Below are 140,182 nucleotides of genomic sequence, written 5' to 3' on the forward strand. Positions count from 1 at the left end.
CAGCTTATGAGAGAACATAACTGTTGATCGTTTAATTTCGCTAAGTCATCAATATTTTACCATTTCTTGGCGACTTCAAAGGGGGGGGGGGTCTAAAGGCTTCTTGACCACCTCTGACAAAACAACCCCGACTGTGTTCTACATGGGTCCAAGAGACCTCTCTTTGAATGTCACGGTCGGGTAAACTCGGTCATATATTTTTAATCGTAGGGAAGATTTATTCATCAAATAAAAATCATATACATTGTAGGTAAACAAAAAGCAACCTGTTATTTTCTAACACAATATGAGACTACAAGTAACTAGAATTCATGTTTATTTTTTAAACACATTTTTTCATTATAGATGAGTATTAGGAAAAGTTATTGCCATGAGTAATACATATCATAGATAAAATAACTCAAAGAAAACTGTGACATATTGTCTAGAACCAATCAGATAGTGCGTTGTATTAGCATAAGGTATAAGATAGCGATATAAAAAAAATTTAGAAGGTAAAGAGGTGAAATTTACCCTGTCTATCAAATAGTATAACAAAGAAAGGAAGTGGCTACGATTTTTATGAAATTTTAATGTCCGATGAGGAATTATATTCCCAAAAAGTAAGACAAGAGTTTCCAAGGCAACTGAACACTCCATTATTTCAGTTTGTTCATTAACATGTTCATAAACGTAAAAACTATAAGAAATGTGAAATATGAAAACTTGACTATGTAATTCATATTTCAATATGACTGTACCTCGATCTATATTGAGAAATTCAATGTATTATAAGCTCATGAAAAGATGTACACATTTGACTTTTATTTATACCCCCCCCCCCAAAAAACCCCCCAGAAAATCCTGTTCATATGACTTCTCGCTCTCAATTTTCACACAAATGCATAAAATAAAGGTAAAATAGCAAATCTCGTATCGATTAAAATGCAACAAAAAAAATTTACGGTGTCTTTGAATAAAAATTTCATGCTAAATTGACATAAAAAAAGATACTCACCTTCAATTAGCTATTTTCAAACTGTTTTCCCGTGGGTATTTATTTACATTATTTTATTTTCTTCTTTATAATAACGTTTGTATTCTATTATGGAAGAGATATACAATTATGACTCGCTTATACTGTACTCTCTAACTGTTAGGAATGATTTATATTTCACGTGAAAGGGACGTCATACATTTTTCAGTAAAAATACATAACACGGCGTTAGTCGTTTAATTTCTTTAAAATTTCACGTTTCGTGAATAGTGCACAAATTAGAAAATTAAGTATATGGAATACTTTAATGGGAAATAAAGACAAACGAAGTGTAGTTATTTGTTTTTAGAAATTATATTGAAAAATAATAACGCCATTGTGTCCTCTTTGTTACCCCAGCAGTGTTTGTCGTGTGATTTTAAACTTTTTTGACAACCGTATGAATTAGGTTTAATAAAAATAAATCCACAAGATACTGATGTACAAGTAACAGTTACTGGCATAATGCGCCGTTGCTTTATTCTTTAGTTTTTATAGAAAGTTGCACGGAATACCCGATTTCGCGGATTCAACGATACCCTAATATCGAGTATTATACGCGATTTCACGGATAATACCCGATTTCGAGTATTCTCTCCGACCTGTTGAAAGGTAAGTAAAAGAAACACGCCAGGGTAGAATTAAATACGAAGTATTTTGACTACATGGCCAAAAATTACGAAATCTGGTCAAGTGGGTATCTTGGTGTCTGTGCGCTAAAATCAGTGTTCAGAATTACTGAATCATGAAATCGTATATGACGTTATGTCGGAAAAGATATATAAAGCTAAAAACACGTGTATATTGAAGAAGACAGATTTGTCAACACATCTTGTAGTATCAATTTATGCACTTTAGGTATACATATCGTTTACAGACGATGTAGGTTTTTTTGCAATCATCAGACTCGGTGATACGGTTGACGGAGCTTCCATGGGCCCTGGCTATTGTATTACCTATTCAAGGTCAAAGGCAAAAAAGGTGGCAGTGCAGATTTTTTCCGTCGTCAGAAATAGTCTGGAAAGGTATCCAACAATATTTGACAATGACGTTGATGACGTAAGATCGCCACGTCATAATCGGACTAATCTTCCTTCCACCTGTTTAACCACCACGTCACTACCACTTAAACTGTTTTCAATACTGTAAGCCATAATTAATTACCGGTATGACAATCACCTCAAAACTGAAAGAAACCGATCGCGCGATTTTGTTTTGCGATATCAACTTTTAATACATTGACGTTCTTCTCGCTCGCGCACTCGTGGGTCGTTTGCCTAATTTTTGGCATGTTAATCCCCGATCCCCAGTTCCAGCCAAATATAGATTTTGTCAAGATTTTTTTTTCGCAAACATTCACAGTTACTTACTCGAGTTGTCCATCTTTTTGTCATGTGTGGGACTTTCTAGACGATAGGGTTCGAAATGACCAAGCTTGATTTTTGTTGATGAACTAAGGCTGCCTTGTAGAATGTAAGCTTAACAATATCTCTATTAAAAGAGTAAATACATGTATATGGATAAACTCTATTCAGAGGATATGACCAAAGCTGTGAAATTCGCCAGGGAGACATAAGGGAAATGAGAATTTTCGAGTTTCACTAGTGGGGGGGGGTACCTTCACATATGAGATTCAATAACTCATAAATGAATAAATCCATAAAGATTTTGGTTACATTGTATAGGATAGTAATACTGGAAAATAAATATGATTAATAAAAAGGACTGTCAAACGTTGCAATATTCGACCTTTTCCATTTGTATTGGATAATTTTTATTTGTATTTTATAGTTTTTTATTTGTATTGTATAATTTTTATTTCTATTCTTTAATTTTCATTTGAATTGTATATTTTTTTTTAATTTGCATTCTTTATTCTAAAGTCAGTAAATTTGAAGATATATATAGTCAGAATTTCGACAAGTCATTGAATGGATGAATTAGACATTGATATTCAAGTAATTAAAACTTTTAACATTCAAGTCAATCCAGCTTAGTTAGATCTACCTTACCTATACTGGATTCCTAAACTTAAAAAGGAATCCTTACATACAAACATTGTCTGATCTAGCCAATGGTCTACCAAGCCCATATCTTTACTTATTACAATGATATTAACTGATGTCAAGGAGAGACATCAGAAGTACCGTGCTACATCATATTCTAGAGAGGTGTAAATCATTCGTGGATTCTCAAAAACTGAAAAGAACTTTAACAAAATTCACATGGCTATTTTTTTCTAAATTAACGATAAATTAAATTCAACAAAAAACACAAGGGTTACATGGAATTTCAAGTCAAACTGATCTGAAAATTAATATTGAAAAAAGAAAAGTGATGAGACTTAAGTCTGATATAAGAGACTGAAGTTTGATATAAGAGAGCCAGTCACGATTGATGGCCAAGACCTGGAGGGTGTAGAAACCTTTACTTACCTTGGTGGTGTTATAATAAGGAAAAGAGATCTAACGAGGACATTACCAACAGACTTGGAAAAACTAAATCTCAAATTTAGAAGGCTCAGGAAAATCTTTATCTCGCGAAAATTGTTTTCCATTCAAGCAAAAAAAGTAAAGCTATTAAACAGTTTGGTCATGTCGATTCGAGGGACACATGAAAAACAACAGAATAATCACAAGACGAAGACCTTTCATAACAGATGCCAGGAATCATGGACATTCCGACAAATTGTTGGAAAATCTGATCTTCAAAAACTACTATCAGACAGAAAGTTTTTTTATATCTACATTAGAGTACTTGTATGTGAAACCAGAATGGATTTAACATAATAGTTTAGCAAAACACAAATTTAAGTAAATATGAGTTCCATTTCTGTGATGTCAAAAAGCCTGAACTTAAATTTATCGTGGGGAATGGTTGTATAAAGTCTTTGTCTGAATTTTGCTAAAAGGGATAAATTCTTGAAGGGAGAGGGTATTTGGAGTTTGAATGGAAGAGAATTATCAGGATAATGTTAGGAAGGCTTTTGGGTATTATTATAACATTATATTTTAAGATAAATTATACACAGATAAAAAATAACAAATCCCTTTGCATCAAGTTAAAAACCTTGTCATTTTCGATTTAGTATTATATATCATCAGACATTAAACCTCGTGCAAAGGTATTTGTTGCTTCTCGATGTACTAGTTTGTATAGATATAAACATGAAAGATCACAAAACTTTTTGCTTGAAATATAGTGCAGAAAGGTAAAAGAAACGTGTCAGAAATAATTATGTACGAAATATTTAGACTGCATGGCCAAAAATTACGAAAACTGGTCAAGTGGGTATCTTGGTTTCTGTGCACTAAAATCAGTATTCAGAATAACTCAATCGTGAAATCGTATGACGTCATGTCGGAAAAGATGTATAAAGCTAAAAACACCAGATTTATATTGTTATACAGATGCATTACCCTACCCCACTGATTTGTCATACATTAGTGGACATTTTGAACTTGATCTATACTACGTTTTTCGATGTTTAATTTATATTTCAGCAATGTTTTGAAGCAGTGATTATTGAGAAGATGGGCCGTTGATTTTCAGAAGATTTTATTCATCCGTCCCCTATATATTTCTACGTAAAACTTTGATCAATACAGCCATTATAATGGTTATTGAACTTGTATCATTTGGGAATATTGGCACAAGTTGGCTGTATGTATGTTGGTACAAATTCCTACGAAAAGCTTTTAGAATTTAACTATATCAGTAAAATGCTTCCACATAAGTTTATATCTGACCCAATTTCTTAATAAAAATTAAAAATTTTGTATATATTTCTATATAAAACTTTGTTCTGCAAGAGTTTGTGGCATCATTTTGACCTTTGTAGCGTTATGATTGATTATTGGGATTTAATCTTAATTTACAGGATTGCTGAATTAATAAATTTAATTTTGCCCAGTGGTTCTTGAGAACTTCCTATTAGATTTTCAAGATTTTTCCTATATATTTCTATGTAAAACTTTGATACCCCATTGTGGCCAACTGTTTCCCATTTACGTCATGATTTGATCAATTTAGAATTTGCACATCCAGGATGCTTCCACATAAGTTTCAGCTTTTCTGGCCCAGTGGTTCTTGAGAAGAAGAATTTCAAAGACATTTTTCCTATATATTTCTATATAAAACTTTGATTCCCCATTGTGGCCCCACCCATCCCCCGGGGGTCATGATTTGAACAATTTAGAACTACATTATAAAAGGTTAAATTTTCCACATTGTAAAAAGCTTTTCTGGCCCAGTGGTTCTTGAGAAGAAGGTTTTCAAAGATTTTTCCTATATATTTCTATGTAAAACTTTGATCCCCACTGTGGCATACTGTTTTTTCCCCCGGGGGTCATGAAATTTGAACAATTTAGAATTTTTTTAACCAGGATGATTCCATATAAGTTTTAGCTTTTCTGGCCCAGTGGTTCTTGAGAAGAAGATTTTCAAAGATTTTTCCTATATATTTCTATATAAAACTTTGATTCCCCATTGTGGCCCAGCCCTTCCCCTGGGGGTCATGATTTGAGAGACAATTCACACACATGTACACTACACACATGCTTCCACAATAAGATTTCAGTTTTACTGGCCCAGATGGTTCTTGAGAAGAAGATGTTTTAATGATATTTTGAATTTTTGTCTTTTCTGGGATTATCTCCCCTTGCGAGGGAATATGTCCCTTCATTTTAACAACTTAAATTCCCCTTTACCCAAGGATGCTTTGTACCAAGATTGGTCAAAATTGGCCCAAAAAGAAGATAAAGTGTGAAAATGTGAAAAGTTTACAGACGGACAGACAGACTGACATACGGACGGATCGGATGATTGTGTAACAAAATTGATCAGAAAAGCTAAGACTTGAGCCTTCGGCTCAGGTGTTAAATTTAACGGTCAATCGTGAAATCGTATGACGTCATGTCGGAAAAGATGTATAAAGCTAAAAACACGTGTATATTGAAGACAACGGATTTGTCAACACATCTAGTGGTCTCATTTTATGCACTTGAGGTATACATATCGTTTTTCGATGTTTACAGATTTTTTTTCAATCGTGAGACTCAGTGATACGGTTGACGGAAGTTCCATGGGCCGTTGATGACGTAAGAGCGCCACGTCAAGATCGAACTATTCATCCGTCCACCTGTTAATCACCACGTCACTACCACTTAAACTGTTTTCAATACTGTAAGCCATTATAGGATTATTGAACTAGTATTGGTGAATATTGGCAGAAGTTGGCTGTACAAATGCACGAGTTTGCGAGTTCAATAAATCCTTTATTATATAGCTAAAACATCTCCCATCGATTTATATACATAATTTCAACTAAATAACTGAAATTAATAAGAATTTTCAGTATCGGTATTTAAATTAACGTCTGTCCTGCAAGTATTCAATATCGTATCATTTCAATGACCTTTCCTAGCGTTATGATCTGCTGATAGGGATATTATTGAGGCTAATTAATACGTACTAAATTATGAATTAATAAATTTAATTTTGCGTGAAAATAAACACTTCTTACCTAGAAGCCACTTTCTATCTTAAATCTGCCTCCGAGATGTTGACCAGACGACGTTTATTGTTTACAACGGGGCATTCGATATTGAACGCTCGTATTCGGAATGTTTCGAGCATATTCGTATACGTAATACAAATTCAGCGTTCAATAAAACGTCAAGATATTGAATGCTAAAATTCTCTAGATTTTTGGTAGTAATTTATTAGAGACTATTTATTGCTATATAATAACATTAATTATGACACTCACCCCAAAACTGAAAGAAACCGATCGCGCGATTTTGTTTTGCGAGTTCAAATTTTAGTACATTGGCGTTACTCTCGCTCGCGCACTCGTGCGTCGTTTACCTAATCTTTGGCATGTTAATCCCCGATCCCCAGTTCCAGCCAAATATAGTTAGAGTTTGTCAATATTTTTTCGCAAACATTCAAATTTACTTACTCTACTTGTCCATCTTTTTGTCTTTGAACATGTGTGGGACTGACTGGACGATAGGGTTCGAAATGTCCAAGCTTGATTTTTGTTGATGAATTAAGGCTGCCTTGTAGAAAGTAAGCTAAATAATATCCCTATTAAAAGGATAAATAAATTGATAAACTCTATGCAGAGGATATGACCAAAGCTGTGAAATTCGCCAGGGAGACATATGGGAAATAATGAGAATTTTCGATTTTCTGGGGTCTTGGGAGTACCTTCACATATGAGATTCAATAACTAATTAATGAATAAATCAATTAAGATTTTGGTTACATTTTATAGGATAGGAATACTGGAAAATTAAGATGAATAATAATATTATTTACCTCAAAAGTACGGCCTGTCAAACGTTGCAATATTCGACCTGTTCCATTTGTATTGTATTATTTTTTATTTGTATTTTATAATTTTCCATTTGTATTGTATTATTTTCATTTGTATTACTAAGTATATCATTTTCAATTGAATTGTATAATTTTTTTTTTTTACATTTTTCATATGAATAGGATATTTTAAAGTCAATAAATTTGAAGACATGGTCATAATTTCAACAAGTCATTAAATGGATGATTTAGACATTGACATTTTAGTATTTTAAGAACTTAAAGAAAATTCACATGGCTATTTTTTTTAAGTAACGATAAATTAAAAACAAGGTGTGTTTGTGAAACACTATGCGCCCGGCGACAACAAAGTTAAAAAAATATATTTTTAGCTTATAGGTAACAATCAAGGTCACAAGGTCATTGATCTTGGTGTCATTTGAAAGAACTTGATTAGTGAAGTATGCATACCAAATATGAAGTTTCTATCTCTCATGGTTCAAAAGTTATGCTGAAGGTTCAAAAAAGCTATTTTTAGCATATAGGACACAGTCAAGGTCACAAAGTCATTGACCTGGTGTCATGTGAAAGGGCTTAATTAGTTGTATAGGTATGTCAAATATTAAGTCTCTATCTTTCTTCGTTCAAAAGTTATGGCGAAGGTTAAAAAGTTTGCCGACAAAAAAGCTATATTTAGTGTATAGGTCACAGTCAAGGTCACAAGGTCATTGACCATGGTGTCATTTAAAAGAGCTTAATCAGTGATGTAGGCATACCAAATATGAAGTTTCTATCTTTTATGGTTCAAAAGTTATGGCGAAGGTTAAAGTTTGCAGAAAAAAACTATTTTTAGCATATAGGTCACAGTCAAGGTCACAAGGTCATTGACCTTGGTGTCATTTGAAAGAACTTTATTAGTGGAGTATGCACACCAAATATGAAGTCTCTTTCTTTCATGGTTCAAAAGTTATGGCGAAGGTTAAAGTTTGCAGACAAACAGATAAACAGCTAAACTGACAGACAGACAGGACAAAAACAATATACGCCTCGGATCTTTCGATCCGGGCGCATAACTATAGGCTTATTGAAAGCATAGACCTCTGCTTTTTCAATAAAAATGGAGGTCGGAAATTTTCCTTTTTTGGTTCTCAACAAAATTACTTTGTTAAAAATCACACTAATTCTACATACACATACGCTGAAGTTGATATTAAAAGGATGATGGATTACAAATTGACCCCATTCACGTGTTTTATGTAGTCTTCGGAGACCAGGTATTGCAACAAAACTGTTGAAATTCCGACGGGCACTAATTGTGCTTCTTATACTATGACATGTATTTATATTCTTATGAAACAGAATTCATTCTAAAACTTCTGCATAAGATGAAAACATTTACTGAGACCATCAACTCGACATTAAGATATATCGACAATTTATTATCAATTTAAAATAGTTACCTCCATTTATTTGTCGACACGATATATTCCAGTGAAGTTAAAATTAAAGATACCACAGAGACTGCCACATCTGTTTAACGTTTCAATGTCTTACTCACTAAAGTCGATAAGTGCCAACTAACAACTAAATTGTATGACAACAGAGATGACTTAATCTTTTCTATCGTCATTTTTCTTATTTGTGTAGTAATATCCCGCTATCACCAGCATATGGTGTTTACATTTCCCAACTAATGCGATACTCATGATCAAAAGCATGCTCCGTGAACGATGAAACATTTCGAGATAACGAACAGTATTCAATATCAAAAGTCCATAAAACAATAGAAAACAAAAGCAGAGAGAACACGGACATCCAAAACATCAGAGGTGGGATCAGGTACCATGGAGGAGTGAGTATCCCCTGCTGACCGGTCACATCCGCCGTGTGCTCCTTGTCATGATCGAGAAATAACGAAAAAATCCGTCGTAGATTCAATGTATAAATAATGGACTAACAATAAGTATGAAAAACGTATGTCAGTATATGACTATTTAGCTGTATATAATACTATTCGAAAATTATTATTTTACCTATACAGAACATCTATTTTTTGGTGTTTAAGATGAAACATTTGGCACAAAGTTCATAGCAGATAACTTGTTCTACTTCCCTCAAAATTTAGTGACATCCAACAAAGCACAAGGGTTACGTGGAATTGCAAGTCGAACTGGTCTTAGAATAAATATTGAAAAAAGAAAAAGATGAGACTTACAATGAAGCACATTGAAGTGGTAATATTTTCCGTTTGAATGGAACGTTTTGAGCTATCTTTAGAAGTTGATAGTCTTATGATGACCCACCCATTTCTTTAGAAAGGAAAAAATCGGAGAAATAGTTCAATAGAATACCTGTAGAACAGGTTCCATAAATAAAATAGCCAATCAAATTGACGGTCTACATTAACAGCGAAAAAGCACGTGTTCGACCGATACATGTGTTATAGACTTATAGCAACTCCAATAAGCATTATAAATTCGTAATTATTTACAAATTCGTCGTAAAACGAGTTTTACAAAAGCGGGACTCTCTTCCTCTCTCTTCTAACTTTAAAATCTCCATTTCAGTGAAACTCGTGTTGCTAGATGCAAAGAGTTGGGTGTTCAAAAGTATAATGACGAATATTTCTTTCTCGTTTCTAAAGATTTGGGCGTGTCATTATGTAACAATTGACATTCGATGAGAAACACCCAAACTTTCCATTCAAAAGAAAAATTTTACCACTTCAATGCGCTTCATTGTAAGTCTGATATAAGAGAGCGAGTCACGATTGATGACCAAGACCTGGAGGATGTAGAAACCTTTATTTACCTTGGAGGTGTAATGATAAGAAAGGGAGGATCTAACGAGGACATTACCAACAGACTTGGAAAAGCTAATTGTCAAATCAGAAGGCTCGGGAAAATCTGAATCTCATAAAAATCGTTTTCCATTCAAGCAAAAAAGTAAAGCTATTAAACAGCTTGGTCATGTCGATTTTTATATATGGTAGCGACACATGAAAAACAGAAAGTCACAAAACGAAGATTGAGACCTTCCATAACAGATGCCTGAGCAAAATTCCTGGAAGTAAGACAACCTGATAAAATATCGAATGAAGTACTCAATCCTAGATCAAAAACAACGAGCTGAAATGAACTAAAAAATATCGGGAAGTGGAATTGGATGGTCATGTACTTAGGATAGAGAACACCAGGATTAGTATCACTGACATGGCATCAAGAGATAAGGCAGAAAGTAGACCAGCCAACAACATGAAGAAGAAAACTGAACAAGAGCAGTTAGAAATGGGTTGGAAATGTGGGCAGAGACATGTGGAGGTAGTATAGTGTGGCCTTATTAACAATTTCAGAAGGGCATGAAGAGAATAGGTGAGGTGAGATAAAGAAATATCTCCTTATAGAAATATCAATATATATATATATAAACTTTTTTCAGTGCAAAATCATGCTTTACAGATAGATGCCAGGAACCATTGCCAACAATCTATTAAAATCATTTCACTTTATCCAGCATTTATTTGTTAAATTTGACTAAATTACCAGAGCGCCATGCAATAAATAATGAAGTTTAAGCAAATGTTAAACTGAAATTTATCTTAATTGTATTTGTGAAGTTAATGATGGTATTTTAGAAAATTATCCCTATGCAGATAACATTTTGTTAATTTGTCTATAATACACATTTTCTGTTTTAATGACTGCTGCAAATACGAGTATAATGACAGATTGAGTTTATATTAACAAATCATTTGAACATTGTTCAGTCAGGCCTCTGTTAGATCAGAAGTTTTAGGTCTACCATTGACACGATGTAAGTAATGATTCTTCGTTCTGCTGTGTCTTTAAGTTTTCTAAAATACATTTACAGTGTAAGATGATATTTTTTTTATCTGAATAATCTCGTGTAACACTCTAATAGAAAAGATCAGGATAATGACTGGAAAAATTGATTTGCACAATATTGGTATAGTCATTTTAATGTTTTTTTTAATTTCTTTTAACAGAAAATGGTCAGTACAACATTTTTCATTGGTCTCACGGTTACATTCATTTTTATCGGAAACTTTCACATAAATGATGCTTTTAAGTTGACTAAAGGTAGGAATAGACAAGAACCCGTCAATTTAATTCGGCGGGAAGGAAAAGAAACCCCAAGAACGTTTGAGGACCCTGCTTGTTTCTCCACTCTTAGTTCTGATGGGATAGCAATGGTAAATTATGGAATAAATCTCATCAACTCTTCAATAAAAGTATCTGGAAGGTTTTTTGAAGCACTTCAGGACCTATACCATACCGACAATAATACAATTAAAACTGTAATTTATGATAATCTCAGACAATACAACAAATATTCCGCAGAGAAATTCAAAGGAAATAAGGATTCTGATTTAGAGGCATCTGCCATTTCATTTTACACTTACATGATCTACAGTACTATAAACTCTTATTTACGAGAACACAAATGCGGGAAAATGAATCTGACTGAAGATGTCAAAAATCTGAGTCCGTACAGCGCTTATTTAATGGCTGTACTGATGTATTCTCCGTCCCTTACTAAAGAAACAAATACGACCTACAGAGAAGTTAGATTTGATGAGGATATCATTGACCAATATGAGATCGGAACTACCTTTCTTTGGACATCATTTACATCCTCATCCATGTTTGATTTGAATTTTTTTAAAAATGTGGAATTTGTTTTCAACAACTCTCGATCATCTCTGTGGAGTCCAAGACGCATTGAACAGTATTCATTCTACCCCGAAGAACAAGAAGCCTTGTATCCTCCTATGGCAATGTTCAAAATTACTGATAAAACGGTAACATGGGAATCTGTATATGTCTATGCTGATCTTGTAAACGAAAATTTTTGATATATAAAGGTAATGTTTGTTTATATTCAACCAAAAGAGATGAAAAAATACCTAATTTTATAAAGTGGTGTTAAGGTTCTTTAAAAATACATACTTTACTTACAATGTTTGGAACTTGTGTCCAATCCCTTTGACATGTAAATAGAGTATGTTCAAAACAAACAAAACCATTCACGATTGTATCTAGTAAAATATCCGATTGTGAAAAAAATGTCAGACTCTATGGTATCTTTTATTTCAAGTTTACTGGGATATATCGAGTCGACATATGAATGGAAGAAAATATTGTTATTTGATAAAGTCAAAGTTAAAGTCCAAAGCAAGTGAGTTCTTCTTTTCATGTATAAGGTTCTGAACAAATTCTCCTTCAAATGAGTACAAAAATAGGTCTGTTAGTAACGGGGCACTGTTGCTATTCATGGAAATTCCGATAAATTGTTGGAAAACCTGATTGGTTGAACTAAATGTGTATCACTCAAATGTAATCACAAAAGTTAGGGATGTTACTGAGAGAGACAAGGAGTTGGGATGGAAGTGGGGAAGAAGTTATCTCATGTAAAGGGATCTTTGTATTCTCCATATACTAGATATTAACATGAAAGCATGCAAAACTTTTTTGCTTGAAATATTAGCATGCTTGAAAGTAAAAGAAAAACAGGGTAGAATTACAAGTATATACGAAACGTTTTTAACAGCATGGCCAAAAGCACAGACACTTGAGGTTACTTATTTCTCTTCTAATAAAAAAATATATATCCCTACCTAATAATTATGTAGGCTTTATTTTTTATTAAAAGAAAAGTGCTTTGTTAGCACATCTTGTAATATTACTTGAAACACTTCAGCTAATCACATATCGTTTTTCGATGTTTACAGACGATATAGATTTCTTGCAATCATAAGACGGTTGGCGGAGGTTCCATGGGACATAGATATAAATATTGTATTGTCTATGCATATTCAACGGCGAAAAATATGGAATGGCAAATTAAAATAAATTCAAATATTTGTACATGTCTTCAAATAATTGCACCTATCTTCACATAATTGTGCCTATCTTCAATCCATTTGAAGATAGGTACAATTGAATTAAAGACAGGTTCAAGTGAATTGAAGATATGTGTAAATAATTATACATATCTCTAAATACTAGTAATTATACCTAGGTAACAATAAATTATACCTACCTTCAATTCAATTAAAGATAGGTTTAACAGAATTATACCTATCTTTAATTCATTCGAAGATAGGTATAATTGAAAGATAGGTACAATTGATTTAAAGATAGGTACAATTGATTTGAAAATATGTTCAATTGATTTGAAGATATGTTCAATTAAGACATATCCACAAAGGATATGAAGATAGTTACAATTCAATTATACTTAAGTTCAATTCGTTTTGTGTTGTGGAAAATAATGAACGCTCCTTTGAAGACAATATTGAACATGGAGGGAAACACACAGAATCTACAGAGCAACGACAACGAGGATGAAAGGAGAAATAAAAGTAAATTCAAAATGTGTAAAAAGCATCAGTTACTTAAAACACACATGTATATCAATAAGTGAGCGAAAACATATACCAGAAATGACGTATGATAAAGGGAGTAGTTAATATTGCCAATATCTTCGCAATTAAAGAAAACACATGGGTCCGGGAATCGAACCCAGGACCCCTGCATTACTAGTCAGGTGCTCCAGCCACTGAGCTATCCAAACCGATACCCACGGTCCGTAAAGCTCGAACTTGTACATAAGTAAGAAAACAATAATAAAAGGCACACAATTCCTTGGCAAATAGTCAATCCTTTATGACCCCCTCCCCCTTAACGGAACGTAAGCTGTTAGATGAGAGGACCTATAAGTTAAAACAGATTCTGTAACATTATAGAAATTTTCACTCAGCTTCTGGTCGCTTGTATCCTAAACTGACAAATGTATTTTTACAGAAAACTTTTGATCATTTTTTTCAACCAGAAAAGTGTTAAATTTTGAATTGCTCGATTTTTAATCAACCTCTACAAAAGAATTTGCAAACACCAATATAAATCTGTGCTTCTACGGTAATGGTAAAACAATGTATCCTATTCTAGTTTATAATGATTTTTTTTTTATTAAATTGAAAATGCAGAAGTAATTTATTGCTGGGAAGATGAAGCTGACAGACCGCTTTATACTTCGGGGATGAATTAAGAACTGCATGACGGAGAAGTGGCTATGCATTATGTTCAACCAGCACGCGGTGAAATTACCCATGGAATGGACACCCATCAACAAGAGAATAATGACAGCAAGATTCTATACAAGATACAGAAAAGTGTCGGTGCTGCAAGTATATGCGCCACACAATGAAAAGGAAGAGTAGGAAAAGGACCAATTCTATCTTGAGCTCTAGGAGACCTTGGATGGATGTAACTAGAACGACATCTCATTATCATAGGAAACCTCAACACCAAGGTAGGAAGTGACAATAATAGATTCGAAAGAACTGTGGGTATACATGGACTGGGAAACACAAAAAGAGAACAGAGAAGGGATGTGTGAACTCTGTAAGACCAAGGGACGTGTAATCACAGGAACATTGTTCCCTCATAAAGACATACATAAAGCAACATTGATGTCTGCTGATGGAACAGCGGGAAACTCGATTGACCACTTTCTCATTAATGGTCATTGGAGATCAACTGCTCTTGATACCAAGGTCCAGAAGGGAGCTAATGCCAACAGCAACCACTACGTGGTGAAAACCAGAATCAGGCTATATGCCTAAGCACACATAAGATTAAGTTGAAACCAAGACTGGATGTAGAGTGCCTCAGATATAAAGAAGTAAAAACAAAGTTCGATAAATGCGCGAGAAAGAAATTAGGAGAACACATAGAAAAGACTTTAGATATGGAGAAAACGTGGGAGAAACAGAAGATGACATAAGTGAATTCATCAGAGGAAAAAATCTTTGTTCCTTGTTCCTCCAAGTGATAGAATGGGTGATGCAACAGTTGTTCAGAGAAAAGAGAATTGGAATAAGATAAGACATCTCCTATTTGCTTGAAAACCTTGACTTTGCAAACGACATTGCCCTACTGTCATCAGCAATGAGCCATATCCAGTCCAATACAAGAAAACTAGAAAAAAAAGGCTGAAATGAAGCTGAATGCCAAGAAGTGCAAAGTGTTGAAGATAAACAGCAAGACTGAAGCCAGCCTGAAAGTCAGAAACAGTGAAGTCGGCGAGGTTGACAGCTTCACATACCTCGGCGCCAATGTTACCAAGGGTGGAGGAGGTACTGCTGACATCAGGAAGGGGATTGCACTAGCGCATTCTTTAGGAGGCTAGCCAACATCTGGAACCCTACAGACATTTAGTAAAAAGATAAAAAGTCTCCCACATCAAGAACCTGGTCTTCTCTGTATTGTTACACTGATGTGAGACTTGGAAGCTCACCAAAACAGAAGAAAGAAAGTTGATATCTTTCTGACCAAGTGCTTCAGAAGGATTCTTTAGGTCAGATGGCAACAGCATATCTTAAACAAAACATTTCTGGAGATGGCAGAAAGCATCAGTAGCGAGATGAGGAGATAGATATTGAATCGACCAAATGCTTTGAAAAGATAAAACAGATGACTGTGTTGTGACCCTTCTATGGTCACCTGAGGGGAGAATGAAGCAAGGCCGCCCCAAGACATCATGGCGACGGATGGTGGAGCTAGCGAATTAATGCAGACTGAAACTCTTGGAACACGGCAAGACGTGCAGCCTCAGACAGGCACCGGTGGAAGAAAGATGTTCAGACCTTGTGTGCCTCCTGGCACGGAAAGAATTCAGGTTAAGGTTTATTCTCAAAAAATGAAATATTTACGCATCAGTAAAACTGCATTTCTTTCGCAATTTTGACAATATATTACTTTATACTATTGTAATAAATTTAAACAACATACTCCTTAAACAAGTTTTTAGAGTGAAAATTAGTATCACTTGACAGTGCGTTGGCAATTTTGTCTAATGCATTCAGACATATCCCACTAAACTTGATATAGAAGATATAACAAGGCTCCCACATCTGTTTCATATTTGGATGTGCTATTGACAAGAGACGATAAAGGCTAAATAAAGCAATTTAATTGTATGACAAGCCAGATCACCTCAGCTTTTCCATCGTCAACGTTCCTTATTTATGTACAATGCAGTAATATTCCAGCAGCTTTCCTTATTAATGTACAATAGTAATATTCCACTTTCATCTGCTAATGGTGTTCATGTCTCCCAACTTATTCGCTACTCAAGAGATTGCTCTGAGTACCATCTGAGAACTAGTATCAATTAATGACTCGTGGTTCAATGATTAGTTTCGGATTAAACCTATGTGTTTGATTGCATTTGTTATGTATGCAAGTCTGCTCTCCGCTGCATACATTATAGAAAATACTAAATTTAGCCCACTGTGTGAATTCTTTTTCGTCTTTTACATATCTGTTTACCTTCTATAAGTGAAAAATATTAGGACACCACCAATTGTTGGTGGAAAATGCAGATTTAGACCCTGTGTTCGGCTCAGTGCATTTAAGGTCTATGGGCAGTATGCGAGAATAGAAGGCTAGCATGTACTGCAACATGACGTACTAGTATGTTTATACAGACTAATAAAAGGACTGGACTTCAGGTTCGACAATGGATTCAAACAAACGACAGTAGGAAAACATTATTATTCCGCTAGTCCAACCACTGCCATGCAGGCTAGGTTTGATACATTTATTTATGAATTTCTATTGAAACAAGTAACCAAAGAGGGCATGAGAAATCGGCAAAATATCATTCACAATGATTTAACACTGATAGGTATTTAGTGCATATAGAAACATTTGAAACATTGTATTTAGGGTATAGGTAATTGTTTTCACCTTATCTAGGAAATATAACATTCGGATATAATCTATATACGAATTGCGAGTATAAACCTATTTAAAACATCTCTGATGTGCTATTAAGTTATGAAACTCTTGCGGGAAATAAAGACAATCACAACAATAAAACCATTGATTTATTTAACAGTTCACCTACAATTGTAAATTTAAACAGCGGGACTCAAAACACAGGTACAATGAATAGTTTTAACCAACTGGCTTTGCCTTAGGTTTGCCGATTCCATGTGATCCAATGCCACCAATTCCACCAAGACCCCCAGGTCCACCGGCAGGGCCACCATGTCCGCCAGCGAAGCCCCCAGGTCCACCAGCAAGGCCTCCTAATCCGCCACTAAGACCTCCAGGTCCACCGGCATGGCCTCCTAATCTGCCACCAAGACCCCCAGGTCCACCGGCAAGGCCTCCAAGTCCACCACCAAGACCTCCGGGTCCACCGGCAAGGCCTCTTATTCCGCCACCTAGACCCCCAGGTCCACCGGCAGGGCCACCATGTCCGCCAGCGAAGCCCCCAGGTCCACCAGCAAGGCCTCCTAATCCGCCACCTAGACCCCCCGGTCCACCAGCAAGGCCTCCTAATCCGCCACTAAGACCTCCAGGTCCACCGGCAAGGCCTCCAAGTCCACCACCAAGACCCCCAGGTCCACCGGCAAGGCCTCCCAATCCGCCACCTAGACCCCCAGGTCCACCGGTAAGGCCTCTTATTCCGCCACCTAGACCCCCAGGTCCACCAGCAAGGCCTCCAAGTCCACCAGGTCCGCCTGCGGTCTTTCCTCTACCGCCTAATCCACCAAAACTTCCAGCCCCCGAAGATCCAAGTGTTTGAGCAAAACCAATGGAGGAGCCTCCTTGAGATCCTCCTAATAAACCTTGGCCTAGAGATTGACCAGCACCACCAGAAAGTCCAGCTAAGCCGTCAAATCCCCCACTTGATCCACTACCAAGTCCTCCTATTCCTCCACCAAGTGGACCACCCTGAAGACCAGAGATGGAATCAGCACCAAATCCCGCATGGAATCTATTTCCAAGATCTGAGATATCTCCAGCTCCACTTCCTGCACCAATACCTCCTCCGAGAAGCCCAGAAAGACCAGATTCTAAACCTCCTTGACCACCAGCTCCTCCGAATAAGTTTTGCAAGAAACCTGCTCCACCAGAGCCTCCTTGATTTTCAAGAAATCCCGAGCCTCCAAGGAGACTCCCTAAACCATCTTGTCCCCCTAATGATGACCCAAAGCCACCTCCAAAGCTGTCTGTCAAACTTCCAGAAACCAGAGAAGAACCACTGTGAGTCTTGCTGTGCACAGCACTGGCTCTACCTGGGCTTCCACCCGGGAACCCTCCTTGACCAGTAAATAAACCACCTGGTCCTCCTATGCCGGGACCACCTAGACCACCTGGGAAAGGGCCTGCACCTCTGGGGAATGATGATGATCGACTTTGGAATGATGATGCACCAGCAGCAAAAGAACCACCTTGTAGTCCAGCGGCACCACCGCCAGGAATTGGTCCTCCGCTAAAACCGCCTGGTAAACCACCTTGTCCTATGCCTCCAACTAAACCACCACGCCCTATACCACCACCCTGTTGGTTGAAGGACTGAAACTGTCGAAAGAGGTCTGCTCCTCCTTGATTAGGTCCTCCAATACCGCCTGGACCACCTGCTTAAACCAGAGAATGAAAGCTTGAAAAATAGTCTCATTATATGGATGATTATATTTTAGATTCTATGAAATGCATCTTGTCGTGTTAGATTTTATTATATATGAAGTTACCTTGGTGTCCACCTAGAAGGCCATGTAAAAGTCCGCCAGATTTACCTCTTCCTAATGCCTGGGTGGAAAACAATAGGACTGTGCACAACACAATAAGTCCGTTCATTCTGCAGAAAGAAGCACCTAGCTAAAGTAAGGTATCAATTGTTTATACAGAACCGTTTTCTTTCAAAGTGAGTTGGATTGCTTGAAATTCATGCAATTGATATTCGATTTAGTTTTTCTTAGCTCTATAGCATTTAGCTTTGAAGATTTTTTTTACATACATAGCTGACGAAAACATATTGTTCTCTTTAAGTTTTACACCCTCTCCTTTCCAACACCGACTAAAATCCTAAAACCTAGTCTATATTACACCTAACTAAAATATCATATAAATTTTTAACTTCGATAAGTTTAAAAAAAAAAAAAAAGTGAATTATATGTAGAATAATATAGCGTGAAATCATGTCATAAATATTGATTATTTCTTCTTAATAAGACGAAAATCAAAGAAATTTGAATATTTAAATATTTCTTTTGCTTTTTTAAATTGATATGCAAATAACAGAATTCAACTTTTTGAAGTTTTATTAAGTGAATTAGTTGTAACAAATATATACCTTACTGAATTATATAAATTAATTGAGCTTTCAAGGTATAATAAATGTTTAATATAAACTTGAAAAAGTTGTCCGTTGTTGAAAGGACAAAATGAAGTGAAAAAATAAATCAAATGATTTATAAAAAATATCGATTTTCTGTGCTCATGTTGTGGCCTTACCTGAATTGTGTCTAAATTCCAAATGACCGTTTAAAACAGTGGTCTTGAAAAATTCAATTTCTAACTCTTATACCGGGAAGCAATTGAGAAAGACACGTCATCGTGGAGTCAGCAGACGATTGAATGCCATCAATCAACATGCGGCTCATCTTTGTAATGTTGTCCGTACAACTTGTATACAAGAATCTAGTTCCAAAATATTTTGATTAAACTAAGAAACTACATCAATTTTTATGTAATTATTCAGTGCAATGTCTTTACAAATTGATAGTTTTAAAACACCACTTTGTGCATATCATACAGTCATTTTTAGGCTTATATATCTATGCACTTAGAAATACGCGAATGTAAAGGTAATTTTAGAATATATGAAAAAGAAATTGACTTTTTATAAAAATCTTGTATTAAGTGATTTTCCGAGAAATATCTGTCTTAATATCTGTTGGTACAGCTTTGTTAAAATTGTTTTGACAATAAAATAGTCTGAAGAAAATGGGCATATTTCAACTTCTGCATGAATATATAATTCGAATTCAGTAATATATTTGAAAAAAAAGAAGACTTTTTTCAACTGTGACTGACAATGGCAATAACAAATACTGAAGAGAGAATATTTATCGAGAAAAATTCTTTTTAAAAATACATATACTTTTACAAAATACACTTAAGTACATCCGAACTTTTAGTGAAAGTCATCATTCAGAAACAAAATATGTTTATCAATGAAGGGCAAGTTGGACTTAATTCAAGAGCCTATGGAAAGTTGCTTCCCTGTTTATTTTGTCCAAATGTCAAGACATAAAACCGGAAGTACAATACAAATGGCGGATTTTATACGGGTCTTGACGTCTTTATACATATCATGCTTTCAATAACAGCCTTTCAGAGATCATTCACGTCCAACTTGCTCTTCATTGATAAACATATATTATTTCTACAATGATGGTTTTCACTAAAAGTAAAGCATTAAACAGTTGCATTTAAAAACAAGAGGCCCATGGACCACATCGCTCACCTGAGTAACTTGGGTGATGCAGTTCTTTACCAGATTTCCTCTCTTGCTATACCTATCGTGCCCCCGTACCCCCTTCCTTTTCATGATTTTAACACTTAAGAATCTACACTACCACATGCAGGATTCTTCCACATAAGTTTCAGCTTTACTGGCCCAGTGGTTTTTGAGAAGAAGATTCTTAAATGATTTTTCCTAAATAAAACTTGGATTCCCTATTATGGCCCCGCCCTAACCCCGGAGGTCTTGATTTTTACAATTTAATATCTACACTACCCAAGGATGCTTCCACATAAGTTTCAGCTTTCCTGGCTTTTAATGAGAATATTTAAAGATTTGTTCTATACACTATGTAAAACTACCTATTGTGACAAAGGATTAATTCCACATAAGACTTCCACATAAGTTTCAGCTTTCCTGGCCCAGTGGTCCTTGAGAAGAGGATATTTAAAGATTTGTTTTATACATTTCTATGTAAAACTTGGATTCCCTACTGTGACCCGCCCTACCCCCGGGGGTCATGATTTTAACAATTTAATATCTACACTACCCAAGGATGCTTCCATATGAGTTTCAGCTTTTGAGGCCCAGTGGTTCTTGAGAAGAAGATTTTTAAAGATTTGTTCTATATATTTCTATGTAAACTTGGATTTCCTATTGTGGCCCCGCCCTACCCCTGGGGGTCAAGATTTTTTATAATTTAATATCTACACTACCCAAGGATGCTTCCACATAAGTTTCAGCTTTCCTGGCCCAGTAGTTCTTGAGAAGAAGATTTTTCAAGATTTGTTCTATACCTTTCCATGTAAAACTTGAATTCCCTATTATGTCCCCACCCTACACCTGAGGGTCATGATTTGAACAATTTAGAATCTACACTACCCAAGGATGCTTTCACATAAGTTTCAGCTTTCCTGGCCCAGTGGTTCTTGAGAAGAAGATTTTTTAATTACCCCACACTATTTTTGTCTTTTCTTGATTATCTCCCCTTGTAAGGGGCCTTGGCCCTTTATATTAACAATTTAAACTCCTCTTCACCCAAGGATGCTTTGTACTAAGTTTGGTTAAAATTGGTCTATTGGTTCTTGAGAAGAAGTCGAAAATGTGAAAAGTTTACGGACGGACAGACAGACAGCTAGACGGACGGACGGACAAAATGTGATCAGAAAAGCTCACTTGAGCCTTCGGCTCAGGTGAGCTAAAAATATGCAAAATATTTGATATATTTTACCTCAAGATATATATTTTTAAAAACATTTGTTTTCAAATGATACTTTCTATCTGTTAATCAATGATCCATTTATACACTCGAAAAGTTTTAACATTATACCTCACATAGTTTTGGAGCTATTGTAAAAATAAATTTTTGAACATCTTGACCTTTGGCAAAACCTTAATGTCTTTTTACCATTGAAGGAATCTTTAACCTACGTGTGCATATTATGCACAGCATTAAAATTTTCTGATGTTAAAAGATATATATACAGTCAATCTCTACCTCTGTCAACGTCTAAAAAATAGTACGGAAGCGGAGGGACGTGATTTTTTTTTTCAATGTTGTTTAAAATGGCCCACAAGAAGATTAACACCTGTATATTTCTATGTACATGTATGTGTCCATGCTGCAAGTTGTTTTTCAATAAAAACTTTTATCGGCAATGCTTTTTCCACCTACGTAATATTCTGCCGAGAAATAACCCCTTATAAGAGATGGTGAAAAAGCGATATCTGATTGCAATTCTCGTAAATAAACTTTCATTTAACATGTTCAGCAAGAATATAAAGGTTTTACATTATAATTTATGATGCAATAGGTAAAAGTAAGTTTTCACAATAAAGAAAAAATGTGTATCATTAACTTCCATGTACATATACGTCTTTTTATGGGGAGGGGGGAATTCTTTCGGTACCATTTTTTTTTCTCATACACTACTTTATTACTAGTATTTGACTGCATGTTTTCTGTGCATTTGCTTTTATTCTTTCTGTACTACTTGTGTGGATGATTGAGCTGCTACGTTTATGTAGTGTTATTACATATCAAGGTGTTTAACTCAAGAGCATATTCTATATGTACAATTATTCTAGACAGAATACAAATACACTAAATAAGCTGAATACACAAAGATATCAAAACCTTTGTTTGCAAGTACAATCTTTCTTTCTGTCCGATTTGACCGACATATTTCATACAGTGTATTGTTATTATTTTCACACATTTATGGCACGCCAAATTCACAATCAAAGTAATCAGAGATTACAGAGCTCACCTCAACGAATGTTGTCTTTAAGTAGGGCAAAGTCACACAATTACCCAACCAAAAGTTTCCAAAATGCAAAATTTATACGTTTAATATTGTATTAAAAGATTATAAAAAAAGAATACGAAAATTTAAAATTCTGAAGAAAAAAATCATCCCTTGATGCATCATATGGGCAAGTATAAATGATAAAACCTGACAGTTTCTTGGTGATAGACCTCCTAATACTTTTACCTGGTCCATTTTGGAAAATTATCAGAATTAGCATCTGGCAAGTCCTTAACATTGAAAATAAAAAACAGGCCACTTTGAAAAAAATTTCAAAGTGCTTTTCTTCGTATGTGTAGAGAACTAAGACACATGAAAAAAATAATTTTTTTTTCAAAACTCCTTACACCAATGAACTATGTTCTTTGAAAAAAATTAAAGATTGAAATTTTACAAATAATCGGTATGATAAATAATTTATTCTGGTTGGATAACTTTTTTTATGATAAGGTCACTTCAGAACCTGAGATATTGACGTTTTAAATATTTGAGGTTTTGATAAAATAAAAGGGAAATGGGTCTTGAAAAAAAAGAGTGACGATTGTTTAAGATCATTAATTCGTTTTTTTTTTATTCTAGTCTTTGATAAGTAGATGTAAAGGTGTTAAGAGGGCACTGACAGTGGACAGCTTTAAACAATTTAGCATTTATCATAATAAAAATGGGGCAATATGATTGTTCAAAACTATGAAAATTCTTTCTCTCTCATACGTTTTACTGTACTTAAAATTTCTAGTTTTCATCTGTTTTAATCAACTCATTTAATATTGAAAGTTTTCAACGTTATACCAGTTATGTAAATACATAATTATATGAATGTTTTGAGTATAGCATAAACATCGAGACCGGGTGAATATTTAACTAAGTCCCCCACTTATTTTGGATAGATATATACATCGTATAAGCATTGAAAATGCAGCTTACCCATTTAAGTTTATCTGTTTGTTACCGAACCTATGTATTGGAAAGATAGATTTTGTTGGATATAACCGTATTCTTCTCTTCTGTAAATTATCAATTCTTTTTTGAGGTTAGGGTTAGGGTTAGTTTTTTGAAAGATAAATAACAAATAAGATATTTCCATTACTAAAACATGCATATGATTTTTTTTCAAAGTGCGTTAAGTGCGTCCATGGTAAAATATATTGATGTAGTCGACTCTTAACGCACATTGAAAAAATTTTTCAAAGTGCGTGTTAAGTAATTTAACGCACTTGAAACAAAATTTTCGCGTTAACGTTGATTTTGTTAAATTTTAACGCACTTTGAAAATTTTTTTCAAAAAAATTTTTTCAAATCATTGCCACAATCATAAACTAGGTTTATCGGTTTGTAGGACTAATAGTTTTAGAAATGAAACCTGCATAAAAATTTAACCTCTTACTCATCCAGAAAAAAATGTACATGTAGGTCATTTCACATCTGTAAGCCATAGTGCAACGCGATAATCTATGCAAGTTTGGTCATTAAAGAGTTCATAGTTACTTGAAAATGAATCCTATAATTATCAAAAACTTTAACCTGTTTCATACAGAAAATGTAGGTCAGATTCAGCATCCGAAGCAAGTCTGCTAGTATGCATCCTAAGATGTATCATCCATGCAAGTTTAGTCATTTTACGGCTCATAGTAACTTGGAATGAACCCTGCACCAAAAACTTTAACCTGCTCAACCAGAAAATGTACTCAGATTCAGCATAAATATAGTTAACATCCTTAGATGTATCATCCATGCAAGTTTGGTCAACATCTTAACTATAGTTACTTGGAAATGAGACCTGCACCAAAAACATAAACTTGTTTACTCAACGTGAAAATGTAGGTCAGATTCAGCACAAAATCTGGTAGTGTACATCCTTAAATGTATCATCCATGCAAATTTGGTCAACATAGGGCTTACAGTTAATTTGGAATGAACCTGCTCCAAAAACTTTAACCTTGTCACTCATCCTGAAAATGAAGGTCAGATCCAGCATCTGAAGCAAGTCTGGTAGTGTACATCCTTAGATGTATCTATAGTTTACAAGTTTGTCAACATATAGCTTATAGTTCCTTGGAAATGAAACCTACTGCAAAAATTGCATCAAAAATGTGAACCTGCTCCAAAAACATTAACCTGGTCAATCCTTTGCTGAAATTGCAGCATCTGAAACTTTGACTGGTACAATGAAACACATTAGAAGCATATTCCATGCATGTCTAATCAATATAGGACATAGAAGTACAAAAAGAAAACTGTTTCAAAACTTAACCTTAAACTATAAGGGTTAACATAAGCTGAAAACAATCATTTGAGGTGAGCTAAAAAACTAAACCTAGTTTCACAATTGATAAACTAGGTTTATCGACTGTAAACTATAGTTTACAAACCGTTAACGATTGTAAAACTATATAAAACATTAACAATAGATTTTGTTGATAAACATAGATTCACGTCTGTAAACTATAATTTACGATCGCTAACTATAGTTAAGAGTTGTAAACCATAGTTTACAAATCGTGAAACTGTATTTATCAGATAATCTATGTTTTGCAATCGCAAATGATTGTTTTCGGTGTTAATTATAGTTTACGGTTGTGAAACATAGATTATCGCGTTAACTATGGTTTACAGATGTAAAATATAGATTAACGTTGTTAACTATAGTTTACAGTGCGTAAACTATAGTTTACAACCGATTAACCTAGTTTATCGACTGTGAAACTATGTTTTGCTCATTTTTGTGAATTTGGCGTGCCATACACATTGTCTATGGATTTTCCTTTTATCCGATTATGACAAAATGAACATGACAGGTGTGATCGATCTACAGAGAATGCTTTGTCTTCCATAGTACCTGATTCCATGTCTATGCTGTTAAGGTTTTTTTTCATTTTATTGATCTAGAGACATCCCTATTAAATTCTGGTTTCAGCATATAAAGGCCAAATATTAGATCTGAATTATTTATATTGTTTTTTTTTGGCACCCCTCCCTAATTACTGTACAAACATAGTTAATCAAAAATTACGAAGCTCATATCAACGAATGTTATTCGTATTAGTGATCTCACATTATGTTTTGGTTTGGTGAAAGCGGCGGACATTAAATTCCATTCGTCTGTCCGTCCGTCTCAAAAGACTAACTTTGGTCATAACTTTTGAATGAGGATAGGACTTTCATAATTATGTGCATTGCCTGTGACCATAACTTTTCAAATACTCTATGACCCGGTGACCTTGACGTTTGACTTACTTTTCAAAAAAATTAACATTACTTCAAATTCGCCATAACTTTTGGAAGAGAAAAGGTAGGGCTATCATATTAAACATGTGTATTACCTGTAACAAAGCCTTTCTAAACAGTTATTTTTTAACCCCATGACCTTCAAGTTTGACGAACTTAAAAAATTAACCTTTGTCGTAACTTATGAATGAGAAAAGATATGACTTTCATGTTACACATGTGTATTACCTGTAAATACACTATGGTGTTTGACCCCGTTTTCAAAAACTTTGGCCTTGGTCATAACTTTTAGATAAGGTTTTCATATTATAAGTGTATATATTTGCATATCCACTGCTCTCTCCCATTATGACCGTGTTGTCTTCAACTGCGTTCATAGGCCTATAGACGCAACTGCTACTACTATGAGTGCACACTCGTGTAGAACAATCTCTACTACACTTGAGTCACGTGTTGAGAATTATATATATGATATGTTTCCTAAGAGGAATAAAAATAAGTTTTTAATAATATTCTTTGAAAAAAAAGGAAATTAAGAATATTTAAAATTGCTGATTTATATCTTAAAAAATTCAGTTTTGGTCAATGTATTTAATTGTGTAATAAAATATTTTAAAATCATAGAGAACTGCCACATTTTTATTTTTTCGCATCATACATATTTGTACAAAGAACGATAACTCTTCATACTTGGGTATGAACATTCAGAAAGAGAAAATTTCTATTTCAAGAATGATTTCACTATTAAAAATAAATAGAAAAACTAAAAAAATTTATAAAAAAGCATTCTGAAGTAATAATCATTATAAAAAAAATTCTCATTTTTCATCATAGTGTTAAATTATTGATTTTTGTCAGAGGCTTTTAATAACGTTGATCGATGACGTCATAACTGCATCAAAACAAAAATGTGATGACGGCGCTGCTTGTATCCAAATAACTGTGTTTGAGAGGGAAATACTTTATAAATTGTTTGTGATTTATTAGAGAAAAGGAGCATTAATCAGGTTTAGTGATTTTAAAGCCGTATGTTTTTCTTTACTGAAGACAAGAAGCTACGTCCTCATGTAAATCAGGATTTCCTCTGATATTCTTGAAAAAAAAAATCAAAGAATGCAAATATAAGTAATAGACAACGATTATTCAGTGAACATGGCATTATGAATAGCAATAGCTCTGCTGGCATATTTTCCAAGATGCGCTAGCGCGCATCATGGAATATGACAACTTGCTATTCATAACGCCATGTTCACTGAATAACGTTGTTTATTTCTTAATTAATACTACCTGTGACAAAACCTTTCTAAATACACTATGATTTTTGACCTAGTGACTGTAACCTTGACGTCTGACTTACTTTTCAAAACTTTAAACATTACTTTAAATTGGCCATAAACTTTGAAAAAAAAAAAGAACAGGTAGGGTTTTCACATTAAAATTTCATCATAACATGCTATATAACTTTACAGCTATACTCCAATAACATTACCCTGGCTGCTGGACTCTGATCTTGAAAATGAAAATCAGACCCAGCATCCAAAGTAAGTCTGGTAGAGTTCATTCCAAGAAACATCCATTCTAATTTGGTTGAAATTTTCACAACTTGGGTTCAGGTGTCTAGCAGAGCAACTTTCCCCCCATCTCATTATAATGATAAACCAGAAGTCTCTGTCGAGACTGAAGCTCTACTGGTTTGAACTTATAGCAAAGTAAGAGAAAAGTACTTAAGCAGCTGGGATTTGAAACTAAAAAAAATAGAATAATGATTGTTGATAAAGTCTCTTTATGTTCTTAGTGTAGTCTACTTGTGTGCCAAGTTATACTGAAATCAGACCAAAACTGTAGGAGGAGTAGCATTTTGAAACAATTTCACAGAAATTTCTATTTTTAGTAACCACGGCAACACCGTTCATCAAAATCAAAAACCGATACACAGAATTATGTATCTTAGTGTATTCTACTTGTTTGCCAAGTAATACTGAAATCAGACCAAAACTGTAGGAGGAGTAGCATTTTGAAACAATTTCACAGAAATTTCTATTTTTAGTAACCACGGCAACACCGCTCATCGAAATCAAAAACCGATATACAGAATTATGTATCTTAGTGTAGTCTACTTGTGTGCCAAGTTATAATGAAATCAAACCAAAACTGTAGGAGGAGTAGCATTTTGAAACAATTTCACAGAAATTTCTATTTTTAGTAACCAAGGCAACACCGTTCATCAAAATCAAAAACCGATATACAGAATTATGTATCTTAGTGCAGTCTACTTGTGTGTCAAGTTATACTGAAATCAGACCAAAACTGTAGGAGGAGTAGCGTTTTGAAAGAATTTCACAGAAATTTCTATTTTTAGTAACCAAGGCAACACCGTTCATCGAAATCAAAAACCGATACACAGATTTATGTATCTTAGTGAAGTCTACTTGTGTGCCAAGTTATAATGAAATCAAACCAAAACTGTAGGAGGAGTAGCATTTTGAAACAATTTCACAGAAATTTCTATTTTTAGTAACCACGGCAACACCGTTCATCAAAATCAAAAACCGATACACAGAATTATGTATCTTAGTGTAGTCTACTTGTTTGCCAAGTTATACTGAAATCAGACCAAAACTGTAAAAGTAGCGTTTTAAACAATTTTACAATAATTTTTAGTAACCACGGCAACATCGTTCATCGAAATCAAAAACCAATAAATAGAATTATGTATCTTAGTGTATTCTACTTGTGTGCCAAGTTATAATGAAATCAAACCAAAACTGTAGGAGGAGTAGCATTTTGAAAGAATTTCACAGAAATTTCTATTTTTAGTAACCACGGCAACACCTTTCATCAAAATCAAAAACCGATACACAGAATTATGTATCTTAGTGTATTCTACTTGTTTGCCAAGTAATACTGAAATCAGACCAAAACTGTAGGAGGAGTAGCATTTTGAAACAATTTCACAGAAATTTCTATTTTTAGTAACCACGGCAACACCGTTCATCGAAATAAAAAACCGATACACAGAATTATGTATCTTAGTGTAGTCTTCTTGTGTGCCAAGTTATAATGAAATCAAACCAAAACTGTAGGAGGAGTAGCATTTTGGAAAATTGTTTACAGACAGACGGACCAGGTGTGACAGACGGACGGACGCCGGACGCAAAACTATCGCATAAGCTCTTCTGGTCTCTGAATAATGATAAAAAAAAGAAACAGAAAGACCTCAAAAAACTGTACATTCAGGCTTTATTGATTTAATACAAGCCACATTACAAAAGCTAAAACTAAATTCCACAGTGTTCAAAATGAGATCGCAATTACACATATATTGGTACAGCGACTAAATCTAACTAATCTCCATATGAACAAGGTATAACCTTTTAATTTCTATATTAGTTCAAAGACAGTTATATTCCTCCTTAGCTACAAGGTGCACAGTGTACTTTCACTGTACTGGTAGTGTATTTTCAATGCAAAGGTAGCTATGTCTTTACACCTGCACAAGATTTGAAGCATTCTTTTGAATTTTACACACACCTTCAAAAACACAAATTCATCATTCTGAAAAGCATAACTTAGATCTACATATTTAGAAAACTTGCTAAACACACCTTCATAAACAAACTAGGAAGCTATTAAGTTGATGATTGCCATGAATATATATATATCATATATATATATATATATATATATATATATATATATATATATATCATATATATATCTAAATTAGTAAAAATTATTTCAAGCATAAAAATTTTTAACAGTGCAAAACAGTACCAATTGAATTTGACAAAGACACTTAAATTATGGACAAAAATGTATTACATCACTACATAGAATATTGGTTGATAGATCACTCTATTCTTTAAACATTTCACTTTCATTCATATTGCTGCTGCATATGTTTAAGTGGTAGAATTTAAGGTGCAATGTTTTCTCAATGACCATGACATGTGCATACTGAACTGCTCAAAGTCGGGAACAATTTTGCGAAAGCGGAAGAGGAACAAATTCTACAATACATATTGCAGAGCTGTCCATATGAATCCACAATCCTGGTATTAAAATTATTAATTTTCAATGTTAAGACTGATAACTGCAACACCAAACTTGTTTTCAAAAACATGGAACAAAGCAACTTTTCTTAAATACTTAGCACTACTATTTTTTCGGAGCACTCACACCTGTGCCTTCGAATGAATTCATTAACCAGATAATGAAACAAAAATATTTAGAATTAAGAAATGTCTTTCTTTCTAACAGCTATCTGTGTTTTCTTTGTGATTTTGTAAATGATGTCGGTTAGGCAGAAAAGCTGGTGCTGGATTGGAGTGTATTGTGGATCTAGCAGGTCACACTTCCTTCCATAGAGCAGGCAGACATGGTCATCTTGTTCTTTCTCACCTCCTCAATTTTACGCTCCTAAAAGAGGACAAAATGATCAGTATTTTCTTAACTAAAATTTCGAACAGTAAAGCATTAGACCTGACTTCTGAGTATATTTGCTTTAGAAATATTTTCCCAAATAATTCTTTAAAAAATTATTTTACACATTTTGTCACCTAGTTGCTAAAATATAGATGAGTTTATCAATTATATTATCAAATATTTCACAATTGAATACATGCATGCATGCACTTATAAATGGCACATTAATGGTCTTTTATAAGTCAACTTGGAAAAACACTATTAATTTGAATAATTTCCTTGTACTACATGTGAATGTGTATATGTAAATCAAGAAAAAAGAAAGTGTAAAGAAAAAATGACAAACTCATTTCAGACTAGTTTTTAAGCCTTACATGATCTTTAAGTCTTTCTTGCAGTGCTTTAAAATGCTCTTCACGGTTCTTGAGGGCATTCTCCAATTTCTGGATAATTTTCTCCTCAGAGGTCTTGCTCATATTCTCACTAGTCTTGCATACTTCCTCAATATGTTTTGCCTAGGGAATACAATGAAATCATTCAATACTGTTAAAGACTTTTTCTACCTTCTCAAGAATAATTCTGCACCAAGTCATTTGTTATCAGTAAAAGGAGTAAAGATGTGTGATTAAGCACTTTAGTGTTAGTGAAAATATAATGGAAACAAATTTTCCTTAAATGTCTTACATGGTCCTGTAGGCGCTTGACAATAGACTGAAGCTGGTTTTTGCGGTTTTCTTCATAAGCCTCGTACTTTTGAGCGAGTTTATCTTCTAGTTCTTTGCTCTCAGTCTCACTATTTCTACATACTTCATTTACTTTGGCCAGCTGAGGAGATAGAGATTTGGGAGTGAGGAGCATTTCAAAACACCTGTAGTGTCTATCACATTGATTTTACTTCATCAAGTCTTTCATAATCATTATATCAAGTCTTAACTGGGTGTGTGAACATAAACTCAATACAATGGTACCACTACATTTCTACCACAATCACACCAAATGGACAACACTTTATATTCTTATTATTTTACCACAAATCAAAATGAACAAAAATGGTAGAATTAAATCAAACAGACAATGTTACTTTTCTCAGTCAGCTACTTACATGTTCGCGTAGTTTCTCCTGCAGACTCTGTATTTGCTGTTCTCGGTTCTCTTTGGTGACCTCCATTGACCTCCTGAGTTTGGCCTGAGCAGCTTTTGCTTTCTCCTCCTCTTCTTTCTGGGATTTTAACAAGGCCTCCTGCATTTTTTGTTTTTCCTTTGCTACAAACTCTAGCTTCTGAGCTTCTAAGGACTGTAAAGGAAATTGTAAAAGAAATTTATATATGGAAAAACAAGCAAGAGCTTTGTATCCAATGAACATGTACATCAGATTTTTTTCCCATATTGTTTAAACAAGCTTCATTAATGTCAAAATATGTCCGAATTCAAGTAATAAGGTTAAGAGGAGACCTCCTGTTGTCATATAAAGAACACTCTCTCAAAAGTCCACGTATCTAAGAAAATGAAGAAAGGGCTCAATGAAAGTGCATTGTTCTAGATTTTTATAGAAAATATTTAATGTTTGTATTCATTCAACTTGCTTTCTGATATGATCCACCCGTGATCCAAAAAATAAAACATTCTGTGCACAAAACTTAAGTTAATTATTCTATTAATATTTACTTGTGATACTTAGGTCAGAGGTTGGGCTTTATTTACAATATTTGGAAACAGTGCAAAATAATGGTGATTTTCATGATTTTGGAAGACATATTTATGCATTAGGAATAAAAAGAAAATTAGAGATCAATTTATGATGTCACAATTATGAATAGACTAGCAGGAAAATTACTCCTGTATGTCATTTTCAATAGACATTTAGTCATGATGAGCCCAATGGATATTTAAAACAATGTCTGCTAATACTGGATAGACAATTATTCAGATTTTACAGTCACAGTCTAAATGGCCATTGAGATGAACTTTTGAACACATTGAACCTAAATATAATATTGTACATCATACATTTACTGCACCAAACTAGAAGTGTACTCTAAAAATATTCCTATGCATGAAGCAGCAATATCTTACAACTATTTCAGCATAGAAAATGCATGAGACATCAGGGTTTTTTAACATGTAAAAATGCCATGTTCATTGTAAATAAAACTTGATTTACACTCTAAACCAAATTAAAAATGATGAACAAATTTGCTTTCATTTGTATTTAAGAATTAAAACAGCTGTCTCAAGTACAGGGGGAGGGGAAGGAGGTGTAATACATGTACAAGCTCAATTAAAAATTTTAAAGTAACGATGCCATTGGTTCTTTCTCATTAATATTATTCACCTAAACATTTATACCTGTCTTCTGGCCTCTGCCTTTTGAAGCTTTTCAAAGATTTCATCATGTGTAAGGGGTTTCTCCTTGGGAGGGGAGGAGATTTTGGGGGCGGCATCAGCTGCTGGCTTCAGGATATAGTCATAGGCCACGCCACCTGTACTCTTCTGTAATCCTGCTATAAAAACAAAATATATTCTATGTAATGGTAAACACAAGAACAACTATCATTGTAAAACTCTCAACAATACTTTGACAAAATATGTTTGTAAAGATGCAAAAACTTTATGAACTAAATTTTCGTCTTTTGTTTATATGCTTGCTTTTTTGATCTGTCTCTGTGTAAAATAATAATTTATTGTTAAATTTACTGCTTTTATAAAACTTTATTTGAAATGATGAGGGCTAAACACTTAGTAAAAAAATTGAGCATAGATCATGTATCATAAATGCATAGATCATTGAAAATAGGTATCTAAATAATGCAACTTATTATAAAGCAGAATATATATTGTAAGGAAAATGACAATGAAAAATAATGCAGGATGAAAATATTTTAAATCTTATCATGAATAATGATTTTAATTGGTATTCAATAGGGAATGGTTTTGGTTAAAAGTAACATCTTCAATCAAGGCAAACAGAAAGCAATTAAATATCATATGTCAAATGAAATGAAAGGTTGACTGCATCCACATGTACACTGCTGGCTAAATAAAATGACAATGGTGCAAATCATAACTATAAAGATACATTGGTTCTGCATAAATCAAGAGCTATAAAAAGCTGAAGCATTGTGATGAACATATTGAATACAACACTGACACACAACATCCACTGACAACGTTGTCACCTTTGCCTTTCCAGACAACCACGGCATCAAATGACTTCTGGTTGGGATGAATCTGATGAATAGCCTTTTTATTATTGGCTGTGCCCCTCAAGCACAAGAAAATGCTTAACCAGTTACAGGCTGATTAATCCGGCAGCAGGGAGGAAAGAAATCAATCATTATTCAATCATAGACTCTATTCAACTCAATCCGCTGATGTATTTTGTTGACAATGTGTACACAATGTTTTGAAAAGGCCAATTCTGGTTCAATTTTAAAGGAAATGTTTGACTTAACTGTATTTTAAATTATTTCAAATTATTTGGAGACGGTTTTTTTTTAGGCTTCATAGACCAATTTAGCAATCAATCACTAATTGAACTATTAAATTTTTTCATGTTTTGTTTTTTTAAAAGATAAAATCACAGTACATCTAAGTTTAAATGTCAATTTTTCATGACTTTTCAATAAAAAAAAGTTTCCAACCTATTACCTAAATGAGAAAATTACTCCCGATCATTAATTTGACTATCTTTCCTTGTTGCTTGTAGAATAAGCCATTAATGGGTAATGTACCTCGTGGATTGCTTCCTAATCGAGACTTAAAACTATACAGCCATAATCGTTAAACTCTTCATCAATAATTCAGAGCTGGGGCCTCCAAGACTCAACTCTTCACATCAGCAACAAGTTACATTACTGCGCTCTTTTTTTTTTCTCCATAAAAGGAACAAGATTTCATGGTCATTGGAAACAGCAATCTAATTTTTTTTCTTTCCTATGCAAAATACTTTTGTTTTTTAATCTTCTTCCAAACAAAATCATTTACATGTTAAACTCAATTAATTGATAAAGCTCTGTGAACCTAATTACTAGAAATATATTATTATTCTGCATGATCTGTATAGTTCCAATAGAAAATCTTATCTTCAAACAATGCAGCATGTTATATTTTCTCCAACAGAATAATGGCAGAAATCAATACCAGACAAAAGGTCTAGACATACTGCACAGGTCTGCCTGCAGCTAAAACTTCAGAAAGTGAACATTGATTGTATTAGTACTACTGATACACTGTCTGATTCCAGTTTTTGATGTAAAAAAATCAAAAGATTTTATTTTTGAACAGTTATTTAGAGTAAATAATGTAGTTTATCAGGAGTTATTACATTTTTACCCAAGAAATACTATAATTTATTCATTGAATAAAAATGATATCCTGTCACAGTGTGAAAGGATATCAAAATGATATCCTGTCACAGTGTGACGAATATCAGGAGTGCGGGAAAACTCTCGATTTCCATTCCCATAACGAAGATTGCTGTAAAAAAATCTTCCTTGACCTAATATAAGATAGATGGAAATAAATAAACAATTCTGACAGCGAATAAAACTGTCAAAATTACCAAAAATGTGTTGCTAAATCCATGTTTACAGTGTTTTCACCTCACTTAGCTATGACGTCTCAACCGCTCAACTATGACGTCACGAGCCTATGACTGTATTACAAATTATTATGCTTCCTGTCAGTTTGTCTCTATATAACCCATACCCTACTATTCTCGCATAGTGGTCTAAGGAATTATATAGCGTTAGCATACTATGCCGAAATAGTGCACGGCCTTCTTTTCTGAATAAAATTCTTCAATGTACACATCGGGAATCGAACTCACGACCATGAGGTTGCCAGTCCGATGCTTTATCGATTACGCCACAGAGACGATCACTGTTAGGATGAATTTTATTAAATATATAAACTTAATTGATACAATTGACAGAAGAAGGAGAAAATAGACAAATGTTATTTGAAAACAGTTATATTTATTCTAAGGAATCTTAGATAAATGTGTACAACAAAGTTTCAAACTAATTACATACAGATCGTTAGTTGAATTGATATCATGGGGTCATTAAAACGCTTTTTTATATAGGGCTTGATTGAAGGATGTAAAAGAAAATTATCAATGAGAATCCACGTCTGTAAACAAATCAGTCTTACTAACAAAACAGAAAATGAAGATGAGTATCTTTGGGACAGAAAATCCTGACTTATTTAGAGAAAATACTAGTAACCAAAATAACTAAGCAACTAGATGCTGTCATGAGACAGTAATACCCGCACTAAGGTGTTTGCCTCTAAATACACGCTCCTACATATTGGGCGGCTTTCAAAGGAAATAATTAAAATAATTCTATAATTTACATGTATTAATCAAATTGATTATGAAATTCTCAGACCCTGTGACCTATAACTCAGAACCTCTTATATTTATTTTATACATGCTTAATTCATTATATACAAGTCTGAATTTTATTAATGATGTAAATTCATGCACGGATCTGTCAGGGGGGGAGGGGGGGTCAGCCCCCCCCCCCCCCCCCTTGGAATTTACAAGGATAAAAAATGTATACACTAAAACAAGGAAAAAGTTATAATGGACCCCCTTTGAAAATGCAGACCCCCCCCCCCTGGTAAACACGAATATGTGTAAAATAGGTATGAAAAGTTAAACATTTGCGGCAATAGAAGTCACCACTACCCCTTACCCACCTCCACGATATAGGTTTTTGACGTTTGGGTGAGATTTACTTTAGGTTTTTTTTTGATTGTCAATTTCTGGGATAGGATTTTTTTTGACTGAGGTGGACCCCCCCCCCCCCCCCCCCACCGGAAAAAAATTCTGGATCCGCGTCTTAAATTTTGATATATGTTTTGCTAATAATAGGACTTTTTAAATTTACTACCCCCCCCCCCCCCCCCCCCCCGACGCCACAATCACACAACACATACTTTTTGGAATAGGCTAGATGGAAAAGGTTTGTTAAAATTTAATATCGTTTGTAATGAATTAATTTAAAATTTGTTCTTGTACTATACATGTGAACATGTAAATTTCTACATTACATCACGTTGCGTCACCCATTATGATATTTATAGATTAAACACCATTTGGCACACCTCGGCCGATTCCCACTTCATCTGATAAGGTGACGGAATCGACGAAAGTTCGCCAAAATGGCACATGGTTGCAGTCTGGTGTGCATTGGATTAATTCATTTTGTGTTATAATTGGATTTATATTTCATGAAGTTTACGAGACACAGGGAGTCGGTAAGTAGAAGTCAATGATTAGGTTAAAGTTTAAAAAGGGTCAAAGATCATCCCATGCCACACTAGACGAATTTCATATTGTGAAGTTATCTCCCATTGTCGATGTGACATTCAGTTACTGCCAATACTGGTGCGGATCCAGAATTTTTTTAGGGAGTAGGGAGGGGGGTTCACATCTAAGTCAAAAAATTCCAGCCCAGAATTTCGTGACAAGCAGGAGAAAAAAAATGAAAACAAATAAACAAATAAAAAAACAATGATAGGGAGGTCAATGTTTTCTAAGTTTATAGGGAGAGGATGTCAAGAGTCATTTTTTACTTGCTACAGTATATAGTCTTGTTTAAATAACAAAGCAAATGCAAGATGGGGGGGGGGGGGATTCCAATCTTCCTACCCACTTCCTGTCCCTGAAATAACAATCTATTTTGTGATTCCAGTTTAATAGTATATTTTTTTTTCCATTTGACTAATTATTATACATATGTACATATTTTGTTTCTTGTGTTTATAGTATGTCTGTCTATATGTCTGCAAAAATTAAATCCTAGCTAGCTTGCCCATAAGTTTTAAGTGGGATGGGCTATACATATAGCTTCCACATTTTATAGGTTTATTTCTTGTGACAATTTAATAAGACCTTTTATTTGGGTACCATTAATTTTTACCTCTGATCGCTTGACATGGGATACACATTTTTACAAGAAAAATACCAAACTTTAAACTCTGCCTAATTTTTGATCAGTAGGTGCTAGGGCTTTCATACTTATCATGACATATTGTATTCATTTTGAACTGTCAACAGGAAATATGTTTGACCTTGACCCTAGAGTTTGAACCACTTAAAAAAAAATTAACCTTGGCAATTAACTTTTGAAAAGGAATTACTAGAGATTTCTTTATTTAACATAGACTTTCTTCTGACACTAACAATTTGAACCCTTGACCTTTGAGTTTGACATATATTTGAGAAACTTCAACCTTCGCCATAGGCTTCCATACTGGGACATCAGTGTTTCACAAACACATCTTATCTACATTATTATTTGGTGGTGTCTCCATATGAGGGAAGATGTATTCACAACAAACAAACAAATACTGCAAAGAAAATATAAAACATAAATATGTTGGTCATGCATATCTCTGCAGGAAAAAAAAACAGCTTTTCAAATACTCCAACCATATTGTAACCCTTTCAAAACACTCATTTGAGCTTTTTTTGTTTCCTTAGCATATAATGTCTGTCGTGACGTGTTGTCCATCTGTTTGTCTGAAAACTTTTTACATTTTTAACTTCTCTAGAACCACTGGGCGAATTTTACCCAATTCATATAGAAATATGTACATTTGTATGTCAGACTCAGTCCATCTGTCTCAAAAAATTTAATCTTGGTTATCACGGTCATATCTACAGAATGAGAAGAGACATTCATATTAAAATTATTATTAGTATATTTACCTGTGAGAATGGCATGTTTTTTTTTTACATGTGACCTAGAAGTTTGACCAACTTGCAAAAAAATTAAGTTGTTATAAATTCATCATTTTGAAAGAGAAAAGTTAGGGCATTCATATCATAATGCATGTTTATTATTACCTGTGATAAAGACCTTTCCAAATATTTTTACACTGTGACCTTGACCTTGAAGCGATCAAGCCTAACCTACTTTTCAAAAATGTTGCATTTGCTTATAACTTTTGATTGAGATGAGATATGACTCTCACATTTGACATGTACATAAATTACTCATAAGAATTCAAGGTGTTTCCCAGCATGCAATGTTTTTTTTATGCGCCCCAATTTTTTAGGGGCGCATATTGTTTTTGTCCTGTCTGTTTGTCTGTTTATCTGTTTGTCTGTTTGTCTGTTGTCAAGTTTAACCTTGGCCAATACTTTTGAACCGTAAGAGATAGAGATCCCCATACGGAAAAAAAGGGCAAACAAACTACTATAACAAATTACTAACAAACCACTATGGTTTGAAAGTAGTTTAATAGTATAGCAAATCACATGCAAATGAGCTAACAAACTATACTCTAACAAACTATTATCAAACCACTCTTAAAAAACTACTATCAAACCACTCTAACAAACTACTATCAAACCACTCTAACAAACTACTATCAAACCATTCTAACAAACTACTATCAAACCACTCTAACAAACTACTATCAAACCACTTTAACAAACTACTAACAAATCACTGGGAACAAATCCATCACCAAAACACTGTAGATTTGAATTTTCCTTTACAAATCCACAAGTCTTAATTGAAAACACCTAAAACAATCACATTTTGAAATATTCAACAAGTCTTGTTTCAGGGGATTTAAATTCCAGGATTCACAAGTTTAGCCAATGCAAGTGCAACATCCAACATGTTTCCTTTTGTTTACGAGATGCAATTCCAAGTCAATGTCCATGTACTTATCACATATTCTCCTTCATGTTGTGTACATCTTCATAGTATTTTTCACCAAAAAATGTTCTTCAAGCTGATGATCGACATTTAAATATTTCCCTGCTTCCTCTGGCATGGAAAAAGCTGCAATTTTTCCTTGTTTCTGACCTCATTGCAACTAATTTGAAAGACATCTTTATTGTCTTATTTTCAAGTATACTTCCCATAATCCAATGCATAACTGATCTAAACTAGGATAGGAATTATAGGTCAATCTGAAAATGAATAAAAATCCAAAGCTAGTAAAAAGCATATGCATCCACATTCACAGAAGGTTAATTACTTCATGACATGCATTAAATACCTCTTCTGTATCCAGATCCATCTTTTAATAATGTTAATTGCTGCTTTTTCCAGTCAGGGATCATATAGAATGATACTATAACAATTTGAATGTCCCTTCACCAGTTCCTTTGTTTCTGACCTGCTTGGTGGTTTGAAAATTGGCGCAAATAGCTTAATAACACCGGATGTAAAGAGATAAGCTGTTCTTGGAAACTTTAACAATTCTAGATAATTCAACCCTAAACACATCTCAATGATCATGTGACCTTGACTGTGACCTTTATACTAAAAATAGCTTTTTCCACTTTTTGCCATAACCTTTGAACCATAGGAGATAGAGACTTCATATTTGGTTCGAATACTGCACTGATAAAGTTCCTTCAAATGACATGAAGGTCAATGACCTTGTGACCTTAACGGTGACCTATATGCTAAAAATAGCTTTTTCTACTTTTTGCCATAACTTTTGAACCATAGGAGATAACAACTTCATATTTAGTATGCATACCCCACTAATTAAGTTCTTACAAACAACACCAAGGTCAATGACCTTGACTGTGACCTATATGCAAAAAATATAGCTTTTTGTACTTTGTTGATGCCGGGCGCATAGTATTTCACAAACACATCTTGTTACCCCTTGACGTTGATGTTTTACATAATTTTCAAAATATTTAACCCTCCTAAAAGATTATTAGGCTTCTGAATAACATTAAGGAAGACTTCACGTAAGACAGGGCTTTTTGCACAAAAAGCATCATTTTCCGACCCACATTTGACCCCCCGGGGCAAAATCTAAATTCCAAAACCTTACTGCATATCTACATGACCCCACCAACCATCTCCCAAAAGATGATTAAGCTGCTGAGTAAAATGTAAGAGGAGTTCAGGGAAAACAGGGCTCTTTGTTTGAAAAACATTATTTTTCAACCCCCATTTGACCCCCCGGGGCAACATCAAAATTCCGAAACCTTACTGCACATCTACCTGACACCACCAACCATCTCCCAAAAGATGATTAAGCTGCTGAGTAAAATGTAAGAGGAGTTCAGGGAAAACAGGGCTCTTTGTATGAAAAACGTCATTTTTCGACCCCCATTTGACCCCCCTGGGCAAAATCAAAATTCCGAAACCTTACTGCACATCTACATGACACCCCAAACCATCTCCCAAAGGATGATTAAGCTACTGTGAAAAATGTAGGAGGAGTTCAGGGAAGAAGGGGCTTTTTATATAAAAAACGTCATTTTTCGACCCCATTTGAACCCCCGGGGCAAAATCGAAATTCTGAAACCTTACTGCACATCTACATGACACCACCAGCCATCTCTCAAAAGATGATTAGGCTGCTGAGTAAATTGTAGAAGGAGTTCAAGGAAGAAGGGGCTTTTTGTATAAAAAACGTCATTTTTCGACCCCCATTTGATCCCCCGGGGCAAAATCAAAATTCCGAAACCTTACTGCACATCTACATGACACCCCCAACCATCTCCCAAAGGATGATTAAGCTACTGTGAAAAATGTAGGAGGAGTTCAGGGAAGAAGGGGCTTTTTGTATAAAAAACGTCATTTTTCGACCCCCATTTGATCCCCCGGGGCAAAATCAAAATTCCGAAACCTTACTGCACATCTACATGACACCCCCAACCATCTCCCAAAGGATGATTAAGCTACTGTGAAAAATGTAGGAGGAGTTCAGGGAAGAAGGGGCTTTTTGTATAAAAAAACGTCATTTTTCGACCCCCATTTGATCCCCCGGGGCAAAATCAAAATTCCGAAACCTTACTGCACATCTACATGACACCCCCAACCATCTCCCAAAGGATGATTAAGCTAGTGTAAAAAATGTAGGAGGAGTTCAGGGAAGAAAAGTGTGACAGACGGACGGACGGACGGACGGACGGACGGACGGACGGACATGAGTAACAACAATATACCCGAACTTTCTTTCGAAAGTGCGGGTATAACTAATTTTAGCATGAAGATTTTGAATGAGTTTTTGCAAGTGGGCTGTGTTACAACCATTATTTTCTGGAAAAAAATCAAATGGATTGCCGCATAAATAATAACAACAGTCAGCATAATAATAACAATAGTGTTGCATTATGCATGTACTATGCCTAAATAGTAGGCAGGGTTTGACACATAGTGCACTCGCCTCCGGCTCGTGCACCATGTGTCAAACCCTGCCTACTATTTAGGCATAGTACATGCATAATGCAACACTATTATATAAAAGACAGAGGCAAAGGAAAAATCAAAGAATTTTTTTAAAAAAATGTAATAAACAGAAAATTCAATGTTTTGTAGTTGAATATGGAATTTATTTCACTCGTGAGACAGGATTTTTGGATATTTTCACTCATGCTTCGCACTCGTGAAAATATCAAAAATTCTGTCCCACTCGTGAAATAAATTCCATATTCAACTACAAAACATTGAATATCCTCTATTTATGAAATAGACTGATCATACATGCTCCATTTGGTTAATTAATTTAGTAAAGATATGATGTTGTTAAACTGCATGTTTTATGCATTGTAATAGTTTCTTCTTTTCAAACTTAATCAATGTCGACTAGTATATGTATTAGAATTGTATTAAGCATTTGATATTATGAGGCCCATGTGCCACAAAGCTCACCTGAATCACCATTTTCTTCCTAACAAATAAACATGTGGATAAGTGAAACCTGTATTCTGAACATCAAATTAAACTTGTTCATGATTTCAACAATTTGAATTTACAGTATATTGAAGTTTAATGATAATTTAACTAGTTGCAGTTATTTTTTGATTGTAGACCTACATGCGTATACCTGCATTTAAAACAGTGGCCAGTCTTGGCCGTATTTATGAATGGAGCAAATAGGCATTTACAATGTATTTGTTTATCTTGATGATCCGGGTTAGGGATTGTTTTTGGAAGAATTAACCCATTTTTCCAACATTATTTTGTCTCAATAATTTTGATATTCAAGTTATGGATCCAGATGGACAAACATGATTTTTCCATGAATAATCAATAATTCCAAAGGCTATTTTCAAAGTTCAATTGTCTTAAGACAGATGGACAAATAACTGACAAGTGTGTATCACATGTATTATCTTTTTGCATCTTGATATGCAACTCTATTAATTTTTTTTGTGTGTGCAAATACTGTGTTGGTTGACAAGTGTAGAAGTTAATATTGAGTACTGATTGGGTCCATTATCATCTCCTGGTTCATCAAGGTTAGCTAAAAATGGATGCTTGCAATGGCTTATAGGTGTGTTGTACACATGTATAATATTCTGTAAAATGCATCCTGGCCAATATACAAACCTCCTCTTTTGGCATGTTTGTTAAAGGAACATTATGTTATATGTAATCTGAAAAGCCCAATTTGCCATAATGATATAAAATTAACAATGTAATACGTTTTAGTATCCTTCATTGAAAACAGTACGATTCATCTTCACAAAACAAGATGCCATAAAACTTTTGTAAAACATTGTTAGTAGCATCTTGGTATCCATTAAAACAATAATTATTAATGTATGATTTAGTATCTTACCTGTTGACATTGTGAATGAATTCTAATTCTAAAGGCACTGGTTAATTTTGCACCTGTAAACACATAAAAAAGAAAAATAAATTTAACCATCATTTACAAGAATACGCACTTCATAAATAAAATGTTACATGTACAAAGTATTAAGATTGATGGTTGGAATAAAATCCAAAGCTGTCTCTATTACTGTTTCAGGTGGAAACAAAGGCACCTGGGCAATATCACTAACTATATCACTCTGCTTTCAAGACTGAGTCTTCATTATGACCACATATTTCACTATTAAGGCCAAAAAAAAAAAATTGTTTCCTGTCACCCAACCTACCCTCCATTTTACCCTCTAACCCTAGGTTTTTTTAATATTTTTTTTTTTCGTTTTCATTTTTTTTTGGTTACCTCTTTTCAAAAAATATTAAAGTCAACCAAAAATATTTAATGTTTTCGTAGATGAGTCTTAGATGCGTTTGAATACAAACCTTGGGGTGACCTTTTAAAACAGTATATGATATATGATTAACATTGACTATTACCAGTAATAAGGCATTTTTGAGATCAACAAGTGTGTTGTCTCAGAAATTTCTACTTTGTTCTCATTTCAAACTGAAAGAATCTATAAAATACATCACTCATATGTACAAGTGTACAGAATACTTTTACTTAGTAAATCTAATAAATTATTAACAAACTTGCTTTGTAAACTGCAAGTATACTGTTTTCTTGTTATTACATGTCATGTGTTCTGCATTCATTCACTTTTTAAAACATTTTTTTTTTTTCAAAATACAATTTTTCCCTACCTACCCTAGTTTTTTTGGTCAGGTGACAGGAAACAAGAGTATTTCTTTTGGCTTTAGGTTAAAATTTACACAGAACTATGTATGGTGTGTCTCAAATGGTTCCTTTAAATGAATATCTTAACTTTATTTTACACATTTTATGTATTTTATATTTTTTTTTGATACAGCCTCCCTATACTTGATTCATTAATTAATCTTTGAATGGATATATATATAATTTGTCTCTAATTAAATTGATTCTTGCACATCGTACTGGATATTCCCATGTGACAGTGGAATTCTCACATGTACATGAGCCTGAAAGGGTTTTGACAAACTTGGCCACTTTGTTTCATTATAAGTTATGCAGCATTAAAAGTTAGATTTTTTCTGTGACATCATTAGATTTTGTAATGGCTAAGTTTCATAAAATTCATGAGTTTCTCACATCCACAAATTAACATCCTCTGTTAATTGACAAATTAGGGTAACAGTCGTATTTCCTAAAGTTTCTTAAAAGTAGAGTTTTAGTTTCTGTAAATAGTATACAGTGATGGAATGGGTACGAGGGAAATAGCAAATTTATGGTTCCCCGAGGGAGGAAATAGTTTCCTGTAAAAACTGTTTTATTATACCTAAACAATCATGGGCGATTTATTATTTTTTTTTTTTTAACCAGATATTCAGACATTAAAAAAAACTCTGTACAGGCATAATTACAAATGTATGTGGTTTAACACATTGTATAAGTAATGTATCGTGTCCTAAAACAATTAGATTATTTTTTGAAAAGTATTTTCACTGAAATTTCGAATAATAATCATTGTTTTCATTTTGCTAGAATTCAAGTATGATTTTGACATTGCATGTCGAAATGTTTTGACGTCTTAGTTACATTGCTAATAACATGACGTCACAGACTCGAGATTTCATGAACGCTCCGCCCACTGAACACTTTGATTGGTTAAAAATACTAATAAATATTCATGAGGGAGTAGTCCAAGGGAGTAGCTCTGGTTTTCCAGGGAGTAGTCTTCAGATGAGGGCAATAGTCTCTTCTCCGGGGAAATAGACAGTTTTATGGTATTTAATTTTATATAGAGTAATTACAGTAGAGGTATAATAATATAGTCAATTAAGATGATAAAAAGTCAAAGGAAAGATCAAGGTAAATAATGATGTAGGTGAATAGCTCTCATCAATACATGTATTTACAGCATGTGAGTTCTTGAATAGTTTACTTTGAAACTTAGCTAAACACTAATTTAAGAAGAGAGGTCATGGTCAAAAGAAAGGTCAAGTTCAAAAACAATTTAATTAGTTGAAATGTTTTCATTTTATTAGTAATATTTCAGCATGTATGGTTTGATAGAAATATTTTTAAAAAGTTTCTAAACACTAATTGAAGAAAGGTAAGGTCAAAGGAAAGGTCAAGGTAAAAAAATGTTGAAGCAGTTGAAAAGTTCTCATCAATATGTATAGCCGTAAGAAGTTTGATATAAATATCTTGAATTATTTTTGAAAATGAGCGAATTTCAAAATGTTATGGAAGAACAGATGGAAGGATGGAAGGAAGACAGACAAGACAAATGTTATAAGCCCCAGCCAAATATTCATGCCAGGGCATAAACATATTAGGTAATCAGAGATTACAGAGCTCATCTCAACAAATGTTTAGAAATGTACATCCCAAAATCACACATATGTTAAGAAACTGTATATATCATATGGTAACAACTTTTTAACAATTTCAAACTGAAATTCACAGGTATATTTTAAGAATACTATTTCAGTTGAAAAATATTACCGCTAAGGTTTTTCTAATTTTGAACACTCCTTCAACCATTCTTGGAATTAAATCATATATCCAAAAATTACAAAACCTAAGTCTTGAAAGTTAGCCTCACAGTATCTCCATACCTGATCATGCTTTAATACTGAGAAAGTAACAGACACACCTATCCCCAGTGTGAATATAACAATCCTCTATCCTATCCAGACTTGCAGCACAGCCTAGCCTACAAACACACTTTTTCCTTCTCTCCGATGCGGAGCTTCCGATTGCCGTGCAGGACTGCAGACTTAGATGACTCATACCCTAGTCATACTGAATACATTACCCAACCGCCTGCTGCTGCACAAAACTTCCAATATCTCCTTAGAAGTTTTTTTTTCGTCTAAAAATGCAATAGTTCTATTTTGTTCTGGATTGGGAGAATTGTTATTGATGTCTTGATCAGATTTTCCACAGAGATCCATTTTATTATGGAAATTTACCATTTCATTGCATCTTACTACATATTTGGCAAAAACAATTTATTGAAACCTAATGAAACTGATGAAGTATGACTTGAACAAAATATATTCCATTTCAATATAAGCAAGATGACCTTTAACTGAAAGAGGATTGCAAAGCAGTTGACAGATAAAAGTAATTTGTAGCTTACTGTTATCATTAGATCACTATATTCTAGTAAAACTTTATTTCTGAGAGATGGTTTTCAAGTATTTATAAGTATTAAAAAAAATATTAATAATTGCTTTTTAAAATTTTAGTAATGTTTAAGAATAAAGCTTTGGTGATCAGACAGTTTTACATTATTTTTCAAAAATGAGGTTATTATCACAGATAAGAAGTTATTTACAGTATTTGGAATATCAATTAGTAATATATGATAATCATTTTGATGTGTATAATGCTCAAATACTGGTCAATGCTACATACACATTTTGGTATACCCCTCAGATTTAATTCAAAGACAAATCTGTTATACAGTTAAACTTGTACCTATACTTCAACTTTCATATCTGCAACCTGAGAAACGTGATACATGTACTACGTTGTATGACAGTGTCAAGATAATGGAGAGATTGAATTAAACAATTCCCTCCCTGCCATTTCCTCTGAGTTTCTAAAATCAATAGAATTCTGAGGATAAATAAAGAGGGAATCAATATGTAGGAGTGAGTCATTCTACCTGTACTCACAGAGGACAATGAGTAATCGCTCACTCGAGCATGACTAGATTCCTTTACTCTCTTGGTGCTGTATGATTTTTGATCATTACCATCCTGCATAAAAATCTTACAGATTTTTATCAGGTCTTTATATCTTGTTTGCTTTGACACTTACTGACAATAATATGGGATTTGGCACAAATTCCTAGGACTGTTTGGATAACTTACTCTAAAGAAAATGCAGCACACAAAATTGCAGATACATATCATAAACAGATAATGTATTTACCATACTGGCGTTGGAAACAAATTGAAAGTGTGGAGGGGGGGGGGGGGGGGGGGAGGTGTAAAAAAAAGAAAGTTTTTTTATTACTTCAAAAGAACCTGACAAGCCAAAAAAAGGGGGGTGTTTGTGCATTGGCCACTGGGCTCTCACACCACTTTTTGGGACTGGGGCCAGGGCTGTTCAAATTGGGAAAATTATCGTCATTTTGAAAAAATGGATAACAAAAATTCATCAAAAAAAAAAACGTCATAACATCAGTTTGCAATAATGGTCGAAGGATGTAATTTCATGATCGACATACCCAGCTCTGGCTATGTTCAGATCCCTAGGAATTAAAAAAGAAGGGGATCTGGGATTCCTCCCCTAATGGAAAATTTAGGAGGAATATCAGAACATCATTTACATAAGTGGGGAAGTTCACCGGTCCCTGGGTCTTTGGGAAATCCTGTATTTGAATTTTACGAATTATAATATATGCATATGAAAAATACTTAATGGACATATTTAATTTTTTTTACCAACCTATAATTTTATCCATTGCCCAATCTGTTATGAATATGCATGGTCTCTACAAACCAATAAAACTTACTTGTTTTGAATTTTTTTATTGGATATGGCATAAAATTCAAATCAGTTGAAATTATTGGTCTGCAGAGATGGCCATAAAGGTCAGGTTGGAAGATGGATAAAATACAGAGGTTGGTTAGAAACAATGGGGAGTGAAAAGTAGTCGATTGGCAAGTGGAAAAATTCTCCCTGTCAGTATGCAGAAAATTTTGTGCTGTAAATTGCAAATTACTCGCCTGATGGGATCTGTACCATCATGGTCAAAGAAAAAATATATAAAATCATAAGTTCTGCAGCTATAAGCCAAAGAAAGCAAATGTCAGTACTAAATAAATTAGGGAAAACTCGTGCACACTTACAGTGTACGGCCTCCATTTGTAGTGCTGGATTTTTCTCTACTTGCAAGCAACAGAGAATACAATATCATGTGCAAACAATTTGATTGACAATATTTTAAAAGTAAAACATGAAGATGTGGCTTAAAAAATTCGGAATCAGAGCACATTTAAAATCCTTACCTGATTATGTTCATTAGATCACAAACTGAATACAGAATATGTATGTCAACAAATATATTTACGGATCCTTACAAGTTTGCCAATGAAGAGAGATGAGCAAAACTTAACCATACCTTTGATAGCCTACCTTTCAATGTTATGAGGTAGATTTTTACCCCTGTCATTTGTTAACTATACACCAACATTCTTAAATATTAGCTAGAGGTACTTCACATGTGAGCTGGAACAGAAGCTTAATATTTGCGAAATAATTCTCAATAATAAAACAATTCACTAACTGAACATAAACACACCTTTTTCAAACTCTTTTCTTCTATTTCTCTCAGTTTACAACCGGATCGCGCGCTTCTCACGCAAAGGAAATGACGTTTAAATTAAAAATGATTGGTTGATTCTTTTCCGATTTCAACATTGATTGGTTGGGACATTGGAATCCCCCTTCTTGTGTAACAGGTCCCGCCAACTTTCAGCTGAATATTGACAACATTTGGTGATGTTTCTTTTGTGTATGTAAATGATTAGGTTTGTTAAAGCCTATTTGTCAAAACTAGAAATGAATTGTTTACGATATGCCCCTTTCAGAGTATGTGTATCAGTCTATCACTGTCGAATTCTTGTGCATGAATTAGATCACCGTTCGAATGTCCTCAGACAGGCCTAATTTACTCAGATAGTTTTTCAGACTTTCAGGATAGGCATACTTGTTCTCTTCTGCGATAATTCGCCAATAAACTCAACCATCTTTGGTTCAATCTTCCAAATACTGCTCGGTCTTTCAAGAGTTACTGCATGGAAACTAGAAGAAAAAATGTATTTAAAATCCCCTAGCTTTCCACTGAAAGAGTTCATGTTTTTAATAAACGTCTTGTCTGCTTCAGAATCTTTGCTCTCCATTGTATCTCTGTAAATGTTACAGTATGTTGTCTAAAGTTACTTGTAGAAATTTTTTTTTCTTTTAAAGGTAAGGATACATGTATAACAGGTAGTCCCAGGAACAGCAACTAATTGTTGACTGTTGGCAAGCAGGCTTAAAAATGCCTTTAATTGATGTAAAAGGTGTCCATGTCAACTTTCCGTTTGATCCATATTCTTGCCAAGTGACGTACATGGAAAAAGTGATTGAATGTCTTCAGAAAGTAAGTCCTATATTATCGTTATAATGTATCATAATTTACACTGAAGTCATCATTGAATTCTTTAGAATCTTAGCTATGGGAAGTCCGCTGCATTTTCTTTTCTACCGTTACAAACTAAACTCTATGGATACAAATTTTTGTATATATAGAAAAAATTCATTTTCATTAAGTTTTGATGCATATTTTGATGGAACACATGCCATCTCTTTTGGACATGCGAAATTTAGAACATTGCTACAGTAACAGTTGGTGATTATTCTGAGCTGCAAATCAAATGTATAGTCATTGTATTATGCCCTATTCGTCCACTAATATAAGCACTTTATAAATCGTTTAAAATATTTTTGTATTGTTTAATATTTCTGCCTGCCCCATCATTTTTTAGCTCTACTGGTCAGAGACCAGAAGAGCTTATGCGATAGTAATGCGTCCGGCGTCCGTCCGTCTGTCTGTCTGTCTGTCTGTCCGTCTGTCTGTAAACAATTTTTCAAAACCCAACTCCTCCTACAATTTTAGTCTGATTTCAATATAACTTGGCACACAAGTAGACTACACTAAGATACATAAAATAAAGCATAGGTTTTTGATTTCGATGAACGGTGTTGCCATGGTTACTAAATATAGAATTTTCTGAGTAATTCCTTTAAAACGCTACTCTTCTACAGTTTTGGTCTGATTTTAATATAACTTGGCACACAAGTAGACTACACTAAGATACATAAAATAGTGCATCGGTTTTTGATTTCGATGAACGGTGATGCCATGGTTACTAAAAATAGAATTTTCTGAGAAATTCCTTTAAAACGCTACTCCTTCTACAGTTTTGGTCTGATTTCAATATAACTTGGCACACAAGTAGACTACACTAAGATACATAAAATAGTGCATCGGTTTTTGATTTGATGAACGGTGTTGCCATGGTTACTAAAAATAGAATTTTCTGTGAAATTCCTTTAAAACACAACTCCTTCTACAGTTTTAGTCTCATTTCAATATCACTTGGCACACAAGTAGTCTACACTAAGATGCATAAAATAGTGCATCAGTTTTTGATTTCGATGAGCGGTGTTGCAATGGTTACTAAAAATAGAATTTTCTGAGGAATTCCTTTAAAACGCTACTCCTTCTAAAGTTTTGGTCTGATTTCAATATTACTTGGCACACAAGTAGACTACACTAAGATACATAAAATAATGCATAGGTTTTTGATTTCGACGAACGATGTTGCCATGGTTACTAAAAATTGAATTTTCTGAGAAATTCTTTAAAACGCTACTCCTTCTACAGTTTTAGTCTCATTTCAATATCACTTGGCACACAAGTAGACTACACTAAGATACGTAGAATAGTGCATCGGTTTTTGATTTCGATGAGCGGTGTTGCAATGGTTACTAAAAATAGAATTTTCTGAGAAATTCCTTTAAAACGCTACTCCTTCTACAGTTTTGGTCTGATTTCATTATCACTTGGCACACAAGTAAACTACACTAATTTACACATAATAGTGCATCGGTTTTTGATTTCAATGAATGGTGTTGCCATGGTTACTAAAAGTAGAATTTTCTGTGGAATTCCTTTAAAATGCTACTCCTTCTACAGTTTTGGTCTGATTTCAATATAACTTATCACACAAGTAGACTACACTAAGATACATAATTCTGTGCATCGGTTTTTGATCAGTACAAACCAGTAGAGCTACAGTCTCTACAGAGACTTCTGGTTTTTATAACCTTGAGATATCATAATGTCTTTAAAGAACTCTGAAATAAGAAACGGTTCCATGGATTTGTGTGCCATGGAACATAAAATGTTAAAAATTAGTTTATATCTAATGCTTATCAATTTAACAACATGATCATATAAAATAACCAGTAAATGCCAGCTTAAATACATAGAATATGCATGATATGGTCATCCCAGAATAATTTGTTTGGAGCATAGGATTGTTTGTTTGTTTTAGCACACTCAGCATAGATTTGTTACTGGACAGTTTAATGGTCCATATCTAATGTAATATGTACACTTTAAGACTCAGAACTTTATCAAATCATTTTTAATGAGACTACTAGACTAGAATAACTTTAAATTTAAAGAGTACACAATTTGTTCATCCTTAACTTCTATAGTAAGAATTTATCAATAAAACCCTTTTTGTGTATTTTTAGAATGTGAATGGAATCCTGGAAAGTCCCACAGGGACTGGTAAAACCTTGTGTCTTCTGTGTTCCTCCCTGGCGTGGCTGCAGGACAAGAAGGCCCAGGTGGAACTCAATCGTCAGGCCAACATATCCTCCCTGATGGGGGACCATGGCAGCCTGGCCAACAACCAGATCGAGGCTCTGAAGAAGAGTCTAGAATCCAGCACCGGCATGACCTGGGGAGGGAGTGAATTCGGTGTGGTTACTGTTACAGTAAAACTTGGTTATACTGAAGTCACTTGGACCTATGAACTTATATATCTGTAAATCATCATATCCATATTAGGAATTTGTTAAATTTACATAGCTAGGGGTCCAAGCTAAATTTGCTATATATCCGTAAATTTGAAATATCAGTGTGCGTACTAAATGAGTTTTTACTGTAGTACATGCAGGTAGCTAGACATTGAGATGCATTGACAGTAGTCGTAGATTTTAATCATTATATTGATGTTGTTTCCAGTTGATCAGTAGGATGAGTCATGTAACATTTAATAAAAGCTGAGTCACTGACAACGTAAAAACGACAAATTAAAGATAGATAAACAAATTGATGTGAAGTAAACAAATGAGTGCATGTCAGAGTGTTTTTCTGATGACATCAGTTGATGTGATGGGCAACAAGTACATTTATTTAAAAGTTATTGATTTTGACCAAAAGGAATATTAATATCACAAGAAAGTAAATGATGCTTGTAATTAATATGTTTAACTTAAAACGTCCATGAATATTTTGATTAAATTTGTCTGCGTAGATTAAGTAGGTATTATTTTTTATAGCTGTACCAAAGATAATATACGCCTCTCGGACCCATTCTCAGCTAACTCAGGCGGTGCAGGAGCTAAAAAGATCAGCCTATAACACGTAAGGAAGAAATGTTTTAATTAATATATTCTTTATTATTTCCTACTTTTTAGCTCTACTGGTCAGAGACCAAAAGAGCTTATGCGATAGTAATGCGTCCGGCGTCCGTCCGTCTGTCTGTCTGTCTGTCCGTCTGTCTGTAAACAATTTTTCAAAATGCTACTCCTCCTACAATTTTAGTCTGATTTCAGTATTACTTGGCACACAAGTAGACTACACTTAGATACATAGAATAGTGCATCGGTTTTCAATTTCTATGAACGGTGTTGCCATGGTGACTAAAAATAGAATTTTCTGTGAAATTCCTTAAAAACACTACTCCTTCTACAGTTTTGGTCTGATTTCAATATAACTTGGCACACAAGTAGAGTACACTAAGATACATAGAATAGTGCATCGGTATTTGATTTCGATGAACGGTGTTGCCATGGTTACTAAAAATAGAATTTTCTGTGAAATTCCTGAAAAATGCTACTCTTTCTACAGTTTTGGTCTGATTTCAATATAACATGGCAAACAAGTAGACTACACTAAGATACATAGAATAGTGCATCGGTTTTTGATTTCGATGAACGGTGTTGCCATGGTTACTAAAAATAGAATTTTCTGTGAAATTCCTTTAAAATGCTACTCCTTCTACAGTTTTGGTCTGATTACAATATAATTTGGCACGCATGTAGACTACACTAAGATACATAGAATAATGCATCGGTTTTTGATTTCGATGAAGGGTGTTGCCATGGTTACTAAAAATAGAATTTTCTGTGAAATTCCTTTAAAACACTTTTCATTCTACAGTTTTGGTCTGATTTCAATTTAACTTGGCACACAAGTAGACTACACTAAGATACAAAGAATAGTGCATCGGTTTTTGATTTCGATGAACTGTGTTACCATGGTTACTAAAAATAGAATTTTCTGTGAAATTCTTTTAAAACGCTACTCCTTCTATAGTTTTTACTTTTAGTTTGATTTCAAAATAAGTTGGCACACAAGTAGACTACACAAAGATACATAAAATAGTGCAATGGTTTTTGATAAGTACAAACCAGTAGAGCTACAGTCTCGACAGAGACTTCTGGTTTAAGAATTGTTTATAACTATATTTTAGTGACACTTTATTTTCGTGATTTAGATACTTGGTATTTATTGGCGAGAAAAATTTTTGCGATTTATGGTTTCTGTCGTATATATAATCTTTTATAATTCAAATGTATGTGAGAATAAAATTTTCGCGAGCATACAGACTTGCGTAATTAAGCAAAAATAAAGTTGAAAGGTGAAAACTTTTTATGGAGAATTATTTTTGAAGAACAACAAGAAATGAATTTTTTTCTCATTACCATCAAACCAGCAAACTTTAAATGTCTATTGTCCCTAATATCTAAGGCTTGTGATCTTCAAATTAAAACAATTGCCCCGTAGTTGAGGATGTGCATTGTTTAAGGAAGACAAATCAATTTAATGGCTTAGTGTGACAGCATATTAGAAACGTTTACCACAGCAAATTGATGTTCTGCATCCTAGTAATTCCCAAGTAGTCTGAACTCAGGGCTGTTGATAGCGTAGCTTTTATTCCCAGCGGATCTGTCTACTTGGGTTATTTAGGGTCATCCTGTGCATAGAAGTATCATAACATTTTATTGCTTATTAGGTAGAATCAATAGGACCATTTACATTGTCTGCCTGCATACACCACTCCTACAATCTTTTTCTTCAATCAATGTATATTCTATATATTAAGTTCATATACCATTTCTACAATCAATTTCTTTTAAAAAAATATCAACCCGTATATCCTAATTAAGATATCAATTCAATTACTATTGGCATTGCTGGCGGCTTCAGAGTTTCTCTTTCAAACCAAGTTAGTGATTTTTGTCTTTTGCTCTTTAAGGAATTCGGTAAAACATAATTTTTGTCGGTAGAGTCTTTTACTTCATTGATTTTTCCTGTAGCTATTTTCTTTCATGCTTCTGTAGAGATTTGCGGTAATTGTGTAGATTTGGCATGCTTAAAGCTTAGGGATAAGATGAATAGTTGTACAAGAGAAAACAAGACTTTGAATCATTGATTTTTCCTTTTTGGGATTATTTGTCAGATATTGTACAAGTTGCTGATGCAGCCTTAGATGAGTAATATTGCTAAAAGAAATTCAAAAATGTCATTTTAGTTGTAAAAAGAATTTTCAAGAGAAATATGAAGATTAATGGGAACTGCAAAGTTGCATCACAGGCAATGAGACATATTTTTACTCAGATATTGATGTAAACAATACTGATTTCTTAGAGTGATATATTTCATTGTTGCATGTGTCAGGAAGCGCAGATGTATTTAATTTGAGGGGAAGATTTTTTTATAGCTCAAAAAAGTATAAAGAATCTTCCAAAGACTTTCATTGATAACAAGTTTAGAAGCCTAGATAAAAATTAAAAATCAGAAACCTAGATAAAAATTAAAAATCAGTTAAATTTATCTGTTGTGTTAAATAAAGATAAGTGAAACTTCATTAATTTACAGATACATTCAATGGCAAGAGTTCTTCATAAAATGGACTCAAAACAAGCTATTTTGGGAGTTAAGACTTTCCAGATGCCATTAGCTTCTTTTCAAAGCCATCAGTATTTATAACTACATCCAAATTAAGATAAACTATAAAATTTCCTATCTATTAAATAGATTGAGAGGATAACATCACATGCAAAATAAGGATGTCGATCTTTAAGATCTGAGTTTAGTGTAATTGTCCAACTCAAGGATATGGTTCCCTTTTGAATCAGATGTTTGTAATTTGATATCTATTAAAAAGAATCTATCCTGTTTAGGGTCAAAGTCAGTGTCATTGGTTCAAGAGAACAGCTGTGTATCCATGAACATGTTAGGAAGGAAATGAGTAATGCTGCAAAGGTACGGTACAGTTCTAACGTATGTTATTAATCAGTGAAGTGAGATAGATGGAGAGTTTGGAAAAGTTAACATTTTATTTTGCTGATTTTCAGGTTCATATGTGCAGAGCTAAAGTAGCAGGAAGAACATGTTTCTACTTTAATCACTTTGAAGGTACATTAATTGACTTTTTTTCTGCAGAACATTAAAACAGATCATGTTTAAAAGAACTTTATTCGGTAATAACCAATATTTGCCCCCCAAATCAAACTTTGATGGAGATATATTTAATTAAGTTCATAAACAGGGGAGTATATGCTGACTTCAAAGCACTGAATATTTTCATAAGAAATGACGCCATATGTACGTAATGACGTCACAAACATGACGTAAATTTCAGTTTTTTATGAATTTTACAGAAAAAGGTACATACGAGGGCCGTTCAAAAATTACGCGAACTTGCTGCACAGAAAAAATATTTGGCGACATAATCGGGCAAAATGTCGCACATAATATAAAAGAATCTTTCTTTATATGGTCTACCAAATTTCATATCAAAATGTTGTAGATTGGTATCAATTTTGAGCGATTTTTCAGGACATATCATGAAGTCACGGAGCAGCAACATCTTCGACGTCACAGACATCATAAAAAAATATGTGATTGAGCTTTTATTTTCTCAACATTTTCCTAAGAGTACCTGTACAGTTTGAGTTATCTTATCTACTCAACATCCAAACACCATTTCTTGTCAAGCTTTAAATCTATGAAACAAGTAAAGAATATTCTTTTTTTGTTTTAAAACAAAAAACTGCAGGTATTTGTGACCGCGACTGCGAAAAAGGGTCCAGATGCGGCACACGTCATAATGAGAAATCGGCGATAGTTCTGAATGTTTGCGTCACAATCGAAAAAAAAATAACGCGTGAAAAAAATTGCAGTACACGTGCTTCTGAAAAAGTTTATCTCTGTCTCGTATTTTAAAGTATTAATTATGAAAATGAAAATGTTTGTTGTAATGTTTTGTAATATATTTTATTACGTTTTTTTTTATTTTAATTTGAATTTACCGCGGGTTGTAAAGAGCAATAACTCTGTCCATAACAGCAGGCGTGTTTACATTTCCGGTTGAAAATAGATTGAAAGTGAAAGTCACAGTAAAGTTGTAAACTGGAAATGTAGGGAGTTCAAGCACTAAACATGAGCCAAACTTCCACAGCAACATCGATAAGTATACCATCAGAAATTGTTCTTTATCAAGATGATGAATTTTTAGAAGATATAGAGCGTGTGGACGAATTATATTTCTCTAAACTTGTTGCTCCAAAATCTAACGTGCGCGACAGACAGTTTTGTGATCTGTCAAGTGACAGCGAGACAGATACGAGTGATTTTGGTGATGTAAATTATGATTCTGACTCTGAAAGTGACAATGACAACTATGATGGGGATGTATATATACCGAATGAAGTTAATGACACCGACACGAAGGAATACATAATCCGTTCCAAATTTCAGAATGACACTTGCGGGTGTAAGGAGTTTTATGGAATGCCATGTAGCACGAAAATTGACTTTGATGCAGCATGTGAGTTCCGTGATCATTGTCTACAGTGTACTCGGGAGGAACTTGACACTATACTTAAAGTTGAAATGTTTGCACATAGGCGATCTGGTTCTGTCACACAGTCCAAGAAACACAGAGAAAAAGAACGAGAAAGACCATTTCAGGAGTACTACTTCAATGGATGCAGAGTGTGTCGTACAACATTTTGTTTTGTACATGCGGTTGAAAGAAAAAAACTCCATAAAGTTGCCAGATCTCTTGATACAGAAGGGTTTTTACCCAGAACACATGGAAACAGTGGTAAGGCTCCGCATAATAGCTTATCAGTGACAGACAGGGATCGAATCAAAACATTTATTACCAAGTATGCTAGTGACCATGCCCTGCCTCTACCAGGCCGACTGCCAAATTACAAATCTGAGAAAGTGCTTCTACTTCCATCGGATACGACAACTGCTGACATTCATGCTAAGTATGAGATTCTAGCTGAAGAAATGAACTTCAGAAGAATACACTTAAGGACATTTCAAAGAACTTGGCATGAGTTGTGTCCATTCATTACAATCATGAAGCCATGCACTGACCTGTGTCAGCTTTGTCAGAATTTCTCTCATCAACTGTCGACAGTTTCTAATATGAATGATGAGGAAAAGGAAGAAATCCTTTCTACTTACACGCAGCATGTTTCCCAAGCTAAACAGCAAAGAGACTACTACAGACACCAGTGTACCACCAGCAAGGAAGTGTTCATTTCCTTACCAGAGGAATGTAAACAAACTGGTAAGTTAAAATTTTATTGCAAAATTAAATTTTTCCTTTATTGTATAGTTACAAGTATGGTATACTTTCCTTCATTAGCATTGATGCCATTAAATGAACATTCTTGTACTATTATATGTGCTTGGATTTGGACTATTTTATCAGCCTGGGTAGCTCAATGGGTAGAACACCTGACCAGGGGTCAAGGGTTCAATTCCAGCCATGCATTTTCTCCTCTTTTCCTTTGTACTATTAATAGGAAAACAGACATACCAAAGTGTTTGCAAAAATTTCTTCTGTAAAATTGAATTTCTTTGTTCATGAGCTAGTAAATAGAATGAATAACTTTCAATGCATACAAATGATCAAGAATGATTAATTTTATTCAAGGAAATGCTCCATGCTCAGTTGATGTGGAAATGCACTATTCCTGGGACTATGCTCAACAAGTTCATTTTCCACATCATGCCCAACAAGTGGGACCAATATTTTTTAAGACGCCCCGGAAGTGCAATGTGTTTGGTGTATGTTGCGAGGGTTCAGGTATGTTAATTCATAAGTCATGATATGTCAGATATATATTGCTTAGTTCTTCAATTCATTCAGAATTAACTGTACATGTAATTCTTATAAGAATTTATTAATTACCTTTTATGTGGAAATCTAATATTTGACGAAATAGTACAATCACATGTAAAGGAGGATACTCTTTCAAATATAGAATAATACATGTATGGGACTGAGTCTGAATAAAACAATTTTGGTTCTTATGAATTCTATTAAATATAGTTGCAGCAAAATATTAACACATTCTGTTTTTGTCATAATGCATACATATAAGGTAAATAAACAAGTAAATGGCCATGGTTGAGTTACCGTATTAAGTTCTGATCAAAATTTTTGTTTTTACTTAAATGGCAGGAAAACAAGTGTTCTACTTGATTGACGAGGCTGAGAACACAGGGAAGGGTGCTAATTCTGTCATTAGTATGGTTCACCACTTTTTTCAATACCATGGATATGGAGAAAAAACAGCAGCCATTCATTTCGACAACTGCAGTGGGCAAAACAAAAACAACTTTGTCTTATGGTATGCTCTATGGAGAGTTCTTGTAGGTAAGTGTACATCAAAAGAAAATTGAAAAATATTTGATTTAATTTGTAAAAGCATTGTTTGATATTCAGTATGTTCATGATGTTCAATGCCCAAAGTGTTACATACATGTATGATGTCAGTTTTGATAGTCAAGAAATGTGAACTCTTTCTAAATTTAGCATTTAAATTTAAATTAAGGAGTGTATTTCTTTTCAATCAGGACTCCATGTTATTGTGGAATATTCTATGATGGTGGCAGGACACACTAAATTTGATCCTGACTGGCATTTTGGAGTCTGGAAAGTAAAATGGCGTTCATTTACAGCAGAAACCATGAATGAAATAGCAGACACAGTCCGTCATTCATCCCGCAGAGGCCATAACATTCCTCAGCTCGTGTCAGATCCACAAACACCTGTGCAGTTTAGGGACTGGAAGTCATACCTTGACCAGTTCTTCAAACCGTTGAAAAACATTCGAGGCTATCATCATTTCCGAGTAAGTGCTGAGACACCTGGTGTTGTTGAATGTAAGGAACTCTGTAATTCTGTTCCTTTGTGTGTTAATCTCCTGAAAGATCAGAATATCCTTCCCTCTGTAAATGATCCTCTGCCTCAAGAAATCCCAGCACCTGGTCTTGACCCCAAGAGGCAATGGTACTTGTATGAGGAAATTCGTGAACATTGCCTATCACTCTCTTCTAAAGACACATCCTGTCCAAAACCAGTCATACCAAAGAAAGAGGTGAAAGTTTATTCACCTTATCATTCTAGTAAGTCACACTTGGGGAAAAGGAAAAGTCTTCTCCTTAGATGAAAGGGAGGATTATTGTGTGTAAGAAAGATTAGAAGTAAGATGTATACATGTAGTTCCTATTGTGTTATTTCCCATAATGTGTTACATTCATGTACTTTTCTGTCCATCAAATTTCATTGCATTAAAACATTTGTTGGAATTGTTACGTTTACCCAATTGTTTACATAAGCTGTGTCCTATGAGTAGTGTTACATCTCAACAGTTAAAAAAATGTGTAACAGTAAGAAAATTGTTATATGATGTTTTCACCTTCTCTTTGACATTTTCCTTTAAATGTACTTTGGATATATTTAGTATAACCAAAAATATTACAAAACTTTGTCAAATATGATTAACTACAGATTTTTTAATTTTCAAAAGATGCGATTTTCACACTGCCCCCAAAAATTTAATTGTTATAATCTTTATACTTAATACTGTTGATAATGTTAAGAAAGTACAGATGCATACATCTGTAATATCATAACAGTACATTTTATCTATAATATGCATGTTTGCAATATTCAGAGTGCTTGCTTTAAAAATACATGTAGTTACCTGCTATTCATATTTTTGTGATTTTGCTTATAGCTGTCAAAGAACCTCTGTCATTCTGTAATTTATGTGATTCCTGGTGTATTTTGTCAGGGAATGATAACTTTTTTGTTATTTTGGAATGTAATTTCAATTTGCATATTTATCTTGATAATAATTATTGTGCATTTCTCATGTTTCTAGAGTTTATTTTATTGAAAATAAATGGTTGGATTATTTTGTGCATATTATGCATGTTTTCTTCCCTTTCTCTCTTTGGTCATCGATGCTGGTAGGATAATAAGTCAGACTTCTGAATCAAATTCAGTTGTTCCAATACTGGCAATAGCCATATGTAACAAGTAACAGTCATATGTAATAAGTAAGAATGACAGTATATTTAATGATTCGGTTTATTTTCATCATATCTAAGCAAAATTTTAAGAAGAGTTTAAAGAAAAAGAAGAGAATGTTCTTAATATACCAATAGACTGAAATTGTTGAGATATGTTTTCTAATTACGACGTTATGGTAACGTCACTGACGTTATGATATGACTTGAAGATGCCTGCATTCCTGGGCCTGTATCTTCTTTATTTTCAATGATATTTGCACGAAATTTTGAATTTGTGTTATTCAAAGTATCCTGATTTTAAAAAGACAATAAAATTAATTTTGATTTTTTACTCATCTGGACCCTTTTTCCCAGTCGCGGTCACATTTATGAGATATAGTGTGATATTGATGACTCTCAATCACGTTCTTTACAGTCCGGAAAAAAGTTTTCGTCGATAATCTTCTTCCCGTCCTCCCGTATAGCCATTTTTCAGAGGTCTAATGGTCTAAAATTCCTATTTGCTATTTGTGGACGAATGTCACGAATATCCTAGTTTACTACATGTTTTATTATTCATATTTTGGATCTATGTTGGCAATATCTCGAGCATTACACATAATTTAACTAAAGTGTGGTGCGCCGTCATTTCACGAAACGTCATTTTCACAGTCGTTTTCACGGGAATCGCATCAGAGGAAAATTACTTTATTTCTGTTAGTACTTCAAATATCACGCCAGAAATTCAAATACATAATAATAGAACAATTTAAAGATACATTTGAGAAAATTGTCGAAAAATATTGCGAATTATAGAAAATAAATGAGTTAAATTTTGGATTCCAAATGCTTTTGCTTAAGATTTTTTGTCGTGCTCCGTACCTCTCAATCAGCGATATCAATATACCGATAATTTTAGTAGAATGTTTTTAAAATACATAAATTTTGGTCAAAATTTATTGGAATCTTTGAGATACATATTTCTGTGAAAATTCATAACTCTATGACGTCTGTAAGAGTAAATAATAACACAGTCCGCGTAATTTTTGAACGGCCCTCGTATTTCGTCGATATTTTGAGTAAAAGTCACCGAGCGCATATGTGTTCAGGATCAATATTTTGATATAATGTGTAGAATGATAATATCAAAGAAATATATCAATATTGTTCCAGAACAAACTTGCGCTCTATAGATTTTAAAGCTAAAATTGTTGAAATTTTGTCCATTTTGTCCTCTTTCTGAAAAAGGATATAAAATCGGACTAGTTTGTGATGTCATAAAAACAAAAATTGTGAATACACTGCTTTGACACTATAATATTTTCTGTTAATTTATATTTCTCATACAATTTATTGAATTCAGCACATTTCAGGAAGTTTTCAAAATATGACTTTTGTGGGGGCAAATATATGCAATATACCGCATATAGTTCTTTTGAAATTTTTATACATTACAATCCAAGAATATGAATTTTAATGATTTTGGGGTTGTTTCAGAGATCAAACGTAACAGTGACCCTCGACAGTTGGTAGGAGATGTGGTGGACATAGAAGACATGGTGAGATTTGGAGAAAAACAAAGGTTTGCATATTAATTTCTATTAAATTTGAAATGATATTCAAAAAGTGATTTTGAAGTTCATGTATTCTAGATGTAGGTCTCTAGTCTGACTTTCTTTTATTTTTCTTTTTAGGGTTTGTCCATACTACATTGCAAAAGAACTAAAGAATGATGCAGATATAATATTTATGCCTTACAACTACTTACTTGATGCCAAGGTAATGTGAAGCTTTCCATGAAGCATGTATGACACATTTGTCGAAGATTTTTTAGAAAAGTGAATTTTTTACTCGGTCATAATCATTTTATTTTATAATAAATTCTCCAGTAGGCAGATAACTTAATGACGAAATACCTCTTTGGATTTTTTCAGTCAAGAAAAGCTCATGGTGTCGAAGTACAAGGCAGTATAGTCATCTTTGATGAAGCCCATAATTTGGTGAGGACTTCAGAAACAAAAAAAAATATTATTGAATAGTTTAATCAGTTTAATGTTCCTGATAAGAAGTCATAATTGTCCTTCTGTATTTATTCAGGAGAAGATATGTGAGGACAGCTCCTCTTTTGATTTGACGTCGGCAGACCTAGCCACAGTGCTTGAGGAACTCAGTCGCCTAGCTGATAAATTGTTTGAACTCGCTAAAAATGAAGAAACTTCCCTGGTGGAAATGACAGATTCTAGTGCTATTCCAGGTGACAGTCATAATGATGTATTGTACAAAAATATATACCGGGGTACCCGGGTACTGTAAATGTTAATACATAGTGGGATTCTTATTTTAGCACATTTGCACTACATTTTGTCTGCTTATGAAGTACACACTAACAGATGGTTGAAGTATTGAAGTTTGGTTCACCGTTCTAAATGCACTTAAACTTCTTATTGCCTTAATGAATTCATAAGGAAGATTGTGCTAAATGTTAAGCATATGACTTTTTAGCTCCCCTGAGCCGAAGGCTCAAGTGAGCTTTTCTGATCACATTTTGTCCGGCGTCCGTCTGTCCGTCTGTCTGTCTAGCTGTCTGTCTGTCTGTCTGTAAACTTTTCACATTTTCGACTTCTTCTCAAGAACCACTGGGCCAATTTCAACCAAACTTGCCACAAAGCATCCTTGGGTGAAGGGGATTCAAGTTTGTTCAAATGAAGGGCCACACCCTCATTCAAGGGGAGATAATTGCAAATTAATGAAAATTTGGTGGCATGTTTTAAAAATCTTCTTCTCAAGAACCACTGTGCCAGGAAAGATGAAACTTATGGGGTAACATCCTCAGGTAGTGTAGATTCAAGTTTGTTCAAATCATGACCCCCTGGGGGTAGGGCAGGGCCAAAATGGCCGACCAAAGTTTTACATAGAAATATATAGGAAAATTCTTTTAAAATCTTCTTCTCAAGAATGACAGAGCCATAAATCATCAAATTTATATGGAAGCATCCTCAGGTAGTGAAGATTCAAGTTTGTTCAAATCATGACCCCTGGGGGTAGGGCGGGGCCAAAATGGCCAACCAAAGTTTTACATAGAAATATATAGGAAAATTCTTTAAAAATCTTCTTCTCAAGAATGACAGAGCAATAATTCATCAAATTTATATGGAAGCATCCTTAGGTAGTGAAGATTCAAGTTTGTTCAAATCATGACCCCCGGGGTAGGGCGGGACCAAAATGGCCGACCAAAGTTTTACATAGAAATATATAGGAAAATTCTTTAAAAATCTTCTCAAGATCAAGAACCACTGTGCCAGAAAAAATGAAACTTATGGGGTAACATCCTTAGGTAGTGTAGATTCAAGTTTGTTCAAATCATGAGCCCAGGGGGTAGGGCGGGGCCAAAATGGCCGACCAAAGTTTTACATAGAAATATATAGGAAAATTCTTTAAAAATCTTCTTCTCAAGAATGACAGAGCCATAATTCATCAAATTTATATGGAAGTATCCTCAGGTAGTGAAGATTCAATTTTGTTCAAATCATGACCCCCGGGGGTAGGGCGGGGCCAATATGGCCGACCAAAGTTTTACATAGAAATATATAGGAAAATTCTTTAAAAATCTTCTTCTCAAGAATGACAAAGCCATAGTTCATCAAATTTGAAATTTATATGGAAGTATCCTCAGGTAGTGAAGATTCAAGTTTGTTCAAATCATGACCCCCATTGGTAGGGCGTGGCCAAAATGGCCGACCAAAGTTTTACATAGAAATTAATGGGAAAATTCTTTAAAAATCTTCTTCTCAAGAATGACAAAGCCATAATTCATCATATATATATAGAAGCATCATCAGGTAGTGTAGATTCAAGTTTGTTCAAATCCTGACCCCACGGGGTAGGGCGTGGCCAAAATGGCCGACCAAAGTTTTACATAGAAATTAATGGGAGAATTCTTTTAAAATCTTCTTCTCAAGAATGACAAAGCCATAATTCATCATATATATATAGAAGCATCATCAGGTAGTGTAGATTCAAGTTTGTTCAAATCATGACCCCACGGGGTAGGGCGGGGCCAAAATGGCCAACCAAAGTTTTACATAGAAATATATAGGAAAATTCTTTAAATATCTTCTTCTCAAGAATGACAGAGCCATAATTCATCATATTTATATGGAAGCATCTTCAGGTAGTGTAGATTCAAATTTGTTCAAATCATGACCCCAGGGGGTAGGACGGGGCCAACATGGCCGACCAAAGTTTTACATAGAAATATATGGGAAAATTCTTTGAAGAATAGCAAATCCATGATTGATCATGGGATTACTTTTGGATTTTAACTTTTCAATAATAAACCAATTTCTACTTTTTCTAAGCTACGGTACTCAGGTGAGCGATTTGGCCCATGGGCCTCTTGTTTACAGTATGTGTATGTGATGTCATACAATGCCAATCTTCAGCTATTGTGGATATAGTGATTTCTGACCTTGACATATTTTTATGCCCCGCCATGAATATGGCTGGGGCATATAGTGTTTGTACCTTCCGTCTTTCCGTCCTTCTGTCCTTCCGTCACACTTTGTGTTGAGCTGTGTTCAAAGCTAAGTTTCAAAGAAACTATCCAAGACATTTTCATCAAACTTCATATGCTGATAGATATTGATGAGAGCTATGCAACTGCATCAACATTTTTTGACCTTGACCTTTCTTTTGACCTTGACCTCACTTTTCTTAAATTAGTGTTTTGCTCAGTTTTAAACATACCATTCAAGATGGTGTTATCAAACTTCACATGTTGATACAAACTTGCACGGATGATGCATCTAGGGATGAACACTACCAGACTTGCTTCGGATGCTGCATCTGACCTACGTTTTTCAGATGAGTGACCAGGTTAAAGTTTTTGGAGCAGGTCCATTCCCAAGGAACTATAAGCCCTACTTAGACCAAACTTAAATGGATGATGCATCTAGGGATGGACACTACCAGACTTGCTTCGGATGCTGGATCTGACCTATATTTTCATTCCCAAGTAACTATAAGTCCTGCCTGAACCAAACTTGCATGGATGATGCATCTAGGGATGGACACTACCAGACTTGCTTCGGATGCTGGAACTGACCTATATTTTCATTCCCAAGTAATATAAGCCCTACCTGAACCAAACTTGCATGGATGATGCATCTAGAGATGGACACTACCAGACTTGGTTCGGATGCTGGATCTGACCTATATTTTTATTCCCAAGTAACTATAAGCCTACCTGAACCAAACTTGCATGGATGATGCATCTAGGGATGGACACTACCAGACTTGCTTCGGATGCTGGATTTGACCTATATTTTCATTCCCAAGTAACTATAAGCCCTACCTGAACCAAACTTGCATGGATGATGCATCTAGGGATGGACACTACCAGACTTGCTTCGGATGCTGGATCTGACCTATATTTTCATTCCCAAGTAACTATAAGCTCTACATGAACCAAACTTGCATGGATGATGCATCTAGAGATAGTCACTAACAGACTTGCTTCGGATGCTGGATCTGACCTATATTTTCATACCCAAGTAACTATAAGCTCTACCTGAACCAAACTTGCATGGATGATACATCTAGGGATGGACACTACCAGACTTTCTTCGGATTCTGGATCTGACCTATATTTTCATTCACTAGCAACTAAAAGCTCTACCTGAACCAAACTTGCATGGATGATGCATCTAGGGATGGACACTACCGGACTTGCTTCGGATGCTGGATCTGACCTATATTTTCATTTCCAAGTAACTATAAGCCCTGCCTAAACCAAACTTGCATGGATGATGCATCTAGGGATGGACACTACCAGACTTGCTTCAGATGCTGGATCTGACCTACATTTTTATTCCCAAGTAACTATAAGCCCTACCTGAACCAAACTGATCAAATTTTATACACATACGATTTTTCATGTTGCTTTACTAATATATCCTCGGCGGGGCATTCTTGTCCTATGGACATATTTCTAGTTTATTATCTTTGTTAGTATTATGTTTCTGATGCAAAAAATAATTGTCATTACAGAACCAGAATTTACTTTGGAGGATGTTTTACGACTGAAAGGTAACCACATATATACGTGTATATCTAATATTATTAGATTTATTGCGTTGCAGCTAATTGATAAGCAAAAAATTGACTGCAGTTATGTTTCAGCTATAAATCATAAGGGTCGCACAAGAATTTGTGGTCTGTTTTCTAATTGTATTAAAGACAGAAATTTACATGGTTTATTATAGCATAATCATGCATCAATTTGGCATCTGGAAACTTTTAATGAAATTTTAATATGATATGATTCAAAAGAAATATGTTTACCTGTAATCAAATTATGTTCTGACTATCAATGGTATATTTAACTCTGTAGCAACTTTCAAAGAACTAGAAGAACAAATAGATAAGATAGAAATTCCCAACAAAGAAAAGGGCTTAACAAAACCTGGAACGTAAGTTTAGTTTTACATGTATCTTATAGTGAAATCAAAAGTTTGAATTACATGTACATTCTGTAGGATTTAAATGAAGTTGGTCAAATTTTGAATTCTGTTTTTCAGATTTATATTTGAGCTTTTATCGAAGGTCAACATTGCATTTGAAACTAAAAACTTTCTGCTGGATCTCTTGGATAAAATCATCTCCTATGTAACCGGTGATTGTAAGTCATTCAGAAACATCTCCCTCTTCATACATTGATTTGCAATATACATGTAAGATGTTTCCCAAGAATTGTTCTTGTGCCAAACACTGTTTTCATCCTTAATAAAATTTTGTATCAGGTTGGAAATTTAGGTAAATGATTAATAATCTGAACTTTAAGTAATGTTTTTTTTAAAAAGTGCAGATTCATTTCAGAATAGCAGTAATAAAAACCAGAATCAAATAGGCATTGTTGATGCATGCAACAAAATGTTTTAGATAATGGATCTCTTTTAGATTCAGTGGATAATTTAAAACATGGGTTAAGTGGATAATTTGCAAGGATAAAGCAGTTAATATTGGCTTTACTCGCAGTAATAAAGAACACTAGTTGAAAAGGACTTTCAAGTTGAAAATTTACATTTTTTCTTCTTTTAGCTACGGGAATGGGATTCCATTCTAAAGGAGCAGGCTTAACAAAGATGTCAGATGTACTTAGAGTAAGTCAGAGTCTGTCAGAATAGACTATTAGTGTATATTTCTATATGATGAGTAATTCTTGCAGTTTGAAATTTTGGTGATATAACAAGTCAAAGATGGCAAATTTTTCAATTCCATTCATTGAACAATATAGAAGGTTTTGAAATGATACTTTAAGAATTTTATAACTAAATTTTATGAGTTGTGATGAGTTTCAGTAAAGGATTAAACAGCAAACTATAAATTCTTACATAAATCATCTCTATAGAACCACTTAAATGAACACTATATTATGAAGTATTTCACGAGACTGTTTTGAAATAAGCCTCTGTTTTTCAGATAGTATTCAGTCGGGAGGTACCAGATGGGGGATCTGTTTATCAACTTCAGCAGATGCTGGCCAAATCTTACAAGGTAAACCTGGATTATACTCAAAATTTATTGGTCATCCAAGAAAAGAAATTTTATTCTCATGTACAGTGACTTAAGTTGCTTCAAAAGTTTAAAAAACTTTTGAAATACTTTAGATCTGTGGTTGCCATGTTGACTCTTTCTCTGAGTGTGTTTTTTATAAATTGATGTCCTATTAAGTTAATGTCCTTTGTCTTTAGGTACATATCCAGCCAGTCCAACCCAACAAAAAGAAAAAGATAGACTCCTGGGCCACCCCAGCAGGGGCAGATAAAATGGGTAAGTAATTTTTTAATTAAACTGTATATGTACTTGAAAGAGCGGGCTTCTTATTTCAGTGGCTTTGGCGCAGACATAATTCATGAATACCACTAAGAAATCATTTATTAATGCAATATAAAGTGCATTAGTGTGTAGCACTAATTCATGAATATACATGTACAACTCGCTTGGTTGAAGTGTAAGTTTAGTTAGTGGTGTTTATGTGTAGACTTGTTTTACAGGTAAAACCCTGAGTTACTGGTGTTTCAGCCCTGGACACAGTATGCTGGACCTGACTGCCCATGGAGTGAAGTGTGTGATTCTGACTAGTGGCACTTTGTCTCCCCTGGACTCCTTCAGTGCAGAGATGCAGATGTAAGTGTTGATTTTAAGTTTTGAAATTTTAAGTTACTGATAAAATACATGTAAAGGTATAATGAAAAAGGACATATTGTTTTTACACTACCACTCACACTTTGTGGTCACTAAACTGACCTTGTTTCTGTAGCCCCTTCCCTGTGACATTGGAGAATCCCCATGTGATTGACAAACATCAGGTGTGGGTGGGGACTCTTAACAAAGGCCCTGATGGAGTGGGGCTCAACTCTAACTACCAAACAAGGTATCCTAGTGTGTGTGTTTTAGTGTATGAAATGTATCTCCCCAGTCCTCTTGCCCTTTCTTTTCTGTTATAAATCCTCTTGGTCATTGTTGAATATTTCCACATTAATTTTGTGGTATTATTTGATAGGTTTAATGAAAATTACCAAGCTTCTCTAGGAAAAGCACTAGGTTTGTACAAAATCATATTTAACCTTTATACTTAATAAAAATAGACAAAAACACTTTTCACTTTGATTAGGTGTAGTGTAATTGATCTCTACATCATTTCAGTAAATTTTGCCCGAGTGGTGCCTAATGGTCTCCTGGTGTTTTTCCCATCTTACCCTGTGATGGAGAAATGTATAGAAAACTGGCATGTAAGTATTTCTTTATGCACAACATTTCTACAGGACAGTGATTTTTCCTTTGTTTGCTTCATAAAATTGTTCTCATTCTTGTTCAGCAAAATGGTGTATATAGTTCAATTACCCAGTATAAGCCTATCCTGGTTGAACCAAGAGGAAAACAGGCTTTCAATGATGTAAGTAAATCTCTCTCTTTCTTTATCTATCTCTTTCTCATGTTTTATGTGCATTTATACTTTAAAGGTATATTTACCTAGCAGTGACCAATGTACATTTAATTATTTAGGTCATTGAAGAATTTTATGATAAAATTAATGACCCAGCCCTAAATGGAGCAATATTTATAGCAGTTTGCAGAGGAAAGGTACTGTAAATTCTTTCCATGATTTTTTTTGAGCCAGCCAAATATTTGTTTTAAATGCATGTTTTTTTCCACTGAATTACTATCCAAAGATATTGCTTATCCATTACTTATAACCTTTTTTCAAAATGAAAGGTAAGTGAGGGCCTGGACTTTGCCGACAACAATGGGCGTGCTGTGATTATCACCGGTCTGCCCTTCCCACCTCGTATGGACCCTAAAGTGGTGCTCAAAATGCAGTTTTTGGACGAGTCAAGAGGGAAAATGGGATTCAAGGTACATGGAATTTTGATTATGATTTTTTTGTCCAAAGAGTCAAAACTGCTTCGTGCTTTGTACATAGCAATTAATTATCAACATCAAAAGTTAATAGCAAATCTGTCCTTTATTTATGATTTCCTGGTATTTAGAGTTCAAACACTAATTTACATTTAACACTGTTATATTTAGGGCTTTTGCATTTCCTGTAGATGAGTGGGATAGGAAATAGCAACACTTGCTGATGTTGGTTCATACATGCATGTACATGTATCAGCATTCTTCCTTATAATGACAAACATGAGAAATATATAAATAGTTTCATTGTTAAGCCTCTTACATGTAGATCTGTGGTATTGTGATGCAAGAAACATACTTAACCTAAAATGACAGGTATATTTTTAGGCATTTAGCAATTCAGTTATTGAATAGAGACAAAATTTCAGATATCTAGACTATAAAAAAGACAAAGGCCTATCCATTGCATGTATGCAAATTATTCCCACAGATTAATTGCATGTAGATAAATATTTTCCTAGAGAGAAAATTATTTTTTCTTCAAAAGGGAGAGTAAACTAATTTTTTTAAAAGATCTTTTATTCTATAAATGGATATTAACCACTTGATATCAAGAAACGATAAACTAATCTTCTTGATACTTTGGACCATTGGTAGAATTAGTTCTTACTCGAGGGTTATAAAACCTAATACATATATAAGTTTAAGTTTGATCTTAGTTTCACTTTTCCACGAGATATTACTTTTGTTAAAGTGAAACTTATTCAAAAGTGAACTCTATGTTATATGGCCATGTAGCCTGGTCATAAAGATAGTGTTTTTTGGGATCATTTCATATACTGAATGACCTTGACATTTCCAGAAACATACTGACCAACCCACAGCCTGTCTTCATTGTCTATGGCCAGGGCTATAGGCAGGTCAATATCGGGGTGGCTGATACACTTTAGATACTGGCCATCCTTATGGAATATGTGTAGGCAATTGTTAACATAATCAGTCAGTATAATCTGGCACAGGGAGTCGGTCACAATTTGATCTGGGACGAATGATTTCCTCCTCAAACTAGTGTCACAACGGTATATATAACGCAAATCTCCTGCCTTGTCCACCACAACTAAAGAGCTGGAATTGGTGTCAGAAGCACATATATCACCATTGTTATTTTCTGCTAAGAACACACATTTATAACCACTGCTGAAAAGAGAGTTTCCTGACTTGTCATACTGAATTTCTTGGACTATGACCTTTCCTTTGTATCGGACAATTTTGCAGTGACAATCACCTGCTGTTCTCATGGTAACCAGGATATGACCTACTTTTGTATAGAAGACTCCCTGTGGGTGCCACCCTGGCTCCACATCCAGCAGTACCTCTGTTTCACTACCTTTGACAATGTTCACAGTTTTGTTCAGGTAATCACTATAGATTAACTCTCCCTCTAAAGTCATAGAGATGTCTTGTAATTTGGTATTCATTGCTTCAAGACTTTCCAGGTTAGTCCCGTGAATATTAACACGACTGATACTGCCCTCTTTCCCACTAAGCCAAACCTCATTTTTGCCACAATAAACCATACGCAGTAGATTTTCAACCTCAGTTTCAAAATCAGCCTTGATAACTAACCTGTCCAGAAGTCTTTTTATCGGTTGACCTGTTGTCATAGAATCCAAAGAATTCATGGAGATGAGCAGCGATCTGATTTCCCCAAACTCCACACAGAGTCCTGTCCCCACCTGTATTGGAGGGGTGGTAAATGTAGGAACCCCCACTTCATATTTAGGAAGACTGTTTCTTAATGCACTGAGTTTAGACTTGTATTGAATGATTTTGTCAGAGTTATTTTCTGATTTCAGTGCCTCTGTGTTAAGCTGAATGATCTGTGGCATTTCCAGAAGGGTTTTCCTTATTTGTAATTGGCTGTTTTTCAGTGTAGCTATATCTTTGTCTCTTGTATTGTGTATATCTCTCTGATACTGGTTAAACATCATGTCTACTGCATCATGCCACTCGTTTCTGTAACCCTCTGCAGTTTCTTCCAAAGCCTTGTATTTGATTAGGGTCTTTGATATGTGATTTTCAATGTTAGCTTCCTCCTTCTGGAATTGGGGGATCAGAATCTCCTCAATTTCAGCACTGTCTTCCTCCATTTCTCTTTTCTTCACTTGTTTAATGCTCTCCATTTCCACAATATCAGCCAGGCTGTGACTCTGGTGACATTTAGTCACACAATTACTACAGATAGGGACATTACACTGCAAGCAGTAGGCTGCACATCCCTGTTCTGGATGTAAGATACAATGAAGACTTGCTTCCATCGTGATTTTCTTTAATGGATCAAATTCTGAATTGCGTAGTGTGAATTTTTACTTGTTGCATATTCTTTGATAAAATTCCAGTGAACAAATTCCACTTTTGGCTGCCTTTGAACATTGTGTGAGTGATCTTGATACATCGTTAAAGCCAAGGTCACAAGGATGATTGGATCTAAATCTATGTCTGCAATAGATTTTTAAAATAATATTTTTTTTACCCCAGCGTATACAGTAAAACACAGTTATAACGAACACGAATATAATGAATTGACTCTTACAGTGAAGTGATTTTAATCCCCCTTTGCTTTAAAATGTTATGTGAACTTATCGAACATAACGAATTACGTTTATAACGAAGGAAATATTCAATCCCTAGGACCTTAATATAAGAATGTTTTACTATATTAGCAAAAAGGGAACATATACTAATTGGGCCAAAATAAAATTATTGTTTGTTTGGAATTGCCTCCCGCCTCATTGAAATGCCCCCTCCTGAAATAATTTTATTGACCAAAAGTAGGAAGATTTTTTTATTTAATTTTTTGCACGTTATCACATGCACAATACAAAACTCTGAAATCTAGTGTCAGATCTATGCAAAATTAAGTTTCTTTGTTGATGGTAGATACTTTTTTAAACAGTCTGAAAATGTGTTTACTGAGATTTGTATAAAAAATTTATCTTCATTTAAAAAAAATAAATAAATTCCCTCCCTCCCTCCGGTGTCTGAAACCCTCTAGCCGGCAATTCCAAACAAACAATTTTTTAAGGGTGGCCTTGTTGCTATATTTTGTCAGATTTCCTGAAAAGAACTTTTTTTCTTGGCAAATATTGATGAAATTACATAGCCCATGCTATGTTTTATTTTTTTTTCTCAAAATGTCATTTTAAAAGCCCTCTCTGATATGAAATTAATTTAAATGATGAGATTTTAACTGAATTTTCATAATCTTTTTTAAATACATGTATCGTTGATATTCTTTTATAATAATTGAAATTTTAAATATGGATACACTATTTATTTAGATGTTCAGATAAAAGTATTAAAAGCAATATGACATGGGTTTCATTTAAAATTAAATAATTCTTTAAAATAAAATTTTATACCTACTTGTACATATTCAGCGATATTGATTAAGAATAAGAGTATCAATAAATAGTTCCTGGTCATGTGATTGCTTTATTAGGAAAGCTAGTGTTTAAAGTTTATTAATCTATAAAATGTGAATGAGTCCATATCCTGTTTAGTATTTCATACGATATCTGTGAGTGGGAGATATTGTCTCTCATTTTATGTTCATTTTTGGCAAGCTGCAAAATCTTCCTGGTTACACTGGTTTCAGTTTAATTGGAGATCTATGTGCACAGATCAAAGGAACTGCTTTTTCATTTTCTGCAAGCTATTACCCCTGCTTGCATCAGTGGCTGTGACTCTGAAATTTCATGTACATTAGAAAATTTATGTCTTGTTTGTATTTTTTGTAATCACTTTATTGATATATTTTGTTGGCTATGAATGGCTCATTTCTAAAGGCATAACAGAACACACATATTTTCCTCAATTCTATAAATATTGTATTGGTTATTAGGCCTAGAAAAAAAATATGTTTGTTTCCGCTTTCCCGACCGACCCTAATTTATAGTGCCGACCCTAAATATTTTTTTAATGCTTTTGTCCCATGATGTGCAAGATTTCAACCAGGGAATTATAGCCTCCAACTTTGCAAGCTTTTCAAGACAGAAAGAAGTTTGGGTCACCTTTCTATTATAAATTAAGTCATAGTAATGCTTGAAAACACCATTTCTTTTGTCATTAATGTTACTTCTATACACGTTTTGATTAAAGAAGCCAAAAAAAATTTTTCAAAAAAAAAAAAGAATTGCCTACCTACCTACCCTATACTTTTTCAGCCTGAAAGCGGAAACAAACATATTTTTTTTCTAGGCCTTATTTGAAATGATTTGGGGGTGATGGTATAACAGGAATCTCAGAATCTATTAATGTTGTAAGTATTGTGTAACTTATATTTTTAGCTCTACTGGTCAGAGACCAGAAGAGCTTATGCGATAGTAATGCGTCCGGCGTCCGTCCGTCTGTCTGTCTGTCTGTCTGTCTGTCTGTAAACAATTTTTCAAAACGCTACTCCTCCTACAATTTTAGTCTGATTTCAATATTACTTGGCACACAAGTAGACTACACTAAGATACATAGAATAGTGCATCGGTTTTTGATTTCGATGAACGGTGTTGCCATGGTTACTAAAAATAGAATTTTCTTTGAAATTCCTTAAAAACGCTACTCCTTCTACAGTTTTGGTCTGATTTCAATATAACTTGGCACACAAGTAGACTACACTAAGATACATAGAATAATGCATCGGTTTTTGATTTCAATGAACGCTGTTGCCATGGTTACTAAAAATAGAATTTTCTGTGAAATTCCTTAAAAACGCTACTCCTTCTACAGTTTTGGTCTGATTTCAATATAACTTAGCACACAAGTAGACTACACTAAGATACATCGAATAGTGCATTGGTTTTTGATTTCAATGAACGGTGTTGCCGTGGTTACTAAAAATAGAATTTTCTGTGAAATTCCTTTAAAACGCTACTCCTTCTACAGTTTTAGTTTGATTTCAAAATAAGTTGGCACACAAGTAGACTACACAAAGATACATAAAATTGTGCAATGGTTTTTAATAAGTACAAACCAGTAGAGCTACAGTCTCGACAGAGACTTCTGGTTTTGTTTTAGAGCTTATCAGGACAGGAGTGGTACAGACAGCAGGCATCCAGAGCTGTCAATCAAGCAGTGGGGCGGGTCATCAGGCACAGAAACGACTATGGAGCCATTTTACTATGTGATGAGAGGTAGAGAATCAGTCTATCTGCATGAATAATTATAAATACAGATTTTGTTACATTGTTATTAAAATGTTGTAATCACCATGGTTATGTTGTAGATTTGCATTTCATGACCATGATTACAATGTTATTTAAATGTTGCCATCACCATGGTCATGTTGTAGATTTGTTTTTCATGATTACAATGTTATTTAAATGTTGACATCACCATGTTGTAGATTTGCTGGAGAGTCGGCAATACGTCAGCTTCCTGTGTGGGTGAGACCTCATGTGAACAAATATGACGTATTCGGACGTGCACTCAGGGACATGATTGTGTTCTTCAAAACTGCAGAACAAACGGTGAGTCTCCTATAGTCAGATATGTACAGTTCATTATTTTCCACATTCCAGTTTATAAATGTAAGTGCTTTTTCCAGTGTCATTACCTATTACTTTGTACAATTCAGTTACCCACCCCAGCTAAGAAGCAGTATAGAGCTGGAGGATCAGTTAGTTCCTCTGGGTGTCAGGGGGCTCATTTTATGCCCACGGTTAACAGACAGGGACCCCCTCCTTCACAGGCAAAGGCCCGCAATGTAGTAGAACATGTGCCAAGCCTCCGTCAATCTGCTGGTAATTATTTACTGCTGTATTTTTTTTTATTGGTAAATTACTTGACTTTATAAATACCATTGAACTAGAAAATTAAGCTCATTTGTTCGTAATTTTTAGCTCTACTGGTCAGAGACCAGAAGAGCTTATGCGATAGTAATGCGTCCGTCGTCCGTCCGTCTGTCTGTCTGTCTGTCTGTCTGTCCGTCAAATGTCTGTCCGTCTGTCTGTAAACAATTTTTAAAACGCTACTCCTCCTACAATTTTAGTCTGATTTCAATATTACTTGGCACACAAGTAGACTACACTAAGATACATAGAATAGTGCATCGGTTTTTGATTTCGGTGATCGGTGTTGCCATGGTTACTAAAAATAGAATTTTCTGTGAAATTCCTTTAAAACACTACTCCTTCCACATCTGATTTCAATATTACTTGGCACACAAGTAGATTACACTAGGATACATAGAATAGTGCATCGGTTTTTAATTTCGATGAACAGTGTTGCCATGGTTACTAAAAATAGAATTTTCTGTGAAATTCCTTTAAAACGCTACTCCTTCTACAATTTTAGTCTGATTTCAATATAGCTTGGCACACAAGCAGACTACACTAAGATACATAGAATAGTGCATTGGTTTTTGATTTCGATGAACGGTGTTGCCATGGTTACTAAAAATAGAATTTTCTGTGAAATTCCTTTAAAACGCTACTCCTTCTACAGTTTTGGTCTGATTTCAATATAACTTGGCACACAAGTAGACTACACTAAGATATATATATAGTGCATCGGTTTTTGATTTCGATGAACGGTGTTGCCATGGTTACTAAAAATAGAATTTTCTGTAAATTCCTTTAAAAAGCTACTCCTTCTACAGTTTTGGTCTGATTTCAATATAACTTGGCACACAAGTAGACTACACTAGGATACATAGAATAGTGCATCGGTTTTTGATTTCGATGAACGGTGTTGCCATGGTTACTAAAAATAGAATTTTCTGTGAAATTCCTTTAAAACGCTACTCCTTCTACAGTTTTGGTCTGATTTCAATATAACCTGGCACACAAGTAGACTACACTAAGATGCATAGAATAGTGCATTGGTTTTTGATTTCGATGAACGGTGTTGCCATGGTTACTAAAAATAGAATTTTCTGTGAAATTCCTTTAAAACGCTACTCCTTCTACCGTTTTAGTTTGATTTCAAAATAAGTTGGCACACAAGTAGACTACACAGAGATACATAAAACAGTGCAATGGTTTTTGATAAGTACAAACCAGTAGAGCTACAGTCTCGACAGAGACTTCTGGTTTTATGTTAATCGTGATGTGATGCTTAATTGTTTAATCGTCTTTGTAACTATTTGTGGAGATACTGTACTTTTCAGATGAAGAAACAAACTTAGCCAAACTAAAAATTCAGTATGAAGGTGGACCCTCATCAAATAATGCAGGCATTGGCAAGAAAAACCTCCTAGATGCTCTTAGTTCTTCAGAGGTACTTTGATGTCAACTTATTTTTTGTAGGTTCAATTTTTGCCAAATATCCCGACTCACAAATTAACATTCTTCACAAATATTGATCTTTCAAGTATTTCTCTCAAATTAAGGCGTTTGTTTACCATATTTTAATTTGAATTTTAAGCATCCCAATTTCCAAGAAAATTGGTCACATGAATTAAAGTGATTCCTCATTTTAAATAAATATTGTTTTTTCTTTCTTTTTTATTTTTGTCATTCTGTTCAATGACTTCATTAGAAAGGCCCATAAATGAAAATTTTTCAGTATTTGCTCCATAATAAAATTTTGTATGGAATGATATATGATATTTATAGTGACTTGCATTTATTTGAGAATGTTTTTCACCAGAATAAGAGTAAATTTATTAGCTCTTCTGAGCCAAAGGCTCAAAGAGCTAATGCTATGGCCATTTGTGTGGTGTGCGTCGTGCGGTGTGCATTAACTTTTTAGAATATGGGCCATAACTCAAGAACCCCATGGCCAATTATTGTCAAATTTGTCACAGGGTATCCTTGGCCCAAGGGCTACCATTTGTACTAAAATTAGGGGTGGGACCCTAAAACAAGGGGAGATAATCACGAAAATAAAACCAAAAGTACTGGTTGCTAAAAAATCTTCTCCAGAACCACCAGGCAGATTTTCACCAAACTTACATACAAGGGTCAGGATATGTTGAAGATTAAAAATGTTTCAAGGCATGACCCTGGGGCAAAGGGCGTGGTCTCAAGGTCACTTCAAAGTTGACCAAAATTTACACTTATTAAAAACGATATTTTGCTTACTATAATGACTAGGATCATCAAATCTTGTAAGTTGATGCATCTCAGGACTTAACATCATGTTAATACAAAAGTAGGTCACGGTGACCTACTTTTTAAATTTTATGGGCTTTTGTTTTCAAATTGACTTGGAGGCATATATTGGACACTTTAAGGCCTATGATCATAAAACTTTGTCAGTTGGTGCATCTAGGGTTCACAAACAACATCAACTTAAAAGTAGGTCATTGTGACCTACTTTTTGAATTTTATGGCTAATCTTTTCTAAAACATTTAATCCCATTATTTCAGACACCAAGAGGTTTAGAATCACCAAATCTTGTAAGTTGATGCATCTAGAGGCCTTAAAACATATTTATCAAAAAGTAGGTCACTGTGACCTACTTTTTGAACTTTGCAGGCATTTGTTTTCAAATTGTTTAAAAGGCATATTTTGAATACTATTAGACGTATGATCATCAAATTTTGTCAGTTGATGCATCTTTGGTCTTCAGAAAATGTCGACCAAAAAGTTGGTCACTGTGATCTACTTTCGACATTTTATGGCTAGAATAAAGTATCTCGGGTACTAATTGGCTTAGAATTATTAAAATTTGTCAGTTGATGCATCTTGGGTTTTGGGAGATTAACGACCAAAATGTAGGTCACAGTGACCTACTTTTGACATTTTATGGCTATATTTTAGTATCTCAGGTACTTATTGGCTTAGAATCATCAAACTTTGTCATTTGATGCATCTTGGGTTTCCAGAGCACGTCGACCAAAAAGTAGGTCACAGTGACCTATTTTTGAAATTTTATGGCTAGTTTTATGTATCTCAGGTACTAATTTGTTTAGAATCATCAAATTTGATGATTCTAAACCAATTTGATTTGATGCATCTTAGGTTTTCGGAGCATGTTGACCAAAAAGTAGGTCATGGTGACCCACTTTTGAATATCTTAGGTACTGATTGGCTTAGAATCATCAAACTTTGTCAGTAGATGCATCTTGGGTTTTCGGAGAATGTCGACCAAAAAGTAGGTCACAGTGACCTATTTTTGTCATTTTATGGCTATATTTAGGTATTTCGGGTACTTATTGGTTTAAAATCATCAAACTTTATTATTTGATGCATTTTGGGTTATCGGAAGATGATGATCAAAATATAGGTCACAGTGACCTACTTGTGACATTTATGGCTATATTTAAGTATTCTAAGGTACTTATTGGCTTAGAATTTTCAAACTTTGTCAGTTTATGCACGTTGGGTTTTCGAAGAATGTTGACCAATAAGTAGGTCACTGTGACCCACTTTTGAATATCTCAAGTACTTATTGGCTTAGAATCATCAATCTTTGTCAATTAATGCATCTTGTGTCCTCAGAAAATTTCAATCAAAAAGTAGGTCACCATGACCTACTTATAGTATTTTATAGTTACATTTAAATATCTTCAGCCCTAACTGGCTAAGAATCATCAAACTTTGTTAGTTGATGCATCTTGGGTCTTAGGATAGATTGTATAATTTATCAGAAGAGCGATTCAAGGCCCTTGGGCCTCTTGTTTAGTAGTGGTAGAGGGATCAGCTGCAAATTTTAACTGGATTCTAGTATGGTTCTTTTCTCCTCTTTGTATATACTTTCATACTTATATTTTTCAGAAAGAAGGTAGTCTTTACAATGAAATGGATAACAAGGTATTGATATAGTATTAAGATGTTTAAAAAAAAAAATATGATTATGCATAAAAAAGAATATATAGTAAAACTTTGATGCATAGGTTATGAGCCATTAATTTTCAAATTACTACTGATAAAGCTTTGAACAGTTCTTGTCAACTTCCAAACAGTTTTTGTTAGGTTATTTAATGCCTTTATCATAGTAATTTTAATATCTTTTCCTTTTTGATAGTCCATGTCAAAAGAAGCAAAGCCTCTGATGAAGAAACTTCCCAGCAAAAAGAAGATCATTATTAAGGTAGGTAGTTTTTGGTCTTCGTTACCAGCAAGCATCACAGAGCAATATGTTCAGGCCAACTTCAGGGTATTATTATTATGAAAAATTGGGAGATGTTGAAAATTTATTGATAACAAGTCATTGTCTTATACTCTGTATAAATTGATAATGATCATGAAGTCTTATAAACACTGCAGCATGTGTATTTAAAATTCAGTTTAACTTTTCTTTTTCAGAAAAGAGATTCAGAATCGGAGAGTTCTCATACAAAGCGTCAGTCAGGGTCAGTTATAGAGGCTAATCCTGCAGTGACAAATTCTCATCTACAGTCAGCAGAGAGTTACATCACAGAGGTGAGAAATGTGGAGTGGGAAAGAAAAGTTGAATTAAAATGAAAAGTGGTGCTAAATTAATATTTTCCTCATACATTTATCATTTCAATTTTGTATTAGATGTTCAGTCTTTATAAAAGGCCATAATAAATAAATTGCTAGATTCTCATCCAAATTTTTTTTAAAATCGAGGCGGGCGGCTTTTATTTTATATTTTTTATTTTTTCAATTTTGCAGATTTTTTTATTAACCTGGTCAATCGGTGTAATTTTATCTACAATACCCGAATAAAAGTCGTAGTAAAGGTTCAATTATCTCTTACTTCACATCATCACCAATCTTTTTCAACCAATGACCCTTGTTTAAAATATATACGCATGTATTACAGCAATTACCATCTTTTCAGCTGTCAAAATCATGTCGACTTTCGCGGGATTTAAAACGAAAGTAGAATGGTAGATGAATACCGATCCCGATCAGAATTAAGACGAAGAAAAACAAAAATTTAAAAAATTGAGGCGGGGGTTTAAAATCGGGGCGGGCGGGGATGAGAATCTAGGAATATTTTATTATGGCCTAACATGTGAAAAGCAAATTTTTACCACCCAACCTCCCCCCCCCCCCACACCTTTCCCGAAAAAAAAATGCCACAGGTTGACATACAGCTGTATATCTACTTCTGCTGTTTGGTAACTGTGATAAAATATTCTACAAATGAAATTTGAAATATGTGTTCTTACTATAAGAATGTCATTACTTCTGCAAAAACTATTTTATATATATGTAGATATATTGAAATTTTTCTATCACAAGTGGTAAATATTAAAATTCTAGTCTCCCATGCATGCAAGGGTTTTTCATCATATAGATTTGAAAGTTATGGTACTGGAGCTAACATCTTATTACTAGGTTACACTGTATTTAAAAGTTTATGTTTCTTTACAGGTGAAGTGTTGTCTGAGTAAGGAATCCTATATGGCGTTCTCCAAAGCACTAGGTATGTACAAGAAAACAGGAGAGCTGTCCCAGGCAGTGGGGGTAATGGCAGGACTGTTCACAGAGGACCCAAAACACTACCATCTCTTCAGAAGTAAGTCTTGGAATGGATAATCATCTGTTTCTTCAGGCCTCTGACCTAATGCAAAAATACAATATTTTCAGAGAGTTGTACTAATACATATATCATTAAACTGTTAATTAGTGAATGCTGTCATGTGTAGTCCAAAACCCAGTAACAATTACTGGACTGCAATAAAAACATAATTGGTATATTTACAGAGTTTTATCGATTTGTGAGACACAAGGATAAGAAGGAATTTGATTCGCTGTGTATGGAACTGACAGGAGAGGGGTGTGGGTATAAACCAGAAGATTCCGTTCCCAAGAAACGGGCTCAGTCAGAGACCCCCAATGTATCAGGTACCGGTAGTTCTTAATACAGGATAAGTGGAAATTTTAGCGAGACACAAATTTAGCGATTTGTCCTTAAAAATTGGTATTTTATTTTTAGCTACATGTAATTTTAGCAATTTTTAAAAGCTCACTAAAGAAGCTATGAGAGATAAAGTGCAATTAATTTTTAGCAATATTCAATTTTAGCAATCTTGGCACTCTCGCTAAAAATGCCAAAATGAAATCCTCACTAAAAATTTTGCTTATATGGTATCATCAATTAAATATAGGTACAATTATATAGAAATAGCAGAGGTTTAACTTCTTTTCTTGTATAAAGATAATATTATTCATTTTATTGTTTAGTTGACTTGAAATCATCCGTAGAGTACTATTAATGTCTAATATGAACTGACAGTGTTTGTTCTTTAATGATAAAATGCTTTTATTTTAGAACAACCAGAAAAGAAACAGAGAACAGAATGTTCAGGATCGGTTCTGCAGCCCAAGACACTATCTAACGTGCAACAGTCGGACACTTCTAGTAAGAAGTTTATGTCGGGGGATCTGTCCTCCCTGAAATTTAACAAAGTGAGTGGTGATGGGGCACAGTCAGTGAACTCTGAGGACAGTCAGGAGTTACGGAACTGTGAACAAAGTTCAGGAGGAAATATAAGTGAGCGACTCAAGAATGTGGCTGGACCACTAGATATACGGAGTCCTTCTCAGGATAAGTCAGGTTAGATTTCTATGTATCTACAGGTATCTTTGTCCATTGAATGAATAAGTTTTGTACCCTTTGCTAATGAAGTTTGGGGGTATATTGGTATATTGGAGTCACCATGTCCATTTATTTGTAGACATTTTTTGCCGGAATTGATTTCTGAAAAGTCATGAAATTTTTTTGGGGGAGGGGGAGGGCAAACTTTATAGAGTTAAAATATGCAAGTTGAACTTTACTTGTAGTATTTTCAAATTGATTTTAAAAAATTGAAAAAAAAAAGTATTGTACATAACTTAATTCTTTTACAAAAAATGATGATTGGTTCATGACTAAATCAGTGAATTAGAGGACACAAAATAAGTCACCATACACGAAATAGATAAACCTGTAGTAATATCCTCTTTGTTTTGTAGGGTATGTGTGTTGTAAATGTCAGAGTGAAGCAAAAGTTCCATTCCAATCGACCTGTGATCACGTCTGCTGCTTTAAATGTTGGAAAGAAGTCTTTAATGTAAGTGATTTACAATCAATTTAGAAACATCATTTCTACCTAGGTTTTCTATAATCATACAGAATACATGCACCCATACATTATCAAAGATAAATATTTTTATAAATCATTTGTCAAGGTGTATTGTATACCTTCAAAATGTTGCATATGTACAGGTACCTGTAATTGATAATAAAAATGTATTTAAGGAAAAACTGTCTTATTTTTCGATCTCGTGATGTGATCAATCGATTGGCATGCGTGATAATTTGCATAAACGCCAAAGGCGTTTATGCATAAAATTATCACGCAAGCCAATCGATTGATCATCGTCATGAAATCGAAAAATAAGACAGTAATTCCTTATATTTACATGCTCTAGATTCCGCTAATCCACATGCTCCAAGCCCTGCTTCTGTCTAGCTACTTGTCCCGCCCTGCACTTGATTTTTTTTAACCGCACTTATTGATGAACCAGTACATTGATGGAGAAATAAAGTACATAAACTATTTGTAATTTTATCTCGGGCAAAGACATTGGAAATGTTAATATTTTCTTTTAATTTACTATAGGATCTGGATAAAACCTGTCCTAGCTGTGGGATTCGAGTCAGACGAAGGAATCTGAAACGTTTACTGTTCCCTGCACCTGCTAACGATGACCAGGGATAACACTGGTCATGTACCACCATATCATGTCTTCCATATTTACCTGTATGTGTTCAATAAAGCACTGCCAAATCTAAAGCTAATCTAGATTGTTATTTGTGATGGAAATATATAATAGGTATATTTGCAGTTTGGGTCATATTTAGAATTTAATTTTGTACAAGTGTAAAGAACTGGTTCAACACTATTACTTTGCACTAAAATGGATGTAACCACATGTAGTATAAATCTTACCATTTATAAAATTTTTACTCTGAGCAAAGATAATGAACAGTGACCATTCTTTAGAAAGACCATTTAAAACAATTTAAATGATGAGCAGGGTCAACAATAATCTCTGAAAACAGCTGGGAGCAAGTGCCGTGAAGAAGGCGTAAACACTGGTAGGAAAACCGCAAAAATTATAGAATAATTCAATGAGAAAATTATTATCTATCAATTTGTGCGAAAGTTTGTCACAGTAGCATCATATCAATGATAAAAATTGCAACATGACTTTTAATGTGATTGTTGATATTCTTGTGTAATCAACTTATCTGTCCATGGCCTTTCTCATTTATAAAGAACTTATGTATCTATTATCATTTGGGTAAACAAGTCTCTGGCACTAATTTAGTCGTAAGCTTTGATAAACATTTTCTAAAACAACAATAAATTAATTGGGAAGTTTCCACAGATAAGAAGTTGCTCAGGTGCATTGAGAGAACTATGGCGGCCCAAATGGCACACCTCTAAGGATTATATCAAGATCTTCAACGTCCAACTGGAAATTATCATTGACAATTTTAGATAGCTTTTATGTTGAATAGTTTATTTGATCTTGTAACTGGAAAAGAAAAAGTGTATGACTTGGCTCAGGATCGAATCTGTGAGCCTTGGATTAATTAAAGAGTGAAATTCACTTTCCAGTCGTTTCCTAAAAAGGAGTAGTGCAAGACAATTAATAGCGGCAGCTTTGTGGGAATGATGGCAAAGGGAGAAAGTGGCAGCAATTGTATACAACGATCTTGTAAAAAAAATTTTCATACATTGTGTGCATGTTAAAACCTGATTATTGTGTGATTTATTTGTGTAGTGTTTTCTGAGGTGGAAGACTTTATATATATAAAAAAAAATCTTGATAAGAGCTATACATGTATGCAACGGTTTAGTTACATTTTAGTCCGAAATATACTACAGTTTCGAAATCTTGAGAAAATACTCTGGAAAACGTATTTTGGACTAGTAACATATTTATCTTCTTTGGTATTGTACAGTCTTGATTTTAACCTCTAAGATAATTTCTACTAAACGAATATGTATTTCTTATCAAGAAGTGTCCAAGAAAATACCGGTTGAACACGTGTCTTCAAGAAGATGTTTTTATTTGTTTTTCTAACTATATTTGTGTCGTTGTTTATCAATGGCCAGTGTTCGAATTTAGACGAAATTCAGATTCTGAAATCCATGATTTTAAAACTGCAAGAAAATCAAAAGAATCAAGAAGAAGCAATCAGATTTCTCATCGAGGAGAAAAATCATGAAAATCTAAAGAAACACATACATGCCCTTGAAGAAAAAGTGGAAAGACAAGAAAAAAGGATCCGTTTTATGGAATTTCAGATCAGCGATGGGAGGAAAAAAGAACAAAGTATGTAAAAACGTATAAATTTGATTCTTGATTGTTTCTCAGAATAGTTCATTGCTGATGAAGGCAGTCATTCCCATGAGAATTATTACAAAAAAAATGAATAAGTGAAAAAACGAAATTCACAAAATTATGATAAAAGATAATATTCATTTAAAGTCGGGTAAATCAACCAAAAACATGAGCTCTGAAGAGCTATTTTCCGACTAGTTAATGTGTTTCTCTTCATATGCAAACACGTAAATGTCAAGAGTGCCGTGAAAAGCAGTGCTAGTTTTGATCCTCTTTCGAGGATAATTGCAAACTAAGGATTTATATTTAAGCAGTTTGTAAGTCAAATCACGGGTGGAATTGTTCCATCTCTATTGAATGATTCGTCTTTCACAGATTCAAGAATCCCAGTGAATGCGGAAAAACAAACCCGCCCGTCTTACAATGCGCCTGAGGCCAAGCGTACGAGAATCGCAGATGTTGCTTTAGGAACCAGTATTCCTCAAAAAAGAAATTCAGGTAAAGACATTGTTTGGGTTAAAGTGATATGTACGGATGCGTATTAGGGCTGCAGCAGTATCTCTTTTATTAATTTGTTATAACAAATGACTTACCGTTTAAATGGGAATTTTAGCGATTTGTCCTTAAAAAGTGGTATTTTATTACTAGCGAGGAGTAATTTTAGAGATTTTAAAATGTTCACTTAAGAAGCTATTACAAATAAAGCGCAATTAATTTTTAGTGATATTCAATTTTAGCGTTCTTAACACTCTCGCTAATAATGCCAAAATTAAATCCTCGCTAAAAATTCTGCTCTTACGGTATTTGTTATTATACAGTTATTATTATACAAAGTTACGAAAGCCTATTAGGATCACTCTAAAGAGAAAAATTTTTTTAAAAGGCGTTATAACGCCTTTTGAAAAGGCGTAATAACGCGAAAAAAGGCGTTATTACGCCTTTCCATTCAAAAAGGCATTATAACGCCTTTTCAAAAGGCTTAAAAAGGCGTAATAACGCCTTTTAAAAAGTCGTTATTACGCCTTTCCAAAAGGCGTTATTACGCCTTTCTAAAAGGCGTTATTATGCCTTTCCAAAAGGTGTTATTACGCCTTTCCATTCAAAAAGGCATTATTACGCCTTTCCAAAAGGCGTTATTACACCTTTTTAAAAGGTGTTATAACGCCTTTCTAAAAGGCGTTATTATGCCTTTCCAAAAAGCATTTTAACGCCATTCTAAAAGGCGTTATTATGCCTTTCCAAAAGGGATATTACGCTTTTTATTAACTATTATTTTGCATCTAACAGCCCTGTGCTTCTAAAGCCCCCCCCCCCCCAACCACCACCACCCCCAAACTCCTGGGTGACTTCTCGGTAAAACTTTGTTTTAAATGCAATAATTTGCTACAGTTTTACACACTACAACAAAATGATCAGGAACCAAGCAACCAAAAGTTAATTATAATATTTAAACTGTAGCAAGACTTTTCCCCCAAAAAAGTGTGTATGTGTGGAGGGGGGGGGGGTTACCCCATTTGCACTCGTACTACTGGCCTACTTGAAAAGGAAAATGGAAAGGCGTTGTTTTTATGTTAATAAATATATGAAAGATTTAATTAAAACAATCTTTATTTAAGCAATTCTCTATATTCCTGCACATCTCACTGACAACTGTTTGCATTCGTATTAAGAGAAGGCAACACTCTACTTGTGAAGATACGATATACTAGTAGGCAAATGTATCTTGGAGCTTTGCTTGCCATGTATTAAAATTCATGTCATTTGAAGATATTTTTCTCTCTTCTTGGAAAAAAGCAGGCAGACTATTTGCTGTCTGTTTAAATTATTTTTTGAGAAATTAGTCCTATATCAAATAAAAAGACAAATTGTAAAATTCATGTCCCAAAGGTAAGATTTCTGCAACCCCCCACCCCCACCACCACCACCACTCGCTTGGGCTAAATATGTTTAGTCATATATTGAAAATAAAAGACGTAATAACGCCTTTTGGAAAGGCGTAATAACGCCTTTTAAAAAGGCGTAATAAAGCCTTTTTAGAAAGGCGTAATAACACCTTTTAAAAAGGCATAATAACGCCTTTTGGAAAGGCGTAATAACGCCTTTTGGAATGAAAAGGCGTAATAACGCCTTTTAGAAAGGCGTTATAACGCCTTTTAAAAAGGCGTAATAATGCCTTTTGGAATGGAAAGGCGTAATAACGCCTTTTCGAAAGGCGTTATAACGCCTTTTAATTTTTTTTCTCTCTAGATTGATCCTAATAGGCTTTCGTACAAAGTATATCATTGAGGGAGTTAGCAAGATTCCAGTTTCCCAAGGCCAGAACTATTTCCTGACGCGCAGCCGAGGGAAATAGTCCAGGCAGAGGGGAACTTAAAAAAGAAGTTGTATATCGGCACTGTCAACTTTTTCAAAATTAAATTCAAATGTCACGTTCAAGGATAACTAGGTCGGTACCAAGTGTTTACCTCTTACAGTTCTAGAGATATAAGGTTCATACAATCGTCTTATTTTTCAGGTGCTGCCAATCCAGCCTTTTTTGCCTACATGAATGCCACTGAAAAAGGCCCGAGTAATAGCCACACATTAATATTTAATGTTGCCCAGACTGACAATGGAAATCATTACAACAAGTACTCTGGTATTTACTCCGTTTCACAGCAGGGGACATATGCGTTTACTTACACAATCTTCTGCAGCACCGGTGCTTACCTTAATTTCCAAGCTGTCCTCAACGACGAGGTGATAGACGCCAACCATTGCAATGCACAGGGAGCAGACCACGGCAGGTCCACAACGGGCGTTACTGTCATTAGAGCCGACCAAGGAGACGTCGTGTTCATACGGACACATCCTGAAGGCCAGCTTATTGGTAGTGTAGAAAGCAGTGCTATATGGAGTCGCTCAACCTTTAGTGGATGGAAACTTGACTAATGCTCAAAAGTTATCAAGACAACTGTCAAAATGTGCTTTTTTGAATTAACAGAGAGTGTTGCAAAGACATTTATGTATATCTATTAAAGCTTCAAAATGTGCAATTTGTTTAATACAACTACATGTATACAATTTACTTAGCTCAATTTTTTCACTTTTATTTACATGGCAATGTATCTTTAAAATCATTCTTTAAAACCTTCTCCACCTATGTATATTAAGCTGACAAACATCCGTGAGTGAATGCTTAAAAACAAGGGTGCTTCCTCAAAAATTGTAAACTTTATGGTCTCTGAGGCAGGGGCTGTAAAGGTTTTATAGTAGAAACAAGATGTGTTTGTGAAACATCGATGCCCTAATATGGCAGCTTATGGCGAGGTACCGTTTTGGTATTTACTGGCAAAGAATGATTTTAATAGGTGAAGTGACTTATTCGAATAGGTAATGCATGTATTACCTATTCGAATTGGTAATATCACCTATTCATTTCCAGTAGGTGATATCACCAAATTGAATAGGTGATATCACTTATTCGGTGGTATCACCTATTCGATTTGGTGATATCACCTATTTGAAATGAAAAGGTGATATCACCTATTCGTATAGGTGATATCAACTATTCCTGCTGAATAGGTGATATCACCTATTCGAATGAATGATATCAACCTTTCACCAATTCGAATAGGTAATGTCACCTTTTTGATTTTCGTACAACAATAAATAATGAATGCTCCCTATTATATATAGATTACCACTAGAACCAAGAAAATTCGGACTACCCAGTTTTCATGCGTTTTCACGATTTTTCTTATAGTATACATGATAGATAAGTGAAATAGATTAATTTGTGAGCAAAACAAACTACAATTTCTATTGGAGTTGCTTAAAATTAAATGCAAAACTGTAAACCATTGTCTCCTAGAATTATGAGTTATAAAACGAAAGTGAAAGTAAATAAGATTTAGGGACCTATATATAGTCTTGGGAACCGTTGTTATTTCATAAATAATTGGAATAAGTGACATCATCTGTTCAAAATGATATGGTGAAATCACCTATTCGAATAGGTGATGTCACCTATTAAATTTACATAAGTGATATCACTTATTCGAATAAGTGATATCAGTTATTCGAATAAGTGATATCACCTAATCGAATGCAATAGGTGATATCACCTATTCGAATTAGTGATATCACCTATTAAAATCAAATAGGTGATATCACTTATTTGAATAGGTGATATCACTTTTTGGCAGTAAATACCAAAACGGCGCCTCATAGCCCTCTCACAAGGAATACACCTGTGATATATGAAAGCCATTGTACTAACGATTCAAAAGTTATATTGTCAAGGTTAAAGTTTTTTTAAGTGGGTCAAACTCTAAGGTGAATGACAAAAGTTTCAAATTGTTGGAATCCAAGAAACTGTCTTGTCAGAAGGATTACAAATTTGAAAAATGAAAGCCCTAATTCTGACGGTTTAAAGTTACGGTCAAGGTTAAAGTTTTTTTAAAAGTGGCCCAAAGTCACAAAAAAAAGTAAATGTCAAATATTTTTATACCCCATGAAAGGTCTTGTCACAATGCATGATCGGAAGGCCTCGAGAACCAGGCTAGTCACAGTGAATACACATGTGAAGTATGATAGCCCTAGCACTAACTAAATTAGAAATAATGACTATGGTTTAAGTTCAGAATATTTTGTTAAAAGTAGGTCAAACTCAAAGGTCACGAGGTCAAATTTGGTGTCACCCAAAGGAAGTTCTTGTCACAAGGAATACACCTGTGAAATATGAAAGCCATAGCCCCTCACACTCAAAAGTTATGGACAAGATTGAAGTTTTTTAAATGAAATTTTCGCGAAAATAGTAAATTTATTTTTCGAGTGTTTTTATTTAATGTAAGCATTGATTATTTTTAATAATTTTAATAAAACATCGAATAATGCTTAATTTCAAATTCCATAAAATAGAGTTCTACTGTTTGATGTATGAAAGAAATTATCAAGGGATAAAACTGCGTTAATCTTAAATACAAATACTTCTGCTGTGGTGGGTTTTATGCAATATACATTTATGAACAAAGTGTATGCACATAGCAAAGGACAGATAACATATGCAGTATGCTAGATATTTTCAAAAATCGTAAATATTTTTTGAAGTAAACTAAATATGTTAAGTCGCATTATCATTCGCAGTAATGTTCTATACAGTAATAAAAAAAAATTGTATAGATATATAAGGATTATGCACAGCCCCACCCCCCCTATATTCAACCCTAGATATATAAGGTTTATGCACAGCCCTCCCCCCCCCCCCCCCCCTTCAGCCCTGGGGCATTTTTTCACAAATATTTTTATTACACTTATTCATCATGTGTACCATAGGGAAAAAAATCGTCAAACCCCAAAATAATCGCTCCACAAAAAAATACCCCACTAAATAAGAGAGAATGTATAGTGGGGTATTTTTTACGGAGCAATTATTTTTGGGATTTGATGATTTTTTCCTATTGTACACATGATGGATAACTGTGTAATAAATATAATTTGTGAAAAAAATTCCAACTAGCACCGGGGTTGAATATGAAGAAGAGGGGGGGGGGTCCTGTCCACAAGTACCCGTGTGCTTGAATATGTTATATAAATGTATTTCGACAAAAGCCATTATTAACTTGGAATGTACTCTACTTGTTTGGTGGAAGCAATTTCCTGGTTTTTCCTTCGAGGTACGTGAATTCTCCACAGAGATTCAAATGAGTTATATCGACCAAAGTTTTATCAAACACTCAGTCTTGTTTTTTTTTTAAGTTAAGATCTATATATAGAGATCTGGACCACTTTGCGAGACAGTGCTATTAAAAAAAAGGATTTTTAAAAATGTAAATCACGAGGAATTCCCAATATAATTCTGTCAATAATATACGATTAGATGGAGCGTCATTAATTCCGTGAAAACATTTTTGCTGCTATTATTAGAATATATTCCTTTTAGTATATTATGCTCCTGTAATCAAAGATTCGGGGGTATATAGTTTTGTCCTGTCTGTCTATAGCTATCAGTTTTTCTCTTTGTCCACATCTTTAACCTTGGTCATAACTTTAAAGAACTATATGCGGTATTAACCAACATTTGCCCCCCAAAATCAAACTTTGATGGAGTAATATTTAATTAAGTCCTTAAACAGGGGAGTATATGCTGACTTCAAAGCACTGAATAATTTCATAAGTAATGACGTCATATGTACGTAATGACGTCTCAAATATGACGTAAATTTCAGTTTTTTTATGAATTTTGCAGAAAAAATGTACATATTTCGTCGATATTTTAAATAAAAGTCACCGAGCGCATGTGTGTTCAGGATTAATATTTTGATATAATGTGTAGAATGATAATATCAATGAAATATGTCAATATTGTTCCTGAACACACATGCGCTCTATAAATTCTAAAGCTTAAATTGTTGAAATTTTGTCCATTTTGTCCTCTTTCTGAAAAAGGATATAAAATCGGACTAGTTTGTGACGTCATAAAAACAGAAATTGTGAATACACTGCTCTGGAACTATAATATTTTCTGTTAACTTATATTTCTCGTACAATTTATTGAATTCAGCACATTTCAGGAAGTTTTCAAAATTTGACTTTTGTGGGGGCAAACATATGCAATATACCGCATATAGTTCTTTGAACAAGTGGGACTGTGACTTAATATTTCATAGTGGTATTCCTTGTGACAAGACCTTTCATCTGGTACCACCAAATTTGACCTCGTGACCTTAAGCTTGGCCATGGAATTTGGCCCACCTTGGCCAAAAATTTCCGAATTTTAACCTTGGCCATAATTTTTGAATAGTTAGTAGTGTGATCACTGTGAAAAGACCTTTCAATGGGTATAAAATATTTGACCTGCTGACCTTGAACTTAGAGTTTGACTCACTATTAAAAAACTTAAACCTTGACTATAACTTTTGAACCGTTAGTGCTAGGACTTTTAGATTTCACAGATGTATTTCTTGCGACTTCATTTGAGTTTTAAAATATTTGACCTTGACCTTTGAGTTTTACCCACTTTTACAAAACTCTAATCTTGACCATAACCTTTGAATTGTTAGTACATAATGATAATTTTTGGTTTAAACTTCGTTATATTGATAAGTTACAGGCACTAATCAATGATTTTTTTCCAGGGTGGTCCACCAAGTAAAAAGAAAAACCAACCCAGAAATTCATACCAAATTTACAAGGGTCCGCGTGCAAGCGCGCATTTTTAGAGGTTTTAGTACTTACAAGTCACATTGAATAACTCTGCAAGTTTTCCCGTGCAAATTATTTAGTTCCATGGTAAAAAAAATTGTTCTATGCCCTTTGTAAATAAATGCAGAATATTCAAACGTTGCTTTTTATTGAAGCTTTGTATCATTCTTTTGAGAGATTTTAGCAAACATAAAGTTCCAAATTTCATTTTACTACCTTTAGTCACGTATGTAACAAAAATATTTATAATTTGAAAAAAAAGTCCTTGCATTCATATTCTATCATAATCCATCAAAATCAAGTCTTAATTTAAAATTAATCATTTTTTTCCCAATTTACTCGTAATGAAATAAAACCTTGCTGGATACTTTAAGTTACACTGTTCGCCCAACATGGGAAAAAATAGTTATGCGGGAATTTATTTATGCCTCCCCCTCAACATTTTTGTCAATATGAGCAAAGCGAATTATGATAATGAATGATCGTATCAATACAAATCTACACGTTTTATTACCAAAAGGGGCGAAAAAATCTAAAAACAAGTTTGCATCGGTATATATTAGCTTAATTTAGAAAGTAAGGTAGATGTTAAGGCATAACAATATGGAATATGAGTAATATTTTGGTCCCCTCCCACTCCACCATACAAAGTTTGGATTCTTATTGATCCTTTCAAGATGACACATTTTAATTCAAATTTCCCTGTGTCATCTCCATCCAAAGCCTCTAGTTTTCCTCGCCTATTGTAAAACAAGACAGCGTGTCTCATGTTAATGGACTCCATTTGATATTTTGTCATTTTCTTCATTAACTTCGGTCTTTAAATCCTCTTTTAATTATGGTCGCTTGTCTTGTTTAATTTAATTCGTATGGTTTCCATGAAAACCAGGAACTAAATAAACGTGATATTTTGATTAATTACATTATAATTGAACTAAATACGTTTTAACAGCTCGTTGATCCTTTCATTTAAAAAAAATATTTAATCCACAAAAAACACAACATTCTAGTGTCATCACTTCTTCAAAGATTATTCGGTAGTATTACCGGATTATCCTACCCACACGTCAGTTCAATGGTAATGGCATTATAGAAAATTAAAATTAATTAGTGTGGGAACCTATATAAAGAAGGACAGGTAAATTCTTTTCCTGTTGGTCTTTTTGAGTTAAACACTTCCGTAAAGGTATATACCTACAAACATGAAACAGTGTGAGTCACCTGTGTTTAATTTTTTAAATCGATTGGAGGCGGAGATTTTTACCGAACTGTCAATCAAACCTCGAGTGAAAAGGAGTATATTTACATTATTGTTAACCTAAGAGTGCTTCAGTCATAGACTAGAATTCAAAGACGCGAGTTCCAGAACGAACTCTTAATTAACAAAAACAAATTAATTACAATGGAACAAAACAATTACGGACAAGAGCTGACGACGGATAGATACACTGAATCTATCGAGTTATCCAACAAATGCCGAGAGTTTTACCTGAAGAGAATGGAGGCCTCTGAGACCAGAAAACAAACCACCAAGACGAATCCCACCCCCCGGGGAGGGAGGATCACATCCATAGATATAGCCATGGGCAAACTCAGAGAAGAAATGGTGAGTCTTCTTTCAAGTGCATTATCATGATTGAAAACACTTTTTCAGTAACAACATTTTTGAAAATTTATCAATCTTGTTTTTGGTTCAAATTCATTTGCTTTTTATTTTTACTTTAGATATTTTTATTATTATCAATTTAAGTGGATGCTTAATTTTCTCATAAGAGTTGATTTTGTTAGCACACGTAAATGTTTAATAACTTTTTCGTTTTAATTTTGCAAGATCTTCTGATTTGATTTTCTTTTTTCTGTATGTATTTATTATTAATACTTTTCATTTATAATTTTCTTTTTTCTTTGATATCATTTTTGAGGAACTTTAACATCGCCCAAAATTTTTATTTTCTAAATGTGAATCCATTGCAGAAAACTTTTACAAAAATATTTTCCGTCTGAATTCAGTTTCAGACATCGACAGAACGCTACCGCCCAATATTGATAATATTTAAAGTAACAAAAAAGATTCATTGTCCCAGATATTGCAAAAAGTCTGGAATCACACATTCCAGACCGGTTTTGACCTATAATTACATAGCAGCAGGATAAATTTTAATAAACCATCGATCAATATTTGGTTAAACTTATCTCCAGAGCAAAATTTATTCGGTGGGTCCTTTTGACATAGAACAAATAAGATAGTGTTTGCACTGTGAAGCGACAACGTGTATTTGCAATAGCAAGCTGTTTGTTCCTTTGCTTCCAAAGATAATGCAAATACTCTGGGAAAGTTCCTGTGCCAGCTACCCAAATTTCCAAGGAGCGAATGAAAATAAATCACAGACCCGCAATGATGCTTAACACTTGAGTTTATTGGTGTATTTCTTAAAAGAACCACGGCTTAAAATTATTATTGAATTAAGTTGCAAGTGGTTAATAATAAATCAATGCAGAATATTTACAGTAAAAATCTTTTTAAAACTTAAATTAATGCTATTAAAAAGAATATATCATATTGAATTTTGAAAAATATTGTGGAAAAGCTGTTAAAATATGGTTGAGTCTGAAATTTTCAAAGCAAAAAAAAATATTCAAAAATGTTGTAAATGATAATACATGTATAATTAAAGAAATGGGAAGTAGGAGTGGTATGAAGCAAAAAAAAAAAAAAAAAAAAAAAAAAAAAAAAAAAAAAAAAATGAAACGAAAATGGTATTAAACTACTCTTCATTATTGATACAACTTCTGTAAAACACTTCTATCAATGAAAAACACAGGAACTTGGTTAAAGAGCATCTTCCTCGGTTTGTTGTGTATGTGACAATTCTCTGCTACAGCTGCAATCATTTCCCTTTCCTCTTAAGCCTAAAAAATATTAATAAGACATGCACCTATTGCATGGAATTGGCCCTGATAACTTACAAGTAAAGTGTGCTAAAACTCTGTATGAAATTAAAAATTATAAAATAAAGGCTATTTGGAATGATAATGTAGCCAGTTTCATTATCAAAACTGGAGGAAGTAATTTTTACATTCTGTGAGAAATAAAAAGTGAAATAAAGAACCGTAAAATGATAGAATAATTTTCAATTTTATTACTTTGATGTAAATTAAATTTAAATGTAGTTTATACGCTATTGCGCAGTTTAAATAGTCGTTCTGATTTGTTGTTGTCATGACATTATATTTTGTGTAATAATAAAAATATTGAAACCAAAGCGATAGATTTACCATTACAATGGAAACTGCACAGCATTCATACATACATGTAACCTTCGCTGTCCAAAATGCAATCATTTTCATATGTTGACCAATGACTGACATGTTGGAATATAAATTTATGGTAAAATTTACAAGACCCAAATCTCGGTATTTTTAAGAGTTTTTGAATTACATACAGTAACTCCCCTTATTCAAAATAAGTAAACGTCGATTATTTCTACACAATTGCGTTTTAGTTAGGTACACATGTTCCAATTTTAAACACTGCACTTGGTGTATTTTTAGTAAGTCAAATAAACTAATAAAGAAATTCAACATTTGTAAAAGAAATTGAAAGCTCTCAATTGAAAATATTGAAGATCAATATTTATCTTTTTAATACACTGTTTGAATATTTGATTTTTTAAAGGTATTGATATAGGGCAAAGTTTATCTACTCTTGTTATTATCAATACAAATATTAAAAATCAGTTGTTGAGTAAAACGTTGTCAAAACAATAATGGAAATTAAATCGGCTCAAAAAATAGCAACATGTGCAAACATTACACATCGAACCATGACTATGCAACTCCTCAGCATTTGTCAATGTGTTTTTTTTTTTTTTTTAAAGAAGCGCGATTAAAATGGTAAATAGAGAGTGCTGTCGCCTGCAATATAATGCATCCCTGTTTCTTCTTTAGAAAAGGATTAAATTGAACTATAAATACCAAAGTCGGAGAAAAACATAACCGTTTTAGGTTTCATGCCAAGTAGAGTTAGACGCCATAAGATATGGGCGAGGCAGAAGAGCGATGGCATCGCATGGTCATCGCAAAACAATGAAACAATATATTTGAGCATCCTCGGCCTTATTTTTGAGATCTCTTGTCAATTAACAGCAATTAACATTGGGTCATAAATAATGCACAAACTTAATTGTTTGTAATTACCGCCCACTAGGAACCCTTGGTATTGAAAAGCATCGCGTTCCTGAACTATAACGGTGTTATCGCGATAATAATTTTAATTTGGATATTCTTTATCAGATGATCTTTTTAATTTTTGCTTGATCATTCTTTTACAGTGACGGATTGAGTTGCTATCAAAATTGATTCTTTTATGCTTTTTAAAGGTACACGTAACATTATATTCCTATATATATAAAAATAAACAGGATGAAGACTTTATGACTGATATCCTTTTTATTTAAGTAGAACTAGAACATTTACCGGAACAAATTTATTGCAAGTTTATCTTTGTTGGTAAATACAGCGGTTTTTATCCTTAAATAGAGTTTAAGAACATATGAGGACCAGCTACTCATATTAATAATTGTAAAGATATTCTTAATCGTTGAACCTTGATTCGTCACTTTTGAGTGAATAGCGAAATGGACATGTCATATAAATCTATGAAAGAACTATATGCGGTATATTGCATATGTTTGCCCCCACAAAAGTCAAATTTTGAAAACTTCCTGAAATGTGCTGAATTCAATAAATTGTACGAGAAATATAAGTTAACAGAAAATATTATAGTTCCAGAGCAGTGTATTCACAATTTCTGTTTTTATGACGTCACAAACTAGTCCGATTTTATATCCTTTTTCAGAAAGAGGACAAAATGGACAAAATTTCAACAATTTAAGCTTTAAAATTTATAGAGCGCATGTGTGTTGAACAAACATATTTCATTGATATTATCATTCTACACATTATATCAAAATATTTATCCTGAACACACATGCGCTCGGTGACTTTTATTCAAAATATCGACGAAATATGTACATTTTTCTGCAAAATTCATAAAAAACTGAAATTTACGTCATATTTGTGACGTCATACGTACATATGACGTCATTACTTATGAAATTATTCAGTGCTTTGAAGTCAGCATATACTCCCCTGTTTAAGGACTTAATTAAATATTACTCCATCAAAGTTTGATTTTGGGGGGCAAATGTTGGTTAATACCGCATATAGTTCTTAAATGGATGCAGAATACTTAAGAATCTAAACCCGATAGAATTTCCTTTTGCAAACTATGGTCACGATTTTTATTGATCAATAAAGAATTAACCTCTCTTCAAATCTTATCTTCACTGCATTGTTTGGAAGGAACGTATTTCTACCCATCAAATCCCACGTCGTGACAAAATTATCCAAACTGAAGTCCCAACGCCTGGAATTTTACACTGAACCCAGCAACGGGGGAAATGATACCTTTTTACGATAAAAGATATTAAATTAGTATTTAACAGGGGAACAGGGTGATTTTGACAAAATCAATATGTATCACGGAACTTTGTTCCAAACCGACGTCGAAGGCTTTTCTTGCGGGCTTTTTGTTTTCCTTATCACCCATGACAAGTAGACGGAAGGTTGATAGGTGGCTCTCTAGAGAGAAGTTTTTTGTGTAAATGTTTAAAAAGCAAAAAAATCGCTGCGTGTGGTTAGTACTGAGTAAATACAAGCTGAAGTTCCAGCCAAGCCGAGACGCCTCGAAAAGGGACCGAGAATAAAAATAGGAAATACCAAATTATAAAGACAGCATACAGGTGTATCCGACTCTCTAAATAAAACCAAACAGAAACATTTCAAACAAAAAGAGAACGTTACAAGCGATAATATACATTAAACAGTTAGCTTTACAGGAGGTCTTGCAAAATTTATATTAGATGTAATTCATGATATTTCATTCAGTTTATGTATTTTTTTTTCATTTTTTTGTGTTTTAGAATTCTTTGATGGACCAAGACCTTTCTTTGATGAAGCAACTGTTGACCTTAAATGAGACAATAGAAGAACTAAAATGGAAACGAAGATGCAGCTATGATTCGATGCCTGACAGTTCCGCCGAGCTCGATGTTTCTGATTGGTCAGTGTCGGACAATGATTTGTTTGAATCCTGCGGCGATCTCTCTGGGAAATGCCAATCTGAAGAAACAGAAATTCCGGAAGTGACATCACTGTCAAACACATTGAAGCACAAATGCACAACACAAGACATTCAAACTTCAACAAAGAAAATGAATCACACATCTGAGAAAATGTCAAAAATCAAAATCGGAAATGCCATTTACAAACAAACAAGCGAAGAGGATCAAAGTTCTTGTGATTCCGGCATCTGCGATGCTTTCTTAGCAGAAAGTTCGTGAACTTAGTACTAAATCAATCATTTGCAATAATGAAGTTCGTCAAAGTTGTGTTCATCAACAAGACTTTGCAATCACACAAACACTTTGTCGCGCCTTCTGAAGTTAACGATCTCAGGACATACAGTTGTTGAAAAACATGTATATGTGATGTTATTTTACTAATCGACGAACACATCATATGTGGGATACCTTGAAAATCGTCACATGTACCTGTTCTTTTCTGAAAGGATGGACACTTTACACAAACAAGGTGCTAAAGGTTCAGAGACACACGGGACTATGATGTTTGTTCGGCGTTTCCCTACAAAGTATCTGAAAATATATTGTATTTGGATCGCTCTAAACTATGTATATATTTGGATTTTTTTTTTTTTAAAAAGGAAAATCTGAAATGAAAGACCTTTTTTGCATTTTTCATCTCTTCTTTATATGAAATCATTGAAATGTATTAACAAAGTTTAAATTTTACGATTACTATTTGAAATATTAGAAAAAGAAATGCTCAATCCATGGCTTTTAAAAGGGAGCGCTTGACGAAAAAATAACAACATGCACATTTCTTCGATATTGTGTCCTTCAAAAAGACGTGAATGGCAGAACAAGATTAGTTTAGCAATTTAACGACGCCAGTCACTGCCTGTTTCGAGGGATACTGTATTGACGAAATGTAAGGGGGACGTAGAATTGACGTTGATTTGCAACTTTAAAGATTTTTGGCTTCATTTTCTTCTTTTTAGTCGGGGTTGTTAAATGTACCCACAAATCTTCCTTGTGCTTTTCGCTGCATTTTGTATATGTATTCGCAATTCAAGGAAGAAGCCGTTGGGACTTTCAATATTTCTAATCTCTTGTGTATAATTTTTGACATGGAATTATGTTCTTTGAAAATAAAAACTATCTAATTATGTATTTTTTTGCATTTGGATCTGTAAAATATTTGAAAATAAAAGAGGAATTAATTTTCTTGTTGTGGTTGTCCATTAGGTTCACAACTGTGATCAGTTGCAATCAAGAAAAGGTGAAAAGAAGGATGATTGCAATGCGTGTTTACTTGATTTGCTGGAAAATATATTCAAAAAAAAAAAAGAAAAGATACACAAGTACTTTCAGACAAACACGGTCCTCTATAAATACGATGATAATAATCATCATTGTCGCAGACCACGGGTTAAGCTCACCAGGAATTTATATAGTGTACGTATATCTATGTGTCCACAAATTTGGTTTGTAAAAATAGAACGGACACAAAAATTTTCGGCTTGAGACGATGATTACCAAATCAAATACAAATTTTTCTAAATATGTAATATTCTTTGGCAACAACTATTAAAAAGTTTAGTAGGGATACTGCAAAACTCAAAGACAAGTCAATGTCAACAATTGTAATAAAAACAAGATATGTTCTGGTGCAAATGTATTAGATATCCAAGTGTAAAACAAATTTGATACCATACTTCTTTATACTTACTGAAAATAAGAAGATTGCACTCTGTGAAATATAGACTTAACTATTTAACATGTTTTAAGATATTTACCAAGAGTTTAGTCAAGAAACAGGAAAGTTATACAGCACAGATACTTGAAAAGAGATTTGACGTCATGACAAGAGTTAAAATTTCTCTATATAACCTGAAAAGAGGGGTCAACTAAACAACTTCAGATGTAACAAAAAGTAATGTAAACAAATTAGAACCCATGGGATTGATACAGATCAAACTGTAGTGTAAGATCAAAATCTGCTCAGGGACGAATTTTATGCCTTATTACCATAGGCCTCAGCCAACAGCAAAATGTTCTTACCAGGTCCAGAAAACGACTTATACATGTACGCTTACTCATCTATAATTTACGAAACAGAAAAAGAAATTCTATTTTTCAGTTATTCATATAAAAAGCATAAAGATCAGTAACGTGTCTACTTCTAAAAGATGCCAAGTTCATGATTGACTTTTACCATATCAAGCAAATGAGGAAACTTTAAAACCAATTCCATGTTAATGTAACAAACCTGCTTCAGGAATATTCTGAAAATCATAAAAGCATTAGGCGAACCCAGCTACCTATTCCTCAAAAACTTTCTTTGAGCTAAATTGGAATATTTTCACGATTGTCATAGGCACGTATACAACAACCATGTATTATATTTTTATGCAAGCTCAATTAAAATTTCATTGAGACTGTTTTAGCGTTTGCTAATCTGTAATTTACCAGTCTGGAAAAAAAATTGAAAAGGTCATTCATTTCTTTTTGTTTTAGGTTATTGCATGAGCTACATTTTTTTCACGTTAGAATCTGGGAACGTGAAGCCTTCACCACGTGTTTAACTGATTAATGCAATGACAAGGCTTTGTCATGGCTGAAAACCTTCCACTGACAGACATTTAAGGAGTTGAAGTTAACCAAAACGATCTTGTTTCAGATAAATAACACAAAAGAAACAAGGAAACTCTTGGGGGAACCTCTCCTACCACGCCTGACCATGGAGCGAAAAAAGGACCATCAAACACCCGCGGTGACGATCAGCTCTAATGTTTAGAGTTAATAAAGCGGTAAATCTTGATTCGTCACTTGCCTTGAATTCTATCTTTAATTATATCTTGCGCACGCGTTGAATAGCTCGACACGTTCCCCGCCTTATCTTTTAATCCAAAACACCAAATTTAAATTCTTTCATTAAATATTAAACGATGATTTGCAATATATTCATAATATAATTATACTAATATCTACCACGGAGGTTTCCGTTGATGAAAATCTAAAAGTGAACAATGAAATAAACCCACCCCAAGTTTTTGCCCAGATGTCGACGAAACAGAATGCTTTTGCAATGCTCCTCTATGGGGATCCCATGCTTTACGGCACAATAATCACCAAGTTGCACTTCATCCCCCCTTTGAGATATGACGTTTGCTGGGCAAAATACATTATTTAAATTTAGACCGTGTTATTTTTGCATATTAATTAGCTATGGTGCATTGCAATATTACATGCAATCTCTTTAACCATCTTACCCCATGTCCTACATGACAAGACACAAAACTCGGGTTTCCTTTGTAAGGAAATAAAACTCAAGTTTCTTTTGTTAGAGTTTCGTTTAACCTTAAAAAATAATAGAACACTCGTTGTTCAAAAAAGATTATATTTATGGTCCAAACGAAATATTGATTCTTGCAAAGGCTACATAGGATAAAAACAGACTTACAGAATATTTCATCCCTCATCATGACAGGCTATCCTGCAAAGAAATTCACTGTGATATTCTATAGTTATTGGAACGTGTACTTAATTATTTAACTGAGACTTAAATATATTTTCAATTGAATGCTCTGGACCCTGGGCCATAAAAGTATACATAGCTCACTTTTGGTCTCAGTCTCACTTTTTAGCAAAGTGATAGTGAAAAAGTGAGACTGAGATCAAATGTGAGCTTGTGTAAATTTTATGAACCAGGAACCTCAGTTGAGTCCCCCCCCCCCCTTTATTTTATTCTGCCTATTTACTCTTTGACCTTGCAACTAGTCATTGCACGATCTTGCACCGTTTGTCCTGTTGCTTGTTTACAAGAATTACCAGATATGACTCTTTTGTAAAATTAAACCAATAAACTCATAAATAAGGATACAATAAACAAAGAGTTGACAGACTACATAGATAGTATTTAGTGTGTCAATTCATTTATTGCATACTAGATGAGCAATATATTATGGATGAACATTCATTTTGTCAAATTTATCACTCTATTTTAATATTGAATTTGTTATTTATCTTTTTTTTCTAGACAGCATTACAAAACATCTAGTTTGTTCAAGATACAATCTTCTCCTTAGAGATTAAATAGCTTGTTTATTATGTGCACAGGATACCGATCAGATTTGATCCAAAACATAACCAGCTTTAAAAAAAATCATTTCTTTAAGAGAAGTCAATAAATCAGCCCGAACTTTATTGTTGTTAAATCACATGTCATGTCATAAACTTCCTAATAAAAAATAAAGCATCATAACATAATAAATACAGAAGTCTTGAACATATAAGTAAATACCCTTAGTATAGATTCGCTATATACTACACAGATAGAATCCACTAAACATTGTAGTTCTCGTCAGAACCATCGACTAACATAGCCTAATCAGATTTGAATCGCAGAAAATCTTCAGCTTGGAAACACTAGCACTATAGCCCTGACCTCGGCAATATTATTGGCCACATGTCTAAAGTATCTACCAGTTACATGTATACATGACGTTAGATAGGTTTTTTTTTATTACAATCATGGAAAAATACATTAAAAGTGAACCATTCTTTGAAAACAAATAGACCTATCCTTAATGGGCAAAATTGAAAGCGAACAAATGAATATCTGCTTAGTGAATGAGACGGTTTACACGACTCGAAAGAGTATGTGAAGGCATTCAAGACAGCAATGAAGATGAAACAAATATTCCAACATTGATAACTTACAAGACTGAAAATATACCAAAAGGACAAATAAAGGCTGGCAAAACTGCAAATATCCTGAAAGGGTACGTGATGCAAATATCTTATAGCTAACAAGACTGCAGATATCCTTAAAGTAATCAAAACTAAACATCCATAAAAGGCACGTGATGGCTGAAAGACTGCAATTGGGAAGTGGAAGAGGACGAAAAAGTAACCCTAAGATAAAAAACATGATGGTTTACAAGAGCAAAGGACAACAAATACCTTTCAAGGGCACGTAATGGCTTACAAGACTGCAATTAGGAGGAAACAAATGTGCAAAAAGGACACTTCATGGTTTACAAGACAGCAACGGAACAAAACAAAATTCCAAAAGAACACACGATGGCTTACAAGACTGCAATGGAGACGAAACAAAAATTCCCAAAGAGCACATGCTGGCTTACAAGACTGAAACGGGAACAAAACAAAACCCCCATAACAGCATGCTTACAAGAGTGTAACGAAACGAAAAGGGCTCATGGTGGCTTACAAGACTGCAACAGGAACAAAACAAAAAATCCGTAAAGGACACAAGATAGCTTACAAGACTGCAACAGGAACACAACAAATATCTTCAAAGGACACATGCTGACTTACAAGACTGCAACGGAACAAAAAAAAAATACATGTACCAAACGGAAACATGATGACTTTCAAGACTGTAATGGAACAAAACAAAAATCCCAAAAGGGTACGTGATAGTTCACAATACTGCAATAGGAAAAACCAAAAATCTCAAAAGGACACATCATGGCTTACAAGACTGCAATGGGGACGGAACGAATATACCTAAAGGGTACATGATAGCTTATAAGACTGAAACAGGAACAAAAAAATCCAAAAAGGATATTCGATTGCTTACATGACTGCAACAGAACAAAACAATAATTCCAAAAGAACTCATGGTGGCTTACAAGACTGCATTAGGGAGGAAATAAAAGAAAGAGGGCGTATAAGGCGTGGACAATCCCCCGCTCTAAGACAAAATGTTTCTCAATTTTCAAAATTCACAGAAAAGTTATATTTTTCTGAAATCATATTCTCAGTAATGTACGAAGGCCCAGAAGGCTCATTCGAGATTCAAGTTTCGAAATACGAGATTCAAAATTCGAGATTCGAAATTCGAGTTTCGAGATTCAAGATCTAGATTAACCAGTCAAAAGGCTCATTCGAGATTCGAGGTTCGAAATACGAAATTCGAGATTCAAAATCCAGATTAACCAATCAAATGCGCGTTCAACATTTGATTACTCCCCTTTATTATGTTTTATCTATCAATAAATCGTTATACATGTATATTTATAACAAATGAGTCATTTGATTAAATTACAATGCAAGAAAGAGTGTTATATATATTAGAAGGAAAGTTAAATAATCATTGGATTTTTGATCAGCAAGGTATACTTCAATTTATATTATGATTTCTTAAATATTAAATAGAATACATATATCAGAAATATATATATTTTTGCATTGTCTACTTTATATAAAGGGTTGTTGACATAATAATAAATTTATAAATAGTGACTAAAGATTAACAAAATCCCCACCCCTACCCGCCACACCTGCCAATTTTTCCCGAAACTGAAAATGTTACTTTAAAAACTTGAAAGGCAACGTAGCCTTGATAAATAAAAACTGAGTATATTTTAATCTTTGACCATAACGCTATGGTCATGCGGAGACTTAAATATAAAACCATAATGCTATAGTTCTGCAGCTAACTTAGACTAATCTACTGTTTGATATCAGATAAAATGAATGCTGCATTTATTCCTATTCATATTTGCAATCTGTATTGTATATATATAATTGTTAATTAATTCAAGAAATCAAAGCCTTAGATGAAGATAAGTAATTGAAAACTTTATTTTTATGTACTGAGTATTCCTTCTATTTGGAAAACGAACACGGTTTTTATTTATCAAGGCTATATTGCCTTTCAAGTTTTTAATATAACATTTTCAGTTTCGGGAAAAATTGGCAGGTGTGGCGGGTAGGGGTGAGGATTTTGTTAATCTTTAGTCACTATTTATAAACTTATCATTATATCAACAACCCTTTATATAAAGTAGACAATGCAAAAATATATATATTTCTGATCATTTGTTATAAATATATTAAACGATTTATTGATAGATAAAACATAATAAAGGGGAGTAATCAAATATTGAACCCGCATTTGATTGGTTAATCTGGATTTTGAATCTCGAAACTCGAATTTCGAATCTCGTATTTCGAACCTCGAATCTCGAATGAGCCTTTTGATTGGTTAATCTGGATCTTGAATCTCGAAACTCGAATTCCGAATCTCGAATTTTGAATCTCGTATTTCGAAACTTGAATCTCGAATGAGCCTTCTGGGCTTTCGTAGTAATGTCATCTTCAAAACATTTTATCATTTTATTTTACTGAACGACTTATTATTTGAACTTTTAGAATTGAGAAATGTTTTTTTTCTTAGAGCGGGGGATTGTCCTCGCCTTGTACGCCTCCATTTTTTCCCAAAGGGCAAATGATGGCAAACAAGACTGCAACGGGTACAAAGCAAAAATACCAATAGGGTACATGATGGCACACAAGACTACAATGGGTTTTTCTGTAGTCTAGCACAAAACTGTTGAAAAGTAAAGATTTGTAAAGCATGCATGTGCAATACCGGGGTACTAGTACATACAGGATATGCACATACAAATAGATACGCTATACAATATAACTGAACTTGGTACATTTATTTCGTTTTGCCTTTTTTACAGTCTTAAATATTTACATTCCTGAGTACCTGAAATAACAGAGTGCACTAAAATCAATGTGCACTACCTGCAGGGCCCGAAACGGTCTTGTCGCCAGAGAGTATAGGTTGTCAATACAAGTCGATTTAAGATCACACAACACGAATTTATTAAGTGTTTGTTGTAGCTTTTATCTAATTTATGGGGTCTTTGAAGACATTATTAAGCTAATATGACCCGAAAAAACCACAGAACACAATTTGTGAACTTAACATTACGTAATGTGACCAAAGTTCTTAAATGTGCACTGAATTGTAGAAATAAATTTTGGACAGACATGTTGAATAATTGGATAATCTACTTTAAGTTACATTTTAAGTAAAACGATAGTTATTCTTGTAAATTGATAATTGAAACAATTGAGTCTTTTGGGACTGTTTGTATGTGAAAATAGCTCAGGCAACAAATGAAACCACGTGGACATGTATTACAATCTTCACTAGGTACTCTTGGATATATCAAAAATGTCATTGTACAAATAGTGTCCAACTCCCACCCTATTGACCAAAAACAAAACAAAAAAACAAACAAAAACACAATACAATATGAAAAAATTAACAAATGATTAAATTATTTTTATCTGGTGAGGGAAATTGCATTACACATGTATAACAGAAATAAGTTTTAAATAAAGTGCCACGCCACAGCATGATACGCCCGTCAAAAAATTACAATTATCTTAAACAGTTTAAAGTGCAAAAAAATCATGTCAATTTATTAAGATTTCCATGATTTTTCCACTCCTTAAAATATTTGTTTATCCATCTCCTGTGGTGTAGGCATTAATTATAACAAATATTGCATCATTCATAGATTTCTATACTGGTTGTGTTAGACCTTGCCAAATGCCCATCATATTAAACAATATCAAATTAGTCTTAACAACTTATTCTATACCTAATTAATTTTGAAAATAAAAGGCTGTCCATCAAATATAAACTGACCAACAGTTCTTCTGTCTAATTCCCAAAGGATACAGATAAGACTGATGCTCTGAAGAAAATTGAGATAGCTAGCCTTCCTACATTGAACACATTAATTAATCTTTAACTGAATGCTTGTCTACTCATTACTCTCAAGAGATTATTGGATATGCACTATCTACCATAAAACATTTTTAAAACATATAAAACCTCAATGATTTTTTTAGATTTAATGTCAGACAGGTTTTAATATGCAATTCATATGGACATGCTGATTCCACCCCACCCCCATAAAATTAGTTTTTAAGTTCATAATATTATTTAATATCAAAAATAGTTAATATATGCAATATCAAATTAGTTTTAATTACTTTTCATCAAATTCATTTTAAAACTTAGGCTAGCCAACAAGAGTTAATTTTAATCAGACTTAACTCAATATGAGTTAAGTCACGTTATGGAGACAAATAGAGATATGGTCCAAGAAAGATAACTCTTATGCAAATGTATATAACTGCTTAGCCACATCCATTACGCATGTGCATTTTACTCTTCCTTTTCCATCTTCTGTTATCCATTGAAGCTCAGCATTGAATTCGCAAGTGATTTATTTCGTTAGCATGACTTATACACAGCGTTTAGTGAGGACAAGTGATATGCGAGGCGTTTTGAAAGCCAAATGACTCTTTTGATAAATGTGAGTACACGCAGTGATGTTACGTGATGTTTTGTGATGCTTACATGTTAGGTTAAACACGCGGGAACTGCAAACAAAGAACTGATTGGAAAGGATTTATCTCGAATTCTGGTAATGAAAACATTGATATTCCTGGCTTTCCGTGAATTCCATCAGACTTCTAACTAAATATTCTGATACTGGCATACTGATTTTCAAGCACGATAACAGAAAACAACCCTGACCGCAGAGATATTACTGGCACACACATGTGCAGGAGAGAAAATAGAAATCACGTGATCAAAACATTTCCCAAATGGAAATCAGGGGAGATCTCAAAAGTAATTAAAAAATTTTCAGTCACAATGGGAGAACTATGAAATAGATACACAGCTCTGATTGAAAAAGATGACAACATAAGAGTTGCATCATGATTGAATATAATGGGAAAGAATGCTTCAGAATTTACAAACATCACAACATAGTAGAACAAGACTGCAAGAAAACAAAACAATACTGGAAGCCACACGAAAACACTTCGAACTTGGAAATGGATCCATACCTAAGGGTCCATCCATATTACTCTATGTGTGAACTACATGGGCATACACAGCTAAAGTATCAACATAGGAAATGGCCCCCAACAGCACACTATTTGAGCGTTTTTGCCATTATCGAAATCAATGCAGGGATAACATTTTATTTGTAAAAATGCTAAATTCTGGTGTTTACATCTCAACATGTTCATAATTTTCAACACAACAATAAAATATTTTTTAATATATTTAAACAGTCCAATCAGCATTCCCCCAAAAAAAAAAAAAAAAAAAAAAAAAAAATAAATAAATAAAAAAATAAAAAAAAAAATAAAAAAAAAAATAAAAAAAAAAATAAATAAATAAATTTAAGCCCCTCGAGGTACTAGTGTAAATGATTTCATTGGCATGGCATTATGCTGGAATTATGTGCCTCTTTTGATCAAGTTATAGAAATGAACTAATGTCAGGTAAACATCAATACTCCATTACATTAAAATTTCAAATATAATTAATTAATTAAATAATTTTTTTTGTGGGTTCCAAGGACTCGTAAGATTGGTCGAATCTATCTAAAGCCTTGCTACATAAATTTCAGAAAATGGAGATTCAGATTTAAACTGAAGGCCCAACCACTTATTTGACATTTTTTGGTCTATATATAAATCTTACGAATCAAACTATATTTATTACACATCACAATAAATAAATAAATAAATAATTAAATAAATAAAGAAATATAATAATTAATAATAATGATGCCAAAATTTTCAATTCAAATTCGCAGTCTAGTAGATTTTCAAGACATTAATAGTTAATTAAGATTACTAGTGTTATGTTTAAAAATAACATTTAAATCAAAGGGGAACATAGTTCAGGTTACAAGAATGTTACTGCAGACTCTTGTCTATTTCCTGATTTCAGTGGGATCATTCAAATCCTTGGCACTATGGCTGAAAAATGCCCTTCACAGTTAACAAAGAAATTATTTAATCTCTTAAACAACTTGTAGATTCTATATTGAATGCAGCACTTTCAACTCCTTACAAAAACTTCGGCTCCTTTTGTATACCAGCTTATGGTAAGTTACAGAAAACTCAAATTTAAATGAATGTAAGTGGTCCAAAAAACTAATCAGCATGCAAACCAAAAAACATCTACTTTTATTATTTAAAACACTCCAAAGCTACTAGTCAGACCCAACATTCGAGGTTTAATTCTGTTCACCTCTGTGGTAAGCAATTATTTTCAATTACCAAACTACTTCAATGTTGCAAAATCTATTCAATTTGTTGCATGGACAATAAGACATTTAAGTCTCAGTCACCTAGAATTGTGCGTGCAACACAATTGCATCTATCAGGATTGTTTGAAGATGATAAAAAGATTAAAGGTAGATAGAAATCCAATGCATTTAACCTACATCTGATTATAGTCATAGTCAATTCTGATAATGAGTTGAAATTTTAACAACACAACATCCATATCATTGGTTTGGTCAAAGAGAAATGACCTGGGAACAGGTGGAACCAAACATTCACAATATCACTTTAAATGAATCATACAACGATTAATTAATCATATGAAATCCTCTTGTTCTATGCTATACTGCATACGACAAAGAGCTATAACTCTGCAGAACTGTCATCAATTGCAGTTTTGTCATGGCATGGGCAAAATTTTGCCCGCATGTGGCGGATGTCTTCACATGCTCAGCTTTATTTGCTCTCATGTGAAGACATATGGCCGAATTTTGCTAGAAGCTCGCTGCTGATCCTGTTATCTTCCAGGGTCCGTGGCCAATAATTGGGCTTATGTCATTCTATGAACCTTCTACATCATTCACTGTTGAAAAAGTCGATGTAGTTCATGGTCCTGGTAATACATCGTTACCTGCTCATTGCAATGCAGGTATCATTGTATATCATAGAATATCATTGTATATCATTGAATATTGTTGCATATCATTGAATATCGTTGTTTATCATTGAATATCGTTGTATCATTGAATATCATTGAATATTGTTGTATCATTGGATACCATTGAATATCATTGAATACCATTGCATATCGTTGAATATCGTTGCAAATCATTGAATATCATTGAATATTGTTGTATTGTTGCATATCATTGAGTGTCATTGAATATCATTGCAAATCATTGAATATCATTGAATATTGTTGTATCATTGAATATCATTGAATATTATTGCATATCATTGAATATCCTTGAATACCACTGAACTATCATTGTACACATTTAGTAGCAGTTATTCAATATACACTTTGTGTATATCATTGCATTGATACTTTATGTACATCATTGTATTGATACCTTGAGTACATCATTGTATTGATAATTCATTTTGACTATTGATCAATAAAGCCATGACAAAAACTGCCAATCACTCTTAATCTATTTTGTCGACATAATCAGACTTAACTCAATATGAGTTAAGTCACGTTATGGAGACAAATAGAGATATGGTCCAAGAAAGATAACTCTTATGCAAATGTATATAACTGCTTAGCCACATCCATTACGCATGTGCATTTTACTCTTCCTTTCCCATCTTCCGTTATCCATTGAAGCTCAGCATCCCACCAACCCTCCCCATTCACCAGATTTTAATAAGTTGTTATTTTATTTTGACAAAGTTGTTGCTGCTGTCTTTGATTTCTTTTTAGCTCACCTGAGCTGAAAGCTCAAGTGAGCTTTTCTGATCACCCGGCGTCCGTCGTCCGTCCGTCCGTCCGTCCGTCCGTCTGTAAACTTTTCACATTTTCAACTTCTTCTCAAGAACCACTGGGCCAATTTTAACCAAACTTGGTACAAAGCATCCTTGGGTGAAGGGGAATTTAAATTGTTAAAATCAAGGGCCAAGACCCCTTCCAAGGGGAGATAATCAAGAAAATACGAAAATAGGGTGGGGTCATTAAAAAATCTTCTTCTCAAGAACCACTGGGCCAGAAAAGCTGAAATTTATGTGGAAGCATCCTGGGGTAGTGTAGATATTAAATTGTTAAAATCATGACCCCCGGGGGTAGGACGGGGCCACAATAGGGAATCCAAGTTTTACATAGAAATATATAGAACAAATCTTTAAAAATCTTCTTCTCAAGAACCACTGGACCAGAAAAGCTGAAACTTATATGAAAGCATCCTTGGGTAGTGAAGATATTAAATTGTTAAAATCATGACCCCCGGGGGTAGGGCAGGGCCACAATAGGGAATCCAAGTTTTACATAGAAATATATAGAATAAATCTTTAAAAATCTTCTTCTCAAGAACCACTGGGCCAGGAAAGCTGAAACTTAAGTGGAAGCATCCTTGGGTAGTGTAGATATTAAATTGTTAAAATCATGACCCCCCGGGGTAGGGCGGGGCCACAATAGGGAATCCAAATTTTACATAGAAATATATAGAACAAATCTTTTAAAAATCTTCTTCTCAAGAACCACTAGGCCAGGAAAGCTGAAACTTAAGTGGAAGCATCCTTGGGTAGTGTAGATATTAAATTGTTAAAATCATGACCCCCGGGGGTAGGGCGGGGCCACAATAGGGAATCCAAGTTTTACATAGAAATATATAGAACAAATCTTTTAAAAATCTTCTTCTCAAGAACCACTGGGCCAGGAAAGCTGAAACTTATGTAGAAGCATCCTTGGGTAGTGTATATATTAAATTGTTAAAATCATGACCCCTGGGGGTAGGGCGGGGCCACAATAGGGAATCCAAGTTTTACATAGAAATATATAGAACAAATCTTTTAAAAATCTTCTTCTCAAGAACCACTGGGCCAGAAAAGCTGAAACTTATATGGAAGCATCCTTGGGTAGTGTAGATATTAAATTGTTAAAATCATGACCCCCGGGGGTAGGGCGGGGCCACAATGGGGAATCCAAGTTTTACATAGAAATATATAGAACAAATCTTTGAAAATCTTCTTCTCAAGAACCACTTGGCCAGGAAAGCTGAAACTTATGTGAGAGCATCCTTTGGTAGTGTACATATAAAATTGTTAAAATCATGACCCTAGGGCATAGGGCGGGGCCACAATGGGGAATCCAAGTTTTACATAGAAATATATATAGAACAAATCTTTTAAAAAGATCTGCATCACCCAAGTTACTCAGGTGAGCGATGTGGCCCATGGGCCTCTTGTTTCAGTCATCATCAATTCCCTTGGCTACCAACAGAAGAATGCGTGACATCCTTTCCCTTGACTACCAGCAGAAGACCCCATTACATTTCCTCTTGGCTACCAAAAGAAGAATCAATTACATTTGATTCCTTGGCTACCAGCAGATGAATCCATTACATCCGTTCCACTTGGCTACCAGCAGAAGAATCCGTTACATTTGATTCCTTGGCTACCAGCAAAAGAATCCATAAGCGTCATGGCTTTTCTTATGTATCATTTAACTCTGGTGTACCTGGACTTCTTACGGACTGTGAACCGAATTTTGCTAGAAGCTCGCTGCTGATCCTGTTATCTTCCAGGGTCCGTGGCCAATAATTGGGCTTATGTCATTCTATGAACCTTCTACATCATTCACTGTTGAAAAAGTCGATGTAGTTCATGGTCCTGGTAATACATCGTTACCTGCTCATTGCAATGCAGGTATCATTGTATATCATAGAATATCATTGTATATCATTGAATATTGTTGCATATCATTGAATATCGTTGTTTATCATTGAATATCGTTGTATCATTGAATATCATTGAATATTGTTGTATCATTGGATACCATTGAATATCATTGAATACCATTGCATATCGTTGAATATCGTTGCAAATCATTGAATATCATTGAATATTGTTGTATTGTTGCATATCATTGAGTGTCATTGAATATCATTGCAAATCATTGAATATCATTGAATATTGTTGTATCATTGAATATCATTGAATATTATTGCATATCATTGAATATCCTTGAATACCACTGAACTATCATTGTACACATTTAGTAGCAGTTATTCAATATACACTTTGTGTATATCATTGCATTGATACTTTATGTACATCATTGTATTGATACCTTGAGTACATCATTGTATTGATAATTCATTTTGACTATTGATCAATAAAGCCATGACAAAAACTGCCAATCACTCTTAATCTATTTTGTCTATTTTAATCCAACAGGCTAACCCCATTTGCCCAATTCCCAGGGGATATAGATAGCACCGATGCTCTACCAGCTACTCCTCACATTAAACTCATTAATTTCTCTCTCTAATTTGACGTGCAATTTTCTGTTATCAAAATTCTTCTTGACCAGTGCTTGATAATTACACTCATGGGAGAGGTAGGATTTGTCTAACATACATTATATTTGTTATAGATTGCTGTCACGTATATGCTAAAAAAAATAAGTATTTTCTTGATTTAACATTTTTTTAATAAGGATAGTGCAAAACTCTTACATTTTTTGGAGTGTGTAAATGAAAAGAAAAAAAGACACATTTTTTTTAAAAATTTCACGTAAATTAAAGGTCACAGTGATCTTGAAATAGGTCGCGACACACCTTCTACCTAAGATGCATAAACTGGCCAAGTTTGATGATTCTAAGTTTAAAAGTTTTCTAGTTATGGACCGGAAAGGATTTTTCCATATTTGGCTATAACTTTTTAATTATAGGTCAGAGCGACCTACTTTTTGTGCACGACACAACTTCTACCCAAGATGTATCAGCTGACAAAGTTTGATAACTCTAGGCCTTACAGTATTTAAGTTATGAGCCGGACATGAGAAAAGCTAACAGACGGACAGACGGACGGACATGAAGCCTATAACATAATACGTCCCGTCTTAAGACGGGCGTATAAAAATGTTCTCCAAATTTCTTTTAACCATAGCGTTTCTAGAGATTCCTAAGTCCCCCCTCCCCATGCATAAAAAAAATCCTGGATCCACCGCTAAGATTTCGAAATTTATACTGCTTCAAAAAGTCAATTTTTCTGATCACCCGTTGTCCATCTGTAAACTTTTCACATTTTCAAGTTCTTTTTAGTGAACCATTGGGCCAATTTTAACCACACTTGGTACAACGCATTCATGAGTGTTTAAAGTATCCTGGATCCACCGCTAAGATTTCGAAATTTATACTGCTTCAAAAAGTCAATTTTTCTGATCACCCGTTGTCCATCTGTAAACTTTTCACATTTTCAAGTTCTTTTTAAGAGCCATTGGGCCAATTTTAACCACACTTGGTACAACGCATTCATGAGTGTTTAAAGTATCAAGTCCCCCCCCCCCAACCCAACCCAACTTTACGTTTTGGGGTACCCATCTCTTATCCGCAACTTCTTTTATGCCACTGATTGAAATTTAATGAATCTTACAAAGAATCTTTGTTACATATTGTCATTGTGCGACTCCTATTTTACTTTTTGATCTTACATTTATTTCTTACATTTATTTCGGATTTCCCAGAGAAAAGCATGGACTTTGCCATTATAATCATATGGGAAGCGGGGGTATCATTTTGTGAACTCAATGCTCACAATACCTCTTGTTTTATTTACAGATTTATAGCCCTTAAAACTTACAAAAAATAATTATTAACCACCCATTTTTGATAAGCATGCAACCTTTGGCATTGGGGGAGGGAGTACATCAATTACTGGAAGGGGGGTACCCATCTTTTATCCGCAACTCCTCGTATCTTTATTTCATAATATCATTGTGCACATCCTATTATGCGCCTTTATCGATAGATCGGGTACATATTGTTTTTGTCCTGTCCTGTTTTGTGTTTTGTCAACTTGATCCCTCGTCATAACTTTTGAACCGTTGGAGATAAGTTCTTTCAAATGACACCAAGGTCAACGACATGTTCTTATGACCTAAACTGTGACCTATATGCTAAAATTAGCTTTTTTGAACTTTGTTGCCGCCCGGCGCATAGTCACAAACACATCTTGCTATACGCCCGGGTCGATAGATCGGGGCGTATATTGTTTTTGTCCTGTCTACCTGTTTGTCTTTCTATTGTCAACTTTAACCTTCGCCATAACTTTTGAACCGTGAAAGATAGAGACTTCATATTTATTATGCAAATTTCAATTAAGCTCTTTCAAATGTCACCAAGGTCAATGACCTTGTGATCTTGACCTTTATGCTAATAATAGCTTTTCCGAACTTTGTTGCCACCGGGCGCATGGTGTTTCACAAACACATCTTGCTTTTCTTTTTGATCTGGCGCTTAAAAGGGCTGGGGGTTGTGGCCATTTTTAGACTATTTGGACCTCTTTTAAGAAGAGCTCTATATAAAGATATACAAAAATGTTCAAATTTTAAAATGTATGCAATTTTTCTTTGCCAAATGATAGTTGACAGCTTAAGATATCATCTCTAAAAAAATTAAGGTAAATCTGGTGGTTAATTTGTGATTAATTTGTTGACTCCTCAGCCTCCTTAATTCGGGTTTTCCCACAGGCACCTGAAGTATGGATAATACCCCCCCCCCCTTTTTTGTTAATAAAAAAAAATGTAAGAGTGTATAATATCTCAAAAATTTAAAATTTCCCCGTCAAACACATCTATATGTCGTTATATAAAAAGCAGATTGTACTTTTTCCCGTTTAAATTTTTATCCAAATTCGGTATAATAAAAATACACGTATTTTGAGATAATATACACTCTTACATTTTTTTTTCATTAACAAAAAGGGGGGTATTATTCCATACTTCAGGTGCCTGTGGTTTTCCCAGAGCGAAACATGTACTTTGTCATTATAATCGTATGGGAGGCGGGTATCATTCAGTGAGCTCAGTGCTCACAGTACCTCTAGTTAAAATTATTTTTTTAATCAACTTTTCATGATAAAAAAGAAAATTAATAGGTATCCTTTCTATCAGATGCCATTTCTCCTCAGTCTTATCGAAGTACATCGTAAATCATGTAAATCATTTTGAGTCTTTGCCTCAATCCAGTTTATAAAAATCTGCATAACTGACACATTTCTAAAGAATATTTTTATGCGCCCGGATCGATAGATCCAGGGCGTATATTGTTTTTGTCCTGTCTGTCTGTTTGTCTCGAACTTTAACCTTCACCATAACTTTTGAACCATGAAAGATAGAGACTTCATATTTGGTATGCATACTCCACTAATAAAGTTATTTCAAATGACACCAAGGTCAATGACCTTGTGACCGTAACTGTGGCCTATATGCTAAAAATAACTTTTTTCCTGCAAACTTTAACCTTCGCCATAACTTTGGAACCATGAAAGACAGAGACTTCATATTTGGTGTGCATACTCCACTAATCAGGTTCTTTCAAATGACATCAAGATCAATGACCTTGACTGTGACCTATATGTTAAAAATAGCTTTTTGCCTCAATCCAGTTTTGTTGCTGCATAAATGACACATTTCACAAACACATTTTTTCTTCAATTTTTAGAACGCACAAGTTATTATAATGACTGAATATAATAATATTACAAAAACTATCGGCAATCTTTTACGGCCCTTTCATTGTTATAGTATTATGTATCCATGGTGGCATACATGTAAATTGGCATTCCATATAAAACTGTGACGATTCAATTCTCAGACAAACAACCTTTGTTTTTGGATACTATATTCAGATGAATAAAAAGAAATGGACCCAGATTTTTACATTATTGAAACTTATGAAGGGAGTATACATTATGTGCTTTAATATCCTGAAACATGATTCCCATTTATCAGCTTATTATCAAAGCTTTAAAACTCTTTTATACTTGCCAATCTTGCTTTTTCATAAAGTCTTTTACTGTTGAAATTTATGGCTCGCTAAAGGAACTTTAATTTGCAACAAACATTGGTTTTGGATTTCTTCTTCCATCTTTATATTAAGGGATTACTTTACTTTTTGAAAAGTTTTCTAAAATCCCTCAGTACTCTTGCAATACATTATTGTAAGAAGAAAGAAGACATTGAACAACTTAGTTTATTTATTTTCAGAATTTTAATCCCCTTAATTTTAAATAAAATGATTACCCCATAATCATTATGTCCATCTTTATAACAAAACTAATTGCTCCATGGAACATTTTGTATAACATGATATTTGGGAACAGTGTCAAACATATTGAGTGAATCAAGAGATAATTCAAAAAAGTCCAAAGGCCACAACACTCACTCCACTATGTCCCTACTGTTTTTATTACATTTTTAAAAATATTTTCCCCCCTTTTTATCCCAATGAAAATGTTCAAACTGTATTTGCATTACTGTTAGTCCCATCCTGACCCTGAGTCCAAATTTACAAAAAGATAAAAATTAATCCACACAACATTGGTGTGCTTGCATTTAATCTAGTGTAGCTGTGCTACTCTTTAGAGATTTTTTTTTTTCACTTTCCATGTATGCTTATTTGACTTATTTAAAAAAAAATCTGGAAAGCAATTTCAAATTTGACTTTCAATTCCTACCATCAAAAGGACCCTTTGTGCCGACTGGGTCGAATTTTGCTCAATGTATCTCGAGAATTAGAAAAAGTGGAAAATTTTTGCAGACAACAGAGACTTTTTGATCAGAAAAGCTCACTTGTGTCATTGATTCAGGTGAGCTAAGAATTTCTCTTTCAAATGACAAATTTCTTCAGCCTTAGTTTTTCCTCTGTTTCTTTGATGGTGTGCCAGGTGTCACTGTTTTTGCTTTGGTTTGTAGTCTTTTTACAATAGGAGGAGTGACTTCTTTCAGTTTCTTGGCTGCCTTTTCTATGGTGACACTCTTGGGTGTTTTTCCTGATATCTTCTGTTTGATTTCACTTTTAGGAGTTTTCTTTTCAGAAGTATCTAGTTTGGCACTTTTAGGTGTTTTTCCTGTAGATTTCTTTACACTTACTGGTGTTTCTATTGTCTGTAATTTTTCGTCCTCCTCCTGTTTCAATATTACAGTCTCAATATTCATTTCTTTCTTTCCCTTTTGTGACTTGGGTGTTTTCTTTGAATTTTCAGTGGATGATTCATTAAATGTTGGAGAAAACTGTCCATGCTTTTGTGCTGATCCTAAAGACTTTGGAGTTTTCCTTTTGCCCGATTTCTGATTTTCCTTATCTAAAGATGAGCTCATTTCTGAAGCAATTGGTGTGGTCATTTTTCCAGCAGGAGTTGCTGTTTTCTTAGAATCTTTCTTGGGTGTTTTCTTTGCTTTTTTCTGTGCAGGTTCTTCATTCATTTCTTCTTGGGAGTCATATTCTATTTTAATTTCCACCTCCTCCTCTCCCTTAGAAGTACCTTCTTTTTCTTTCTTCTCACCTTTTTTCTGGACACCTTTTTTATCTTTGATCTCTGAAGAGTTCCTCTTCCTGTTCTTTCTCTTGCCACCACTCTTTACTATCTTGACTCGACCATCCTCTGTGACTTTGACCTTTCCATTTGTGACTGTAGTGATGTCTTCTATGACAAACTCTTTTTTAGCTCTTTTTCTTTCAGGAAACACAACCGAGTCTCCGATATCTGTAAATTACAATGTACACTTTTAAAACTTTCATACGAGTAAACAATAACTTTTTACAAACAAGATTTTATATTATAATATAATACAATTTATACGCTTTTATCATACTGTGGAATAACATTTTTGGTACAATTTTCACACATTTCTTATGGTAGTCCTCACTTGGACAAATATTTCAATACATATTACTTTTACATTAAGCAACCTAACTGCCCAAGGAATTAAAAATCTTCATGCACATACTCTAGTAAATTTTAAGCAACACACAGAAATCTGTCCAACACATGAAAATGATCCCAAGTTATCTCCGAAAGTTAAATAAACTGCATTTTCAAGGGCATTAATGAGAAATAATATCTTGAAATCATGCAGGTCCAATTTTTTTGCCTATAATTCAAGCTGCATTAGAAATTACTTATAGTCAAGGAATTGATTCATACCCAGTGACACGTAGAATGGAATGGACATTGAAGAGTCTGTTTTGACTTGGAGACTTTTGATGTTGTCTGGTCCCCCTGGGAATTTCTGTGATAACAGCTCAATGGCTTTCAGAATATTGTCTACAATCTGATCACATGACTGCTCTGTGTTTCCAATGGTCACCATGCTACAGGAAAGGTGATATACATGTAACTCATTTCAAATCTTTATACAGTAAAACTCGGTTATAACAAACTCACTGGGACCAAAGAAATTACTTCGATTTATCCGTAATTCATTACATCCGTATGAGAAATATATTAGATTTATATAGTTGGGGATCAAAAATGACTTCGCTATATCCGTGAATTCGCAATATCCGTGTTTGTACTAACCGAGTTTTACTGTATTGCATACAAATACACATATCTTCATTTCAACTTCTTTAATAAAATCTACATAATAGTAAGTATTTTAATTGTTGTTATCAATAACCCCCCCCCCCCCCAAAATAAAAGAAATTGTTTTGGTTTTTTTTTGAGTACCATGAAGATCCTCTATTCTTGATAATACATCTGGTACTATTGACTGCCTTTGTAACCTCATCTTTCAAATTTTTAGCTTTCAAATTGACCTGAATGGGATTTCTGAAATAAAAAATAAATGACATAAAAAAAGTTACCGGAAACTTGTAATTTCTGATAATAATGACTGATATAAGTCTTAAAAGTTACAAAAGTAACTTTGTACGTATAAATTGATGTGTGAAAGTCCACTCCTATAAGCCTTATACAGGGACAACATTTTTAGTTACGTAATATATGTATATGAGGGCTGTTCGAAAATTATTGAGACATTTACTTTCACTCTATAGAGAGCAGACATTAGATAAATTCAGGAAAATTCATCAACATTTTATAAAGAAAGAATAAAACAAGTATGCAAAATTTCTAATTTATAGGATAATTAGATACATTCTGGTGAAATTATAAACATGCATATGTCTATCGACCTGGAGCAGCATCGCTACATCATTTTGACGTCATGACAGTCAGAGATGTTTTCACATGTGAAACGATCTTTGAGCATTTACTAAATTCTTTCTTCGTTATCATGTTTAATTACAAAGCTCAAACTTTTTCTTTTCTTAAATGATTCTTTAAAAAATGTGTGCTGTTGCTTCATCAGTCAAAAATTATTTTCATTGTCATATATACAGGATGAACTTGCATCATGCAGTGCTTACTTACGCAACGCAGGTCAACGTTATTGATTTCATTACTTCAAAATTGATGGTCGTCTGGAGCTTTTCATTTTAATGTGGTTGAATTATTGGTCAGCAAAAATAATTACCAATGAAAAAACAAACCCTTAAACATGTTTTTGCAGTCTCGTTGTTATTGTTTTAGCAGGTTTGTCAGTCTGGAAAAGAGTTTTAAATAGTGCTACACAAAATTTTAAGTCTCTCGCTGCACCGCCTCAAATTCCATTTTTTTGTCGTTATCAAAATTCTTTATCGCGCTTATTCTTCTTAATGATATCCGTATTTTTGATCAGAATTCTAAAATATTTATACAACATGCAGTCAAAATAATATTGAAAAAATAAAAATAGATAGGTGTGTGTGCCAAAGGGGTAGTTTATCAGTTTATCCCGATAATTTCTCCTTCAGTTTTTTGCGATCGCATTTAGAATAAATTTTGCATAATTTGTATTTAAATCAGAAATGTGCATCATAGATGAAGTTTTGACTTTTAATATGGGAGTTTTTTCCATTTGCAGAACAATTTAGTAGTATATGAGGGCTGTCCGGACACACCTATCTGCTTTTCATTTTCACCATTCCTAAATAAATAAATACTGTAGAAACACTAATATTCGGGAAGAAAAATTTTGTTGATTTGTCATCCAAAATTTTTTTTGTGGGCATTTAATTTCAAGGTTTTTCAAGCAGCACTATTCAATATATACCGGTAGTCATATAAAAATTTCCTTGATAATTGATAACAACGAAATAAACCAAATTCAATCCCCCGCAAATATTTGTGCATTTACAGTACATTACTTATTTCAAAAATGACACCTTTCATAAAGCTAAAACAGCAAATAAAAAGCTTATAAAATCTATGGTTGCTAAATTTGTTTTAAATGCTCACCGCTTTCTTCCATAAAAACTCTTTCCAAGTAGAGATGGCAATAGCCGTATGATGCGATCATCTCCTAAAAACAGATCAAATTCATTGGACAAATTACGCTTGGCTTCAAATGGCTTGTATTCTAACTTCAGTGCTTTGAGTGGTATAATCTGAAATGAGAAAATAAGATACCTGGTACGTTTTTTTTTTCTTTTCACTTGTTACAATTTCATAATAAAATCAATATATACATGTATTACTTTCTCACCGTAAATCTAATGTAATCCTTTTTTGAGAAATGCATTAAAACGTCATCCATGTTTTTATAACATTCTCACATCATACTGGATCAAACTCTAGTTTTCTAACTGCAAGGGCACTTTTAATAAAATGTCTGTACATGTGTTTTCTGATTTTAGAGAGATTCTTGAAGTACATATAGCAACAAACCTTAGGTTGTTTACAAGACCCACAGGGGCTCAGGAACTCCCGTTTATAATAATGTTTTAACCTGGCTATTCTGGTAGTTCCCCTAAGCCTCTTAATAGGGGAGTAACCTAAGAACCTCCTAACCCTCCCCCCCTACTATTTTTAATGTTCTCTGTCATTTCAATTTTAAGGGACCATCCTTTTATTCTTAACCAAATTGGTAAAAATTAAAGTGGCTTATGCATGTAATACATTTATAATTTAAGTACATATACTATATGCCTCATTTCATCTAAAACAATGTTATTTGAGATATATAGGTGCTTCTTTAATTTAAATGATTTCTTTTGAAATCTCTCAAAAAAAAAAAAAAGAATTAGCATGTATTATAAATTAACAGTTTTCAAGTTACTTTTCGGATGCAGTTAACTCCCTTGTCTATGAGCATGTCCCTAAAATGGTCCTCGGTCAGCTCAAACTCGCGACTCGTCTTATCTACGTCTTTGACAAACAGACAGACATCAGTATCAGGGGTAAAAAGTCCATGTGGTAGGTTCCTTAAAGAAATAATATTGCAAAAATTTTGATTTTGTAGTACTGCTTGATTATAGTCGAAATAATTTTAGAAGAGTATTTGAATATCACATAACAGACTTTTATGTGTCACTGTGTCTATCAGATTTCATTTTACACATATATTCAAAGTAATTTACTTTAATTTTAGTGATTTAAGGATACTGTAGATGTACTTTTTTCCACGGGGTCATAATTTCGTGGAATCTCAATTTTCCTTTAATCCGCGGGTTGAAAATTACGCGGATTTCTCAGACTGTCACTATATGCCTTGCATTTATATTAAGAACGCTTGGATAAATTTCCGCGGAAAATTTGTGACCGTGTACATAGCGTAAATTAATACCACGCGGAAAAAAGTACTTCTACAGTATTATTAATTTAAAAAAATCATATTACTGATGGTACCAGGTAATTTTTTTTTGGTAATAAAACTTATGATAACACATGTACATGTAGATTTTATGTAGGGATTACTGTACACAGGTTTATTTTCACCCCGTGTTATTTTTGCCCTTTCACATTTGAACACAAGTTTACCCCGTTTTAAATTCGCCCAGAAAGATTTTTGTTTTAAAGATATTATACTATTTACTTTAAATTTATTTCCAACAGGGGCGAAAGGGGCAAAAATAAAACGGGGGCGAAAATTTCTCTGTATACAGTAATAATAGCCACTTAATACATTAAATGCATGACCTCTAGTTAAAGCAAGAAGAAAGCAGCTGCCAAAGATCAGGTAGTATGTTTTGTGTACTGCATGACAAGTTAATGTTCTTGAAAATTAGCTGGGAATGATATTAGATATATCTTTTCTCTCATACTGTGTTAATACATGTAACTGGAATCACTGAAGAAACAAAAATACATGTAAGCATCATCCAATTTATTGAATTGAGTACACAAAATCTATTCAAAATGATAAGTTTGTATATATGTCCATGTATTGAATCAGATTTGCCAGTTTTATTGCATATCCTTTTTTTTTGGTTTTATTTCCAAAGCTTACATGTTGATGGTCATTTCTGGCATATTGGGAATTTTCTTCATGTTGATTTGTAAATTAATCCTCTCTCTTTCTTGGAGAATGTCAGATTTTTTATCAGCTACTTTGATTAACTTCATCAGACCTTCAACTGCCTTCCGCAGCTGCAACGAAAAAAAGAAGTTACATAAACATAATTAATAAGCAGTAACTATTTACCTGAATAAAGTTCAAAATGTAGAAAAGAAGAAGTACACTATATATATGTTTTTCCCCGAAGATATACTTGAGTTGAGGTATCTGAATCTTTGTTAGGTCTTTCATTTACTGGTTTTTAAAGTGCATTCAAATGTTTGTTAATAGCGCAGAACCACTCATCACTGCAAGCTTTAAATGTCTCGGTAAAGTGAAAATTCTGACTACTGCAGATTTTTTTCTGCAGTAATTAACTCTATACTCACAATCCTTCACAAATTAAATCTCGCCTAAAACTACTCTATTGCAGCAACAACATAATTCAACAACAAAAAAACCTGCTTTGATTTAATGTTTACATTACAGAGAGATAGTAAATTAAACATTTTCAATTAACATTAGCACTGCTCAGGCATTGGATTGGTAGATGTTGTGTGAAGTTAGAGTATCTATAGATGTAGGCCACTTTTTTCCCCAACATTACTTTCACTCACAGGTGCTTGTTTCATACAATAGGCTAGTTTTTATACTATATAATAACATGTGTTAATTATTATATAGTATAAAAACTGTATGAAACAAGCGCCTGCGCTTTCACTATTGAAAATGTTCATTGAAAGCAGACTTGTCGAAATCTGTCGGTCCTGTCGGCAGGCATTTAAAAATTTGTTTGGACCGATAATTTTTAAGAAAAGGTAGGTCCAGATGACTGTTTGAAAAAAAATTGAGCGTAATGCAAATTTAATAAAGGCCGGGATCAGGATGCATAGTTAAAGGTCACAAACACAGAAAAAATGGCCACATACGCAGCATGTTGATAATAGCTAAGTAAATTTGTTATAGCAAAGTCATAAAACTTGTCATTTATGGCAATGTTAAAGACTCTCTATCCCAATAAAGGAAACTTGTTAGATTGAAGGCTATTGAAAACAATAAAGGACATTCTGGTGCTGTTATTCACATGACTTTATCAGCATCAAAATAAGGTACAAGTATCTGATCTGACAAAAGTTTGACTGATCTGACAGAACATTTGACTTTGTCGGACCAAATGTCTGACAGTGATTAAAAAATTTCGACAAGTCTGTGAAAGGCTAGCTGCTCCCCCCTTTTACTACAGTAAAGTGATATAAGGGAAATGTAGTACTGTATGCAAAAAACATTGATACTGAAAGAATGGGCATTGAAATAATTGTTGATTTTTTTTTTTTTAGAAATGCGCTATTCGTTTAAACCAGCCAGATACTAAGAGTTCCAGCAATAGTCAGCTTCAAATATTCCCCTCTACTACTCTTTCATTTCAGAACTGATAGTATGAAGTATTTGAAAATGTTCTACAATGTCGCGGGGTCCTGTCGCAGTCCCAATCCAAAGATAGAGTTTGAACAGTCTTATCACCCCCCCCCCCCCCACCTCTTTTCATACACATCCTGCATGTATTTTAATTTTTGAACCGATTTAACTGAGCCATTCATGAATGACACCATCTGAATACTGTATTATTATTGTTTATTCCCTTTTTCTCTTTTTTTGTATTTACCTCGGGTGCAGATACTTTTAGGGTTTTTCTTTCCATCTTTTAAGACGAATCTCGCTTTCCACTATCCACAGTCAACAGGAAGTTGCATGTGCGTGTTTTTCATTTCCGGTCAATCGGGCAAAATATCAAATGTTTAGAAAATATATTGGAAATTAAATCTATTTTACCAGTCAATTTTATATTACGATAAAAAGTTTTATGGTAAGCATGTCTGAAAATAAAATTTAAAAAAAAATTATTTAAAAAAAAAAGATGTAGTTACAAAACCGTCTGAACAAAGCGATTTTTCCCGGATAAATGACGGAAAGGAAAAATTGTCGATTTAATTAATAAAACCAATACTGAAAAAAACAACAATACGTTAAAACACGTTACAACAAGATTGCCATTTTTCCTAAGGATTAAGAATAAAGTGAAAATTTGTGAAAGGGTAAGGATGTGTCAATCAACCCTCCCCCCCCCCCCCCAAAAAAAAAATGTTTTAATAACTTTTATATGAAATCTGATTTTTAATTAATTTTTGCGTGAAATGCTATTAAAATATATAATTCATGATATTATATAGAAAATATTAACTTCAAATCTGTGTACAAGTACCTTTAAAATGTGATCCTGATTTCGCTTATACATGTAGGTCAAATGAGATTCATATTGAAAGCAAATGGACTGAGAAGATATTAATGAAGACAAAATTTAATATACTAGAGAGATCTGAAGTGCATCTGATTATAATGGTTTAACCCATAAATATTAATATATTATGAGTCAACACATTCTTTTTGGAGCTCCATGCCAATCAATACATAATAGATTAATCAACCTATACAAATATCAAATCGACTGATACTTTTGCATAAAAGCTTTGAGGAAAAAAATATGAAAAACAATTTCCCAAGAATCATTTAAAACCAAAGTCGAAACAAGGCATACTTTTTATAATATAACATATGGCATGAAAATTAATGATCATTTTAGTCATCCTAAACTTTACAAAGTAATAATGTATAAATAATACTTGACCCGTTTCTGGGATGTCCATTTAAATACAATGTAGGAGACTGCTCTGTTATTATAGAGTCTCCGCCCACTGGACCCGTTTCTGGGATGTCCAGTTTAGGAGGCTGCTCTGTTATAGAAACTCCGCCCACTTGACCCGTTTCTGGGATGTCCAGTTTAGGAGGCTGCTCTGTTATAGAGTCTCCGCCCACTGGACCCGTTTCTGGGATGTCCAGTTTAGGAGGCTGCTCTGTTATAGAAACTCCGCCCACTTGACCCGTTTCTGGGATGTCCAGTTTAGGAGGCTGCTCTGTTATAGAGTCTCCGCCCACTGGACCCGTTTCTGGGATGTCCAATCTAGGAGGCTGCTCTGTTATAGAAACTCCGCCCACTTGACCCGTTTCTGGGATGTCCAGTTTAGGAGGCTGCTCTGTTATAGAGTCTCCGCCCACTGGACCCGTTTCTGGGATGTCCAGTTTAGGAGGCTGCTCTGTTATAGAAACTCCGCCCACTTGACCCGTTTCTGGGATGTCCCGTTTAGGAGGCTGCTCTGTTATAGAGTCTCCGTCTACTTGACCTGTTTCTGGGATGTCCAGTTTAGGAGGCTGCTCTGTTATAGAGTTTCCGCCCACTTGACCCGTTTCTGGGATGTCCAGTTTAGGAGGCTGCTCTGTTATAGAGTCTCCGTCTACTTGACCTGTTTCTGGGATGTCCAGTTTAGGAGGCTGCTCTGTTATAGAGTCTCCGCCCACTTGACCCGTTTCTGGGATGTCCCGTTTAGGAGGCTGCTCTGTTATAGAAACTCCGCCCACTTGATCTGTTTCTGGGATGTCCAGTTTAGGAGGCTGCTCTGTTATAGAGTCTCTACCCACTTGACCCGTTTCTGGGATGTTCAGTTTAGGAGGCTGCTCTGTTATAGAGTCTCCGTCTACTTGACCCGTTTCTGGGATGTCCAGTTTAGGAGGCTGCTCTGTTATAGAGTCTCCGCCCACTTGACCCGTTTCTGGGATGTCCAGTTTAGGAGGCTGCTCTGTTATAGAGTCTCCGCCTACTTGACCTGTTTCTGGGATGTCCAGTTTAGGAGGCTGCTCTGTTACATAGAGTCTCCGCTCACTCGACCCGTTTCTGGGATGTCTAGTTTAGGAGGCTGTGCACAACATTTCCCGTTGAAAGATCCTTTTACGATATAATGATGTCTATGGCACGCCAAATTCACAAAAATGAGCTGAACATAGTTTCACAGTTGATAAATTAGGTTTATCGACTGCAAACTACAGTTTACAAACCGTGAACTATAGTTAACAATTCGTTAGCTATACTTTTCATCTGTAAAACTATATTTAACCGTTGTTAACTATAGTTTACGAATGCTAATCTAAGTTTATTTGTCTGTATTAAAGCGTTAACAATAGATTTTGTTGATAAACATAGATTCACATAGTCAAGAGTTGTTAATCATAGTTTCACAAATCGTGAAACTATATTTATCAGGCTTGAGTTTTACTAAACTTCGTAAGTTAAGATTTGATCGTAACCGTAAGTTACGATAAATTTCTGTCTTACTAAACTTCTTATCTTAAGTTACGATAAAAATCTTATCGTAACTCTACGACAGCCTATCGTGAAACTGTATTTATCATATAATCTATGTTTTGCAATCGCAAGTGAATGTTTTCAGTGTTAACTATAGTTTACGGTTCTGAAACATAGATTATTGCGTTACAGAGCTGAAATAGCAGGGAATAAACCATGTAAACCATAGTTAACGCGATAATCTATGTTTCAGAACCGTAAACTATAGTGGTTTATTCCCCGAACGTCTACTACCTATACAAACAGATGTAAAATATAGATGAACGTTGTTAACTATAGTTTACAGTCCGCAAACTATAGTTTACAACCGATAAACCTAGTTTATCGAATTTGAAACTATTTTTAGCTCATTTTTGTGAATTTGGCGTGCCATATTCAGGTGAGACCATATACACCGAATGCAATCGCAACTTCTCGGGCCTTTCCGACTAGCGGAAAAACGACCTCGAGAGTGTTTTTCCGACCTCTGACGGAAAGACCCGAGATGATGCGATTGACACTGAATGTCAGACACCTCGGCCCATTGACATCTCGGCCCAAAGACAACTCGGCTCCCACAGGTCGGCCAATTTAGAGGACACATAGACACATAGACCCAAGCAAATTTCATTGCGAAATGTATTATACTTAGAGTTTACAATTTCAGAATTTGCGAGAAACAAAATGTTTATTGAAAAAAAGTAAAGGAATAAAAGACCATTGTGTATTAAAAAAAACTTCCGTGAACATATTCACTACAATCAAGAAATAAGAAGTGTATTTGATAAACAAACAAAATGCCACGGCGCAATTATCCATTGGATTCCAAAGTACGTGTCATATACTGGTGACAATGAGAGTTAATTACTAGCAGGCATAATTGTGAGACAACAAATTTTCATCAATTGAAGATTGTCACCATCATTTCTTATGAAAACATTCATGAATATTAATCAATGGATTCAACATATTGTACATTAAAATAATTAACATATCTGTTTAATCTCGTTATACCCACTTCCCCAAAAAGTTAACACATACTCGTAGTACATTCATTTTTTAATGATTGTATATTCAATGACAGATCTCATATGTTTCGAAGAGATTCAAGTTTAAGACTTAACTAATGCTCTGATTTTAGTTATAGAAATGAACCAATTACACCAGAGTCTCGTGTTGCAGGAGTTGCTGGCATGGAAGAAATACATTACTTCTGAATGGCTCTTAGTGCCAAGATTAGTTCGTTACTCAATTTGCCATTATCAGCATCTGGTTGCGTTTCCTTTTGAGTAAAACATTCCGGTATTGAGAGAGCCGTTAGATTTATAAATTAAATTCCAGGCTTTTTGATATTATTGGCAACTGCTTTTTCAAAAAATTGGAACTCGTAAATTTACTTACCTTGTCATTCATGTCATTGTTTATTTGCAAAATTATTATGTAAAAAACATTCTGATTGTACACATGCACAGGTTGAAGCACACTCTGATCGAAGTTGACTAAAAATGTTTGAGTTTCTGATTGACAATATCTATGTTGTTTTTAGAGACCAGGTCTTCGAACACTCTATTAGATTTCCAATGGGTACTAATTGCGTCCTGTTATTAGCAGACCTACTTTTGTATTTATATGAGGCAATTTGTTCAAAATCTTAAGGGGGATGTACAAGACATATTGGATCTAGTCTGGTGTAAACTAAGAAATACCAAGAATGTGCTTAATACTCTACTAAACTAGCCCAAAGTTACTCAAAGTGCTAATGCACTAATTACCTAATGTTAGAGACCAAATTAGTAAATAATTAAGTTTATTTTGTCTTTATTAGAAGGAAATTAATCATGTTAGAACTGCGCAGCTACAGCATTCATGAGATGAAAAATGCATTGAGAATGGAGTTAGTTTGATTCATTGATAATATTGCTACAACCATTTGTTTCGCTTTTTTCTTGTCATTATCCATAATTCTTGAAAATTTGATTTTTCATATGGGCGTATTCCTGAGGCCATGTGTTTATTTCGTCCGCCATTCCTCTGTCACACAGAGTTCGAATAACATTGATTTTAGAATAAATGCGACCATAATAACATCAAGACAAGAAATTACTAAGTAATAATCATTAGGTTATATTACTTGCTACTTTTATTTGTTGCATCGCATCGTCTGATTAATGGAAAAACGCGATTTTAACCCCACTCCAGCAAATCGGGAAAAACTGTTCTGTTTACAGCTCGAATTTCCTCGTTAATATCATTCCACTGAGCACGTGGTTGGCATGTGCATATATCTGCTGTGGATAGATGCGTTTATTACCAAGATTATATTTAATTTTTCATGGAACAAGTCTTGATAATTTGTTGGTTTCTTTAAAACTCAAGAAAAAAGATAAAAAATGTCCTAAACATATGTGTTTACTTCGGGTCTTTTTTCTGTGGCGATAGAGGTTATTTTCAAATGGGGCACTGGAAGGAGGATGCTTAGCATTTAATTTGAAAATGTTAAACAATATGCGGTGCATGAAAAACAAAGTGTAACTAGTGCTAATTGTAACGGGGACCGTTACAGATGTTCCCCAAACGCTCCCCAACTCCCTTTTGGTGCCATATTCCCTGTAAGCTTCATTTATTAACACAAACTCTATGCATTTGAGATTTTAACAATGTTTACCCAGAAATGTACCATGCTCATTCAAATTTTAGCATTGCATGTGTGCGCATGTGAAGGCATGTACGTAATGACCATATCATCTTGTCTATACAATCTATATATTTTAATATACTAAATATTAAAGTATTTAATTTAAAAGAATTAAAAAATTCGGTCATTCAAGTGTATTTTTGATTTTACCCATTTCACGTGCACGCACGTCCATACATGAGCATGGTGACCATACCTTCTTGTAGAAGTTCATTAAATCAATCTATGTTTTAAATCCCATCCCGTTTGGTTGAAAACCAAGGGAGTTAAAACTGTTTAAAGTTTCAGCCAATCAGATTGCCGCGCACGTACAGGCACATGTATGCATGTGCATGGTGACCATACCTTTTTGTAGAAGTCCATCTTATATATCTATGTTCCAAATCCCATCCTGTTTGGTTGAAAACCAAGGGAGTTATAGCTTTTTAAATTTTCAGCCAATCAGATTGCAGCGCACGTGCATGCACGTGTTTTCATGATAATTTCTATATATCATGTTGTAGGATATCCTAATGCATGGCTATGTTCAAAATTTCAAAGGATTTCGTCAAAAAACAAGAAAGATATTGAGACTTTAATTTCAGCCAATCAGAGCAAAGTGCACGTGCATGCGCGTGAGATCTTGCTATTTTGACCATGTCGTATTGTCTATATTACTAATATATCCTTACATTATGAGTTTCAAAGCATTTCATCAAAGATTAAAAAAGTTACGCCTATATCAATTAAATCGGTCATTTTACATGTTGCACGTGCGTGCTCTTGCAAGCACGTGCGCGCAAAATGACCTTCGTTCGGCACATCTACACAACATGCCTACTAACCCTAACAAGGTTTTAACTTAGTTTGGTGAACAGTTTCTGAGAACACTTCCGGACAAAAAAGTACCGGAGAAGAAATAAGAAGAAAAAAGAATAATAATAATAATAATAATAATAATAATAATAAGAAACAGAGTAAAAACAATATGTTCCCCAACTTCGTTTGGGGAACATAATAATAAGAAACAGAGTAAAAACAATATGTTCCCCAACTTCGTTTGGGGAACATAACTAGTGCTAATTGTAACGGGGACCGTTACAGATGTTCCCCAAACGCTCCCCAACTCCCTTTTGGTGCCATATTCCCTGTAATCTCTATTAGATAAGAAATACTTTATGGAATTAAGACTTAATCAAGGTCTTCCCAGAAAAATACAAAATATATTTAAAAATAGGCATTGCACGCGTGTTCATGTGCGTAACGACTATATTATCTTGTCTACACTATCTCAAATTTTAACATACTTAATATCAAAGCATTTAATCCAAAAGTATTAAAAAATACACTCATTCGAGTGTATTTTTAATTTTACTCATTTCACGTGCATGCACGTGCAAGCACGTGCATAATGACTACACCTTCTTGTAGGAGTCCCTTATATTTATCTATGTTCTAAATCCCATCCTGTTTGGTTGAAAAACAAGGGAGTTATAGCCATTTGAAGTTTCAGCCAGTCAGATTACAGCTCACATGCATGCGCGTGATTTCATAAATTTTTATCTTTATCTTATTGAAGGATATCTAAATGAATGACTATATTTTAAAATTCCAAACATTTCGTCAAAAAACAAAGGAGATATAGCCATATAAAGTTTCAGCCAATTAGATTGCAGCACACGTGCATGCGCATGATTTCATGAATTGTTTTCTATATCATACTTTAGGATATCCTAATGCATGACTATGTTTTAAATTTCAAAGCATTTCGATTTTCGTCAAAAAACAAAGGAGATATAGCCATTTAAAGTTTCAGCCAATCAGATTGCAGCACGCGCACATGCGCATGCTTTCATGAAAATTTTTGTGTATCATGCTGTAGCTCTTCATAATGTAGAACTATGTTCAAAATTTCAAAAGATTATGACTTAAAACAAGAAAGATATTGAGACTTTAGTTTCAGCCAATCAGAGCGAAGCGCACGTGCATGCGCGTGAGATCTTGCTATTTTGACCATGCCATCTTGTCTATACTACTAATGTATTCTTACATTATGAGTTTCAAAAAAATTCATCAAGAAAAAGAAAAGTTACAGCAATATCCATTATATTGGTCATTTCACGTGTTGCACGTGCGCGCTCTTGCAAGCACGTGCGCGCAAAATGACCTTCGTTCGGCAAATCTACATAACATGTCTACTGACCCTAAAAACATTTTACCTTAGTCGGATGTGCAGTTTACAAGATCACTCGTGGACAAAATTTTCCCAGGAAGAAGAAAAATAATAATAATAATAATAATAATAATAAGAAACAGAGTAAAAACAATATGTTCCCCAACTTCGTTTGGGGAACATAATAAGAAACAGAGTAAAAACAATATGTTCCCAAACTCAGTTTGGGGAACATAATAAGAAACAGAGTAAAAACAATATGTTCCCCAACTTCGTTTGGGGAACATAACAAGATGAAAAACTGTACTTTAAACTGTCATTTTCAATGAAAAATTAAGAAAACCAGTCATGAATATTGGAGTTTTTTTCGTATTCGGCAAAGGAAATGTATTCAGATTGCCTACATTCTCACAGAAAACAGTAATTAGTATGTTCATGGCCTCTTCTTTAAATCAATATCAAATTTAATATAGGTATCCGGTTTACTTTTCATATGATTTCAAACTGAATGACATGAAAATACCATATTTTCTACATAATTCTGCTAAAGCCGTAAAGTACGGGAAAAAGAAAGTTGAAATTGATTATGACGTCATAATGGATCTAGCACCAAAAAATTAGTCTCAAGTTATTTACTAGATCTTGACCTTAAGGGTGGACCCATGTCGTTCTACGTTAAAGCAGCGTAACGTGACGCCACAATAACGACGTTTGTTTTTTCCCGCTGACTTTTGCAACTGTGATTATAGGCATAACATTGTTATTAATCAATAACGTACACAGTTTACAAAAAGAATTTTTTTCATCATTTATAACAGTTTTATTTGATTTATGGAGTTTGTTAATATTAGAATTATCTTCCTTTGGTTGATAATTCATAGCAATATCAGTTGTGAAGAAATACTTCCATGATATGCTGATATAAAAATGCAAAAAATATAAGATAAAATTCAGCAAAGACAGAGGCTTAAACTAGTGCTAATTGTAACGGGGACCGTTACAGATGTTCCCCAAACGCTCCCCAACACCCATTTGGTGCCATATTCCCTGTAAGCTTCATTAAATAAGACAAACTCTATGCATTTGAGAGTTTAAAATGTTTACCCAAAAGTGTATCAAGTTCATTCAAATTTGAGCAATGCACGCGTGCGCATGTGAATGCATGTGCGTTATGACCATATCATCTTGTCTACACAATATTAAAGTATTTAATCCAAAAGTATTAAAAAATACGCTCATTCAAGTGTATCTTTGATTTTACTCATTTCACGTGCACGCACATGCATATATGAGCATGGTGACCATACCCTCTTGTAGAGGTCCATTACATCTATCTATGTTCTAAATCCCATCCCGTTTGGTTGAAAACCAAGGGAGTTTTAGCTGTTTAAAGTTTCAGCCAATCAGATTGCAGCGCACGTACACGCACGTGTATGCATATGCATAGTGACCATACCTTCTTGTAGAAGTCCATTATATCTATCTATGTTCCAAATCCCATCCTGTTTGGTTGAAAACCAAAGGAGTTATAGCTATTTAAAGTTTAAGCCAATCAGATTGTAGCGCACGTGCATGCATGTGTTTTCATGATAATTGCTATATATCTTGTTGTAGGATATCCTATTCCATGGCTATGTTCAAAATTTCAAAGGATTTCGTCAAAAAACAAGAAAGATATTGAGACTTTAGTTTCAGCCAATCAGAGCGAAGCGCACGTGCATGCGCGTTAGATCTTGCTATTTTGACCATGTCATATTGTCTGTGCTACTAATATATCCTTATATTATGAGTTTCAAAGCATTTCATCAAAAAGGTAAAAAGTTATGCCTATATCAATTAAATCGGTCATTTCACGTGTTGCACGTGCACGCTCTTGCAAGCACGTGCGCGCAAAATGACCTTTGTTCCGCAAATCTACATAACATGTCTACTGACCCTAAAAAGGTTTTACCTAAGTCGGATGTGTAGTTTACAAGATCACTCCCGGACAAAAAAGTACCCAGGAAGAAGAAGAAGAAGAAGAAGAAAAATAATAATAATAAGAAACAGAGTAAAAACAATATGTTCCCCAACTTCGTTTGGGGAACATAATTACATGTCTTACATTCGAAAAGTTGGTACATATGTCTATTTTGTTTAGCAGTTAGATAGAAAAAATAGGCAGTTATAAGATTTCCTTCAGGCACCTCACATAAATAGCTAGATTGTTTGCAATGACCCACACATTGTATGGAGTAATGTTCGGACATAAAAACGCATCATGTCTCATTATGTTGACAACGTTGTAAGCTCTCGGTCATTGAACATACGAAGCTTGATAAAATATTTTGAGTTGTTTCTTTGAAATTAAGAAGCAAGCACAATGTTTGGAAAGAAAGGTCCATTGCATATGCTATGTCTATCATCGCCAAAAAAAAGTGAGAGGCTAACCCCCCCCCCCCCGAAAATCCTCTGTTTGTTTTTCCAAAAAGTGGCAAAGATTCAAAATGTTTGCATTACTAAGTATGTGATGGAACATGTACTAGCCTTTTGTTATAAAAAAATATTTGGTTGCCCTCTCTCCCGATCTACTGCCTAGAAATGGCCCGACTCAATTTTTTTTTACATCCCATTACACGGGGTTTTTTTTCTTTCGTCAACAAATATGTTTAAATTTTAAGGAATTTTTTTCTTACCCATAAATACCGACCCAATAATTTTTCCCTGAGTTGGGAGGACCACCAAACGTCATTTTAAAGATGGTATAAAATATTTAATTTTGTTGATTTTTTTTCTTTACTCTGTAAAATTGTTATTTTGACAAAATGGGCAAATAGAAAAAAAAATTTATTCATTAAATCTTCTAACCCACTCTGAATGATTTCATTCCTTTTCAAATGTTGCTCCGCTGTAATGAAAATTGTAAATGTTTATTTGACAGAGTATGCGAGGGTTGATCAAAAAGTAAACGACATCTTAGGTATTTGATACTTATATTTTTGTTGAAATATTCAAGTATTTTTCAAAATGTAAATTGGAGGTCTTTGATAGCATATTGCTTAATTAAAAACACATCCTTTTTCAAACTTGCTTTCACCTGGCAACATAACAAGTATCATATTTAACCATCTGCCTTCCTTCACTAAAACGATCTATCCAATCATTGATTGAATTTATAGGAAGTCATTTGTCTTAATAAACTGTGAACAAATTTTTATACGATACTTCAAAGGCATTTCTTTGTAAGATTTACCATAAATTGTACAGTCGTTTGTTGAACGAGTTCTACTGAGACAACCATTTTTCGTCACAAGTACCTGCATAATGACATCATTTTCTCATTGTGAGAAAAACTTTATTCAGCATATGCTATTTATAGAACTTGTGTGCACCAAATTTGTTTCTAATCTAATTTGTGGTTTTGTAGATACACATGTATAGAGATAGTTCGCGAACTTTTTGATCACCCCTCGTACTAGTAGGTACTAAAACAAGGTCATTCATATCGATTTTATGTGTTTAATGTCTTTGTGTTTCAATGGTGATAATTAAACTTTTGATAGATATTATAAGTTATCTGTGGCAAACTTACAAACTCTTAATTCTTAACTTTGATGGTGCTCATTTTTCCTTACCTGGAGTCAAAGAGTTTAAGATTTTTTTTATATCAATAAGTACACTATTTAACAACTGTTCGATAATAATACTAAATAAATTACTTCAAGAAACACTATAACACATTTCCTCTTTTAAAAGCGTTCATATTATTTGAAGTATTTTGCAACTGTAATTCTCTTCTACATTTAAAGATTGTTATATCCCTCCATATTAAGAAGAGGTCTGGAAAACAAAATTCTGTGCTAAAAATAGACCACGTGCTGCTATCAATGAACTACTTTCTTGGTTCTTTACACTCTTTTTGAAGACAACGATACCTTGTTTTGAACTTGAAATTATCATTTAAAAGTGCAAAATTTAGACATTTTCTCAACAAATGGTTGTAGAGAGAACATTAATGCACAGTTTGCGTATTTTTTTGGATTTTTTAAGGCTTTGCTGAATTCTGTAGCCGCGCAGTTCTAAGGAGCATATCAAAAGCATTTTTCTGCAAAAGTTTAGATTATATATGCACAACATGCATTCGGTTATGCATATTTATTGTATCTTTATCAAAAAGACTTAAAATTTGATCAAAATATAATGTATTTTAGCCATTTGAAGAAATGTTTACATTTTGCTCTCACTGCACTAAAGGTGGCCGTACATCCCCCTTAAGCGTGAAAAGAAGAAAACACTTGATGTGGCCTTCAACTCGACATTCAGATATACCGACGACGTATTGTCAATTAACAATGGTAATTTCCATTCGTATGTCGAAACGATATATACTGGTGAACTTAAGATAAAAGATACATGTACCAAAGAGTCTGACATCTGTTTCATATTTAGATATTTTACTTGAAAATAAAAGTTCATGGTAATCTAACAAACAAGCTACACAATAAACGTGATGACTTTAACTTTCCAATCGTCAACTTCCCTTTATACTTATGCAGCAATATGCCATCATTACCTGCATGCGGAGTTTATATATCTCAGTTGATTCGATACGCAAGATCATGCTATACGTATGATCAATTTCTTAGACGAGGTAAGTTATTGACTACAAGTTGATGAAACAAGAATATCAGCAGTCTCTTTTAAGTCATCATTTTGTAAGTTCTATGGTCGATACTATGACCTTGTCAGCAAATACAGTTTATCATTAATAAGTCGAATGCTGACTGACGTTTTGCGCACTAATTGTTAGTCCAATATATATTCACTGAATTGAAGACGGATTCTCGCGTTATTTCCCGATCATGACAAGGAGCACATAGTGATCCCATCTCTAATGTTTTGGAGGTCCGTGTTGCTCTGCTCCTATTTTGAATTATGTTATTAATTTTTGATGTTGAATACTCTTCGTTATCTCCATATGTTTCATGTTAAAAAAGATAAACCAAAAAATATATACAAACAAACAAACAAACGATTGAATCTGATATATCTTGGAAGTTTATAATTTTCAACATTTGATAAATCTTGAAAGAGAGATCCAGTTTTGAAGATATCAAAGTAAATATAGGATGCCCTCTTAATATGGATATTCCGTTTATAGACATGTTTAAAAGTGATTATCATTTTAGGCATCGTTATAATTACAATGTATAATAAATAATACAAACAGAAGTACACTGCCTTACAAAACTGTCTGTACAATGTACATGTAATCGAAAGTTTGAGTGGTAATCACTTTTCCGTTTCGTGTGCATTTTGAAATTTATAGCCTCGGGCCTTCAAGAATTCTACAGTTGCATCTCTTCCACACTAAAATGAAGGAAGAAACAAAAAACTGTATTTTAAAAAAGAGATAGACAATAAAATTTATCCAAATCTAATTCAACTTTTCAAAAGGGTAGCATACCTGAACCAATAGTTTTCTGTCATCGTCTTCCATGTCAAAGTCAAGACCTGAGATGTATTTTGTGTTTACCCCGACTGTCCTGGGAATATCTGTTATCTGTATCACAAAATTCAGAACAAGGTTAGAAGAGATCTAGAAATGCTGGAATAAATAATATCCCCCAAAATTATATAATCAGGACTTCTATAACAAAATATGTCAAAATTTCGGTATGAATTCTGAACAGAGTAACCATTGAAAGATATCATTACATTCACACATACTTGAAATTTTAATAAAATACTAGTAATTCAAAATAACAATTTCAAATAACAAAAGAATAAAGTGCATTAAGGTATTTCCATCCTCCTATGTCATATAGGTTTTTGCCAAAAACTGTTATTAATTTAAATTCATACCCAATAGAACAAAGTTTTTTGAAAGAATACTTTTTAATAGGTGAAATGATAAATGTTGTTAAGTAATAGAACTTAAAAAATATATTTTTTGTTATTTAATCAATTATTTAATCTTTGAAAAATTGTGACAAGGGCAATAACTCCTTCTCAGATAACTTTATTCAGACATTTACTTTATTGTACATTAAATGTCAAAAAGCGACCCTGATATTCACATTTCAGAATTATCTTAGCAAGTAGCAAGTATTTGGAACTTTTAGTATCAGAATTGTGCATTTCAACCAATTTTTGCATAACATTTTACAATACTATTTTCAAAAAATTTATAATTTTTTTCATGTTGACATACACTTTTGTTTATTTATGTCTCCCGTCTTAAATAATATGGCGACCTATAAATTTTTTTGCAATAATTGGTAAATTTAAATTATAATAAACGAAAAAACCCCCAGTTTTTGTACTTTTTAAATTGTGAGGGTGGAAAGACCTTAAAGAATAAATAAATGATAAAATGATATGTTGACAATCTGTGATGCTTTTTTGTACCTTCATATAGATTCTGCTTGAATTCAGCATCATTGTTTTGAGTATGGAGCCTAAGAACTCTGTTGGTGTTTCCGAAAGTTTGTAAGAAAATCCACTGTACCACTGATCTACACTGTAGCCGGTGTTCCTTGTGATGAATCGATTTATGTCCGAAAATTCTATCTAAAATAAATCATTTAGTAAATTGTACTTATCATATAGTACATTTGGGAAATAAGAAATTTGATCATGGGGAGTTGGGCGCAGGTGAAGAGAAGCATGAAAAGCATGACAAATCAGGTACAAATCAAACAAATCAAGTAATTACGCAATGTGTATATTGTAGTATAGTGGTTAAAGCAGAGAAATAGTCCCCAAAGTAGTGGTTAGAAGAAAAAGGAAGACAAGCTGAATTTTTTTCAGAATAAATCTTTTTTTGCTTCCCCCAGGTAGAAAAAAGGAACCACATGTACATATGAGTTTAATGTCCCTCTGTTTATCTGTCTGTCGGACAGTCTCTAAATATATTGCATGTTTTCAAGATTTGTTTCTCCTAGGCTTGCTAAATTTGAATCTTTTGACTGTAGGTGATTCTACTTAAATAAAGTACTGGTCAGTCGCTCAGCTTTTTTTCTTTAATGTTTCAGAAATCACGTCCAACACAAGTAGGAAAGCGACCTGCTTTTACACTACCTCCAGAATTTCTTTATTACAAATCATAGATACCTTTCCGCATTCTCTCTGTGTTAAGTATGCCCATACTTGTGTTGGACTTCTGTCTCCGAATAAATCCTCAAAAACGTCTGTCTGTTGACCTTTAAACTAAACCAGAATATACCAATATAACAATTGTCAAGTAAGATCTGCTTTTTTGATTTCTTGTATGATTGATTTATTTGTTAACATATACTAATATAATATATATATAATAAGTTCCATCTCTGTACACCTGAAGACGGATTATGAAATCCAGAAATTTGGAAATATATTTATATACATAACCAACCCTTTCCAGTTCGTCAATGAAGTCTGCCATTTCTAGCTTGTTTTCTCTATCCTTAGCAGCAACTAACTTCAAAATGGAACATTTGAAAAAAAAATTGTGTAATTTATCTCGATTATATGTCATTTATTAAACATGTACGAGATATTTCAACAGCTAGAACAGCATTAATAGTTTGTCCTTTTCGAGAACCTTTTTGCAGTTTGTTTTCTGTGTGATTTACGTCATGAGCCGTCTAATACGTTTAACTACTGGTTAATTAAGACTCATTTTACCTTCAGAAATATCATTAAATTTTTGTTATCACTGTCACTAATGGGTTCGTTCGAGGCCAAGAATTTTCTAAAAAATAAAAATAAATCTAATGTAATTCTCCTTATTTTTCTAAGTACTAATAAATATACAATATCCTGAAATACACACGTATGTAAATTGAAAATATTTTGATTTTGCATTCCGAACGTGGTACCTTTTCAGCTTTGTATTTATGTCTT

The 140,182-nt window shown here is 34.0% G+C and overlaps 10 protein-coding genes across 20 annotated transcripts; 5 read left to right on the plus strand and 5 right to left on the minus strand.

Moving 5' to 3' along the window:
- The first annotated feature begins 10,534 nt into the window (after window positions 1-10,534).
- LOC134273306 (uncharacterized) lies at window positions 10,535-12,276 on the plus strand. 4 transcript variants are annotated; one of them, XM_062755498.1, is made up of 2 exons: window positions 10,535-10,656; window positions 11,343-12,276. In XM_062755498.1, exons 1-2 carry the CDS (start codon window positions 10,549-10,551, stop codon window positions 12,210-12,212), a joined length of 978 nt encoding a protein of 325 aa, XP_062611482.1. In that variant the 5' UTR covers window positions 10,535-10,548; the 3' UTR covers window positions 12,213-12,276. The 4 variants fall into 4 exon arrangements, with proteins under 4 accessions (XP_062611482.1, XP_062611485.1, XP_062611483.1 ...); XM_062755501.1 differs by having other exon boundaries at window positions 10,577-10,707; XM_062755499.1 differs by lacking the exon at window positions 10,535-10,656 and adding an exon at window positions 10,660-10,712.
- Window positions 12,277-17,234: 4,958 nt separating this feature from the next.
- LOC134273308 (WAG22 antigen-like) lies at window positions 17,235-19,768 on the minus strand. The gene is made up of 3 exons (XM_062755502.1): window positions 19,672-19,768; window positions 18,909-19,015; window positions 17,235-18,797 (listed from the first exon to the last, which is right to left on the minus strand). Exons 2-3 carry the CDS (start codon window positions 19,012-19,014, stop codon window positions 17,323-17,325), a joined length of 1,581 nt encoding a protein of 526 aa, XP_062611486.1. The 5' UTR covers window position 19,015; window positions 19,672-19,768; the 3' UTR covers window positions 17,235-17,322.
- Window positions 19,769-29,910: 10,142 nt separating this feature from the next.
- On the minus strand, window positions 29,911-48,685 carry LOC134273311 (stathmin-4-like). 8 transcript variants are annotated; one of them, XM_062755507.1, is made up of 8 exons: window positions 48,605-48,685; window positions 43,210-43,262; window positions 33,819-33,938; window positions 32,989-33,143; window positions 31,745-31,936; window positions 31,327-31,467; window positions 31,017-31,157; window positions 29,911-30,636 (listed from the first exon to the last, which is right to left on the minus strand). In XM_062755507.1, exons 2-8 carry the CDS (start codon window positions 43,217-43,219, stop codon window positions 30,559-30,561), a joined length of 837 nt encoding a protein of 278 aa, XP_062611491.1. In that variant the 5' UTR covers window positions 43,220-43,262; window positions 48,605-48,685; the 3' UTR covers window positions 29,911-30,558. The 8 variants fall into 8 exon arrangements, with proteins under 8 accessions (XP_062611491.1, XP_062611492.1, XP_062611490.1 ...); XM_062755508.1 differs by lacking the exon at window positions 48,605-48,685 and adding an exon at window positions 45,903-46,059 and having other exon boundaries at window positions 32,989-33,140; XM_062755506.1 differs by lacking the exon at window positions 48,605-48,685 and adding an exon at window positions 45,903-46,059.
- A 578-nt stretch (window positions 48,686-49,263) lies between these two features.
- On the plus strand, window positions 49,264-83,533 carry LOC134273313 (regulator of telomere elongation helicase 1-like). The gene is made up of 34 exons (XM_062755514.1): window positions 49,264-49,447; window positions 51,613-51,841; window positions 52,426-52,510; window positions 55,336-55,417; window positions 55,510-55,570; window positions 61,979-62,063; window positions 62,176-62,260; window positions 62,416-62,481; window positions 62,579-62,735; window positions 66,530-66,568; window positions 66,873-66,951; window positions 67,060-67,160; window positions 67,580-67,641; window positions 67,961-68,035; window positions 68,233-68,311; window positions 68,536-68,668; window positions 68,802-68,915; window positions 69,045-69,085; window positions 69,188-69,273; window positions 69,360-69,437; window positions 69,548-69,625; window positions 69,758-69,898; window positions 74,969-75,084; window positions 75,297-75,420; window positions 75,528-75,693; window positions 77,061-77,170; window positions 79,616-79,651; window positions 79,866-79,931; window positions 80,147-80,263; window positions 81,188-81,332; window positions 81,521-81,661; window positions 82,089-82,373; window positions 82,772-82,869; window positions 83,422-83,533. The coding sequence occupies exons 1-34, from the start codon at window positions 49,346-49,348 to the stop codon at window positions 83,518-83,520; spliced, it is 3,561 nt and encodes a 1,186-aa protein (XP_062611498.1). The 5' UTR covers window positions 49,264-49,345; the 3' UTR covers window positions 83,521-83,533.
- Window positions 56,399-60,518, plus strand: LOC134273314 (uncharacterized). The gene is made up of 4 exons (XM_062755515.1): window positions 56,399-57,743; window positions 58,113-58,265; window positions 58,644-58,838; window positions 59,039-60,518. Exons 1-4 carry the CDS (start codon window positions 56,597-56,599, stop codon window positions 59,632-59,634), a joined length of 2,091 nt encoding a protein of 696 aa, XP_062611499.1. The 5' UTR covers window positions 56,399-56,596; the 3' UTR covers window positions 59,635-60,518.
- LOC134273315 (uncharacterized) lies at window positions 70,470-72,346 on the minus strand. Its single transcript, XM_062755517.1, has one exon. The coding sequence runs from the start codon at window positions 72,214-72,216 to the stop codon at window positions 70,726-70,728; it is 1,491 nt and encodes a 496-aa protein (XP_062611501.1). The 5' UTR covers window positions 72,217-72,346; the 3' UTR covers window positions 70,470-70,725.
- Window positions 83,534-84,853: 1,320 nt separating the features above from the next.
- On the plus strand, window positions 84,854-88,087 carry LOC134273316 (uncharacterized). The gene is made up of 3 exons (XM_062755518.1): window positions 84,854-85,147; window positions 85,532-85,654; window positions 87,672-88,087. Exons 1-3 carry the CDS (start codon window positions 84,874-84,876, stop codon window positions 88,085-88,087), a joined length of 813 nt encoding a protein of 270 aa, XP_062611502.1. The 5' UTR covers window positions 84,854-84,873.
- Window positions 88,088-93,649: 5,562 nt separating this feature from the next.
- On the plus strand, window positions 93,650-99,705 carry LOC134273322 (uncharacterized). The gene is made up of 2 exons (XM_062755528.1): window positions 93,650-93,947; window positions 98,326-99,705. Exons 1-2 carry the CDS (start codon window positions 93,744-93,746, stop codon window positions 98,743-98,745), a joined length of 624 nt encoding a protein of 207 aa, XP_062611512.1. The 5' UTR covers window positions 93,650-93,743; the 3' UTR covers window positions 98,746-99,705.
- A 17,391-nt stretch (window positions 99,706-117,096) lies between these two features.
- LOC134273323 (ribosomal L1 domain-containing protein 1-like) lies at window positions 117,097-125,009 on the minus strand. Its single transcript, XM_062755530.1, has 7 exons — window positions 124,902-125,009; window positions 123,191-123,330; window positions 122,021-122,165; window positions 121,201-121,349; window positions 119,590-119,691; window positions 119,065-119,231; window positions 117,097-118,623 (listed from the first exon to the last, which is right to left on the minus strand). The coding sequence occupies exons 1-7, from the start codon at window positions 124,935-124,937 to the stop codon at window positions 117,770-117,772; spliced, it is 1,593 nt and encodes a 530-aa protein (XP_062611514.1). The 5' UTR covers window positions 124,938-125,009; the 3' UTR covers window positions 117,097-117,769.
- A 12,350-nt stretch (window positions 125,010-137,359) lies between these two features.
- LOC134273309 (uncharacterized) lies at window positions 137,360-140,176 on the minus strand. Its single transcript, XM_062755504.1, has 7 exons — window positions 140,158-140,176; window positions 139,964-140,030; window positions 139,692-139,757; window positions 139,412-139,507; window positions 138,707-138,868; window positions 137,763-137,858; window positions 137,360-137,665 (listed from the first exon to the last, which is right to left on the minus strand). The coding sequence occupies exons 2-7, from the start codon at window positions 139,976-139,978 to the stop codon at window positions 137,588-137,590; spliced, it is 513 nt and encodes a 170-aa protein (XP_062611488.1). The 5' UTR covers window positions 139,979-140,030; window positions 140,158-140,176; the 3' UTR covers window positions 137,360-137,587.
- Between the last annotated feature and the right edge of the window lie 6 nt (window positions 140,177-140,182).

Source organism: Saccostrea cucullata, unplaced genomic scaffold (genome assembly GCF_032062105.1).
Source record: "Saccostrea cucullata isolate Sc308-1 unplaced genomic scaffold, CSIRO_AGI_Scuc_v1 ctg427, whole genome shotgun sequence".
Lineage (NCBI taxonomy): Eukaryota > Metazoa > Mollusca > Bivalvia > Ostreida > Ostreidae > Saccostrea > Saccostrea cuccullata.

Coding starts and splice junctions, on each gene's coding strand:
- LOC134273308 (XM_062755502.1), bottom strand. CDS start 19,014: ATGAACGGACTTATTGTGTTGTGCACAGTCCTATTGTTTTCCACCCAG. Junction 18,798..18,908: donor CCTTCTAGGTGGACACCAAG/GTAACTTCATAT, acceptor CTCTGGTTTAAG/CAGGTGGTCCAGGCGGTATT.
- LOC134273311 (XM_062755507.1), bottom strand. Junction 31,937..32,988: donor AGGCAGAGGCCAGAAGACAG/GTATAAATGTTT, acceptor TTTCCTTTACAG/TCCTTAGAAGCTCAGAAGCT. Junction 31,468..31,744: donor AGGAGAAACTACGCGAACAT/GTAAGTAGCTGA, acceptor CTATCTCCTCAG/CTGGCCAAAGTAAATGAAGT.
- LOC134273313 (XM_062755514.1), top strand. CDS start 49,346: ATGCCTTTAATTGATGTAAAAGGTGTCCATGTCAACTTTCCGTTTGAT. Junction 49,448..51,612: donor TGATTGAATGTCTTCAGAAA/GTAAGTCCTATA, acceptor GTGTATTTTTAG/AATGTGAATGGAATCCTGGA. Junction 51,842..52,425: donor CTGGGGAGGGAGTGAATTCG/GTGTGGTTACTG, acceptor TATTTTTTATAG/CTGTACCAAAGATAATATAC.
- LOC134273306 (XM_062755498.1), top strand. CDS start 10,549: ATGGCATCAAGAGATAAGGCAGAAAGTAGACCAGCCAACAACATGAAG. Junction 10,657..11,342: donor GTGGGCAGAGACATGTGGAG/GTAGTATAGTGT, acceptor TTCTTTTAACAG/AAAATGGTCAGTACAACATT.
- LOC134273323 (XM_062755530.1), bottom strand. CDS start 124,937: ATGGAAAGAAAAACCCTAAAAGTATCTGCACCCGAG. Junction 123,331..124,901: donor TAAAAGTATCTGCACCCGAG/GTAAATACAAAA, acceptor TTTTCGTTGCAG/CTGCGGAAGGCAGTTGAAGG. Junction 122,166..123,190: donor CCAGAAATGACCATCAACAT/GTAAGCTTTGGA, acceptor TATTTCTTTAAG/GAACCTACCACATGGACTTT.
- LOC134273315 (XM_062755517.1), bottom strand. CDS start 72,216: ATGGAAGCAAGTCTTCATTGTATCTTACATCCAGAACAGGGATGTGCA.
- LOC134273314 (XM_062755515.1), top strand. CDS start 56,597: ATGAGCCAAACTTCCACAGCAACATCGATAAGTATACCATCAGAAATT. Junction 57,744..58,112: donor AGAGGAATGTAAACAAACTG/GTAAGTTAAAAT, acceptor ATTTTATTCAAG/GAAATGCTCCATGCTCAGTT. Junction 58,266..58,643: donor TGTATGTTGCGAGGGTTCAG/GTATGTTAATTC, acceptor CTTAAATGGCAG/GAAAACAAGTGTTCTACTTG.
- LOC134273309 (XM_062755504.1), bottom strand. Junction 139,508..139,691: donor TCATTGACGAACTGGAAAGG/GTTGGTTATGTA, acceptor ATTCTGGTTTAG/TTTAAAGGTCAACAGACAGA. Junction 137,859..138,706: donor CAAGCAGAATCTATATGAAG/GTACAAAAAAGC, acceptor TTTGTGATACAG/ATAACAGATATTCCCAGGAC.
- LOC134273316 (XM_062755518.1), top strand. CDS start 84,874: ATGTTTTTATTTGTTTTTCTAACTATATTTGTGTCGTTGTTTATCAAT. Junction 85,148..85,531: donor TGGGAGGAAAAAAGAACAAA/GTATGTAAAAAC, acceptor CGTCTTTCACAG/ATTCAAGAATCCCAGTGAAT. Junction 85,655..87,671: donor TCCTCAAAAAAGAAATTCAG/GTAAAGACATTG, acceptor CTTATTTTTCAG/GTGCTGCCAATCCAGCCTTT.
- LOC134273322 (XM_062755528.1), top strand. CDS start 93,744: ATGGAACAAAACAATTACGGACAAGAGCTGACGACGGATAGATACACT. Junction 93,948..98,325: donor GCAAACTCAGAGAAGAAATG/GTGAGTCTTCTT, acceptor TTTGTGTTTTAG/AATTCTTTGATGGACCAAGA.